The sequence below is a fragment of the Notamacropus eugenii genome, chromosome 1, assembly GCF_028372415.1.
Source record: "Notamacropus eugenii isolate mMacEug1 chromosome 1, mMacEug1.pri_v2, whole genome shotgun sequence".
In the NCBI taxonomy this organism is placed as follows: domain Eukaryota; kingdom Metazoa; phylum Chordata; class Mammalia; order Diprotodontia; family Macropodidae; genus Notamacropus; species Notamacropus eugenii.
This window is the reverse complement of record NC_092872.1, coordinates 673,227,296-673,371,474: the sequence shown is the minus strand read 5'-3', so window position 1 is coordinate 673,371,474 and position 144,179 is coordinate 673,227,296. Positions and strand designations below refer to the sequence as shown.

The 144,179-nt window shown below is 38.2% G+C and overlaps 1 protein-coding gene across 4 annotated transcripts; it reads right to left on the bottom strand.

Moving 5' to 3' along the window:
• Nucleotides 1-54,598: 54,598 nt before the first annotated feature.
• On the bottom strand, nucleotides 54,599-130,644 carry ATL2 (atlastin GTPase 2). 4 transcript variants are annotated; one of them, XM_072635835.1, is made up of 13 exons: nucleotides 130,430-130,644; nucleotides 83,554-83,798; nucleotides 75,031-75,165; nucleotides 74,053-74,157; nucleotides 69,540-69,590; nucleotides 69,159-69,215; nucleotides 67,635-67,727; nucleotides 64,012-64,150; nucleotides 63,003-63,130; nucleotides 61,433-61,489; nucleotides 60,120-60,191; nucleotides 58,838-59,269; nucleotides 54,599-56,530 (listed from the first exon to the last, which is right to left on the bottom strand). In XM_072635835.1, the coding sequence occupies exons 1-13, from the start codon at nucleotides 130,566-130,568 to the stop codon at nucleotides 56,411-56,413; spliced, it is 1,773 nt and encodes a 590-aa protein (XP_072491936.1). In that variant the 5' UTR covers nucleotides 130,569-130,644; the 3' UTR covers nucleotides 54,599-56,410. The 4 variants fall into 4 exon arrangements, with proteins under 4 accessions (XP_072491936.1, XP_072491937.1, XP_072491935.1 ...); XM_072635836.1 differs by lacking the exon at nucleotides 130,430-130,644 and adding an exon at nucleotides 129,102-129,245; XM_072635834.1 differs by lacking the exon at nucleotides 130,430-130,644 and adding an exon at nucleotides 114,149-114,808.
• Between the last annotated feature and the right edge of the window lie 13,535 nt (nucleotides 130,645-144,179).

Genomic DNA, 144,179 nt, shown 5'->3' with positions numbered 1-144,179 from the left:
ATGAACAGGCAATTTTCAGAGGAAGAAATTAAAGATATCTATAATCATAGGAAAAAATGCTCCAAATCACTTTTGATTAGAGAGATGTCAATCAAAACAACTCTGAGGTACCATATCACAGCTATTAGATTGGCAAACATGACAGAACAGGAAAATGATAAATGCTGGAGAGGATGTGGGAGAGTTGGAACTCTAATTCATTGTTGGTGGAGCTGTGAGCTCATCCAACCATTCTGGAGAGTGATTTGGAACTATGCCCAAAGGGCTACAAAAATATGCATACCCTTTGACCCAGCAATATCGCTTCTAGGACTATATCCCCAAGAGATCATAAAAATGGGAAAGGGTCACACATGTAAAAAATATTTATAGCAGCACTCTTTGTAGTTGCCAAAAACTGGAAATCAAGGCGATGCCCATCAATTGGGGAATGGCTGAATAAATTATGGTATATGAATGTAATGGAGTACAATTGCGCCATAAAAAATGATGAATAAGAAGACTTCAGAGAGACCTGGAAGGACTTATATGATCTGATGCTGAGTGAAAGGAGCAGAATCAGGAGAACTTTGTGCACAGCAATGACCACAGTGTGCGAGAGTTTTTTCTGGTAGACTTGGAACTTCGTAACAATGCAAGAACTTAAAAAAAAATTTCCCAGTGGTCTTCTAAGGCAAAATGCCTTCTACACTCAGAGAAAGAACTATGGAATTCATTCATAGAATGTAGCAGATCATTTGTGTGTGTGTGTGTATTATGTTTTGATTTGTTATATGATTTCTTTCATTTATTTTAGTTCGTCTACATAGCATGACTACAGTGAAAACATATTCAATAGGAAAGTATGTGTAGATCCTATATAGAATTGCATGCCATCTTGGAAAGGGAGGGGAGTGGTAGGAGGTAGGTAGGTGGGAAAAAATATAAGTTTTATGGTAGTGATTGTAGAACATTAAAAATAAAAAATTAAAATTAAAAAAAATATATCAGCTAAAAGGAAAGTTAGCTCATAGCTTTTCCCCAGAAATGCACAAATAAGGGGTTGGTGGAATAAGTTGCATCATGCACCAAAAAGCGAAAAAAGTATCCTTCACAAAATAATTGGCCGTCTATCCTTGCAGTACTCATAATAACCCTAAACAAACAGTCCAACAAAAAGTGACTTGTACTCTGTTGCTAAGGATGAAATAGGGAAAAAAATATATGAAGAACTTGGCAAAATTTTCCAAATGAAATAAAGCAAACATACTGATGCTCCAAGACACTAATGTGAAGCCGTGCCCAGTGGGAGACCACAAAAACTATGTTAGAAAATGGAATTCAGGATGTGAAAGATACAAAAGGCTGCTCTGAAGCCTGGAGAACAAAAAATAAACATGAAATGGAAGAACTTGGCCAGTATTTCTATCACCATTTCTTCTTATCTATAATGATAGTGGAACATTTGTATTCTACCAACCCAGTATCCCATGTGTGGATGGGGCAAAGGCACTTGAGGAAAGAAAGCTAAGAACAACTACTTCTAACTGCATACGTGGAGAAGAAATGGGTGCTGGATAAGCAGAAACCAATACTATTTTAAAGATACTCAGGAATTGATTTTCAAGAGTTTCCAGTGAGATGTAAAGCACTAGGAATGGACTACTAGTGAAATCCCAATTGGAAGTTGTGTCGGATTTGTTTTCTTTGGAAATAAGACTTATTGGTAATTAGCACACCGTTTGCCTTCAAATTGAGCTTCACCAAATTTTGTATAAATAATTCATTTCCCTGTGAGCTTATTTATAATATTAGCTTACTCAGAAAAATTGTTTTAAAAAAACCATTGAGGGTACAAAAGTACGCTAGTTGTTGTCTAAACAAATGAGAATCTGAACTAGAAACAATGTGATGTGGTGGAGCAAGGACTGACCTTGGAGAAAGGTATGATAGGATCATAGATTTAGAGCTGGAAGGAAGCTTAGAGGTCATTTTTAGTCTGACTCCCCTCATCTTATTGACAATTAAACTGAAGTTCATCAAGATAAGTGAATTGGCCAAGGGCAGCTAGGTGATAGTGGATAGAGTGTCCCACCTGGATTTAGGAAAACTCATCTTTCTGAATTCAACTACAGACTCAGACACTTACTAACTGTATGACCCTGGGCAAGTCACGGAATCCTGCTTGCCTCAGTTTCCTCATCTGCAAATTGAGTGGAGAAAGAAAGAAATGGCAAACCATCCCAGTATCTTTGCCAAGAAAACCCTAAATGGAGTCAGGAAGAGAAGGACATGACAGGAAAATGACTGAACAACACATAAAAATTAGTGATAGAGTAAGAATCTGAACTCAGACCCTTTAACTCCAAACCCAATACTTTTTCCAGGATACCTCATTATCTCAGACAAATCATGTATTTCTATCTCAGTTCTGTACTAACACTTCCCTAGTTTCCCTTACGTAACTAAAAATCTCTTCTAATGGAATTTTACTTTACACACTTACATTCAAAGTTCATGCTAAGAGTTCCTGGGCCACCCACATGCACTGAAGAGCCAGGTGTTTAGGTATCAACCATCAAACTAACTCATTCAGGACAACAGAGAGAACCAGGGGTGACTCGGGATAGTGGCCTGTTGGAGGAGGTGTTCAGATGCAAACAGATGCAAACCAAGAGGATGGAGCCAAAGGAGAGAACAGAATCATGACCCGGAGGAACAGGATAAATCAGTACACCATTTAAAGACAGAGAGAACAGCAGGAAATGAGCAGGTTGAATACAGACCAAAGCCAGCATGTAGAGCTAGAAGGACCTTGGAAATCATCTCATTCATAACCTGATTTTAAGGTCAAGTGACAGGTAGTAAGGACCAGGTTTTGTCAAGTAGCAATTTACTCTCTTTTTTTCCCAAGTTGCCTCAGAGGAAAGGAAGGAAGGAAGGAAGAAAGGAAGGAAGGAAGGAAGGAAGGAAGGAAGGAAGGAAGGAAGGAAGGAAGGAAGGAAGGAAGGAAGGAAGGAAGGAAGGAAGGAAGGAAAGGAAAAGAGGGAGGGAGAGAGGGAAGGAGGAAAGACTGATCTGTTGTCTGGAGACAAGATATGAATAGCTAGAACAAAGGAGTCAGATCATAGGGAACAGAGTTCAATGAGCAAAAGTTCTGAACTGACTCTGTCTTAAAGACAAAAAAAGCCTCCATTTCATGGGTGACCGGAACTTAAAGGACTTTCACCAGAAGAGCTGTGATGGGTCTGACTAGAGGAAGGATTCTTAGCCTTTTCATATATGTCATAAGACCCCTTTGGGAGTCTGATGAAACCTATGAGAATCCTTCCTTCACAAACATTTTTTTTTATTTATAATTTAAGGAAATGCTTAATTTTCGTTAGAGGTTGGTGAAAAAATTTTCCTTAGAGGTTGGTGAAAAGAATTTTTCACCAACCTCTAACGAAAATTAAGCATTTCCTTAAATTATAATCTTCCCTTCCTCCTTTCTTTCCTTCCCTCCTTTCCTTCCCTGTCTCTCTCCTTCCTTCCTTCCATTCCCTTTGGATGCAAATTGGGAAAGAAAAGAGTAAGTGCTAGTCCACACTGCTTTCCTAGGGAAGCAGCGTGGTGCAGTGTGGTACAGAAGAATAAATGCCGTATTAGATTCAGAGGAACTAAGTTCAAATCCTGGTTCAGCTGTTTATTCCATATATGACCTTTCTCTAGTGCCTCTGTTTCCTCATCTGTGAATGAGTGGGCTCAACCAGACAACTTTTAAGTTTCCTTCCAACTCTAAGTGAATGAATTCTGAGAAGCGACAAGAGATTTTAGACATTATTGTTTTGGTGGGAGTTCTGGACTTACTGCCTGTGTGGACTTGGGCAAGTCATTTCTGTTTTCTCTGGTCTTCAGTCTCCTGGTTTTGGGAAGAACTTTACAAGTTCTATCTCCCCACAACCTCACAACTACGCTAGGAGGTGAGTGCTGTTACTATCCCCATTGTACAGATAAGGAAACTGAAACAGAAGTTAAATGACCTTCCCAGGTAACAGAGCTAGGAAATATCTGAGGGTGGATATGAATTCAGGTCTTCCTGAATCCAGATTCCACATTCTATCCACTGAGCCACCTAGAAACCTAGATTTAAAAGAACACTTGAATCTGATGATTCAATCTAGATAGCTCCTTCGGTTCTATTCTGTGCCTGCATAGGACCAGCACTATAATCAATGCTACCTTAGCTAATAGTGAAAAATAGTTTCTTCAAGTATGGAACAGCACATATCTCTTCAGATTTTTTTTCCATGTAAAGATTGGTTTTGTGGATTTTCTTTCCTCTCTTTCCCTTTTTCTTCAAAAAAAAAAATGTTATATGGGATAGCTCCTTCAGAGAGAGTGGGGGAAGAATCCTGGAAGAAATAATGGGGATGTAAAAACAATATTAATTTTTATAACAAAAATATTTGCTGAAAAGAAAAGGATATAAAGAAAGGAGAGAAAATAGAATAAGGAAATGGTAGAAAGAAAAGAAAGAGGGAATGGGGAAAAGAGGGAAAAAAGAAAGTAAAAAGGAGGAAAGGGTAGAAAGGAGAAAAAAGGAAAGAGTAGAAACAAGAAAAGAATAGAAAGGAGAAAAAAGAGGAAAAAGTAGACAGGGAAAAAAGGAAATATTAGAAAGAAGAAAGGAGAGAAAGAGTGGAAAGGAAAAAGAAGGAAAGAATAGAAAATAGGAAAGAATGGAAAGGAGAAAAGGAAAGAATGAAAAGAAGAAAAAGAGGAAAGTGTAGAAAGGAGAAAATGGGAAGAAGAGGGAAAATGAAAGGGGAAGAGAATAAAGGAAAGGGGAGGAAAGGAAAAGGAAAAAAGACTGGAGAAAGAGATAGGGGAGAGGCAAGGAGGGAAAGAGAAAGGGAAATGAGAAAAGAAAAGGGAAAGGTGGAAAGTGGGAAAGGAGAAAGAGAAGAAAAGAGAAAGGTTGAATTGTGTGTGTGTGTGTGTGTGTGTGTGTGTGTGTGGTGCCCCTGGTATCGATTTTAAGTCATTGTGAAAGGAGTCTTTGACTCGCCCCTCTCACAAAGCAAGGGAAAGTCTTTCAGTCCTGTGCTGCAATAAATAACCCGTCATTATCTGGAAACACGACTCCATGGCAAGCAAAGCCATTTGGTAACCACAGCCTCACATGGCAGCAGCCTTCCTTGTGAAATCCGGTACATTTGGTCCCCTTCCCTTTAGAAAGCTATTAGTGGAACTGAGCCAACCCCGCCTGGGTTTGCGGTCCCTTGGCTGGGCCTTGCAAGGAGCTGCACAGTTCTGTGAGAAAACAGCCCTGCTTGGGAATCTGGAGCTGCAGCCGGCTCCGTGTGCTTATGGGGGCTGATTCCGAGGGATCCCCGTTCAGTGAAACTGGATTCTCCCCTACAGAAATTGCAGATGCACGCAAATGCAGCTTCTCCACTCGAACTCAGGACCTTTCCAGGCTTCTGACAGTTCCCCTTGGCCTCCAGCTCCCTCTCCTATTTTCCCCTCAGCAGGAAATGTTTCCTTGAAAGGAACAGGGAACATCTTTAGGGACGTGCAAGTGTGAAGCCCGAGGCATTTAGAAAATGTTTATTAGCCTGTGGCTTCTAGCAGGTCAAACCGCCAGACCCCTGAGTCACATTCCCGGGCACCTACCCTGTCCTTCCATTTCAGACTAAAGATCTCCAGCCCACTCCACAGCTGTTAGAAGCTTACAGGGCGTATTAATCAGGATCAGCTCAGGCTGGCCTGAACCAAATCCGCACTTTGTTGCAGAGACCCATGACATCCGTCCACCCGCAAGACCACATGAGGTATTTGGGGTCTTTGACCCTATTAGAAAGGAATGAGCAGCGACAGCACCCTGAGATATCTCCCCCCACCCCCCCAGACTGGGGGAAATCAATAGAATACAGCACAGTCTTGGGCTTAACCATAGGTCAGTGCTTAATAAATGCCCCTTGACCAACTGACATTTTTTTTTTTTCAGTAGCATAAGCAGTCTAGTGATTCCTCTGATAACAATCATCACTCCAGTCTGAACTTTAACGGGCTCCAGAATTTTAAGCAGAGAGATTTGGGGGGAGGCTGGTCTAAGAAGATCAAGATGAGAGGTCTAAGGGAAAAAGTGCAAGGCTGTGAACTTTCAGTTATCTGGTAGGACTGGATTTGAACTCAAGGTCCTGCACTCTATCCAATGTGCCTTGACATAGGTGAGGACTCACAAACTTGCAGTTTACCAGTCACAGGTCTCCCATGCACCCCATCTCCTTTTACCAGGCTGACTGCTGAAGGGCAATTAGCAGCCTTTGAGATCTCACCAGCCCTTTCTTCATCAAGCTCACTTCTGGCCCTCAGGGATAGCTGGCTAGCTGGCAACAATCTATGTGAAAAATCTCCTTTCACAATGATTTAAAATGAGGCACGCCACCCACCTCCTGACAAAGATTCAAGACGCAGAAGATCATATAAATGAAGAAAGAAATTTCCCTAGGGCCAAGGGGGAGAATTTTTAGTGAGGCAATGTCCAACTTGACATAAAAAAAGGAACTTTCTAACAAAATTCTAATTCTCTTTCAATGGTCATGAGGTAATGAGCTCACTGTCACTGGGAGCATTCAAGCAAAGACTGGGTGATCATCCATCATTGACACAAAGGACTTTGCTGTCTGTCTATGGTAGGTTGAACCTAGAAGACTCCTGATGTCCTTTCTTTTTATTTATTGTATAAACTGCCATTGCCATGCTCATGTTGCTAGAATCTCTTCCTAAAAATAGAAACTACTTTTATTAAATGCAACATATTGTAACTCTTTCTGTTTGAATATCAAGGGTTAACGTTAATTTCTTTGAAGTATATGATTGCTTATAATCTCTGATTTTGCCTGTTAGAAGTTCAATAGATGTAAAAATAAAAATAAAAAACTGGGTGATTTTGTGAGAAGCCTTACTATAATACAGGCTTTACCCACACAACATTCCCAACCCCATTCTCCCAATCCCAAGATGGAATAATGGTGAGAAACTGACAAGTACAGGCTTCCCATTCAAATAATAGGCACTCATGTCTAAGGTTACCAAGAGCATTGGATGGGTGCCAAGATTAAGTTTCCCAAAAAACTAGTTCAGAAAGACTGGCATTGAGCTCAGTCACCTGCATTCTGGGCAATCAGCATTCTCCAAACCTTCAGGGCCAGATCAAAGATGAAACATTTTTCTTACTCATAAACTACTTTAAAAGCAAGTCTTTTCCTCTCTATACCCAGCTTCAAATCACACTGCTTCCAAGGATTCACCACCACCTTCCTACCTTCCTGTCCTCCCCCAACCATCCTGGTCCTAGACTCAGGAGGGTCACTATTGGCTATAGAGACATGAAGATTCATCATAAGTCCAGAGAGAACCAGAGGTCGTTACAGCTCCTTCCCCTTTCTTTATCGTTTTGAGACCAGCTCAACTGTACTACATCCTTCACCTTTCCCTGTACAGGCTATGCCTTAAATTAATCTTTCCTTTTTTAGTAGTTTGCTAATGCTTACCACATAACCCTCCATTTAGAGAGCTTGTGCTGCTTAATGTTAATCAGTCAGAAAAGACTGATCACCTCTCTCCAATCTCTGAACTTAGATCCTCAAACCCAAGGCAATGTTGCAAAATAGAAGGTAAAATGGAAGCTGTGCTTTGGAATGGCAGTTAATCAAATCACAAGCACCTAATCAAGTCACAGAAACAGAGCAGGAAAGGGGCCACACTTTTAAACTAAATTTATTTAGGGTTTGGGGTTTGCCCACCCTCACTGGTCCTTGAGTAATCACTCCACATAGTCTCTTTGGTGTTCAAAAATCAATCTAACCCTCTTTCTTAGGGAGACTCACTTCTACAGATTCCTCAGCATCTTTCTCAGTTGTCTCCTGAGAGAACAGTTCAAGTTTTCAACCAGCTGTATGGCTAACAGGCTTGAAGCATGGATCCTAATTTGATGGTGCCTACAGGATTGAGATAAAAGTCTATAGAGCACAGCATCCTTAGGAAACCAAGGGATCAAATCTATACCCTCAGAGCTCTGGGATTGTATATATGCATATGCATATACATATCTGTAAAATGAGCCACAGAAGGAAATGGCAAGCCATTCCAATATCTTTGCCAAGAAAACACCAACTGAGGTCACAAAGAGTTGGACATGACTGAAAATGACTGAACAACAAATAACAACAAAAATTAAATAAGATACAAAAACTATATAAGGGCAGATAGGAGGCACAGTGGATAGAGTGCTGGACCTGGAGTCAAAACTCTTCTTCCTGAGTTCAAATCCAGCATCAGATGCTTACTAGTTATGTGACCCTGAGCAAGTCACTTAACCCTCCGTGTCTCAGTTTCCTCATCTATAAAATGAGCTGGAGAAAGAAATGACAAATCACTCCAGTATCTTTGCCAAGAAAACTCCAAATGGGGTCACAAAGAGTCAGACAAGGCTGAAGAATGACGAAACAACAAAAATATGCATATATATGGTTTACATATACATATACACATATATTTGTATATATCCACATGCATGTGACTATACATGTATACTGCATTGTATAATCAAGTCATGTATATGGATGTTGGTGTCTACATGGATATGCAGACATGCCGTATGTATATACATATATACATGTATAGAATCTTTAATGTAGGAGAGAATACCCTCCTCCAGGGCATATAGGCACTTGCTCATATAGTCCTATACAAGCTCTTCAATGCCAGGAGAACTGAGCTGATCTAGTCATCACGAGCCTAATAATTATCCAACTTCTTAATGCAGTAGCATTTGTCTCCCACCTTCCCTGGCTACATAGACAAAGCAGTGGACATAGATGGAGTCAGGGAGATCCAAGCTCCAATCCAGCTGCATCACCCAGGGCAGGTCACTTAACTGCTGCCTCACTCAGTTGTCTGTCTGTAAAATGAAGATAATACAAGCACTTCCAGAGTTATTGTGAGAATAAACTAAGCTAATATTTGTAAAGTGTTTCACAAACCTTAAAGTGTTACACAAATTTTATTATTATTCTTCATGTGAGTATTTTGAGCTAACAACAAATTTCTTGCATCCTTCCCTAGTTTTGGATACTATAGTACTATGTAATTTTAAAATGTTTAAATTGTTTTAAAATGTTTCAGTCAAGAAGAAAGACCTGAGTTCAAATCCTACCTCGGTCATATAAATATGTGGCCATGACAAGTCACTTATGGAAATGATAATGGTGCCTGTTTAAATGCACCTTGATTGGCTTTCTCATAGGCTGTTATTGTAATGAGATAATATAATGTTAGCTATTTATTATTATTATTTATTTATAATTATTATCCATGATGCAAGGAAGTATATTGGCTTGCCCAAGAGCCTACAACTAGAATGGTTGGTTTAATCATTTAGATGAAATAAAAGACATATGCACTGAAGCAGTGAGTGTATGAGCAAACAAATAAAGGAGATAATAAATTAACATTTAAATAGAGCCTACTATGTTCCAGCACTGGACCAAGCATTTTTACTAATTTTATCTCATTTGATACAGCAGCCCTGGGAGGCAGGTGCCATTGTTATCCCCATTGTACAGATTCATTCATTCATTCAATAAACATTTATTAATCACCTACCATGTGCCAGGCATTGTGCCAAGTGCTTCACAAATATTATTTCACTTGATCCTCACAACAACCTGGGAGGTAGGTTCTATTATTCCCATTTTTAAAATAAGAAACTGAGGCAGGCAGAGGTTAAGTGACTTGCACAGGGACACACATCAAGTTAAGTGTCTGAGGTCAGATTTGAATTCGGGTCTTCTTGACTTCTTGACCATCACAATGGCACTCACCTAGCTGCCTCTGCGGTTTGGTCAATCTTCCCCCTGCCTGGAATGCTGCAGCCAATGCTGGTGCTTTGTTCGATCTAGCATGTTGCTGGCTTACTTTTCCATGCCTATGCTGTGCCCCCTGTTGCTTCCATTCATCTTCCCAGTGCTCCTCATGCTTAGGATGAAAGCTCACTTTCTCTTCATGTTTTCAAATTCTACCCATCCTTCAAGACCCAACTGAAGGGCCATCTTTTCCAAAGAGGTGTGCTTCCACTTAAGCAAACATGAAAAATTCTTATCTCAATTTACCAAAAAGACAAATTAAGAAACTGACTATTTGATTAACAAAAACAATTTTCAGGTTATAAGAAGATTTAGATAGAAGGCCTTCTAGCAAGCCCCTTGTGTGATTTAAAGTATGACAGTTTAATTAGCAACTTTTCAGGAAAACTTCAGAAGGTGAGATACACCTGCAGCCTGGTTTTACCTGAACTTTGTGATCCCAGAAATCCTCAAACCCTAAAAGCTCTAAGCAGACACAAAACCAACATCCAGGGCCTGCCCCTTCACTTCATTCCCAACCATCACCCTTAACTGAACAGAACCCAATCATTTAAGCTAAGTGATCACTCACATTCTCATGGACGTGGTCATTCACATTTTCAGGTCTGGGACCAACAAATGGGACCATTGAAAGATGGTCTTTGTCTGCCCCCTGCTGCTTCACTGTAGAAACTGTTGAGATGTAAATTTAATGGGGCCGCCCAAACACATGTTGACAAGATGCACGTAACAGAAGGGGTGTATCTAGGGGTGTGCAGGCACCATCAATTCATTTTACTTTGGAGGAAACTGAGACAGATTAGTGAAGTGATTTGTCTAGCAAAACTGAGACTAGAGAGAGTCAAGTTCTCCTGATACCCAGCTCCATACTTTTTCCACAAGATTAAGAGGCCTTTGGAACTCATAATCAACATTAAATTTTTTAAGCTCTTCCTTTGTACCTCACCCTGTCTACTATTAGAAAAGCATTCTTTGCTGCAAATTCCAAAGTGTACTCTATATTGGTGTAGATCTATTCATTTCAACTAGCGTTTATCTTTTAGACATTCAGGATCAGACTAATCGCTAAAAGAGATAGAAAGTATGGTCCCTACCCTCAGTGAATTTACATTGTCAGTGATTAGATATAGACACCTTTCCACCTTTACTACTTTTCTAAATCCCATTTGCATTGACCAACTGGATTCTGGAAAGGCTACGATTCTTTAGAGTTTGGGGATAACCCAGAGGAACTAGGGCAGATATAGGCTACAGCAAGTCAAGATAACTTGGCCTGCTCTCAAAGTTGGTTAGAGCTAGTTGAAACATCTCTAATAAGGACCACAAAGAAACCAAACTAGACCCATATGCTAGAAACATATGAAACACATAGAAAACAAAGGAGATACATGTAATATATCTATGTGTGTCCAAAGCTCTGGGTTGTGGCTAAAGCTTATGGGGAGTAGGAATGCTGAGAGAGGACTAGAACCTCTAGTATGAGGGCTGAGGACCCCTCTTCAGGGCTACTTATCCACCATTGGTTTCCACCTGATTCACCCAACTCTCACCTTTGGCTCCAAGACACTATATATAGCATGTACAGTGACCACATCCCAGTAAATGTTTCGATAGATAGGCTAAACCAGGTGGAAAGTAACCATGAGGTCTTAATTCCATTGGTGAGTCAGGAGGGTGTCAACCCCAAAGGTGTAAAAACTTCCCCCAGCAGAATGGGCACATGAGAACAATTTGTTCCAATGACCACAAAGGCAAGTGAATCAGGCATGTAGAACACTTAGAGCTTGGTTAGACATTAAAGGTTCCAAAGTCATCCACTGCATCCCAAATCATCAGCAGTCTCCTTTACTTTTGTCTTGGGATATCGATGACTTAAAGAAAGGGTGAGGAGAAAAGCACAACTCTGCCTCATTTAAATCCAACTTAGGCACCAGTCAAAAGACATCACCCATACCATTTTACCATTTTTACCTACCTCAAAATCCTGCAGTGATAGGAAAGTGACAAAGCAACAGATGTGGATACACTGGGAACTGAAGTCACCACCTTGCACACAAGTAGCCCAGGACACAGAGTCATCTTCTCACTGGAAGCAACAGTGAGATTTGGCATCCCCCTGGTGTTTGAGCAACCTTTGTAAAGAACTATACTGCTTACCTCCTGGCATGAGGAAGGGGCTGGAAAAGGTAAAAAATTATCTGCTTCATCCAACCTTGGCCTGTTTACTGTGGCAGGTGGGAACACCACTTTGTGACTGAAACACGCAAAAAAAATTACAAAAACTTTTGCAAAGATGATTCCACTCTCTATCAGCACATGAAATATGTGCATACTTATGGATAACAGGAAATTCAGTAGACCTTAAAGACAAAGAGACTTTTTTGTGAAAGAATTAGTAGATAATATTTCCAAATACCAGCCCTGAGTGAAACAAAGACTGACAAATGAAGACCAGCTTACTGCTGTCGGAGCTGGATACCCATTTTTCTGGAGTCACCACAGCAGTGGGGAGCATCATGAAATTGGTCTAGGTTTTGCAATAAAAACTAATCTAGTCAACATGCTTGCCTGCCACCCCAAAGGAGTGACTGACTGGCTCACGACAATGTGATTCCTACTTACAGGAAAGCACTACACCATGATGAGTCCTGATAGAGTCAAAGAAAAATTTTATGAAGACCTGGAGACCTTCATCATCAATGTGCTGAAAAAGGACAAGCTTGTAATTCTGGGTGTCTTGAACTCTGTCTTTAACATCAGAGTAGGCATAGGTTATCAGACATGGCAGAGAGTCTTTGGGAGAAATGGAGTTTAAAACCACAACAGCAATGGTTACTTACTACTGAAGACTTGGGCATCTCATGACTTTCTCATCACTGTCTTCTATTTACCTAAATTCAATAAAACATCATGGATGTACCCTTGCAGCAAACATTGCCATTTAATAGACTATGTGATTGTAAGGAGAAGAAATAGTATGTGAGAGTGATGAAGGCAATGTGTGGTGCAAAGTGCCAGACTAACTTATCTTCTGCAAGGTAAATATTCATATTCAACAAAAGCAGTGGCCCCAAGGCCAGATAACTACCAGAAAACATGGTGTCAACAAATTAGAGTACTTCTCTGAGCCAGAACAGTTTGTTGCTAACTTGGAGGAAAAGCTAAGCCAAAACAAAGTTGGCAATAGTGGAGCAGAAAAGGAGTGGGCCTGCTAGGTCTATGTCCCAAAGACACAAAAAAAAGGGAAAAGGACCTATTTGTATAAAAATATTTGTAGCAGCTCTTTTTGTGGTGACTAAGAACTGGAAATCAAAGAAATGCCCATCAGTTGTGGAATGGTTAAACAAGCTGTGGTATACGATTTAAATGGAATATTATTGTGCTGTAAGAAATGTCAAGCAGGATGGTTTCAGAAAAAACTGAAAAGATTTACATGAACTGATGCATAGTAAAATGAACAGAACCAGAAAAATGTTGTACATAGTAAAGCAATATTGTTCAATGAAAAATTGTGAATGACTTAGCTTTTCTCAGCAATACAATGATCCAAGACAACCTCACAGAACTAATGATGAAGCATACTATCCACTTTCAGAGAAAGAACTGACATTGATTGAATACAGACTGAAGGGTGCTATTTTTCACTTTTTTTTATTCCAGTCTTCTTGTACAAACTATTGTGAAAATGTTTTATTACACACGTATACCCTATATCTGATTGTTTACTGTCTCGGGGAGGGAGGAATAAGGGAGAGGCAGAATTTGGAACTGAAAATTTTAAATAAAAATGTTAAAAAATTTAAAAAGAAAAGGAAAGGCGTAGGCAGCTTTCAGAGATTTGTTATGTAGCATTGCATTCACTCATCTGGGCCAGAACACTCATAAACATCAAGATCAATTTGATGAAAATGATGGGGAAATTCAGAGTTGCTAAACAAAAAGCAAGAACTCCACTATTTAGTGTGGAACACTAAAACTATCCAGCAGGATAGTTTATTCATCTCTAAGAAGGCAGTATTTAATTCCATCAAAAGCAAAGTGCATATGAAGCTTGGAGAGATGCAGGATTCTTGGTCCAGTAAGAAGGCACATAAAATTCAGTTTTATGCTAATAGTAGCAAGCCAAGGCAATTTTATGATGCTCTGAAGTCTATTTATGGACCAAAGAGCTATGGTGCATCTCAACTACTCCATGCTGATGGAGCCATGTTGATTAGTGATAAGGACATGATCCTGAGGAGATGGGATGAACACTTCTATAGTGCTCTCAACAGACCATCATCAATCAGTGCTGAAGCCACTGATCATATACATCAGGTTTAAGTCAATTCCTCTCTAGTCAAACTTACAACTTACAAGAAGAGGTTTTGAATTCCATTAGACTCCTCTCCTATGGCAAAGCAAGTAGTGCTGATTCTGTTCCAGCAAACTTTATAAGATAGGAGATCCACTGCTCATAAAAAGCTGACTAAAATTTGCCAGGTTATATGAGAAGAAGTTATCCCCCAGGAGTTCAAGAATGCCTCCATTGTCCATCTCTTTTAAAGAAAAAGGAAATAGGTTATCCTGTGACAATCACACCAGGAGCTCTCCCTCTTAATCATTGCTGTCAAGAATCTTACCAGTCTTCCTTAATAGACTGATCCTTCACCTAAAAGATGGTAATCTACCCAAGAGCCAATGTGGCTTCAGAAAGAGCCAAGAAATTATCAGTGTGGTGTTTGCTTCCTGACAACTCCAGGTGACTTGTCCCAGTCATATAGTAAGTTTTGTGATGGCACACTTGCACAGGTTCTGGATAATGGATGGTGCCCTTGAGCTTCCTCAGTCACCAATGAAGGGAAGCAGGTCTGTGTGCTTGCTCTCATGATCTTTAGCATGATGTTTTCTGCCATATTGTCAGATTCTTCAATGAGAATGAAAAAAGTATCAATATCACTACTGCACTGAAAGTAAATTTTTTAACTTGAAAAAGTTACAAGCCAAAACTAAAGCGCAGGGAGAGTTGGTGCATGATTTTTTATTTGCAGATGATTGTGCATTCTGTGTAACCCCTGAAGCTGAGATACAACAGAATATGGATTGATTCTCTGCTACTTTGGCTAATTTCAGTCTAAAAACTAACATCAAGAAATCAGAAGTTCTCTATTAGCCAGCACCAAACCATCTATATGTGGAATTATCTAAGTAAATCAAGAAATTTTTAATACTATGGATAGCTTGGCAGTATACTTTCCAGAGATGTATACATAGATGATGAGGTTGATGTAGGCATTACCATAGTTAGCTCAGTGTTTGGGAGGTTCCAAAAGAAAGTATAGGAGAGAAGGGTTATTAGACTGACTATCAAACTGAAGGTCTACAGAACCTTTTTACTGAACTCATTGTTGTATGCCTGTGAAACCTGGGCAGTATACTAGCTTTATGACAGGAAATTGAATTACTTCCATTTGAATTGTCCTAGGAAGATTCTGAAGATCACCTGACAGGATAAGGTACCAGTCACTGAGGTCCTTTCTTGAACTAAGCTGCCAAGCATTCAAATTCTGCTTCAGGGAGCACAGCTCTGATGGGCTGGTCACATTATTCAAATGCAAAACATATGCTTGTCAAAAAGACTATTTTATGGAAAACTCACACAGGGCCAGTGTTCACATGGTAGTCAGAAAAAGTGATACAAGCACACTCAAAGTCTCTGCACAGAATTTTGGAGTTGATTGTGAGACATGGGAGATGCTGGGAAAGGAATGCCTATCAGGGCGTGCTCACATTAGAGAAGGTGCTGTGCTCTATGAGCAAAGCAGAATTGCAATAGCTCAAAAGAAACATGAGACACACAAATTTGGAGACCTCTTCCCCCCACAAATGGTCATACAAATTATTTGGGCATGACCTGTGGTAGAACCTTTCAAGCTTGTATTGGTCTGATCAGCCACAGCCAGACACACTTAACCCCAGCATAGTAAGAAAGGGCAACTAATCACTGGAAGCCCCCTTATCCCTTTGCAGAGTCTTCATGAGGTTCCTCTCAGGTGCAGCTCTCTCCTGAGCTCTGACAATTGCTAGAGTCCATAGACAGTACTTCTATCTGTTACAAGAGGTCATGATCCTTGAAGCTAGTGCCATCAACCTTGGCTATCTGTTGACATTCATGCCTTTGTTATCAGCTACCAGTACTCTGTTGGTCACTGCTACTACCTCTAGTTGCTAGGAGGGCTTCTAAATAGGCCTCTGAATCTCCCAAACTCATATGGTTTCACGGGGCACTCTGCTCTCAGAGAATTCATTCACCTAAGATCAGAAAAGAATAAACATCAAATTAACTGAGGTACTATATGCTCACAGACACATGGCAGCCAAGTGGAAACAAATAGTCAGCTGCCATTCACCCAACCAGTAGTTCCCATCGTTCCTTGCCTCACTAGCCACGAAGAACAAAAAAGAAGCCAAGATAGGCAGATTTTCCCTTTTGTATGTCCACTCAATTCTGGCTCTGTATCTCTTGAGTTATTGATTCTTCTATCTCCATAGCCAATTAGAAGACTTTTCATCATCACATATAGCAGCCCTTCCATCACATATGGCTCAAAATAAACTTGCAAAATTCCTTATGTTCAATTGGAACCAATTGGGGAATATTTGTGCTGTCTCTGTATAACCCATGAGGGAAGAGTAAATCTGAACATGATCTAAGGACTCGGTCCTCCTTGGCCAGTCTCTCCATGAGTCATGAGAAAAAGTTATAAAACAATACAAGGAAAGACATTGTAGAGAGAAATCTGAATTGGATGAATCACATATGTAGGGATCTTAGAGGTCATCCAGTCCAACTCCCTTGTGCAGATGAGGAAACTGAGTCTCATTAAAGTTAAGCGATTGGCACAAAGTCTCACAGGTAGTAAATGATAATACTAAAATTCAAACCTAGGTTGTCTCATTCCAAACCCTACATTTCTTTCCAAGGCATCACATAGTCTCTTTGTAGATGAGATAGAGGGGGATTTTTTCCACTAAGAGGCTTCAAAACTGATTGAGTGACCAGATCCAAAGAGTATAGTGTTAAATGAGTCCATACAAAACTGGAGTGAGGTTTCTAGGGGACCGCTTGAGAAATCAGTCCTTGACCTTTTGTTGTTCAGCATTACTTCAGTGATTTAGATCAGGGTTCAGCAAAGTACTCCCCATGGGCCAAGTCCAGCCCAGTGACCTTTTGTGTATGGCCTGAAAGCTAAATAAAGTGTTTTTGTATTTTAAAATGTAAAAGCCGTTCTGAGCTTAAGAGCTGTCCAGCTCCCCCAACTTAGAGGAAGGCAACGGTGAAATGTTTATCAAAATTGCACATTATACAGGCTAGGAGAAATGTCCAACACTAATTAAACAAATTGGAATCCCCAAACAACTCAACAGACTAAACAGACCAATAGAAACTAATAAGGTGAAATTTGGAAGAGAATATGTCATGGCTTACATTTGAGTTTTCAAAAAAAAATGTTACAAGCAGAGAATGGGTGAGGTATGGCTAACCAACAGTTCTTAAATAAAGGAATTGGGTCATTTAGAGAACTATAAAGCTCAATGTTAGTCAACAATAGGAATTTTCAGGAAAAAAGTAGCCAGTGGGATTCTCAGAGGATCAAAGACATAGTGAGTGCTGGAAGGGACCTCTGAGGCTATTTTAAAAATATATATTTTTAAAACAACTGCTCTCTCAGCTCTGAAAGTAGACTATATGTGGTTGCTATAGCTTCATTCTGAATTGATCATACACAGAATGGACTCTGCAGTTCATGTCATTTATTCTCTGCTGAAGTCAATTATAATATTTTATTCTAATAAACAAACAACAACAACACCTTAAAGAAAAGGAAAATTTTTTATTATTTGTCCAGATATCTTGCTGAACCATTCTCCCACATCTACAGTGATTTGCCAAAAGTTATCTGCAATCTCATTTAAAGCACACTCTTTTCTTTAAAGTTGTACTGGAAAAGTCAAGATGTATGATCATCACAATCACACTCTACATTACATCCTCAGAAAAGTTTGTGATCATATATATCCAAATATGAGAGTAGCTAGGTGAGCCCAGTAGAGAGGACTGATCCTGGAGACAGGAAAGGCTTTGCTCAAATTTAACTTTAGACCCTTACTAGCTGTGTGACCCTGAAAAGTCACTTACTCTCTGTTTGTCTCAGTTTCCCCACCTGTAAACTGGGGATCATAATAGCCCCTACCTCCCAGGGTTGTTGTGAAAATATAATGAGATGATTATAAGTAGCTTAGCACAGTATATAGGAAGTGCTACATAAATGTTAACTATTGTTGTTGTTAGCTTGTGATCCTGAGTAAGTCACTTAAACTCTGTCTGCCTCAACTCTCTCTTCTGTCAAATAGGTATAATAATATCAGCAGCCTCCCAGGATGGTTGTGAGGATATAATGAGATAATATTTGTAAATAATTTTGTAAACCTTAAGGTATATACAGATGTTATTTATTATTATCATCATCATCATCATCCTTAGACATCCTTTCAGCTCCTTTTGATGTGTTGTCTTCTCCCATTAGAATACAAGCTGATTGAGAAAAGGGACTACTTTTCACTTAGCATTTGTATCTTTAGTGAAACATGCAATAAGCACTTAATAAATGCATATTTCCCAGACATTGGAAGTCATTGGATAGTGGAATGTCACTTCTTGAAATAGATTGAGTAGGGATGGAACCAAGATGGCAGAGTAGAAAGACACACATACTCTAGCTCTTCCCCCACAGCCCATAAAATACCTGTAAAAAATGACTCTCAACAGATTCTAGGGCAGCAAAAGCCACAGAACAACACAGTGAAAGAGATTTCCAGTCCAAGGCAGCCTGGAAGGCCAACAGGAAAGGTCTATCGTACCAGATGCAGAGCAGAGCACAATCCAGCCTTGGTCATGCAGCAGCGTTGGGAGAAGCAGGGTTGGAGCAGTCCTCAGGGGTGGAATTCCCAACAGCAGCAACAGTTCTCAGATCCCTCAACCCACAAATGCCAAAGGCAGCTTCAAAGGTCAGTGAGAAAGTTTTTTCACCTTGGTGAAAAGGGAGCAGGGTCCTCCCCTAGCCCCAGCCCCAGGCAGAGGCAGCAGAAGCATTCATTTGTGGAGCCCTCCGCCTAAAGTCCCTGGGAGAATTGAGCAGCTGATCTGAATCTCAGTCACAAGCTCAGCTGGGAGTAAACTCCTCTCCCTTGATTGTGCCATCTTGGAGGAACTGAGAACTTTCAGGTCCCCAGAGTATACCTTCCTCTCGACAAAGGATTCAAAAGACAAGTAACTGGCTAGGAAAATGCCCAAAAAAGGGGGAAAAAATAAGACTTTAGAAGGTTACTTTCTTGGTGAACAGGTATTTTCTTTCATCCTTTTGAATGGGGAAGAACAATGCATACTGTCAGAGGAAGTCAAGGCTTCTACATCCAGTACCTCCAAAATAAATATGACATGGGCTCAGGCCATGGAAGAGGTTGAAAAGCAAGTCAACAGCTTGCTAACAGAGACCCAAAAAAATGCTGAAGAAAATAACACCTTTAAAAATAGGCTAACTCAATTGGCAAAAGAGGTCCAAAAAGCCAATGAAGAAAAGAATGCTTTAAAAAGCAGAATTAGCAAAATGGAAAAGAAGGTTCAAAAGCTCACTGAAGAAAATAGTTCTTTAAAAATTAAAATGGAGCATTCTTTTCCTCATTGACTTTTTGGACCTCTTTTGCCAATTGAGTTAGCCTGTTTTTAAAGATGTTCCCATAAACCAGCTCCCTTCAACAAAATCACAAACAGGCTCCCTTGCTCACAATATTTGCTGCCTTTTCCAGTTCTAACTGCTCTCTAACTAACTTCCTTTCAGCTCTACTCTAGCTCCATCCCTTCCTGTTCCATGTGACTTAAGTAGGTCACATGGGCTTATTAATGGACGCGAAAGATCTTCCCATTAACAAAATTACATTAACAATAAGAAAAATGCATTATCAATACAGAACTATGTGAAAAGTGTCACTTTCTATACAAGGAACACTAAAATTCTCTAGGGATCCCCCCAGCATAGGTGATCCCCATAGACTTCCAAGCCATTTCTTCTGGGTCCCTTACTATGAAATTCTCCCCTTGCTACCACCAGGGCAAACCAAATAAAATTGCAAACTCCCCCATCAGGACAATGAGACAAATAGGTTCATTTAGCCAAGAATAACAACCACCTATGAATTTGAGGGCCAGGCACTTTCACCATGCACAGTTGGAGAGTGCTTTTACAAAATGTAAGCAGTCTAGATTTGCTTAAATGCAAATTGCTACTAGACAGTAGCAATCTAGAGGTTCCAGATTTCCACCTTAAATTTAATGTCAATACTTATGCAGGACTCAGTATAGAAAACATATCAGTATATCAATCTTATGCAGAATTCAATGATATAAAAAGTATCAGTACTTAGCAGTCAATCAATCAAAAAAGAAATATTCACAAAATTATGCCAATGGAACTGAGATGTGAATGAGCATTCACCAAAAAAAAAACTATACATTTACAGCCTAAAGTTTTTGTTTGTTTGTTTGTTTTTTTGCCAAATTTCTCTAGGATTTCATAGTCTGGAGTATCATAAAAATCCAAAATCCAGAATCTCTTCAGAGGTCCTGACAAAAGCAAAGGGGAAAATTCATACCTGATAAGGCTCCATATGTAACACAGACCACTGGGCTCTCACTGCCTGAAGGCCAATTATGTTCAGTTTAACCCTTCCCCTAGGGTTCTCCACTACCCTTAAGGGAATGGAGAGGTGTACAGGCCAATGATGAGGAACCTGCAGCCTTTAGGCCACATGTGGCCCTCTATGTCCTCAAGTATGACACTTTGCCTGACAGGTCCTTGCCTGAGGACCTAGAGAGCCACATGTGGTGTCAAGGGTTTCCCCGCACCAGTGTAGGCCCTCTGCCTATGGCTCCAGTCCCCACCAATATTATTCTCCCAATTGTAGGGAGATCCCCTGCACCCCAGCTCCACTAGCCATGAACTGTCAAATTAGCTTTTACATAGAATATTTATTTCAGAACATATAATCACAAATATACAAACTAACTCCCTTAACACTGAAGCAATTTTTCTAAAGCACAGGTCAGCTCATATCTCACACACACACACACACACACACACACACACACACACACACACCCCTTAATCAGTAAATTTCAGCGGCTTCCTGTTGCCTCCAGAATCAAACATACAATGTTCTGTCTGATATCCAAAGCCTTTCACATCCCAGTGCCCTCCTACTCTCCAGTCTTCTCATACCTTACTCCCTAACACATATTCTTAGATCCAGACTCCGACCTCCCAGCTCTTCCACAAACATTTTTTTGTTTTGGTCATTTTGGTCATTTTCACAGATTGTCCCCCATGCCTGGTATTCTCTCTTCCCCTTCCCTCTTTCTTCTGACTTTCTTAGATTCCTTTAGGTCCCAAGTAAAGTCTCATCTTTTGCTGGCAGCTTCTCTGACCCCTGTTAATTCTAGTACCTTCCCTTTGTTAATTATTTCCTTTGTATACGTCTGTTTGCATGATATCTCCTCTATTAGACTTAGGCTCCTTGAGCTCAAGGACTGTCTCTTTCCTGTTTTTGCCTCCCCAGCACTCAGCACAGTGTCTGGCACATGGGAGATGTTTCACGAGTGTTTATGAACTCATTGACCATAATCCTTTTCTGTCACTGCACCGCCTCAGTTGACCTCTGGGGAGGGGAAAGGGATAGGTTCACAGCTTAGCTCAGTTCCCATAGAGAACAATCCCCATTCCAAGTCCACAATTCCTCTCTGGCTGATATCCCAGGTCCCCTGAGTTCTCTGTAGGCTTCTGTGCCAGGCTAACTGGTTGCACCACTCTACCTGCAATCCTGCCTTCAAGGTCCCTGGGGCTCAAACTCCTGGTCCCATGAGGATCACCTCTGGCACTTGAAACTGAGGAGGACAAGTGCACAACAGAAAACACTGCCAGGATTGTTTCTCAGATCCAGGGAAGGAACACTTCGGTTCATGGCAACTTCTGGAGGCACCAGACAAAAATGATCAGAAAGAGATCCGCAGAAGGACAGCAGCTCAGTCTTGACCATTTTAAAGACTTTGCGATCGTCAAGAGAACATCTCCACCCTCATGTTAGGGGACGCAGCAGGCTCCACAATAAGCAAGCTAAGCATTCTCAGAAGGCCCCTCAAGGGTGTCTCCATGTTAGGAGAAGCAGATAAGCCCTCAGAAACCAGGATTATTATTATTAAGGTTAATACTTTCATTTAATTAATTATTAACATTATTAATAATAGTAATATTTATACAACCCGTACTGTTTGTCAGGCATTGTACTAAGCACTTTCTATAATTATTATCTCATTTGATCTTCACAACAACCCTGGGAGGTAGGTATTCTAACCTCCATTTTACAGATGAAGAAACTGAGGCAAACAGAGGTTAAGTTACTTTCCCAGGGTCACACAGCAAGGAATAAATGTAAAAACACCAGTAGAGGTTCTCAGAACCATGACTTGGAGAGGATTATTGCCTAAAAGGTACAGAGATCTTGGGTAAGGAGGAACATGAAGTGCTCAACAAACTATGGACTTACAATTTTTTCTCAAGCAATATCCTCAGCATTTATTAGTAGCCATGAGAGCTATTCAGTGCTTTTCATGATGAGCAAGCTTGGAGCTTATTACAAGCATCATCTTCTATCACTTGTCATTGCTACTATTATTTTGCTGTTGTTCAGTCGTTTTCAGTTGTGTCTGACCCTCTGTGACCCCATTTGGAGTTTTCTTAGCAACAATACTGGAGTGGTTTGCTGTTTCCTTCTCTGACCCATTTTACAGGTGAGGAAACTGAGGCAGGCAGGGTTAAATGACTTGCCCAGGATCACACAGTTAGTAAGAGTCTAAGGTCAGATTTGAACTCAGGAAGATGAGTCTTTCTGACTCCAGGCCCAGTGCTCTATCCACTACGGTGCCACCTAGCTGCCCTGAGAGATCAGACACTTAGCTCTATATTCCAGGACTTCCATAATCTGGTACAACTTTATAATATATACTCTCCTCCATGTTCAGTCCAAATGGACAACTTGCTGCCTCTATGGCACACCCTCCACATGGTGTGCTTTTGCTCCCACTGTATCCCTCAAATCTTCCCTCTCCCCCTTTCTCTGTTGAATTCCTCCCAGGCTTAGAAAGCCCATCTGTCCTGTGCCTATGAGGGGGACCAACCACTCCCTGGACAGAGAGGAGCAGCACTCTGGAGATGCTTCCTTTTCCTGGGTTTCCCATTAGAAGAGAACGTCCTTTATTGTTGTGAGTCTCCTATGTCCCTGAGGACAGGATACAATTACTCCCTCATCTTTCATTTTGAAATATTCACCAGAGGGAAACCATGTGGTGGGACAGGGGACATTTTGCAGTAAATAAAGAAGCCTGACTCTAGGTTAGTCCTGCTCAGGGTTTTCTCATTCTTTCTAAGCCTGCCATTTAGGTTTTTCTCTCAATGGGCCTGATCATCTCCACTGAAGTCTTCCTCCAATATTTCACTGTACTACAGAAGCACAAAGGATTGTCTTTTTTTCAAAAGAAAAAAATTTGAATAGACACCAACATAAAAAAATTATACAAAATAGTATAGCCATTTGGGGCAGTGAGGTAATATTGGATTTAGAGTCAAGTTCAAATCCCAACCTTGCCATGGGGCAAACTTTAACAAATCAAAACCACTCATTGCCTATTTTCCAATATGTAAAATGAGCAAGGTTGGAATTGATGAGCGCTAATGTTCCCAAACTGGGAGGGAAATGATTATTTCCCCCTCATATCAATAACCAATTTTTGCATTAGGTCCAGGACTTTTTTTCAAAGCCTGAGGTTATTCAGTCTCTGAAGGACATTGCTGATAAAGAGACTGAATTAATTCTCCTCCATCTTGGTCAGACCCCACCCAATTTTATAAAGAATTTAATCTAAGGTGGGGAAGTCCATTGTACTCTGCACAGGTTTGGGTGAGGTTAAATTCTTTGATTAGATTGTCCAAGGCTGAACAATTTAGAAGTAAATGGCATAATCAGTTACATTCCCCAGCCCCTCATTAGACTAGGTCCACCTCTACTGTAATATTCATTCTCCCTCATCAGTTGTTAACCAGTCAGAGTTGATTGCCACCATTAGGAACACCCACTCTTCCAAGGGCATCTAAACTGTGAGCCTGTCACCATATTTAGCCTTTAACATTTGAGAGTGTCCCTGACCTTTTGATTAATAAAATTATAACATTATTAATAAAATGACTAATTGCCCAGAAACTACGACTCTCGGACTTTTTAAATGTCACAGCTGGATCTCAGGCAAGGGATGTTCAGAGCTCTTTTGCCTTCTAGAAAGCATGATGACTTCACTGCTAGCAGGAAAGTAGGACAAAGAGTGCCAGGCACACCCAGTTCTTTTCTAGTCTTGCTAAGGGAAGCTGGGACTGCGTGAACCACAAAGGGACAGGATAAAGTCTGAAAGAAGTGAGAGTAGACAGTTCAGAGAGTGGCAATTCAGGCAGAAACAAGTTTGAAAGACTGCCAGGGCTTATGGCTTTCTCTAGCAGCTGGGGTCTTAATCACAACAGAACCAAAAGAGCATTAGGGACTATATGTTAAAGTCGATGCATTAATTTTTCTGTATAGTGGCTGAAACTCAATAGAACGCCAGAAGGTGGCAGCAGAAGACCCATAAATCACAGCCCACCAATGGACATGAGCAGGGGCAGTCCAATAACTTTGGCGCTTTTAAAGTGGCTATCCCTGTTACATAAGCCTCCGGGTTACCCTGACTTGCTTCAAAACCCAGCTCAGGTCTCAGTAACAGATCTGTCACAATCCCCCTAGCTGCTAGACCCTTCTCTCAAATTACCTTGTATCTGCCCTTATTTTTCTTTGTCGTTAGGGCTTATGGAAAATTATGTCAAAATTTGGTTACCCAAAGAAGTTCATCAGTATTGTACATCATTTTCATGATGGCATGTTTACCCAAGCTCTGGATAGAGGACAAAGCTCTTGTGCCTTCCCAGTCACCAACTGAGTGATACAGGGCTGTGAGCTTGCTCCCATGCTTTTTAGCATGATGTTTTCAGCCATGTTGTCAAATGTTTTCAATGAGGATGAACACAGCATCAAGGTCAGCTACCTTACTGACAGCAAGTTCTTCAATTTGAAAAGGCTACAAGCCAAGACTAAAGTGGAGGGAGTGTTGGTGCATGATTTTCTGTTTGCAGGTGATTGTGCATTCAATGCAGCCTCTGAAACTGAGATGCAATAAAGTATGGATCAATTCTCTGCTGCCTGTGTTCATTTTGGCCTAATAATTAACACCGAGAAGACACAGGTGCTCCATCAGCCACCACCACACCATCCATATGTGGAACCATCGGTTACAATAAATGCAGAAGTTTTGAATGCTGTGGATAAGTTCACTTACCTTGGTAGTGTACTTTCCAGGGATGTACACATTGACAATGAGGTTGATGCATGCATTGTCAGAGCTAGCCATTTCCTTCTCCAACTCATTTTACAGATAAGGAAACTGAGGCAAACAGGGTTAAGTGACTTAATCAGGGTCACACAGCTAGTTAGGGCCTGAGGTTGGATTTGAACACAGGAAGATGAATCTTGCTGAATCCAGGCTTGTGTTCTGGTACTACCTTGCTGCCCCAAATGTAGAGTGGTAAGCATTTAATAAGCCAGTCTACTGGCTGATTCTGCTAGACAAATTTGTTCTCTGGCCACGTGTGATCTCTGTGTCTTCCTTCTCCCCTAAGAGATGCCAATGTAAGTACTCTAACAAGTCTGAAGCCATACCTGTTCTCTGCTCAAATTCTCTCCCCTACTGGCGCAGGAGTATTCTGTAGGAGAATACAAAAGTGTCCTGAGCACACAGAAGGTGAAAGGCTCTTCCTTATCTTTTATTTTGCTGAGGTAGATTTTGAAATCATCCATGAATCACAGATTCTCAGGAGCTAAAAGGGACTTAAGAGGCATTCTAATCCAACTCATATCTGAAAAAGAATTCCTTGCAGTTCTGTGTGCTTGATCAATTTAGATGTTTTGGTTGCCTCATCACCCTGTTGACAACTGATAGAGGATTTGCAGTCCATCAAAACCCTTGGATCATTTTCTGATGAACTGCTGACTTGTTACATCTCCCCCCAGCTTGTACTTGTTAAACAGTTTTCAGAATCAGAGTATAAGACTTTATATTTATCCTGATTAAGTTTCATTTCATTAGATTCAGAACAATGTTCTAGTCTGTCAAAATCTTTTTGGATCCAGACTGTTATCTAGAATGTTAGATGTACTTCCCAGCTTCTGTTATCTGAAAATTTGCTCCACATTCCATCTATGCCTTTATCCAAGTTGCTGCTGAAATAATGGCATAGGGTCAAGAAAAGATCCCTGAGGCACTCTTAGATCTCTGCAGTTAGTAATATTCTCTCCTGCCCCATAGCTCTCCTCATAAAAGCATTTTGATTTTATAGCCATGTAAGGGGGAGACTAGTCAATGGATAGCCAGTCCTTGGAATATGTGCACTGTTCTGTGTTCTCTACCTACTGCAGATTATCTGTGTGCAAGTTTTTGAGCCTCTGGAAATGTATGAGGGGACAGGGCCTGCTCCCCAGTTCAGAACAGGCACAAGTGCCCATTATTTCCTGTTAGCTTATTGTAGGTGATGAAAAACTTATTAATTGACTTCTGAGCCAGAATTCAGTATGAATACAAAAGGCATGAACAGTTGAAAGCTCCCTCTTTCCCAGTGGCTGTAAAGTTAAAAGGAAGAAAAACTGATTAAAGATTCCAGGAGCGGGAGAGGTAGCAGCCTCCAACTGCCTTATCTCCTCACACAATCCACCATGTGGCCATGACCACATGGCACCTCAATTTCTCTCTCTGTTGTGTTTCTTCTTTGTTTTTGTTTTTTTAGTTTATAGTGCAGTTTAATCCATTTATTGTTTTTGTTTTTTTTTCTTTTTTAAATTATTTATTTATTTATTTTCAGTTATCAACATTCATTTCCACAAGATTTTTAGTTCCAAACTTTCTCCCCATCTCTCCCCTCCCCCCACCCCAAAACACCTGCATTCTGATTACTCGTTTCCCCAATCTGCCCTCCCTTCTATTATACCCCTCCCTTCCCTTATCCCTATCTTCTCTTTTGTCCTATAGGGCAAGATAAATTTCTATACCCCTTTACCTGTATTTCTTGTTTCCCAGTTGTATACAAGAACAATACTCAACATTTGTTCCTAAAACTTTGAGTTCCAACTTCTTTCCCTCCCTCCATCCCCACTCATCCCCACTGAGAAGGCAAGCAAATCAATATAGGCTATATATGTGCACTTTTGCAAAAGACTTCCATAATAATCTTGTTGTGAAAAACTAACTGTATTTCCCTCCATTTTATCCTACCCCTCATTTATTCTGTTCTCTCTTTTGACCTTGTCCATTGACCTTGTCCATCCCCAAAAGTATTTACGTCTAATTACTCCCTTCTATCATCCCCCCACCCCACTTATCACATTCTCCCCTACTTTCCTGTAGTGTAAGATAGATTTTCATACCAAATTGAGTGTGCATGTTATTCCCTCCTTAAGCCAAATCTGATGAGAATAAGATTCACTTTTTCCCTCTCACCTCTCTCCTTTCCCCTCCATTGTAAAAGCTTTTTCTTGCCTCTTTTATGAGAGATAATTTGCCCCATTCCATTTCTCCCTTTCTCCTCCCAATATATTCCTCTCTCACCTCTTAATTTTATTTTTTTAGATATCATCCCTTGCTATTCAACTTACCTTGTGCCCTCTGTCTATATATGCATGTGTATGTGTGCGTGTATGTGTGTGTATAATCCCTTCAACTACTCCAATACTGAGAAAAGTTTCAAGAGTTATAAATATTATCTTTCCATGTAGGAATGTAAACAGTTCAACTTTAGAAAGTCCCTTATGATTCTTCTTTCCTGTTTACCTTTTCATGCTTCTCTTGTTTCTTGTGTTTGAAAGTCAAATTTTCTTTTCAGCTCTGGTCTTTTCATCAAGAATGCTTGAAAGTCCTCTATTTCATTGAAAGACCACTTTTTCCCCTGAAGTATTATACCCAGTTTTATTGGGTAGGTGATTCTTGGTTTGAATTCTAGTTCTTTTGACTTCTGGAATATCATATTCCAAGCCCTTCAATCCCTTAATGTAAAGCTGTTAGATCTTGTGTTAACCTGATTGTATTTCCACAATACTCAAATTATTTCTTTCTGGCTGCTTGCAATATTTTCTCCTTGACCTGGTAACTCTGGAATTTGGCTACAATATTCCTAGGAGTTTCTCTTTTTGGATCTCTTTCAGGAGGTGATTGGTGGATTCTTTCAATATTTATTTTGCCCTCTCGTTCTAGACTGTCAGGGCAGTTTTCCTTGATAATTTCATGAAAGATGATGTCTAGGCTTTTTTTTTATCAGGGCTTCCAGGTAGTCCCATAATTATTAAATTGTTTCTCTGGATCTATTTTCCAGGTCAGTTGTTTTTGCAATGAGATATTTCACATTGTCTTCTATCTTTTTCATTCTTTTGGTTTTGTTTTGTAATTTCTTGGTTTCTCACAAAGTCATTAGCTTCCATCTGCTCCATTCTAATTTTTAAAGAACTATTTTCTTCAGCGAGCTTTTGAACCTCCTTTTCCATTTGGTTAATTCTGCTTTTTAAAACATTCTCTTCACTAGCTTTTTTTTTTTTTTTTACCTCTTTTGTTATTTGGGTTAGTCTATTTTAAAAGGTTTTATTTTCTTCCGCATTTTTGGGGGGTCTCCTTTAGAAAGCTATTGACTTGTTTTTCATGATTTTCTTGCATCACTCTCATTTCTCTTCCCAATTTTTCCTCCACCTCTCTTACTTGATTTTCAAAATCCTTTTTGAGCTCTTCCATGGCCTGAGATCATTGCATATTTATTTTGGAGGTTTTGGATGCAGATGCCTTGACTTTTATGTCTTCCTCTGGTGATATGCATTGTTCTTCCTCATTTGAAAGGATGGAAGAAAATACCTGTTCACCAAGAAAGTAACCTTGTATAGTCTTATGTTTTTCCCTTTTTTGGGCATTTTCCCATCCAGTTACTTGACTTTTGAGTCCTTTGTCAAGTGGAGGGTATACTCTAGGGACTTGTAAGTCCTAAGTTCCTCCAAGGTGTCACAATCAAGGGAGAGGAGCTTCCTCCTCTCCTAGCCTGCACTCTGCTCTGGGAGCAACCACAAGTTTTTCTGCCCAGGATCTATGAGTGGAATTCTCTCTCTAGAACCTCCACCACCTTCACCAGCCAGCACTCTTCCTAACTCCAAGAACGCCAATCAGATCTGAGACCCAAATCAGCTGCTCAATTTCCCCAGTGTCTTTAGCCTGAGGGCCCCAAAAATGGATGCTGCCACTGCCTGGGGCCCGGGGTTGTACTACATTCCCTTCTCACCCAGGTGAAAGAGCTTTCTCACTGACCTTTGAAGCTGTCTCTGGCATTTGTGGGTTGAGGAATCTGGGAACTGGAGCTGCTGCCAGGGATTCTGCCCCCTGAGGCCTGCTCCAGTCCTGTCCCTGCCAAGCTGAGGCCAAGGCTGGGCTGTGCTCCACTCCATCCCTGGTGCAATAGACTTTTTCCTGTTGGTCTTCCATGCTGCCCTGGGCTGGAAATCTCTTTCACTCTGTTGTTTTGTAGCTTCTGTTGCTCTAGAATTTATTTAGAGTCATTTTTTACAGGTGTTTCATGAGCTGTGGGGGGAGAGCTTCACAGGTCCAAAGTTCTATTCTGCCATCTTGGCTCTGCCCCAGTGTTTTTTTTTCTTGATCTTAGGTGAATAAGTATCAGATATGAAACTGACTAAAATACTACTCTGTGAGCTTCCAAAGTTCAGGAGAACCATCAGAAGTCCCCTGAGAAGCATTCTGTTTGACCCAGCCCAGCAGTAAATCAACTGGGCAGTCAAGTCATCACGTCCTGACAGTATCTATAAACTACTGCACATCCAGAAGTGAACTTGGTGCAAAGAATGTTGGTATCAATCACTTTATATCTGAGCCTCCTCTCCTTGGGGATAGAGGTAGTTGAAGGGAATGAGCTCCTAGTCATGGAAGTTTTTGTACTTTGAGTCTTGCTGTCTTCTCAGTAAATATCCTTTTCTAAAAGCTAATTGATATTAAACCATAAATTGATACTGGAACACTAATTATTAGTATCTAGGCTATGAGGATTGTTGTGAGGATCAAATGAGATGACATAAAAAGTTTATTGAAAACCTTAAAAACACTACATGTAAATGCTAGCTATAAATACGACTTAAGTTCAAGTGAGGGACTGGGAATGGCAGTTGGGGAATCACAGAATAACAAATTGTCAGAGTTGGAAGGGAACTCAGAAACCACTTAGCCTTGGGGGAAAAAGACCCCATGTCTAATACCCCTGCTACATCTTCTACCTATACATAAAGGTCTCCGATGACAGGAATCCTGCTGCTTGCTTATGTAAAGTGGCCCATTCCTCCTCTGAATGACTCTTAGGTCTGTATGGGACCTTAGAAATTATCAAGCTGAAACCTTTCATTTTACAGATGAAGCAGCTCAGGCCTGGAGTGGTTAAGCGACTAGTCAAAGGTTACCTTGATAAGTGACAGAAGTGAGAGGTGAACTCAGATCCTCTGTCTCCAAATTCAGCACTCTTTCCAATGTACATCTTGACAAGATTTTTCTGAAATTTGCCTCACTGAAACTTCCATCCACTGTTCCTAGACCTACCCTCTGGGGCCAAGCACAAAATGTCCATTCTGTCTTCCATAGGATAGCCCTTTGGATACTTGAAAATATCTACCATGGTTCCTCTTAGTTTTCTCTTCCCCAAGCTAAACAGCCCCAGTTCCTTCAACCAATATATATATGGTGTGAATTCAAGGCCCTTCACCATCCTGGTTGCTTACCCTCCATTTATCCATCCTAAAATATGGCACTTGGAGTTATATACAATAATAGTTATTATTCTGTTTAATATATTAATTTAATTTAAAAATTAAATATAGTTCCCAATTTGGACTAACCAGGACAGGCTATAATCAAACTATCAAGGCCTTATTTCTAGACAATATGCTTCTACTAATGGAAGCCAATATTGCATTAGTAGTTTCTGGACATAGTGAGCTCCGAACAATATCACCAAAAATGAAATTGCCTATGGATTTTTAACAGACAAAAAAGACTTATTTGATTGGAGAGTAATCCTTGATTCAGCTCTTTGTGCATAGTCAGGCTATTGATTCATCAGACCTAAGATAAGGATTTATCATAAGTAAGAAGAAAGATTAGTAATGGGCAGGGAGGGGGGAGGGGAGGAAATGCTGAACATCTAAAAAGATTTAACCTTGAATTATTTAAATACTCTAATGAAAATCAAAAATGGGAAATGGACACTAGAAATTATATCAACATGAGATATAAGAATTTCATATAGAAGCTAAACCAATGTAAATTAATTACTACCACATGAAGACTTAAAGAACTCAGAAAATGGCTAAGTCAGCAAACATTTGATCTACTGGTCAAATGAGAGAGATGGCTGCCAAAGGCAACAGGACATTAGAGTATAAACTCACTTGTGAAATCTTCCAAAGGAGGATGAGGGACAATTATGAAGCACAGCATCTCATAAAGCAGAAAACAGTAGTGGAGAGCAAAATCAATCAAGCTTGATAAGACAGCCAATTAAGCAAAGTTATTCCAAGAACAATCAAGAATGAAAACAGAAAACAGACAAGCAAAAGAAACATGGAAACATTGTGAGTATTATTACAACAAACTTAATCTCCCTCAGGGACAGTGGAATCATCACATTTGGACCCTAACGTTGCAGTCACTAAGAGGAGGCCAAAATGATTCTAAAGAGAATAACAATGAGAAAAGGAGCAGGATTAGATCAAGCATACATAGAGACGAGTGGTTCTCGGGCAACACAGCTATGAGGCTACAATTACAAAGGGACTAATCTACAAAGTGTCTAAAGGAGAGAAAGACAACAAAGACAAAGAAAACAAATCTTGGACTTTAGTGATTCCCAAAAAAGGTGACCAAGAAAGCATCAAAAACTACTGGTTACTCTCTCATCTGTATAAAACCTTTATGAAGGACATGTATACATGAATTGAGGGCATCCTCAATGAGAATATCATTAGAGAAAAGGCAGACTTTTGCGAAAGACATTCAACAATGGACCCCATCCTTCCTGTCTCAGAATTGACTGAAAGATACAACAAAGAAAAGAAGACCTCGTTGTACTTACTGACAATATAGGACTTAATCAGGAGAGAATTAGAACTGAATGTATAGATCCAAGGGTCCTCAAATCAGCATTTAGCTCTAGAATAAAATACAGTTTTTTGTAACAAAATGTGTCATCTATATATCAAGGTTATTCAGAATTCCTTGGAGGATGAAAAAACAGGAATAAACTTGAGCAGTGACCCTCTGACAATTAACATGTTATAAAACATGGAGATATCTGTTCAACAAAGATATTCACCTCCATGATGGAGGAGATCCAGCACAAGAACAAGGTCAGGAAAAGAAGGGATTCCTTATGGATGGTTAGGTCTTCCCAATACTTCTGTTTGCAGATGATGTTCTATTGATTGCTTCTAACCCAAAGATATTTCAGAACCTCCTGGAAAAGATCTATAATCACTCAGAGCAATATGACATGTCCATCTACACCAGAAAGACAAAATAGATGAAAGATATTGCCCAGATTTCAACAAGCATTTGAATGGACACATTGTAGAATCTGCTAATTATATATGTTTCTGGGACAGATGATACAGGATAGACAACGTGCTGGGGTCCTGAATTGCAAAGAGGAGCAGACTTAAATGCTTTTGAGGAAATGCAAAGCTTTTACTAACCCCAAGTTTCCTATGAAAGTAAAAACCCATCTTTTTAATAACTAACATCTTACTAGTTGTGTTGTATAGCATAGACTCTTGGAAAACCATTGTCTCTGAAGAACTAATGATAAGTGTCACACAGAGCGTGTAAGCAGCCTGTTAATGAAGAACTTCAAAGGAGAACAGGAATAAAAGATGTCATCCAGAAATTGGATAACAGAAAGAGTATGGGTTGGTATGTGTTGAGAAACGAGGGACAACAGGTGGGTGGCATGGCTGCTTCATTGGTCCTTGACGATATTGAGAAAATCAAGGAAAGCCTCTACCACATTGGTAGACTCCCAGGAGTGAATTTATGGAGGATAAAAGTTATGCAAAATGGGCAGGGGTGAATGAAGTTCAATCTTCCTCTTTGGTGGCAATTCCCAAATCAATGTGAACAAAGATCAAAGATTATTTGAGTAGGATTGCATTAGTTTTTTTGTTTGTTTGTTTTCTTTGACCACATCACACTATTAACTTCTACTTTGGGCAAAGTGCTATCTATCCATATGTCTGTTTTATACTTGTGAAATTAATTTGTAAAACCCAAGGAGAAAACTTAACATTTAGCCCTAACTAAGAGGCCAGTCTCCTAAACAATATTTTTTTGAATCTGGACTATCATCCAAAGAACCATATCATGTCAAAGTTGGAAGGGATTTCAATGACCATCTAGTTCAACCCACACCTGAAACATAATCCCATCTCATACTTTGCTTGAAGACTCCCAATAAAAAGAGAAATCATTACACCCTGAGGCAGTCCTATCTACTTTGGTTTAGTCTGGAATTACTTAATCCCTCCACTTCTTCTCTCACTCTCTTCTTAAACTCTTGCAATTAGGCTTCCTGTTTCTTCTCAAATACTCGATGGATCTATGCTCTCAATTACTTTGGAGCTCCTTAAAATGTTACAAATCACAACTCATCTTGCCTGCCCATCCTGTGTGATCATCCATGTGCTCCCAATCATTCAGCACAAGGAGTTTACCCAACATGCTGGAAGCCCCCTCTGATTTCTACCAGCATTGCAAAGATACCAGGGGACCACACTAGCTGTTCATCAATTATCCCTCACTCCTGCCACGTGAGCAGTTCACCTTTGTTTTCTGTCAAACAATTCTTTGATAACATTCTTTATTCTTATTCTTTTAGAGTTCCTCCTTGGTTCCTCTAAAGCAATCCCTCTGCCCTCTAAATGATTCTATATTTCATTCATCATAGCAATTGTTTGGACATTCTTGTCTTTTCTCAAGACTCCCATGGTATCCCCTTCCCCCATCCTCTCTGCTCAAGACCTCATCTCATATTTCACAGAAAAAAAAAATAAACCATCTGGTGAGAGTTCCCTCTTATCCTACCTTCCCCTCATCTCACATCTCTGACATCATCCCCTCCACCTCCTCCTCCACTCCAGTCCTTCTACTTACCATAACTAGCATGCAACCTTGATCCCAAACTTTCCTATCTTCTCCAGAAGATAGACCCCACCATCACCCCCACTCTCCCTACAATATTTAATCTCTCCCTATCAAATGATCAAATCCCTATCAAATGGAATATTTGTAATGCACTTAGTGTAATACTATTTCTCTTCCCCTCCCCCATCCCTATCTACTGGCTCCTCCTTCCCTGCTCCCTTCAGATTGCCCACAGCTCTCCTATCCTTACAAAGAAAAAAAAATATCCTTACTCGCTTCAGCCTTCTCTGATAGCTATTGTCCTATATGTTGAAAGGAAAATTCTTCATTTGGGCTTTCTGAGTATAGAAACAAAATTCAGGGCAAAGGGAAATTAAAGGATTTTTCTTGTAAGTACATCAAGGTAGTAATATGCTGACAGACTGATCCCTGAATATCAGCAATGGCTTCAAGGTACATAGGTAACGCTAAGACAATTCAGATAGGTCCACCTCAGCAGAAGAGATTGGGTCCTTGCATCTCAGTTCATGCCCAAGGTAGCAAGAATGTGACAATTTGCATGTAAAGATATGTGACAAAGAGCAGGTAATACAAAAAGCTGCAGACTCGGTGTCTCCTTCCCACCAGAGCCTCTCCCAACACTGATTAGTAAACAAGGCTGGGAACAATGTGTAAGTGAGTCGATGTAAGTTTCAATATATATCTTTCCTCCTCTTCTCAATTAATCTGCCTGGAAAAAAAAACAAAAGCAATCCTTGATGCCTTCACTCTTCTCACTCTTTTTTCCAAACCATTTGATTTCTGACTCCAACTGAAACTACTCTCTTCAAAGTTGTCAGTGATATCTTCCATTACCCTAGGATGTGATTCACCTGAACCAGATGACAGACTCATCCAGGGAACTAGGACTTTTTCTTACTATCTCCTTAGTTACCTCAATTAACCATTGTTGTTCTAAAGATCATTGTCTTAAGGAGAGAAAGTAAAATATGAATTGAACAATTCTGCTTCATCAATGTCATAAGATGCCATAATGCTAAACAGCAGTCCTTTCCCTTGTTTGATCCTCCAATTTTCCTTAATTCAACATGGGGGAAAAATGTGTTATCTTTAGTTTTCCTCACAAGCCTCAGCCAAAGCCAGGATTTAGCACATCTAGCATTTATTATTAGCCATATTTATAAATTCATATTTCATTGCCTGTCCATATGTACGACTTCCGAACCCATCTTTCAAAAATATCAAGTTAGTTGGAGAGTTCCTTTGTATCCACACCTGCCTTTTCCCTATCATAAAAATTGTTTTCTTCATGTTTTTAGAACCTCCTTTGTGAGATCAATGGGATCATTTACTATTGGATTAATCATTTCTTCATCTGTTCTAAACCATTTGAAATCTTCTCCTTGACAAGAAGCAGATTCAGAGCAGAATTTCCCTGGTTGCTTCTCTGACTCTTGAATGGCAAAGTCATCATTAAGGCAAATGAAGAAATTATTAGTTGTTCTCCTTACTGGAGTTTACTCTAACAGATGTTCAGATAATTAATCATTCTGTCCCAAGCTTATGATCTATTTGCCAAATAGATTCTTCATTTTTCTTTCCATCTACATGACTTATATACTCTGATGAAAATATCTCCTGCTTCTGCTTCTATTAAACTTCACACAAATGCTGTCAAATATTGTCAAACTCAAACAGAAAGTGGTGTGGGGGGGGTGAGGGGAATGACTAAACCATACTTAAGGATCCCTGCTGGTTACATATTTACTTAGAAAACCAAAGATTAATGTTATCTATGTTCCATTGTGTTTTGTCAATTTATTTCCCAATCACATTTAAATCTGATTAGGCAATACTCAAGGCTGTTGTTGCATGTTTGACATCTCTATTTCACACCATGCTCCCCCATATGGGTTCCTGAACTTCCTGAAAAAAGCAAACCTTCCTAATATATCATGTTTTCTCTCATTCTTCTCTCTCTCTGTCTCTGTCTCTCTGATTCTTTTTCTGTCTTTCTGTCTCTGTTTCCCTGTCTCTGTGTCTACCTGTGTGTCTCCGTGTCTTTGTGTCTGTCTCTCTCCTTCCATCTTCCTTATTATTCATAATTTGTGCATTTTTTGCATAGACATCTAAGTCTATGGATTTTATGACTTGTCCCTTTCTTGTATTTTATCTTCAGTATACTTCTGGGTGTCTGAGTGTCTTTCTTTCTATGGTAGCTACTCTCCATAGAATCCAGCCTGGTGGTTATACTTAGGCAGTTTTCCTTATACCTACATTCCTTTTCACTTTAAAGTAGATTTGTAAAGCTCCAGACAAGCACATTTTACCAACACTTTAATGACTCCTGGCCAGGAATGTAATGTACCTATCATGTTTATGCTTGATTTATTTAAGCAACTGTTGAGAAAGTTAAATCCCATCCTCAGGCACCATGTTCTTAACTGCCCATTTCCAAATCTGCCTCTCTTCTGAACCTCTTACTTTCAAATGTTTAGGAGTGATGAAATCCCACAGGTGCTCCTAAGGTCTTCCACTTCTTGCCCAAGACTTTGCAATCTGCTCAGAGGCAATACTTAAATCTAGAAGACTTGCTATCACCAAGAAAAAAGAAGGGAAAACCCAGGGCAGAACATTGGGAAACATCCATATTTAGTGGACAGGTGGGTGATGATCCAGTAAAAGAGAATGAAAAGGCATGATCAGACAGACAGAGGGAAGACAGAGATGTGTGATGTGCCTGAGAATTTGATGGGTGTGGTGAGTGAGGTGATTGGTAAGTGTTAAAATCTTTAGATTAGATTGAATCTTTAGATTGAAAGGAACAAGGATTTAGAAAATGCTATCAGATTTAGCAGTATAAAAATGGTACATTTGTTTTACTGACACCTCATAATGTGCATGTGATCCTGGGTTCTTGAAGACTAGGTCAACAAATGCCAAGTTCTGGCAACTTCCTTAACCATTGCTCCCATTTAGCTACTTCTCAATAAAATTACCCTTTAGTTGTTGTTCTGTCATTTCAGTTGTGCTGGACTCTTCAGGACCCAATTTGGAGTTTTCTTGGCAAAAATACTGGACTGGTTGGCCATTTCCATTTTCAGTTCATTTCTCAGATGAGGAAATTGAGGCAAATAGGGCTAAGTGACTTGCCCAGGGTCACACAGCTAGTAAGCTAGTAAGACAGATTTGAACTCAGGAAGATGAGCCTTCCTAACTCCAGGCCTGGCACTCTATTCATTGTGCTACCTAGATGTCCTGAATTACCTTACCTACTCAATAAAGCTTATGTCAAAAGCCTGTTGTGTTATTAGCCACGGATATACCTGGCTACCTATTTGGTCTCTTTTCTTCCAAGGGTGGCAGTGGTGAGGGGTTGGAGAATTACAGGATTTCAGAGTTGCAGGGGATCTTGAGCACTATATATTGCTCCATGTCATTGGCTCATAATCTCGAAAGGGAAAGAATCCATTTAAGGACTGCTGCAACTTTCTTTATTTTTATTTATATCTAACATTCATCTTCAAAATTTTGAGTTCCAGATTCTCTCTCCCATCCCTCTCCCATCCACTTAGACGAGTATTATATGCCCATTATACATGTAAAGTCATGCAAAACATATGTCCATGTTACAAAAAAAGCAAGAAAAATAAAGTGAACAAAGTATGTTTAAATCTGCATTCAGAGTTCAGTTCTCTCCCTAGAGGCAGAGAGCATTTTTCATCGTGTATCCTATGGAATAATCTTAGCTCCTTGTCTCAAACAGAGTAGCTAAGTCTTTCACAGTTGAGCATGATTAACAGTATTGCTGTTACTGTGTACAATGTTCTACTGGTTCTGTTTACTTCATTTTGCATCAGTTCATATATGTCTTCACAGGTTTTTCTGAAGCCATCCTACTTGTTATACCACAATAGTATTCCATCATCATATACCACAGATTGTTCAGTTATTCCCCAATTGATGGGCATCCCTCCAATTTTCAATTCTTTGATAACTCAAGAAGAGTTGCTATAAATATTTTTTTATATATAGGTCCTTTTCCTTTTTGTTTTTTATCTCTTTTGGGATAGAGACCAAGTACTGCTATCAAAGGGTTTGCAAGTTTATAGCCCTTTTGCATAGTTCCAAATTGCACCCCTCCAATTCATTGCCACCATAGAAAGACCTGCTATGAATGTTGTTCAGTTGTTTGTCATATCTGACTCTTTGTGACCCCATCGATCAAAACAAGCCAGACCTTTCTATCTTCCACTCTCTCAAAGTCTATCCAAGTTCATATTCATTTTTTCCTATGAATGTTGTTCAGTTGTTTGTCATATCTGGCTCTTTGTGACCCCATTGATCAAAACAAGCCAGACCTTTCTATCTTCCACTCTCTCAAAGTTTGTCCAAGTTCATATTCATTTTTTCCTATAGTACTCTCTATCCACCTCATCCTTTGCTGTCCCCTTTTCCTTTTGCCTTCAATCTTTCCAACATCAGGCTCCTTTCAATGAGTCCCATCTTATCATTACATGGCCAAAATATTTACGTTTCAACTTCAGTATCTGATCTTCTAGTGAATAGTCTGAATTAATTCTTTAAGTATTGATTGACTTGATCTTCTTGCTGTGCAAGGGACTATCAAAAGTTTTCTCCACTACAATTCAAAAGCATCAGTCCAGCAATGCCCAACTTTTCTTATCTCACAGCTTTCCTTACTCAGCATTCCAACTCTCACAGCCATACATTACTACTGGAAAAATCATATCTTTGACAATATGAACCTTGGCGAAGGGAGGCTTCTGTTTTTTAGTATGTTTTCCAGATTTGCCTTAGGTTTCATTCCAAGGAGCAAGTGTCTTCTGCAGTCACCATCTGTAGTACTCTTTGAGCATAAGAACATAAAATCTGACACTGCTTCCATTTCTTCTCACTCTGTTTGCCAAAAAGTGATGGGACCATTTGCCAAGATCTTAATTTTTTAATGTTAAACTTCAAACCAGCTTTTACATTCTCCTATCTCACCCTCATCAAGAAGCTTCTTAATTCCTTTTTACTTTTGGCCATCAGAGCAGTATCATCTGCATATCAGAGATTGTTTATATTTCTCCCAGAAACCTTAATTCCAGCTTTTGATTCATCCAACTTGGTATTTCACATGATGTACTCTGCATATAGGTTAAATAAAGTGACAATATACAGTCTTGTCATAATCCTTTCCCACTCTTAAATCAGTCAGTTGTTCATGTTCAGTTCTAACTATCATTTCTTGGCCCATGTGTAGGTTCTTTAGGGGAAAAGTAAGATGATCTGATATTCCCATCTCTTTGAGGACAAGCCATATTTTATTGTGACCCACCCAAGGATGTAGTCAATGAAGCAGAGATAGATGTTTTTCTGGAACTCCTTTGCTTTCTCCATAATCCAGCAAATGTTGGTAATTTGGCCGATAAATCCTCTACCCCTTCAAAGACCAGCCTTGCCAAGCCTAGAGGCCTGTATTGGGCTACCCGAGTCTTTCTTACCTGTCCCAGGTCTTCGGTTGGCCAAACCGGATAAACGTATGAGAGAAAGGTCGTTCCAGAGTCAAACAGGGGTTGAGCTTTATTTCAGGGTCCGGGTTACAAATGCAGGGGGGTCTTCCTTAGGAGGAAGAGGGGGAGATTTCCTAAGGAGGCTAAGCTTAAGGGATTGGAAGTAGAAGTACAAGCGGGGAGAGAGGGGGAGGGGAGAGAGGAAAGAAAAGAAGCGGAGCCCTACTTTTCTCTTTGGCTCCACACGTGCTAAGAGAGAGCTTTCTGGCTTCCTCAATCCTACTTAATCTTCAGCCACACAGCTTGCATCTCAATACCATGCTGTTAGGTAACTAGGTGTGCTCCAATCCGGGACGACCTCGAGGGCAGGGAGACTCCACCCATCAGGTATCTCCGGGGGAGAGGTGGAAATACCCGAGCTAGCCGAGCTAGCTCAGTCTGACCTTCTCGAACCCCCGCTGTTCATGGAGGGCCTCATAAGACTCTAAGATTTAGAAGTCCCACTTTTACCTGCCCGAGACTGTCCACACGGAATTGAGCTTCCAGTCCCAACACAGCCTGATCTTCTGGTAAATTCTTGGTTCCCATATTACTGAAGCCTACCTTGCAGAATCTTAAGCATAAACTTGTTGGCATTTCCTTGTCCTTCTTTAGGATTGGGACCTGAGTTGATCTTTTCCAATCCAATGGCCACTGTTTAGTTTTCCAAATTTGCCAGCATATTGAGTGCAGCACTTTGACAGCATCTTCTTTTAGGATTTTAAACAGCTGAGCAGGAATTCCATCACCTGCATTAACCTTACTGTTAGCAATGCTTCCTAAAGTCCCCTTGACTTTTTCCAGGATGTCTGGCTCTAGATCAATAACCATACCATCATGGTTTCTGGTTATCTGTGATGCTAAGATTTTTCTAGTATAGTTCTTTTGTGTACTCTTGCCACCTCTTAATCTTTTCTGCTGTAATTTCTCTATCCCTTTTGTCTTTCATCATGTCCATTTTTGCACTCCTTTGATATCACTGATTATCTTGAAGAAATCTCTTGTCTTTCCTATTCTATTGTTTTCTTCTGTATCTTTACATTACTCATTGAAGAAAACCTTATGACCTCTCCTTGCTATTCTCAGGAATTCTGCATTCAGTTGGCATATCTTTCTCTTTCCATTTTGCTTTTCTTCTTTCCTCAGCTAAATTTATAAAGCCTCATCAGTCATTTTTATTTCTTGCTCTTCTTTTTCTTGGAAATGTTTTTGTTGCTGCCTTCTGTACAATATTGTGAACCTTTGTCCAGAGTTCTTCAGGCACTCTATCTATCAGATATAATTTACCAGATCTATCTGCCTCTGGATCACTGCCTTGTCATGGCACAGGGACTTGTATAACTCAGTGAAACTATGAGCTATGCCATGCAGGTTATCCAAGTTATAATGCTGTACAAATATTTGTGTACAATAGGCTCCTTTCCCTTTTCTTTGATCTCTTTGGGTTACAGATTTAGCAGTGGTATCTCTGAGTCAAAGGGTATGCAGAGTTTTATAGTCCTTTAGGCATAGATCCAATTAGTTCTCCAGAAAGGTTAGACCATTTCACAACTCCACCAATAGTGCATTAGTGTCCCTATTTTCCCACACCCCCTTCAGCATTTATCATTTTCCTATTGTCATGTTAGCCAATATAATAGATGTGAGGTGGTATCTCAAAGTTGTTTTAATTTGTATTTCTCTAATCAACAGTAGGTAGGAGGATGGCTCAGTAGATAGAGCACTAGACCTGGAGTCTGAAGGATCTGAGTTCAAATCTAGCCTCAGACACTTTCTGATTTTGGGACCCTGGCCACATCACTTAACCTCTGCTTGCCTTAATTCATTGGAGAAGGAAATGGCAAACCACTTCAGTATCTTTCCCCCCTCCCCTCCCAAAAAAACCAAGCAAAATTTAAAAAATAACCCATAGACAGCATTGGTGTCCATGGGGCACATAAAGTTAGACATGACTAAATAACAATCAATATCAATTTAGAGCATTTTTTTCATATAACTACAGATAGCTTTGGTTTCTTCTTCCGAACACTGTCTGATCATCATATCCTTGGACGACTTATTTGGGGAATGGCTTGCATTTTTATAAATTTGGCTCAGTTTCCTATACATTTGAGAAATGAGTCCTTTATCAGAGAAACTTGCTGTAAACATTTCGCCCAGTTTCCTGTTTTCCTTCTAATTTTGGCTGCATTGACTTTATTTCTGCAAAACTTTCTCATGATCAAAATTATGCAGTACTTCCCATAGTCCTCACTATCTCTTGTTCAGTCATAAACCCTTCCTTTACTTATAGCTCTGACAAAATTTTCTATGCTCCCCTAATCACCTTTTATATCTAAATAACCTTTTACTTATCACCTAAGTCATTTACCTATTTGATCTTATCCTGATGTGAGATGTTGCTCTATGCCTAGTTTCTGCCAAACTGTTTTCCAGTTTTCCTAGCAATTTTTGTCAAGTGATGAGTTTTTGCCCCCAAATCTTTGGGTTTATCAACTTTGGGTTTGATAAACTTTGGGTTTATCCAACATTAAATTACCATTGTCATTTACTACTGTGTATTGTGTACCTAATCTATTTCACTGATCTACCACTCTATTTCTTAGGTAATACCAGATTGTTTTAATGATTACTATTTTGTAATACGTTTGATTAAAATCTGGTACTGCTAGGCTGCCTTCACATTTTTTTATTGCCTCCCTTAAATATTCCTGACCTCTGTTTTTCCAGATGAGTTTTGTTACTATCCTTTCTAGCTCTATAAAATAGTGCTTTGGTAGTTTGATCATTATGGCACCAAATAAATAAATTCATTTAGGCAGAATTGTCATTTTTAATATATTGGCTCAGCCTACCTATGAGCAACGAATATTTCTCCAATTGTTTAAATGTCTTTAGTTTTGTGAAAAAAATGTTTCGTAATTATATTCATATAGGTTTTGGGTTTGTCTTGACAAGTAGAACCCCAAGTATTTCATACTATTTGCAGAATTTCTCTGTCTCTTCCTGCTGATGATTTATATGATGGAGGTTTTTTTCTATCCTGTAAATTTGCTAAAGTCATGGGTTGTTTCAATTAGATTTTTAGTTGATTCTCTAGGGTTCTTTAAGTGTACCAGCATATCATTTACAAAGAGTGACAGTTTTGTTATTTCATTGCCTCATTTTATTCCTTCAATTACTTTTTTCTTGTTAATTGCTATATCCATTATATATTAGATATATTAGCTATAGCTAATATTTCTAATGCAATATTGAATAAAAGTGATGACAATGGACATCCTTGTTTATTCCTTGAGTTTACTGGGAAGACTTCTAGTTTATCTTCATTACAGATAATGCTTCCTCTTGTAATTTTGAGAAATACTCTATTTATACCCATGCTTTCTAGTGTTTTTTAATAGGAATGGGTATTATCTTTTGTCAAAAGCTTTTTCTGCATCTAATGGATAATCATGTGATTTTTGAGTTTTGACATTGATCTGATTAATCATGCTTATAATTTTCCTGATATTGAACCAGCCTGGTATTTTTGGTAAAAATTCCACCTGGTCATAGTGTATAACCTTTGTGATATAGTACTATAATTTCTTTGCCAGTGTTTTATTTAAAATTTTTCCATCAATATTCATTAGGGAAATTGTCCTGTAGTTCTTTTTCTCATTTTATTCTCTCTCTGGTTTAGGTATCAGTATCATATTTGAATTATTAAAGGAATTTGGTAGGCTCTTTTACCTATTTTTTTCCAGATAATTTATATAGTATCAGAATTAATTGTTCCTTAAATGTTTGGTAGAATTCACTTATAAATCCCTCTGGTCCTGGAGATTTTTTTCTTAATGAGCTAATTTATGGCGTGTTCAACTTCCTTTTCTAAGACAAGGTTATTTAAGTATTCTATTTTCTCTATTGTTAATCTGGGCAATTTATGTTTTTGTAAATATTCATCTATTTCAGTTAGATTGACAGTTTTATTGACATATAATAGGGTAAAATAACTCCTAACAATTGCTTTAATTTTGTGTGGTGCATTCCATTTTTTTCATTTCTGATACTAATAATTTTATCTTCTCCTTTCTTTTTTTAAAATCAAGACAACAAATGGTTTATCAATTTTATTGGGTTTTTTTTCATAAAAGTAGCTCTTAGTTTTATTTATTAATTCAATGCTCTTTTGTTACTTTAAATTTTATTAATCTGTCCTTTGATTTTTCAGGATTTGCATTTTGTTATTTAATTAGGGATTTTTTCTAGGTTTTAGTTGTATGCCCAATTTGTTGATCTACTCTTTCTCTTTTATTAATGTACATGTTTAGAGACATAAATTTTCCCCTAAGTACTGCTTTGGTTGCATCCCACAAATTTGGGTATGTTGTCTCATTGTTGTCATTATCTTTAATGAAATTATTGTTTGTATGATTTGTTCTTTGACCTACTCATTCTTTAGGATAGGATTATTTAGTTTCCAAATAATTTTTAATCTTTGCTTCCACAGCCTTTATTGGATGTAATTTTTATTATATTATGATTTGAAAAATGTGCATTTAATATTTCTGCATTTGTGAGGTTTTTACATCCTAATACATGGTCAGTTTTTGTAAAAGTGTCATATACAGCTGAGAAAAAGGTATATTCCTTTCAATTCTCATTTAATTTTCTCCAAAAGGTCTATTGTATCTAACTTTTCTAAAAATCTATTGATCTCTATAATTTCCTTTCTTATTTTATGGCTAGATTTATTTAGCTCTGAGAAGGAAAAGTTGAGGTCCCCCCCTAAAATAGTTTTTACTATGTATTTCCTCCTGTAACTAATTTAATTTTTCCTTTAAGAATTTGAATGCTATGTCATTTAGTGCATATGTTTAGTATTGATATTACTTCATTGTTTATGGTACCTTTTCAACAAAATGTAGTTCCCCTGCTTCTCTTTTAATTGGGTCTATTTTTGCTTTCGCTTTGTTTGAGATAATGACTGCTAACACTTCCTTTTTTACTTCAGTGGAACCATAATAGATTCTGTTCTAGATTCTTATTTTAACTGTCTGTGTGTGTGTGTGTGTGTGTGTGTGTGTGTGTGTGTGTTTCAAGTATGTTTCTTATAAACGGTATTGTTGGATTCTGGTTTCTAATTCATTCTGCTTTCTGCTTATGTTTTATGGGTGAATTCATTTCATCCGCATTTACAGTTATCACTAATAGTGCATTTCCTTCCATCCTATTTTCTTCTGTTTATCCTTCTCTCTCTTTTTACTCTGTCCCACCTCAAAAGTCTGTTTTGCTTCTGACCACTGCTTCTCTTAATCTGCCCTCCATTTAATCATATCCCCACCCCCTTCTTTTATGCGTTTCCTCTTTTATTTCCCTGTTGGGTAAGATAGATTTCTATACCCTATTGAATGTGTGTGTGTGTGTGTGTGTGTGTGTGTGTGTGTGTGTATTCTTCCCTCTTTGAACTAATAGAGAAATGAATTAGCTTGAAGTGTTGCCCATCCCCAACCCCATCATTTTCCCCTCCACTGTAAAAGCTCTTGCTTGCAGGCCTCTTTTATGTGAAACAATTTTCCTCATTCTTCTTCTACCCTTCCCCCTTCTCAGTGCATCCTTCTTTCTCATCCATCCATTTTTTTTAGACCATCCCAACATCATTGACTCACTCCCATGTCCTCCGTCTGTTCTTCTAATGGTCCTAATAAGGATAAAGTTCTTACATGTATCATCTTCCTACATAGGAATGTAAAAGGTACTTATTGAATACCTTATGATTTCTCTTTCATGTTTACCTTTATATACTTCTCTTGAATATTATATTTGAAAGTTAGATTCTCTATTTAGCTCTGGGTTTCTTCATCAGCAATACTTCAGAATACACCAAGAAAGTCCTCTATTTCATTAAATGTACACTTTCCCTCTGAACGTATATTCACTCTTGCTGGGTAGGTTATTCTTGGTTGTAATCGTACCTTCTTTGCCTTCTGGGATATCTTCTAAGCCTTCTGCTTCTTTAACATGGTAGCTACTAAATCTTGTGTGATTCTGTGACTCCACAATATTTGAATGACTTCTTTTTGGGTGCTTGAAGTATTTTTTCTTTGACCTACAAATTCTGGAATTTGGCTATGATATTCCCAGAAGTTTTCATTATGGGATCTCTTTCAGGAAGTGATCAGTAGATTCTTTCAATTTCTAGTTTACCATCTGGTCTTAGGATATCAGAGCAGTTTTCTTTTATAATTCCTTGAAATATGATGTCTAGGTTCTTTCTCTGATCATGGCTTTCAGGCAGTCCAATAATGCTTCCATGATCTCTTTTTTATCTATTTTCCAGGTCAATGGTTTTCCTAATTTTCTTTATTCATTCTATATTCTATTGACTTTGTTTTATTGTTTTTAATGTCTCATGGAGTCATTAGCTTCCATCTGCCCAATTCTAATTTTTAAAGAATTTTCATCAGTGAAGTTTTTTATCTTTTTCCATTTGACCAAATCTGTTTTTTAGGGTATTGTTTTCTCTAGTATTTATGTACCTATGGTATTTTTATGTACCAATCTGTTAATTTTCCTTTCATAATTTTCTTGCATCACTCTCACTCCTTTGTTCTACCACCCCTATTTGATTTTTGAATTCATTTTTAGCTCTTTTAGTAATTCTTGCAGGGCTTATATTCAATTCACATTTTTCTTTAAGACTTTGCTGTAGCTATTTTGGTATCATTGTCTTCTTCTGAATTTGTGTCTTGATCTTCTCTGTCACCATAGTAGGTTTTTATGTTCAGGTTCTTTGTTGTTTGCTCTTTTTTTTTTTTAGCCTATTTCTTGACTTTGAGTTTTCTTAAAGTTGAGCTGTGTTCCCAGGATCGAGGGGGGGGGGGGGGGGGCAGTGTCCCAAACATCAGGTTTTTGGGCAGTGCTATTTTCAGAGCTACTTCTCAAGTTTGGAAAGTTTTCAGTGCTTTCAGGGTGTACTGATCCAGGTAAAAGATGTAGTCACTGTTTTCCTGGTCTGTTCTCTGGTCTTACCCAGGAAGAGCCCCTGCTCCTCTGTTCTACTTCCACCTCCCTAAGTTATCTTGGACTGAAAAAAGGTCTCACCCCAAACTTGTCTTGGCTCTGTGGCTCCAGAATTCAACTTGAGTAATTATTTTAGAGTTTTTGGAGGGGAATGTTGAAAGAGCTTGGCTATACTGCTTCTACTCCACCATCTTGGCTCCTATCTCCTCCATCCTATTGCATCAACTATCAACAAGTTTTCTATAGAAATTACTGTAGTAACTGAAAGGATCTTTGACATTTCAGCAACCTGTTACCCAGAAGGAAAAAGTGATACTGCTCTTTAGGGTCCCTGATCCCTTATGACCAAAAGCATTTCTCTTTGTCCTGAACTGTGACCCAGAAGTTGGTATAGACAATGGAGTTAGCATCCAGCTCTGCACCCAGTGCTGGCACAAATGTTCCCTATAATCTCTAACCAGATGCCCAATCTCCTTCTTGTTTCTGGCTTAAAAGCTTCTGAAACTGCTGCAGCTCCCTCAAGGCCCACAGCTGGTGTTACTACCATGTGGGCTCCAGGCCAGCTTCCAACCCTGTGTCCTAGACCTCTCATTCCCACCTCCTAAACTGTCTTCGGCTGGAAAAAAATGTCTCACCCCAATCTTCTCTTGACTCTGCTGTACCACAATTCAATTTGAGGTGTGTTTTGGAGGGGAATACTGGGAGAATTTGGCTGCAGTGTTTCCCCCACTCCATTGTCTTGGTTTCCACTCTTTCCCAACTGATTGCTACAACTGTCAACAAGTTTTCTACAGAGATTGCTGTAGCAATTGAAATGGTCTAACATTTCAGTAACTTATTATCCAGACAAAGAATGCCTTCATCATACTCCAAGGCATAAATAGTAAGAGAACAAGACCCTCTCAGGCACTTTCTTAACCTGATAATTTCAGAGAACGATTTTATCACTGGATCATTGAATGACAGATTTAGAGTAGAAAATTACCTTAGAAGTCAACTAACCATGATGGATGAGAAAACTGAGGTTCAGAGAGGCTGAATGTTCAAATTCCCACAGGTAAGTGACAGAATAGACATTTGGACCTGCATTGATTCCAAATCCAATGGTCTTTCACTATTGCACAGTTTATTATGAATGCTCATAGTAAAAAACATCGGGCAAATAGGAATATTAAAAAACTGAAACAGTCTGCATTGGAATTATGGCATAAATCAACTGGAAGACCCAATCAAATTACTGGATTGTTTAAAAATAATCTTTAAGATTGAATCAATTACAGTCCTTACCTCTATTAATGGATCCAGTTCTGAGGTGGTCTAGATTTTCAAACTATTTATAGCTCTGAACTCAGATCATCTGACCCACCTTCCAAAAGGGCCTTCATCCTTTCCCATTTCCCCCTCCTTAATTCAAATTTCAACTTAAATCAGGTCTCTCCTTTTTTTTTTTTCATTTACTTAGCTTTGAGTTGGTTAATAACGTAAAATTGATCATTTGAGGCAGTGATACAGGGGATACTTCTAATAGGGCCAAAATAAATAGTTTGAAATAAGACATTGAAAGGTGAGAGATGCAAGATTGGTTGTCTTTCCAGTTGACTTGCCCTCAAAGTCAAGCTTAAAGATGCAAGTTTCTGGAAATGGCTGTATGGCTTTGTTTGGATCAATTCACTTAAATTGAACAACTTAAATGTACTTCAGAGATTTTCTACTTCATTGCCATGAGACCAACACCAACGTCTCAGGACTATCCGTATTGCACCATAGCCATCACTTTAAGAGACATGCTTTCTAGAACATAATTTTTCTCATAAGCTACATAAAACAGGTCATTATCAGTTCTCCAAAAGAGATTTCACATCTCTTAGACATCCAGCTCTGCTGGGTCCAACTCCATGGAACATCCCTCCTCTCCCTCATCCCCTCCCCATACACTGATCATCTGAAATTTCATCACCACAAAGACTGGCTTGGGTTTTAATATTCTACACTTGCTCAACTCTCCATGTTACCTCTCCATTCTGGAGAGAGGAGCAACAAAAGCATTCCTCTTTTAGAGGGTTCAAAACCTCCCCTAATAAACTCTACTCTCCATCAGCAGCTTGACTTGGTTTTAACTCAATGAACACGATGCCCGTGAGCCTCTGATGGTACCTCACTTCCTGCTTTTCAGTTCCTCTTTGTACATTATCTTCCCCCATTAGATTATAAACTCCTAGGGGCAGGAAATTGTGTTTTTATTTGTATCCTGAATACTTTAACATGGTGCCTGGCACACAGTATGCATTTTATACTAATTGAATTGAATTGGCAAACATTAGAGGTGACGCTATATGGCAGTCATTAAAGGACACTCAAGAAACAAGTCAAAATATTTTATTGGAGATTAGGCAAAGAGGGCTGCAGATCTGTCTGGAGAAATAATCACTGAATTTGACTAGTAGAAGGCATAAATCCACTCTAAAAGTAGAGCATTTTCCAAACAACTGGGGCTTTGTAGTGGTTACAGAAGCAAAATCCCAGAAGTTCAAGAGTTTGAAGGGAACCTAAGAGGCCACTTTGTCCCACCTGAATATGAACAATCTTTTACAACATACGCAGCAAGGGGTCATGTGGCCTTTGAAAAAAAGACCTTAAAGAATGAGGAATTCACTACTATTCAAAGTAGCCAATCCTATTTATTAAGTATTACAGATTGCTAGGATAGTTTTCCCTATAGCAAACCTGTATTTTCTTCTCTGTGACTTTATCTTGATTCTACTTTTGCCCTCTAGTGTCAAATCCAACCAAGGTAATGCTTCTTCTATCTAACAGATGGAATGTCTTAAATACTTAAGACAATTATCATGCCAAATTCTGTTTTCTTCTCTAGACTACACACACAGCCCCAGTTACTCTGAACAAATCTGTGACATAAACTTGACCATACCAGATGCCCTTCTCTCAACACTCTCCATTTTATCAATGTTGCTTCTAAACTGTGGTGCTCAAAACAATATTCCAGGTATGGGGGGATCAGGGAAGAGCACAATATTGTCACCTCCCTAGTCCTAGACATTATGCTTGCTTTGATGCAGCCCAAGATCACCTTAAAGTCTTTGATCGCCACATTAAGCTGTTTACTTATTGAGTTAGTCATAAAGTGCCTCCTCAGTGCCTCTCCTCCCTCAGCTTAACCCTCTGCAATCTGGATTCCAACCTCACTATTCACAAAAAAAGACTCCCTTCAAGGCCATCATCTTTCTTAACATCTCCTCAGTATGGCACTACTGACCACACTTTTTTCCTTGGGTGTTTATGACACCACTCTCTCCTGGTTCTCCTCCTGACTATTTTTCAGTTTCCATTATGAGGTCTTCGATGTTATGGCCACTATGGATGGATCACAAGGCTCACTGTCCTAGGGTCTCTTTTCTCTATACTTCCCATGGGTTCACTTTCATGCAAAAAACCTCCAGATTTATCTTTCTTGTGCTCCATTCCACAATATAAACTTCCTAGAAAGAAAATTTAACTGGATGTTCTGTACCCCTCTCTAGCTCAACAAATCTAAGACAAAACTTGGTATTTTTATCCCCAAAACTGCTCCCCTTCCAAACTGACAAGAGAATACCATTTTTCTGGTCATTCTGGTTCCTAGCCCTAGGTCAACGTTATGTCACTCACTCAACCCCCATATCCAATCATTTGCCAAAAAACCTCTCCCAAATGTTCCCTTCTCTCCACTCAACATACCTACCACCCTAGCTCCACATTCATCACCTGTAGCCTTGGGCCTCCCTACCTCATTTCTTTCTATTCCAATCTGTACTCTGTGTAGCTTCCAAACTGACTTTCCTAAAGCATTATGTCCAATCATGTTACAACCTCAACTTAGTCTAGATTCCCTATTACCTGTAGGATCCCGTATAAACTGGCATTTCAATTTCTTTAAAACATAGTCCTTTCCTATTTACTTGCATACCACTCCCCTCCATATGATGGTCCAGCTAAGCTGTCCTGCTGTTCTTCACACTCAACGCTCCATCATCCATCTCTGGGCCTTTGTCCTAGCAGCTCCCCATTTCCAGAATAGACTCCCTACATACTTGCCTCCTATAAAACTAAGTTTCCTTCAATAAGATCAACCACCATCTACTGTGGGAGGCCTTTCCTGATACACCCAGGACCAGAACCAGCCACTAGTGACTTCTCCAAGTTTAACTTGGATTTAATTTGTGTATACCTGTATAAGTATGTTTGCCTTCCCCATCAGAATGTGAGCCTATGGAAGGCAGACTTTTCCTTTTGTCCAAGTATTGCTAGTGCTTAACACAATATTTGGCACACAGTAAATGCTTAATAAATGCTTGTTGACTGAGGCCCACTAAGACATCGATTTTTTTTTTTCAAATGATTCCATTGTTTTCTGAACAGAACATCCAGAATGGTTCAAAGACACTAACAGTTACATGGGCAATGATTTTCTGAAGACATGGCTTGCCAAGCTGATCCATTTTCCTTTGAAATTATAAACTTAAACGAACAATTTCCTTTTGAAGTAGGGGGTGGGGAGTTTCCCTTCTAGTTGTTTTTTCTGTTACCAGCAGTGTCCAAAGACCACATATGAAAGTCAAATATATCTTACAGGTTTCAGAGACCCCAGCAAAAAGGACCCATTTGCTGCTAGATCTTGTTCCAGAGAAATCTTCTTGGGGTAATGTGGTACAGTATCAAGACAGTGCAAATAAAAACTACTCATAAATTAGCTAAGGCAAGCATGAATTCCATGGCATGACTCAATTACAGAACATGATCACTAAAAATATATTTTCCCTATAATCTCTATATTATATATAAATAATCCCTATAATCCCTCTAAACATGTAAGAGAAAGCTCTAATAAGAGGCACCCTAGTCATAAAGTATTGGCCTTCAGAACAAATTTGGGGCTAAGATAGAAAGAAATGTTTTTCAAGTCTATATAACAAAATTTTTCAGTGGAATAGAGCTGGAAAGATAACCACTTAGAAATGTATAGGTCTTAGTAAACTGTACCACTGCAAAAAATTATATGTTTATGTCTTCTATTCCCCATGAATCCCAGAGTCCTGTGAGCCAAGTAACAGAGCAGCATTCTTTCCCACCTCCAAAGAGAGGAGGATAATTACTTATCCTAGAGATGTTAGAGAGATTTGTGGGAGGCAGAGGGAGAAAAAGACAGAGAATGTTCACAGAATCAGTAAAAGATATTCTAGGTAAACTTATTTTATTCTTGAAATATTTCTGGATAATTTTATCAAAAAGGAAATAAAAACAGTATATTTGTGAATTCCTTTAACTGAAAGATAATATAACAATGTACATACTGCCATCATACATTCGGGACACAATCCAAGGTAAGGTTCTGGACCACCTTCTTATAAAGGATCTCCAGTCCTGAATAATTTCACGTCTGAATACTGGATCAAGTCTAAGGTCCAGTCAAGTGCTCTGTAAGGGTTGGGGTTTCAACCTCTCAGAGAACTAAGCAGCATAGCAACTCTCCCATCTAATTTCCCATAGAAAATGAAGACTAAAATTACTCAAAATAGGTTAATTCTATTTCCTTTTGCCCCAAATCTTTGAGCTATATGATACTGTCCCAAAGCAGATTCTAAAAAGACTATACATTTGCCTGGTGATGATTATTATCATTTTTAAAACATTTAGACATCACTATCCTTGGGAGGTTAGCCTACCTTGATTCACCAATTTCTTTTTCAGCTGAGAGAAACCTTTGGGATTAGGTACATAGTACTCCAGAAAGAGTACTAGATCTAGGACTGTATCCCCAAGAGATCATAAAAATGGAAAAGGGTCCCACATGTACAAAAATATTTATAGTAGCTCTCTGTGGTGGCCAAAAACTGGAAATCAAGGGGATACCCACCAATTGGGAAATGGCTGAATAAATTGTGGTATATGAAGGTAACGGAATACTATTGTGCTTTTAAGAAATGATAAACTGGAAGACTTCAGAGAGGCCTGGAGGGACTTACGTGAACTGATGCTGAGCAAAAGGGGCAGAACCAGGAGAACTTTGTATCCAGCAACAACCACAGTGTGTGAGAAATTTTTCTGGTACACTTAGTACTTCACTGCAATGCAAGGACTTAAAAAAGTCACAATGGTCTCAAAGCAAAATGTCTTCCACATCCAGAGAAAGAACTATGGAACTGGATCGCAGAATGAAGATCATTTTCTTTCGTATTATGTTTTATGATTTCTCCCATTCATTTTAATTCTTCCATGCAACAAGACTATGGTGAAAATGTATTTAATAGGAATGTATGTGTAGATCCTATATAAAATTGTATGCCGTCTCTGGGAGGGAGGAGGCAGGGAGAGGGAGTGGGGAAGTAGGGGGGAAGGGAGGGGAAAAAATCTAAGATATATGGAAGTGACTGTAGAACACTGAAAACAAAATTTAAAAAAAAGTACTAGAAAACCCAGGTTCCAATCCCAACTCTGCCACTTCTAAAGCATATGAGTCATAAATTCTGAGCCTACTTCCTCATCTACAAAATGGAGATATTTATATTACCTATCTCAAAAGGTTTTTTACAAGGTTCACAGCACATAAATGAATGCAAAGCACTTTGTAAACCTCAAAAAGGTTGATGAATGATGTGTCACTAGTCTAGCGGGAGAGCTGCAAATGCAGCTCAGATTTCCTATTTCTCTGTTTCAGAATTTCCTCAGACGGAGGCCCACCAGTCTCTACCATCTACCCAGTCCCCCCATCATTTCCTCTTAATTTGCCCATGCACCCTACGTATTCTTGGCCATTCACTCTACAGGGCAATCAGGCCCTTTCATTTATCCAATAACCAAATCCCCTTATATGCTGTTTCCCCCAACTAGAAGGGCCTCTCCTTGAGACCAGGGGAAAATTTCCTTTTTTTCCTTATGTGCTCAGTACTTAGTACAGTGTTTCATTCATTTATTCCCTGTGCCAGGTTTCCTTCTCTAGGAGGAGAGGGATAAAAAGTTACACTCCCTTTTGAGCACCAGAACTAGAGACAGGTATCAGCTGCAAACAAGTTAGATTACCTGAAATCCTTTCATCTACAACCTAAATAAGGTAGGTCAGATATATTCCTTAAAACTGTCTTAGTGACTCAGAAGAGGAAAAAAGTAATCTACTGAAAGTGAAGAAAACTGCTTAACTCCCTAAACCTCCTTGTATATAAAGCCTTTAAAAAAACTGATGGATACTGAACAAAGAATTGACAGTAAACTTATCTGATCCAATAGTTTTGTTGTACTTTGTGTTCCTATCAAAGGGTCAGGATCTTGCTGTTCAAAGGAAAGGATTTCTTTAGATGACTTTTATAGAACCAAATTCCTCTTAATGCAGTAACAGACTCTAGCTCATGCCAGAGCTGAAGTTTACAAAGAAGTTTACATACAGTTGATCCTCGTAAACTTTCTGAGGCAGGTGGTGGTAAGTCCTAATTTTACAGATGAGGAATTCAAAGATGATGTAAGTATACCTGCCCATGGTCACACACGTGTAAAGCGTGGGAGGCAGGGCCTGAACCCAGATCTGACTCCAAGGTAAACACTCCTTCTACAACATCACGCTTCCAGTCATGAACTACTTTAAAAAACACCCACTGAAGTGGTCTGGGCTTCATCACCCTCTTAGTCAGAAACATGTGAAATGCAGTCTTCAATTTCAAAAGCTTTGCTATGACACAGTCAACTTTTTATTTTTCTATTCATAAACAATCCACAGCATCATTAAACAGGGTGATAAAAGAAAACATACAAACTTCAGGTGGATTCTTTTTGCTTAAAAATAGGTGAGCTGGTATCAATTTAATGTAGATAGAAATAAATACAATCCATAATAAAAACAAGATTCCAAGAAGGGAAAATAAAAGATACAAAATCAAAGTGTGTTTCCAAACTCTCAACGCAGAGAATGACATCTGACTTCCTTTTCACTTAGAGAACAAGATGTGTGTTTTCACAAGTGCAGGTCACTGTAAAGTATCAGCCCTAACTCACACCCCCAAATGAAAATAAACAAAAATCAACAAAAACAAAACCCCACAATTACACCTAGACTCAGACAATTGTTTTCCTTCTAACAAAGACAGACATGGAAGAGTAACTGTATTCTTTCACAAATTTACCTTCATTACTAAGGCATAGTACTTTAGGAGCTGTCATTTGGGCATTTCCTGCTCATGCTCATTTTAGTATAAACAAACATGGTTTGTGTTGTGGAATATATATTTGAAGAGTTCTTTTAAAAAGAATCACAAGTTTCATTTCATATATACATATATATGAAATATATATACATATGAAATACATATATATATACACACACAACCAATTTTTAATTATGTACTGAAAATAAATTACAGGAGATAACTTTAAAATGCAACGGAAGACAGAGTTTCACAACAAACAATCCCACTGAATTCCCGGGGTGGGGGTAGGGGGTGAAAATGCGGTGCTCAAGGCAGGTAAATATCACAAATATATCAAAAACTTCAAATTGTTTATGCATTCACACATTTACATGAGCCACAAACATTCCTTTACATAAACCATACTTAGCCTACTACAGAACCAGATTTTGCCATAAACTACAAAACTTTTAATACAAAATCGTATTTATATATTTATAATTCATATACATGCCCTATCTGTGATTTTAGAAAATAAAAGCTACACACTGTACAGACAATCCTAACTCATAGCTGTAGGCAACATTTTTGGCTGGAATTTCTCCCCCAATAAAATTAATGGCATATTTTATGTACACAAAGGCTAAACTGCAGAAGAGACAGTTTCATTTCCCAGTTATGTATCTCCTTTTAGGGCAGGTCTATCGAATTTAAGAAGGCAAGACAAATGTACACTCCAAAATCACTTCCTTAGTGAAAAAGGTAGGTCTTGTCATTTCTGTGAAGATCTGATGATACATGCACTTTGTGTAATACTGGTACCGATGGTAGTAAAGCAATCTCAATCTACATTTGTAATGTCGTGGCTCAATAAAGACATCCCTGGTGCCAGTTGTCAGTATCACCTCAAACTGACTCGATTCACAGCTACTCCAGAAATTAAAATCTCAATGGGACACCGTATGTTTACATTCTGTTAAAAGATTTCACTTTAATAGATTTCTCAAAATATTTCCCTGATACATCCTTTTCAGAAAATGACTTTTTCTAACAAGCCAGAGACTGCAGATTAAATTAAGAATTAAACATAGCACAAATGTGCGTGATAATAAAAGAATGCTCCTCTCTCAGTCTCCATGGCACTAACTTGTGTCTTGGAAGCAAGTGAAGAAGAGAATGCTTAAAACCAACAACCAATTTTCACACTCGGTGGCAACAATCTGTGGAGCCAGTTACACTAAACTACTTCTATAGTGGATTGTAAACTTTGGTTTATTTTGAGTTCTCATTGTACAGCAAGCATGAAAAAGGACGGGAGAGCAGAGTTGAAGAGGAGATGAACTGTCAGTCTGTCTTTAATCGGGCATGATGAGACACCTGGTCAGTCAGGCCAGCTTTGATAGAGTTTGTTACAGACTGCCTTATGTTTTCCTCCATCAATTTATCACCCAGGGGCTTCAATACCTGTGGTATGAGAAATGTGCAAAACAAAACAAAAAGCCATAAGGTAAAAAAAAATTACATATAAAAATATTTTAAAATTCAATTCAAAGTAATGAGCAAAGTAACCAAGAATATGGAAAACTAAACTAAAAAGTTTCAAAAGAATAAGCAATACTGCTGGAAGTAATGTATTTAGTCACTTTACAAAGTAAAATAGAAATCATTTTCTTCCTATATGGTATGCCACTGAATTCAAACCATTTTATAGTTCCTATGAGACTTATGTGCAATTCCATACCCTCTCTGCAGCATCAATCTGGTATGTTTACAGCATTTTATGCAGACCGACCGGCCCAGACGGTCCTGCTTAGTGTCCTACATGTGTAAGTGTGAACACTTCATATACAGAAAAGTTAAAAATACTGTCTAATTTTTCTTCTTGTTATTGTTGGATGACAGTCTCTGTCGCTGTGCTGATGAAAGAGCACGATGAATCATTCGGCGTCTAATAACTTCAAACAGTTTGGAAAACACCTAAAACATGGAGTGATTGGTTAGGAAAATGACGTCAGATTGACTTGAAGTTGACAGAGTATAAGACTAAGAAATTTGAGACTTGGTAGGTTTCTCACCTTCCTGGGACTCCTCTGAGGCAAAAGAGAAGAGAAAGGCAAAGAAATTTAGACAAACTCAATAACAACAGAGAGATCTTGTCCTCTGAAGAGTAATCAATGAAATTCAAACTAACATGAAAATAATTTTACATACTACAGACTTTTCACCTGGCTGACTCTGTTTTAATGATAATCAAAATTCTAGAATTAATGCTGCACAGGAGGTAGATTATTTTAAACGAAGAACCTGGATAATTAAAATATACTCATAATTTAAAATAATAAAGGCAACTAGGATTAAGAGGGGGAGGGAATTATAAACTCATTAAATCAAAAAAAAATAAATAAATCAAAGGCTTTGTCTTTCAACCAGTCCTTTAGTAAGTAAGATACCAAAAATGCTATGAAATAATTAGAGAATTTTCAGGATAGGGCAGGACTGAAGTCCATACATACGTGAATTCTTGTCAACTATGAATAAGTAATATTATTTCAAAAACTAAGTGTGCAAGTTATCATTCTTATGGGTGGATTACAGCGGGCAGAAGGAAAGAAGTATTTTTATGAGATAAACTGGAGTGAAAAAATTAAGATATAATAATTTCCCCCAAAATGATTCACTTAAAAAAATTTTTTTTTAAGCAGAAGAACCATGAATTATAAGCTTCTTGATCAAATATCTCACTAGACTACAGGAATACAAACTGAAAATAACTACCATACTGTTCACAATTGGCAGCAGCTTTATTTTTTTCATCTGATAGTGTTCAAATATCCCAAGATGATAATTTTTCATATCTGTGTACCACATGCAAAATCAGCATATAAATGCCAGGTGCAGACATAGCCGCTCCAACTGAGGAACTGCTTAGTGTTAGTGAGGCTTGACTTTGACCACGCCAATAATACCAAATAGCAAAATCCAGAAACAAGTCCTCCTGACTTCCAGGGTATTTGTCTTCCCATGACATAAGTTAATGTTATTAGCAGCTTCTCAGGTCCGGTACATAATGTATTCTAGGCTTTTTTTCTTCATATTGCTTCAGTCTGTCAACCTTATCTTCCTGATAAGCAACTTTGTCACTTGGCTGCAGATACATCCACTACTCAATATTAATTTTCAAACAAGGCCGTGCATAGTTTCTTGCTTATATTGGTGAGTAGGATTTTTTCAAAAATATTAGTTATGCTTGTAAAACTTATTTGTCTTCCCTCTTTAAGTCTTCACTGATTGTATTACTATTGAGGACTTTTTCATATTCCACAGAAAACTTATCAAAAACTCCACAGTAAACACTCTCATTCATTTAAACTGAACATTTTTTGCTGAACTGACTATATCTCTATGACAATCAACCCTAAGAAAAGGCATTCGGTATCTATCCCAGAGATGTCAATTTTGTTATAGCCAAGCTTGTATAATCATTGTGGTTCTGAAAATAAATCTTTCAACCCATACAACATATTGATACCTTCATTATAAGTCCACTCAACAGAGAGCACATCAATACAATCACTAGTTCATGGAATTTAAACATGGAAATAACTCTAGACATCTAGTTCAAATGCCTCCTTTTATAGACAAGGAAACCAAGACCCAGAAAGGATGAGATCTGGTACAAGAAAGAGAGCAGGTAGTCAAACAACAGAGAACAAAACATCAAGATGGGGGGAGACAGAATAGTCAATAAAAAACTAAAAGATATATACCAACCTGTTCCCATAGTGTTTCAGCAATTTGATCAATCATTGTTCCAATTTCTCTGAACTCCCCAGAGTATTTAACGTATGCCCAAGTACAAAGGGCTATCAGTGCTAAACCCATGATCAGGTTACACAAGACGGCTATCGAAGTCAGGCCAAGGAAGCCGATCAGTCCTGAGATTATGTACATAGCAAACATGACTGCAAACAGCGTGGCAGGGGTGCGAGCAGCATAGAATATGTTTTTGCCATCGTTGTGCTTTACAAAATTTGCATAGGTTTCTTCAATCTCAGCTTCAAGCTGGTCCTGATAGCGACGGCAGAACTCATCTCCTCCCATTTTTTTCACAGAACAAAATTGTCTGATGGCGGCCTCCTTGAAATCCATATGTTTTTTTTCTAAATCCGAAGGTGCAATGTAAGGCTTGTCTCCACCACATACCTATTTAAATAAAATGGAGTCCAATGAACTACCTTCTAGAAATAGCATTTAAAAAAAATACTGCCTAACTTTAATTCTTACAATAACAGGACTATGCAAGGTCCAAGGTCTTAAAAGCTCAGAGGAGAAATCAAGTAGCTTTGAATGATGTGCTTCACTAAGAACATTTAAGCCAACACAGGCACACTAAGTCATTTCCCTTCTAAACAGAAGTGTAAAGAGGTCACTTAAAACCCACCCAAAACCTCTAAGTATTACAGTGTCATCCTTATACAAACAACAGGACTAAAGCATGGAAGGCAAATTACTTCTCTTATTCTGGGTCACCTTCGTTCTGCCTTCACCTACATGCATGTTCCCTGGTAAAACGTCATTATCCTGGGGGCAGTGACACTTTCATTTTTATCTTTGAATTCCCAGTGCCTGGAATGTAGCAGACACTTAATAAAGACTGAGTGACACACCTGAACGGAAGACACAGTGAAAATTGCTAAGAAGATGCATGGTGAAAGTGAGCCAAATAGACTACCCAAATTATCTTCAATTTGTTGATTTTAGAAACTACTATGGGCCACAAGCTCGCTTATTATATCAGAGGCTACTATTAATAGCATTCTAAATTACTTAACAAAAAAAAAAAATTATCCATATGGCTTATGGGCTGTTAACAGGCCTCTTTTCCCTCCTGTATAGTACATCACCTTTTTAAAAACAACTTATTTCCAAAAATGAGAATAAGGAAGGAGACAAGGATGTGCTTGTGATGTATGACAATAAACCAGGATGCAAACTCAAAAAGACCCTGTATTTAAAATATCTAACTTATATCACAATTATAAAATTAACCAACCTGCTCCATGTTTTTACTATAGCTGTCCCTTGCTCCTGCTACTGCAGCAAGATTGTTAGCTTCAGCTGTTGCCTTTAAAAAAAAAAAAAAACCTTGCATTTTTTGATATTTAATGTTAAACTTTAAATATAAAAGCTACAAAAAATTATATACAATCATTCTTCCAAGAAGAGAAACAATAGTAAGAAGTTGATCCAAAGATTAGTCTATTTGCTTTATGCAATTATTACTTTGGGGATGAGGATGGGGGGAGGGGAAATACAGTGACTATATCCTTTCCTAATTACATTTCCCTCATGTTAATGTAAAAGCATGAAATAATGTAAAAGAAAGCACAGAAAATTTGGGCCCAAAGCCCAACTGTTACTTGCTACCTGTGAAATCTTGAACATCACTTGCTGGACCTCAAATTTCCTTGGAAAGTGAAGGGGCTGGACTAGAAAACTGATGTTTTTTTCCAGATCTAATCCTATGATATTAGTATTTGAAATGACCTGGGCATATACCAAATAATTACAACTACAAATCAGCTAAAAATAAGTTAGGTGGTCTGAATAGGGTTAAAAATGAAACAACTCTATTCAATGAATAATTAACATTTCTCTCTCACATAGTCCATTCAAAAGTAAAAACAAAGACACATAATCCATGTAAAAGTTAAAGATATAATCCAATCCACAGAGATAAATTTCATATTGTGGAGAAAAATGTGCCTGCTATGCTCCAAAATTGATAGGCTGTCCAAAGCATCAAACCCTAAGAGTTCTCAGTTAATCAAAATTTCCTAAGAAAATAATATAGCACATTCTTACTCTTACAAACTAAGTCCCAAATCATCACATTTTCAGAAAACAAATTTCATTCCAAAAGATAAACTACTGACAAATAAAAAGAACTGAAATGTCATTTTTTTTGGGGGGCCTCAAGAAAAAGAAAGTTTGGTTCAGGTATCTATATGAAGCCATCATCATTAACAAATGTATGAAAAAGCCTGATAACTTGATAAGAAAGGTCTTTTTCTCAATCCCCCCCCCCCCCCCCATATACAACACAAGATATAGTTTCAAGTACAGTGTTATACCCACATGCACCAGGATGTGATAAGGAATGAACTCAGCCTTTCTAATTTAATTATTCTAATCTATATTAAGACAAATCAGCTGCTCAAAACACTTGTAAATTCCCCAATCCAAGGTATGACTTCAGATTATCTTCATAATTGCAGTCACATAGTTTAAAAATCATATAAAATTTGATCATAACCTCATGTTAAGCCCATTTCTCCCTCAAATATACAAAATAAGATAAAGTACCTGAAGCATAGATTTAGGATGTGGAAGCTCCTCTCCTTGATAGATTTTAATATAAGCCTAAAAACAAACAAATCTTCATTAATTGGCTATTCTTAAAATCTAGATCAAAAATGCCAAAACATTTAAAATAATACAGAGAGGGTGTTCATACACACAACTGTTTTCATCACTGAGTAAAAAGAAATCATATAATAGTTTCATAACACTATCAACCTGCTCCCTTTTTAAAAAGTTATTAAATAAAAGGCAAATTAAACCTAAAAGACTATAGGATATATCTGAACTGAAACATTTCCAAGTATCTTAAATTATCCATGTTTAAAGAACATGGAAAGCAATATACAGAATAACTACAGCAATATAAATCGGAAAAAAATAGAAAGCCTACAGAATGGAAGGCTTTGAAATTATGACGGTCAGGCTCAGCCCCAAAGAAGAGAGATGAGAAGGCACCCCCACCACCCTTTAGGGTGCAAAATACTGCATGGACATTTTCAATGTTAATTTTGCTTAACTTTTAAAAATTCTTTATTAAACGAGATAGCTCTCAGAGATGGGGTAGGGGAAGAAAAGGAAATACAAATGATGCAGAAAAAAAAGATATAATTCAACAAATTTTTAAAATTATATCTGCTTTCAACTATACATAACTCAGACCCCCAGAATTCTATGCAGAATATAGTCAATGCAAAAGTTTTAAAATTCAAGGTTATATGATGGCCAACATCTTTCATCATAATCCATTCTCAAGGGAAAGTCAATCTCCAATTTTTGGCTGGAAAGAGATAAGGAACAGGTTTGGAGCACTCTGTCTTCCTTCCACCTATAGACACACACACACACACACACACACACACACACACACTTCCATATAAATGACTATCAAAACTATCTTACTTCATATGCATAATTATTCAGAAATACAAGTTTTAAAATTAAATCACATAAACCAAAAAAAAGTACAGAAAATATAAACTTTCATTCTCCCCAATCCCTGCCCCAAAGTTTGAGTTAACATAGAATTGATTTTCCACTACATTATTTATTCTAACTCAGTCTCAGCAGTACTAATCCCAACACTCTGAAAGATGAAAAATAACAACTGAAGAGGAATAAAATGTGCTTGAAGTGCTAGCCGTAAAGGTCCTTTGCCATTCATTACACTTCAACTACTCTTAGCAAACAGTCACAACTCCAAGAGACTTTTCCTGATCACCAGAGATAGGGAATTAATGATTCTCAATCCTAACAGGTTTCATAAATGCTAATTAAAATATCATGAATGTCATTGTTCTTCTCTCCCACAACCAACAAACCCATTTCAAATCTTTGGATAAAGGCAAGAAAATTATGAACTTAAGTAAAATCTTGCAGGTAATCATCCCAGTTACAAGTTTTATTCATCAAAAGCAAAAGAGAACAGATTTACAATTTTCTTTGTCATTGCTTTAAGAACCAGTTCTCTCTTAACACATTTCCATATAATAATGTCATACCCCATGAGCTAGCTATCACTTCCAATTTAGGAAATTATATTTTAGTGGTTGTAAATATAACAGAGTTTGCCTACCTTAAAGTATTCTACAAGATCTCTACAAGTCACTTTGGATCCACTTATCTCTTTTTCTACCAAATTTTCAGGGGCAAGCAGTAACGGAACCAGATTGCGAAGCTCTTTTTTAAAGTCTTCATCAATATCTAGTAGAGATGGAATTAGTTGATACTAAATTAGTCACAAAAGAAATAGAGATTCAGTCCCCAGCGGCATAAAACTACAATAGGTTTCTATTATGGGAAAGCAGTACAGAAACCATCCTTGATTTACACAGCTTCATTGAGAAGCTATGATAACTAATTTTTTTCTTTTTTAGATAACATAATTCAAAAAATTTACATCACTTTTATTATACACAGTATGGAAACTGATACAGCTAGTTACAGGTAACTAACCCAACATTATAAACAGTTTCCCTATGCCCTTGTTGAAAATGTCTTACTACAACATAAATTCACAGAAGACAGGAAAAGTTTTCCCATGAGTCAAAAGTCTCATTTCAGGTCAGTGGCTTATAGGTAAGAAATTGTTGGTTTTGATTTTATTTAAATATTTTGGTTTTTTCCTCAGTTCTTCTTAATGAGTTTCTTCAATCCTCAACCATTCTCCATTTATTTCCACAAATGTACATAAAAAGGATCTGCGCTATCTTCTCAAACAAAAAGAGAAGACCCAAATCTACATCTGTTAGTACATTAGAGTTTCTTAGTATATTGTTATGTCTTGTAAATAAGTGGACACGGTCTTTAAGACCAACCTTCCAAAATTTTGCCACTAGCAAAAAGCTGACATATCAAAGTTATTGCTTAGATAGTTGTGACAGAATTCAATTTTAAAAACCTTGAAACAACAAGGAGTATGATAACCACTTTTTAAAAAATGCTTCCAAACTGAAAAATGAGCAGCAAAGCATTTCTATCCCATATATCCCTATGGCCTCCTAAAACCAAACTCCCATATGAAATAAAATCCAACTAATGGAAATAACCAGTATTTCACATGAATGAGAATAAAAAATTCCTACCAGTCAATCTCCCATCAAAACTTGGATTGGTTGCAACTTTCAGACCAGGATGTGGCAACAGGAAACAGCCAAGGTTAGAGAAACAACTGTGAATATGCTTCCTTACATTCTGCAACTCTTCATGTTGGTTTTGCTTTACCTATAATGAGGTAAGAAGAAAACAAGATAAAGATATAAATGAGGGAATTTTTTTTTTAAACAAACATGATTAAATGCCATCAATGAACACTAGGGAAATATAAGAAAATCAGCAAAGGCACTTGTCAGATTCCACTCAATATAGTCATTCCTTTTGTTAAATAAATAAATACTCATAAGCATGAGTACCAAAATTCAAAGGGTGAGAGAGAAGGAAGGAAAGAATACTAGATGTGAGGGTCAAGTCCAGCTTGGCGACTTACTACCTGGGTGACCTAGGTCACACTAACACTTGCACAAAGATACAAGGAGAGGGATTGGACTCAACCTCTCAGGTCCCTTTTACCTGAAGTCTTTAATTCTATGACAAGTTCTATCCAGTCCCCCTCTGACTTGAGGTTCCCCGTAAGGCATACCAATTGGGAAAAGTCTCCAGGGCCCCTTTTCTCCCAACTACAAAAGTGATGGCTCCAGGACTTTCGTGCTTCCAGGCTCTGCAACCCACACCCCAACCAGCTGTGCTACTACTACACGTGGAGACAACACTGTCCACCAAGGGAGCATCATTACAGTGCCTCTGCCCCTCAGAGATGCCATCTGGCAGGTGTACTTTCTCTTACCACTTCTTATCTTCAGCTCTTCAATGCTCCCCCTGACAAACCCCCCAAGAGGCTGTCCCCTTCTCCTCCGGTCCTACCACTCTATCACTCTGGCACTAAGTTCCATACATCGCTCTCAGCTGGGAGTTCTGTGGGCATCTTAGGAATGCTTCAGGGTAGATTCTGAAAAAAACTTGTACTACAGAGACATTTATGTTTTAATGGGGAAATGGGAGAGGTCTATAAGTTGTGTAGTGAAAAAAAGTATCATGTGAGGAATCAAGACACCAGAACTCTAGTTCAGAGAATCAAAGAATTTGAGAGTTGGAAGGGACCTTTCCAACCACCTAGTCAAACTCATAGCTTCTGTCTGAAGACTTCAAAGAGGAAGAACCCGCTTCTGTAGACAGCTACATGACAGTCCTTCAAATACTTGAAGATAGTTGTCACCTCTCCCTTAGTCTTCCCCTTCTCCAGCTAAACAAGTCCAGTTCTTTAGTCAATTTTCATATAACATGGACTCAAGGTTGAAATTCTATGTTTCAGTGAACTAAAATTCTGCTCTCCTGGCTTCTGGTGCAACACTCTTTTATTAGTTCCAAATGAAAAACTAATATAGTGGATAAATGAATCATCTCTCAGTTGTTCCTCAGTTTCTTCATGTGTAAAATGACAGAACTGATCAGATTTTCTTCTAGCTTTAAGATTCACTGTGTATAAAATAAATGGTTTTCCTGGTAAAATAGCACTGTGTTCCTTTCTCTATCTTGAAAAATAAAAATCTATATTATTTTTGATAGATTTTTACTGTTCTTTTTTGCTTTTTTTCCCTTGTTTTTACCTTATATCTCTCCCCTACCCCACCTACTGCCAGATAATCATCTATAGCAAAGACTGCTGAGACTGAGAGACACAGAGAAAACAGAGAGAGAAATGTAGCAAAAACAATCAAAAAGATCAGATTCAACTTTACAAAGCAACAGACCCCAACCTCAGCAAGGAAGGATAAGGAAGGGTTATTTTTTATGGTCTCTTCTTTGGGAGCAAATACAGCCTATCATTTCGCAGCTTTCAGTTCAGACTGTTTTGTGGTGGTTGTTCTTTCTAATTATATTGTTGGAGCATTGTGTATTGTTTCCTGGTTCTGGTCACTTCCTCTTGGATCTGTTCATATAAGTCTTTCCAGGATTCTCTGTATTTATCACATTCATAATGTTTACAGCACAGTAAACAGTCCATTACACTCCTGTACCAAAATTTGGTAAGTCATTCCCTAAATCAATGAATGGGCATCTATTTTGTTTTCAGTTTTTGTTACCACAAAAGTGCTACTATAAATATTATACATATATAATACATAAATATTATAAATAAATGACCACTACCCAGTGGTCAACGACCTTCCCTAGGGTACACGTCTATCAGTAAAATCTCTGGGTCAGTGGATAAGGACATTTGAATCATAATTCCAGACTTTTTCAGAATGGTTATATCACTCTACAGTAAGACAAGCAATATCTTAGAGTGTGCTCATCTCTCTATCACTTGGACGTGGTTATTCCAACCCTTTGTCGCCTTTGACAATCTCCTGGGTGTGAGAAGGGACACATCAAGTTCATTTTGATTTGTACCCCCTTATTATCAGTGACATAGTATATACTTTTATAAAGTGGTTAATAGCTGAGGATGCTTCTTTTGAGAATTGTGTGTTCATGTCCTTCAACCATCTATCTGCTTTTTGTCTTGGGTACACAGAATGTTCCAAAAGTCTTAATGCTGTTTTAAGTTTTAGTAACTTAAACTGAAACTTTTAAGAGCTTTGATAGCTTAAAACTACACTAAGACTTTGGAAACATTCTGTGTTTCTATTAATTGTCTAATATAACAGCTATCTGGTACAAAGCTTTTCCCCCAGTTAAATGCTCCCCTTCTTATCCTGCACGTAATATTCTTTGCACTTTTCAATTTAATGGAATCAAAATTTAACCTCATCCCTTGTTTGATTAAAAATTCATCCCTTACCCAAAGCAGAGAATGGTATGTGATCTGTTTCTCTTCCAATTATTTTGTGGTAAAAACTATCCACTTTTAATTTATTATGCATATAGTACAAGAAAAGATGATCTCAGTCTTATTTCTGCCAGATTGTTATCCAGTTTTCCCAGCAGTTCTTATCAAACAGGGAGTTCTTTCTTGGGTAATTTGTATTTTGAAATATATCAAACACTGAGTTAATGAGGTCCGTTATTTTTGCTTCTCCCTACTCTAGTCTATGGATATATTTTTCTGTTTTTTAACTAGTCCCTTATTATATATATGCATATATATAAAACTAGTTCCATATATATATATATATAAAATAAATCTTTTAAATATATGATTGCTACCTTATAAATATACTTCGATGGCTGGATGTGCTATTTCTCCTTCATGCCTACTTCTTCCTTGATATTATAAATCCTTAGTTCCGCTCAATGAATTTTATTTTGCTTTACATAGCTCTACCAAGAATCTTTTGGGTAGTCTGACTGGTACAGAATTAAATCCACAAATTAACTTCTGTAGAAGTATCATTTTAATTTTGTTGGTATAGCTCTACCACAAGCACTGAATATTTATTTATTCCCCCAGCTATTTTAAGTTGTTCTTTATTTCCGTAAGAAGCAGTCGGTAATTTAATCTATATAATACTGAGTGTGTTTTGGTAGAATGACTCAAGTGTTTTATGCATCTTGTAGTTATTTTAAATAGGACTACCCCTTTTCTAAGTGTCTACTGCATTTTATTACCGTGGCTACTTTATTGTTTCTGGTTAATAAATGCTAACACTATTTAGTGGATTATTTACACTATTTACATGTTCATTCTTCATTCTCTTTGGTTTACCTGTAATCTTTTATCCAGGAACTGTCTTCCTCCTTCCAAGCCATATGAATGCTCGTATGGATAACTCCAATCTCGAATCAAGAACATTAATGTCTACACAAAAAGAAACAGTGATCATCGTACCAGCACAGAAAGATGACTGTATTTACTAATATCATCACCACCCAAGTTTCCCTTAATTCTCTACACAATCTTTACCAGAAACACTGGCACAGTCTCTACTTCTGATTCTTTCTCTTGTTCATTCTCTCTTCTCTTCACATTACGCACACATATATATGATATAATATATATATATATATATATATATATCATATATATATACACACCTGCGTGCGTATGTGCATGTATATGTACATGATCCAGGATTACCTGCCTCCCACTCCCATCATGCACAGTCATTATCTAACTGACAGTGTAAATGTCATCAAAGAGAGCAAATTAGGTCTTACCACATTTGAAAGTATACTGGCAACTTAATTGTTTTAAATGACTACGCGATTGAACATATAATTTGATCATAATAAAGTACATTAGTTGACTCTTCATTCCAGAAGAATAAGATAAACCAACTATATTTAAGTCTGTAGTGAGTAAAACTACTTATTTTTAGAGCTGAAAGTCATTTTGGAAGTGTTCTTTTAACCTCACATGGTACAAATAGAGGCCAAACTAAGATATTTGATGTGAAGTCAATTCAATAACATTAATTACCCCTATTCATACACACAGGAGACTGTAACTTTCATCCTAGCCAGCTGGTTTCAAAAGTCAGTGAGTACATCAACAGATTCATCATCATCATCAAAAATGTACAGCATCAATAAACAAAACTTGTTGAAACATGAAGAACAATCATATTGTCTACAACTGTCTCCAAGCTAGGAGTAAATTAAACTGGCAAGTCAACTGCATGAATCTAAAAAGAGTGAGACTAGACGATGTCCAACAGAAGCAGATGTAATACTCTACGATTCTGAAATACCCAGCTGCTGTTATGTGCAGAACATATGAAAAGGAAACACAGCTGAAATCATAGCATTCGTACCCCCTTCGTTACTCAGGGGTCCTCGAGAGCAAACAGAATATGTTAAAAACTACTTAAATCTAATGTTAGCCTCATAAAACCTGGAATTCTGCTACAAGAATAAGTATTAATCAAAGCAAACCACAGAGCTACGAGAGTTGAAATAAGTGGGGCCTTTCTCTACATACTGGTCAAGTGGGGAGAGGAGGTGGCAATGCAGGGGTTAAGCAGAGCCCTACATGAAAACCAAATCCATTATACTGAGAAGTAGCAGAAGCTTTGAAACTTTTGAAAAATTACTGATAACAAACAGCCCAGATTAACTCCTTCTTTATCTACTTTCCTGGCAATTTTATGACCAACCTAAGTGGTATTTGCCAAAGATTCAACCATCAGTTCCACAGGACATACTTACTGAAATCTACTCTGTTTCACCAGAAGATAGAAGCTAACTTGAAAACTTTTCATGCTGAGGTAAAATAACTTTTAAAACTTACCTGAAACGGCTTCTGGTAGATTTCTTCCATTGCAAGTCTTCCATACTCTGTAAACAACTATTAAATCAGGCTATTAAAATTAATGATACAGGAAGATAGGAAGAGGGTACGATGCAACACTGATTAAATGGTATTTTTTTAAATCAGAAATTGAATATAGCTTAAACAAAACATTAAAAGAAGTTGAATACTTAAGTTTTTCTAACGGTGTTTATATGACAAAGATTATCCTGATAAAGAACCAAACTAGATTATAACTTCACAACACACAATGTTGTTATAGTTAGACTGAAAGGGTCTGGAAGAAAGGGTGCAATGTTAAGGTTTTCCAAGTAGATTTCTACTAAAAACCACTTAACATGAATTTTCTAATATACATACTTGTAAATGCTGAAGATCATCTTCCTGAATATTCTGAGATAAATTATATACCTGTGAAGAAAAACAATCTTTATATAGAACTATAAGATTTACAAAGGGTACAGTTTATCATTTTAAATAGAATACCAGTTATAATTTTTATAACAAAGTATAAATGAAGCTTTCATCTACTGATATAATCAACAAAATAAACATACCAAAGGTCTTTTATTTCTGTGATACAAATGTAAAACAAAACCATTTGAAGCACAGTGATTCCTAGTCTTATCAGCAAGAGCTTTGCCTTTGTCCCTCCTATCAGTATCTTGATTGGTCATAACATACTCTGCTTCCAGATGATCCTGACTCTTTAGCAGCCAGCTGCTTTCTATTGGCAGAGTATCTGGAGAACATTACAATGGGGGAAGGGGTAAGCTCCCAGGTGGTTCTCTCTCTAGTTTCTTTCGGTAGGAGAAGCAGCAGCATGCTGGTACAACTCTAACTAGCATGTAAAGTAGCACAAATTAATAGCAGGAAGTCAAAGGTTTGGGGTATTATCAAAGGAAACAACTTCAAAACAAACTGCTTGGCTGCCTCTCCCCACGTGCCACCGGACCTTGCCATCTGACCTCCAGCTGAAGCACTGCCTCCCATCCTTGAGAGCAGAAAAGCACTTTCCACTTTCTATTTGTATTCCCAGCACTTGACACATTTTAAGAGCTTAATAAATTCTTCTTCATTCATTCAGAAGGAATCAAAACAATGGCAAGAAGATACTGTTTCATAAAACCTAGTTTTTAACAGTAGTTCCAAGTTTTAACAGAGAACGTATCCCACCAGTGGATGCAACAGGTTCCCCAGTTCTGTGGTTTCCCAGAGCTGGATGGAAAGAATGAAAAAGAGCACAGCAGAAATGAGGCCCAGATGGAAGTGAGCAACTCTAACCAAGGTTTATGTAGGGGGAGGAGGGGAGAGCACACAGCATTTTTACCATAAACAGCCTCACATTTATAGCACTTATAAAGCGGTCCTTTCCCCAAACAACCATGCTAAGCATGAACGGCAAAATGCTACAAAGTAAAGTAGACAGTATCATTATTCCTACAGGTAATAAATATGTATAGAATTTAATTATAATTTGAAAGGGGAAGTTAGGCAAAAAGCATTTATTTCTTAAGCATTTACTATATGCCAGGCACAAGATTAAGCACTGGAAGTACAAAAAAGGCAAAAAAAATCTTAAAACAAAATGCTCTAGTATAAAGGTGGACAAACTGCAGCCTCAAAGCCACATGTGGCTGTCTAGGGTCTTGGTTTCAGCCTTTTGACTGAGTCTAAGTTTTACAGAATAAAACCTTTCATTAATGGGCCACACTGGATGACCTAGAGGGTTACATAAGGTTCCCCACCTCTACTCTAGTAGTTGTGGGATGGGAAAAAGCTTCCTGTACAAGGTGTCTTTAAGCTAAGCCCCTTGAAACAATCCAGGAATTCCATTCCAAGAGCTGGAGTAAAAAGAGAGAGCACTCTAGAAAGGGGAGACAGACAGACTAAGATGAGGGATGCCACATCAGATACAAAGAACAGTGAATAGGCCAGAGCAGTTGGATTATAGTGCATGGAGTAAAGTGTTAAGAGTTTTAAAAGGTAAACAGAAAAATTTATATTTAATACTGGAAAAAACAGGGAGACAATAGAGTTTACGGAGGTCTGTGTGAGGTAGTTAGGCCTGAGCTTTAGGACATTCCCTTTGGGAGTTGAGGAGACGATGGAATGGAGCAGAAAGACCACATAGGCAACTGCAGTAGTCCAGAAAGAGGTGATGAAGGCCTAGAGTAGGCTAGTGGCTCCAGGAATGAGGAGAAGAGGATAAATGTGAGAGACAGTGTGAAGAGGTTAGAGGTGGGAAGTGAGTCCAAGTGAGGAGCCCAAGCAAGACAACACCAAAGGCTGTCTGAGTGACGAGGATGTTGGTGGTACCCTCAAGAGTACAGTAAGGAGGACTGGACATGCTGAGTCTGACATGCTTGAGACATCCAATTTGAGACACATACACAAATAACTATAGCACAGATTAAAATATGACGGGTGTAATGATAGGCATACACAGGCAAAATGCTATAAAGAATAGAAAGAGAAATTACTTCCAAGATTGCTGTGTAAGTCAGAGATGCCTTAGTGGAAAGAGTGGGGCCCAGAAGAGCAGTTACGATTTAAAAACCCTTTGACATCAAATTATATTTTAAATTCTACAAATATTTGTTTGGGGTAATGATACTACCTACTTTACAAAGTCTTTTAGGAGAAAGCACTTTATAAATCTTAAACGGTTTTATAAACGTGAGCTACTTATGACAGAAATGCCATGTACTCCCCTACCCATTCTTATGTCTTGGTTAGAGCTGCTAGCTTCCATTTGGACCTCATTTCTGCTGTACTCTCTTTCATTTCCACAAGTGTTGAGTAGTTGAGTTTCTCCAGAATGTAAACCACACGTGAGAGAACAATAAATAAAACTGCAAAGGCATGGTGGCACCAGATACTGGAGGGCTTCAAATGACAATTTAAGAAATTTGAACTCATTGTCTACAGCATTCATTTGGTAAACACAATAATGATCTCTAGCTTTATGACACTGTCGTGGTAACTCAGTTTTTATATTCTTAGTTAATTTTCTCTCGGGGAAGGATGAAGAGCAGACCAACCAGGCAACTCACCTACAGATTCAGACAAGGGAATCTATCAATCAATAAACATTTTTTTTTCCAACTTATTTATCTTTAGTTTTCAACATTCATTTCCACAAGATTTCAAGTTCCAAATTTTCTCAATAAACATCTACTATACGCTAGGCACCAAGATGGCCTAGCAAATGCCTAGCTGGACAGGGCATAACTTATTCCAATACTGAGTTTACTACACCATGCTGCCTACACTGTAAACGAATGAGCCAAAATTACCAAAGGAGCCATTGAGAGACAATGCCTTAGAAAATTCCAGATAAAATGAAAAGGAATAATAGAACCAAAGGCATCCCAGCAGTGGTGTTGGTAGGTTCTACTCCAACACTTAGCTAAAGTAAGGAAGGTCAAAGTCTCATCTTCATCCCTTTCTCTCTCCCTCCACCCCTCCATCCCCCTTTAAGATACAGAGCTCAGGCTGCTCTGGAAGGAGGGAGAGAGGTTTAAGTCTAGGGCTTTAACATTTTTGTATGTCATGGACTCCACCCTTGGCAGTCTGGTGAAACCTGCAGACACATCCTCAGAATTTTTTAAATACACAAAATATATAAAATTACTAATGAAATATCGTTACCAGAATATTTTTTTAAAAATAAGTTCAATGACCTCCAGGTTAAAAATTTCCACTTTAAGGGAATACCTCCTCATGCTCCATACTATGTACTTAACTTCACATTTAATCAAGAAATGTCTTAATACAGGACAATGGAAAAAAGGAAATGGAGAGGGGCATGGAAAGGAAACCAAGAGGACTGAGGCATGGGAAGGACCATTTCCCAATTTGGTAAAACATTAAGGGATTTCCCCCATCAAGGGTGTGTACATTCCTGATATCTGAAAAAAAGACTTTTCATACAACCTCCGGAATATGAGTGTTGCCAACTCCAATAGCTGCCAAGGACAAATTTTTATCTTTATAGCATCGTATTTTCTTTTCTTAAAAAGATATCAGTATAATATTGTTCAAAAGTTTCAAGGGGTGAAGTATCCTAGAGATTCCCTTTCCCCCCAGTGTCCATTTTTGAACCATTTTTCTACTTGGATTAGTACCCATTCCTCCACAAGGAAAATGAAAAGAATAAAATGCAGGATATTTGACGAGCCCATGCTAACTGCAAAGCTAGGGGGAAGAGACTGTCATGCTTAACAACATAATAATTATGTTTATTATCAACAAAAGTGATAATAACATGAGTTAACATGTCTTTTCTTAATAAAAGAATCAGGGGTTTAAATTCTACAATAAAAGATGAATGAGGAAGGCAAAAATAACAACCTGAGCATAATTCGGAATTATCTAGGTTTTTACTTATCTGTACTTTACCATTAGCTCAAACAATGACTGAGCCCTAGCTTTACCAAAAGGAATAGCTTTCCAATGGTAAAATTTCTTATTCCTTGAAACTTCAACACACACACACAAATACACACACACACACACACACACACACACACACACACTACATTGTACACCTTATAATTCTGACAAGCTTACAGTTGAGTTGGATTAAGATTAGCACTTAATACAACCTCTATTTCCTTTTATAAAAACAGGTACTATGGGGAAAGGGCAGGGATTTAGGATGAATGGCTCACTGCCTCTTCTTTGAAGGTAATTAAAATATGGTATGACTTTAGAATAATAGAAAACAGAAGAAATGCAAGAGAGAGAAACATAAACCTTAAGATTTCTCTAATCTCATTCAGTTTTTACAGGAAAATGTATGTAGAAAGTAATTAAAATGTGTTAGGGATTTTGAGTTTAAGCATCCTACACAATTTTCATGTCTCACCTGAACAGAACTTGTCATAGTACTCAAAGCAAATACAGTTGCACAGTCTTTGATAGTTGATTGGCTATCAAAAGCACCCTGGGTGTCCATTAACAGTACAGCAACCTAGGAATTACCCCCCCAAAAAAAAAAATTAGCATGTTAAGCAAATGCAGTGGCCATCAACAATAGACTCTACAAGACTCACATATGCCAGCAGTGTTACATTTAGGGTTCTTCTTAACCATTTTGTTCATCAATTTAGTAGCCCAATACTTCTTTGCACTTAAACAACATAAGCAGCAAAGGGCCTAAGACAAGAAGCCAAGTTGCTAAAGTCACAGCTAACAGCCTCCTGTGGGCATTGTGAGATCTGTGGGCTACGTGCCATAACTCAGAATACCCAGTGTTCAGGGTAACCATCCCCAAATGCACCTCAGCCAGTAATTCTGTTCCTTGTCTGGCAAAGGGGAATAACAGTATGACCCAGGTTACTAGGGAAGAGGAGAGGCAGGCTGGAGAACACTTCTTCCCAATACTGGCAGGGTTCTCTGCACATTTCATTACTAACAAAAAAGAAAGCCTCCCTGACATAGCATGGGCAGCCTCAACTTCTCCTCTCCCTCCTCCTTTACCTTTACTGTAAGAGTTTGATAGGTGCTCTTCAAGGGATAAGAAAGGGATAAGAAAAACAGAGGTAAGAAAAAAAGAAAAAGGAATAAGAAAAAGCCTCTTGTGACGGGATAAAATGTCCTCCAGTAACAATCTTGTTTGAAAAAGTCGAGAGATTACAAAGGACAAAGAGATAGACTAGTCAATCTCATACACCTGAACTTTACACTTCAGACAAGTTTTAGAGATATTAAAACAAATTAGATGTCACAAAGAAAACTTTTAACCTCAAATAAAAGATTTTTTTTTAAAAAATTGGGGAAAGGGATGGGGGAGGGGGGAGATAAGAGAGAAAAGAGAAAGGGAAGATTTGCTGTAAATATTTACCTTTGTTCCATCTGGCCTATCAATTACAAACACTTCATTCCAGACCTGTATGCCTGTTGTTTCTCTCTCACATCCACCTCTCCATGTAAAGCCAGTCAATGGTTCATTGTTTCCACCAATCCAGCTAGGGGAACTCTGTTGAAGTCAAGTATAAGTTTACATATTAAAACAAAGCATTCTAAACACCACTGTTTTTCATGAAAACTCTATTCTTGAACATTTTGAATAGCCTCACAGTCTTAATTTTCCTTGAAATAGGGTCCATTTAGCAAAACAATTGCTGGGCTATTCAAAGTGCTAGAAATCAAACAAGAATATAGAAGTAATGCTTCACTTATTCAGGGGGGAGGAGGAATATGAGAGACCAAACCTCTGATGTTATTTCTCCCTCCTGCTGGACCTTAGATGTCCAAGTTCATACACAGAGGCAATAATACAAAGATGTCTTAGATACTCATACAAAGCTTATTTATTCTCACTTTAGAAAAAATTCTAATGAGTTATCTTGTCTCCTAGCCCACAGAAGTCTTAAGAAAAAAGGAAAGGGGAAAGATTACTAGACACAACTATACACAGCAATAAGTGATAGCAAAGCAAATGACAGAAAAACTAGAAAAAAGCTTACAAATGCAAAGCATAGAAGCTTGGGACTATACACCATAGGTCAGCAACCCTACACACCTCAGTTACACAAGGTCATCATTGCCCTATTACAACAGAGTAAGTACAAGTGATGTCCATGATGAAAAATCAATGATCAAGAAGGCTCAATTCTGTGCATAGAAAAAGAATCTATAAACATATTTTTAAAGGATTTACATAATATTTTTCAATTGTCATTTCAATGGATGAGCATCAGTTATCTGGACATTTCACCTCCTCTGCCCTCCCCAAGCAAACGAATGCTGTCTCTCCTACTGAACTTTGTAAGGACATGGACAGCTTTGTAGTCATCTTTCTATCTGTCTGTTTAATTCACTGACTTCTAAACACAATTTCAAAAATTATTTGTTGAATAAATACCAAAATGAGAGCAAGAATTTTAAAGACCAAACATACAGATGGAGAGATACAGTGAAAAGCACACTGGCTTTACAGTCAGCAGAGCTGGGTTCCAATGCCACCATGTGACACGTGCTATCTGGATGACCTTGGCAAGACACTTCATCTCTCATCCTCAATTTCATCATCTGCAAAATGTGGAGGTCAGACTAACTTTAACTGGCCTCTGAGATCCCTTCTAGCTCTGAATCTATGAGTTTGAGATACCCATTTAGTACAAAATGCCTAATGCATAAGGTCATATTCTTGATTAATAAGGTTATTAAGTATTCTTCCTTTAAAATGGGGGTGGGGTAGAGAGATGGGAAGAGAGAAACTAATTTTTGTTGTTCTGAGATACAACCAACTCAATTACAAGAACGAGACTTTTAAAAATGAATAGAAAATAAGAATCAGAGGTGGAACAGACCCTTAAATAGGATCAGATCCAACTCCCTCATTTTATGGATGAGGAAACTAAGGCCTGTAGAGCCACATAACTTGCCCAGTAATAGTAAGGAGAAATGAATTCATAGGCTAAGAGATTTTCAGCTTTCTGCACCAAAGAGTTCCAATATGAAAAATGCAATGATCCGTATTTCATCTCTGACATTCAATGTAAGTTTCTAGCAGAGATTCAAAAAAGTAGTCAAAGGAAACCAATTAGTCATACAAAATTATTAAGAGCAAAAGGTAGCTCCAAGAATAGTTCTCATTCCCTCCTCTAACATGTATAAATATCACTGTCAGACCTCCCACCTAATCTAATTCTGTTTAAATTAACATGTTTTTTGGCTGCAATCATAATCTCAGAAATCACAAAACTGTTTGATAACAATTTTTTTAAATTCAGCTAAATCACCTTGAAAACAATCTCCACTGCAAAAATCAACACCAGCTATGAAAACAAAATGCAGGTCCATACGTATAGGCCCACAAAACAAATACAGGCCCAAAAGATCAGTATAAAACCAAAGATATTTATCTCAAGTAGCAAATATTATTGATCTTCAAGAAAGAATAAAATATCCTAGTTGCCTCAAAAAACAACTGAATTCTCTTTAGCACCAAGAAGGGGGTCTCAAGTTGGCTAGGACCATCAGTATAGGACTGGAGCAAATAGGACATGCCAGATGAGCAGCACTCACTAAGACCAGACTTTTGTGACTTTTAAAGCTATAAATAGCCCCGGTGCTGGCTCCATCGATAGCTGGCAGGTAGATAAATAAAAAGCAACTGCTAAAAGGATGGTGGACATAACTATGGATGTGGCTGTTCATGTATTTTTCCTTCATCTGACACTAATAAGAGTTGTCCTCCACTCTGGACTGAAAGATAAGGAGTTATCTAATTTTAAGTTACTCATCATGGTATACTGACCTAAATGAATTTAGAGAGATAATTCAGTACTTTCCCTTTAACCCTCTTTCAGATGCTGGGAATTTCTGCTCAAAAGCTATTTGTTGTTGTCATTCAGTCAGGTCTGACTCTTCATGATCCTGTGGACCATACAGTTTCCTTGGCAAAAACATTGGAATGGTTTGCCATTTTCGTCTCCAGTGGATTAAGAAAAACTGAGATTTAAGTGATTTAACCAGGGTCACACAGCTAGTAAATGTCTGGGGTCAGATTTCACCTCAGGTCTTCCTGACTCCAGGTCCAGTGCTCTATCCACCATGCTACCTACTTGCCTCCTAGACAAACAGGTTAAGTGGCTTGCCCAAGGTCATAATAACTAGTAAGTGACTGAGGCTGGATTTGAACACAGGTCTTCCTGACTACAGGCCCAGCAATCTACTCACTGAGCTCACATAACTCAAAAACTAAGATGATTTTAAATGAAAAGAGATTTAAATTCACTTTTTTCAATGCCTTTTCTTCTAAGTTGGCACTGGATGATTTGTCTCTCACAGTCACAGAAATATTATAAGCACCAGCGGCAGACACAAAATTCAAATGAATATAATCCAAAGATTTTTGAATGTATTTTAATGTTTCTTCTTTGAGTGTGGGAAATAGTTTGGATAGTCTGAAGACCTGAGTGGGGAGGAGCTGGTAGCCTGTCTAGTATATTATCTCCAATGCCACAATGCAATCAAAGGCTTCTCCATTTACACTGGTAGTAATAACAGTAGGAAATAGTAAAATAATAATAGCAATAGCAAAATAATTAATAGCAAATAGCAAAAAATGCTGTATTCATTTCAGCCTATTTAAAAACATCCAACTAAGAGAGGTCTTGCTAAGTAACAAATATGCTAGAGGTGTCTTTTAAGATGAAAGTGCTCAAGGGTGTTTCCTTCCCTTCTAGTCTCTTACTACAAAAATACAGTTCACATTTCCTCCTCATCAGAAAAAGAAAGCAAACAGTACAATCTACATAATAGTCCCTTGGATGATGAAGAGTCAATATCATTTCAATTAACCATTAAAATCATATTTGCTTCTGTAAATTGGCTGATATTTTACAAAAGACTTTAGATCCTAAATAATAAGAATTTTAAGAGTTTTGCCCAGGCTCCCTCATAGATTAGCTCCATTTAGTGTGGAATTCCACATTATCACACAGAACCAGCCCCGCAGCACTTCAGCAATATGATAATCCCAACTTTAAGCTCACCATTTCAACTTAAAAGCAAGACACAGAAAAAATCACCCATTCTCATGGCAGGAGCACCGAGCCTAACACAAGTCAGTCCCCAAATCACTAACCCCGTGAAAACATTCTAGGAGTTCTTCTCTATCAAAGCTGCCTCCCATCTGATCTAGGTTAGTACGGGGCACATCTGCAGGGAGGGGGCAGCACCTTGAGGAACCAGCCAAGGTTAATCAGAACTTAAACATTCAAGAGTTGAAGAGGAGAGGAGGCTGTTCAGGATTTGTGATTTCTTTCTTATAGAGAACTCCTCTACCGATGCAGAAAGATGGACTAACCTTCTAAAACTTACAGTCTGAGTTGCCTGGGACCCCGAAAAGTTGGTTAAGTGACTCCCAGAGTCACGGTGGAAAATATCTAATACAGATACAGATATACACACATATGCCTATTATATTATCCATGTATAATATTCTATGTTACATACTGTGACTCATGTTATATACATGTACATATATTTATATGCATATATTTTACATGTGTCCCTCCTCAGTAGAGAAGACCTGGGTTCAAGTCCAGTCTATATACAAAGACACATATAATTTTGGTGGGTGGAGGTGCAGACTATGATTTCATTGGTTGGGAGCACTCCCAATGGAGCTGATGGCCTGATATGTAACCTTAGAGAGCTGCCTGGGGGCACTGGGAGATTAAGTGATTTGCTTGGAGCAACGCCACACATATATGCCAAAAGCAGGCCTTGAAACTAGGCCTTCCTAAAACAAGACTTTAATCATCCCACTACACTTTCCCTCAGATACTGTAACACTTATTTTATGACTAACAGGCAACAACTCTATCTGAGAGTCAACATAACATTGTTATGTTACTTTTTTATAAGCTTGGGTAACTTATAGAAAAGGTATTTTTAAAGTACAAACAGAGGCAATGTGGCATAAATAGTTGGTCTGGGAATTAGGAAGACTTGGGTTCAAGTTCTGTCTGTGACCACTGATGGCAATGATGACACCTGGGCAAATCACTTAAAGCACTCAACTGCAATGGCAAGTCTAGGTTGCAAAGAAGGAGTCTCTCCACTTTCATGCACTGATGGTAACACAAGTCAGAACTAAATAAACCATCAGGACGTTTCCCTGCTTCAGTACAAGAATTCAGAGATGCCAATTTTCCACAGCACATTCTTTCAAGGTTCAGGTACAATATCCAGTGTGAATAAAAAGCTACGTGGTCACCCTACAAAGGGAGTTGTTCTGCTGCCCTCCTACCAAAAAATAAAGTATCCCAGCTCCAGACACTTGGAACAGAACTCCTTGGGCCACAGCAGGCCAGCCTTGTATCTAACACAACCTTAGGGATAAAGACCCCATGCTGATGTTACTCACTGAAGAAAAAGTCTCCAAGTACTGACAGCTTGGACAGCAAAAGATCCCCTAAACTGCTTGTCCATCAAGAACTAGGTGATGCAATGGGAAGAGACCAGACATGGAAAACAGGAATTCAAAACCTGCCTCAGACACCTCCAGCTGCAATCTCTCTGCCTCAGTTTTCTCATCTATAAAATACTGCTAATGATAGCCCTTACCTCAGAGCTGTTGTGAGAAACAAATGAGAGGACATGTAAAGCACACTGCAAATTTTAAAATGCTATATAAATACTGTATATTATTACTGTTGTTGTAAGGAATTGTGGTAACACTGCTAAATCAAGAGAGATTTCAGTGAAATACTTATCCTCATTTCAGTAAAACATCTCTGAAAATATTCAAAACTAGATTTTTCAACTTTAAACTATTAATTTAAAAAGGTGCAATATTAGAGATTTTGGGTTTTAAGGAAGAATTTTTTTAAGTAAGAAGTCAAAGTAGGTCTCCCTAAGGCCACACGGCAACTTGGCACTGGAAATAAATCAGTACAATATCATCTTCAAAACTGGACAAGGGCTTATTCTTCTACCTGAATTCTACCAAGAACATTGGCTTACACCTCAGGTGAATGCAGATAGAGAATTTTGTTTGATTTTAACGTATGTACTATGTTTGAGAAAAGTTTTTAAGGTCATATCTTGTTCTCTGAATTCTTATTTCCTTTTCAAGGAAAATGTCTATGTTACCAGTTCTATTGAAAAAAAAGAAAAGCAAGTCTGTCAGTAATTACTGATGTCCTTCCAATTGCTTTTTTGGGGAGGACACCTTCAAAAGGTTTACCTGGAATCTTTTCCTTCTTATTGTCTTGAGAAATTAAATTCGAATGCCAATAAAATTGTGTTACAACCACATTTCTTTCCTGCACATCTCAAGCTATTTCATCTTCTTAAGAACCACTGTAGCTTCCTCCCACAGCACTTACATAAGACACTGAGAAAAGTGGAGTCCAAAGGTGTTTTTTCTTATGACATGAATAGCTATTCATGACAGAATTTTTTTTAACTTCTAAATGTACAACAAAACCTATCCTACCTACTGCTTTTTTCATCACTACAAGTAAAGCCTGTAAACAATGCTTCCATTTAATTATTTTCAATACCTCAGTACTATTAACTGGCAACTTGTGCCTTCCAATTTCATGTACAGTGAGACTATCAATATGAATAGAGTTCAGTGTTTCCAGTAGTATATCAACAGGCTGCTGGAACAAGATTACATATTAAGTTGTTGTTGATGTTCATCCTTCGTTCATTGATGACAATGACATCAGGGAGGTGATGCCATAACATGCAAGTGAATTGAAGTGAAGGACAGCTAGGTAAAGGCAGCAGCCTCACTTTCTCCTTGGGAGCCATTTGGGTCCAGTGGTCAGATATAAATCAGGACAACTGTCCTTCACTCATTACTGTAGAAGCTGAGGGCCATTCAGTCAAGGTTGGTTATCCTAGTGAGAAACTGAGAAGGCCTGGGGTCAGAAAGACCTGAGTTCAAATCCTGCCTCACTTACTACGTGTGTGACACTGGGTAACTCAGTTCCCTCCCCTACAAAATGGGAGTAATTAACAACCCTACCCCACAGGGCTGTTTTTAGAATAAAATGAGATATTTCTAAAGTGCTTTGCAAACCTTAAAGCACTATGTAAATGCTAGATATTATTATTATTGAAATGCTTACCTTTACTTAAGGAGTTTCTAAGGGTTTTTGAATTTTACCTTTTTAACACCCTCATGTAAACTGTATGCTTAAATGTCAGGGAATCTAATTCAACTGAGTGCAAGTCAAAACAATTCTATTTCTTTCAGATTCCCTAAACTGCCATCCTAATTAGCATCACATTTTCTTGATCAACAAATTCTACCATGAACATTTATAATAAAGACTACTTTTTATTGGAAAGGACAGATCTATCCTATGATTTTACTCAGGGGAAAAGGGAAGAAAGAAAGCATTTGTTAAGCTTAACTAAGGCATATATATTCATTAAGACTGCCTACCATATGCCAGGCCCTGTGCTAATAATAAGTACATTAGAAATATGATCTCATTTGATCTTCACAAGAACCCTACAAGGTAGATGCTTATCATTCTTTTTCATATATGAGGAACCTGAGAACAGAAATTAAGTGACGTATGCAGGATCACAGAGCTAGTAAATTATTTTAGGCCACATCTGAATTCAGGTCTTCCCAATTCCTGGTCCAGTGCTCTATCCACTGAGCCACCTAGCTGCTTATTCAATAGAGCTGATTTTTTTTTTTGAAAGTCAGCTCCTCAGTGCAATGCTATTTTCGTAAATTACTGTTACAGTTACATTAGATAATACAGACTGACTTGTAGTACTCTTCAAAATAGTACCAGTTTTGATAACTACACTTTCTCTATATGAGTGACAGATTCTACATCAAACATCTTCAATCATTCAGAAGGATGGAAAGGGAGATTGGGAGTGCAGAGAGGGGGACCCTATTAATCTGTGTAAATGCATGGCCACATATGGCACAATAACCTTAAGGCGAGCTAAATCACTGCTGGTGGATTTGGTCCAACTTCTGGAAAAATATTTGGAGTCAGGAAAGAAATATGAAATGGTTCAGATACTCTTGACCTACTGTTTCCACCAGTGAGTATAATTTCTATCCCAAGAAGGTTAATAACAGCAAGAAAAGAAAAAGAAAAACAGAAAACAGAAAAATAGAAAAAAAGAAAAAGAAAAGAAAAATATTCATAGAAGTACTATTTGTAATAAATTTCAGATTTACTTAGTTCCCTCAGCCTCCCAGCATTACTCACAGAAATATTTAGTTTAGCTATAAGCAGCACTAATTATAATCTATTACTTCAACTGCTTACTAGTTTGCCCTTAATATAAAATAATGATTAAGCTCAAAATTTAGAATCATAAAATTGTAGAGGTGAGAAATAAATCTTGGAGATTCAGTCTAGTGTTCCCCAGTCCAAAACTATATGAAAGACCAGTAAAATATTTATATGTTACTCTTCTACCATGGACTACCTATTGTAAAACTGTAGTGATCTAGAAGGAACTGGACCTACAGGGAAGGGCATTGCTTAAATTTAAAATTTTTTTAAAGTAAAAACTTTAGTTAAACTTTCTAGTCTAGTAAAAAATTTTCTACAGACTGAAGGTTCAGAAACATTGACCTAGTTCAGCTCTCTGATTTTACAAACAAGAAACCCAGGCCTCCCACTCCTAATCTGAAAGATTCCAGTTGCACTGAACAATAATGTCCTGTATTTTCAGGGCATACAGATACCATGTGCTTAAGAAAAAAAAAAATTTGATAAAATTAAGAAAAGGGAGAAGAAAAGGTTAAATAAGCAGAATACAAGCTAGTTATAACCTAAAAGCCTACAATTTCAATATATCACTTTAAAAACTGAGGGGAAATTTTTTTCAAAAGCAAAAAGACATTATTCACCTTGTTATACATGTATCTCAGCATGAAGTCCAATAAGAATGATTTCCCTTTACGGAAAGCTCCTGCCACAGACACCACTACGATATTAAGATCACGTATATGCTCTTGTAACAAAATTTGCTCCAATGCCTGTTCGTCAAGCTCAAATTTGTGATCGTCTTCATGAGCAATAACAACCTGTACCGGACAGGGTTTCTTCATAGCCTCATCTGAGTTTACCAGCTCATCCTCTTCGAAATCTTCACCTAAGAGAAAGAGAAAAGATGACACTTTTTACACTACTACATTAATCAATTAATCACCCACAGTCTCATTATTGAAGTACAGACACAATGTAGGCTTTAATTCCTTTGAAACAAGTCTGGAGGTATATAAGTAAAACAGTATCTTACACTCTTCTATGGAAGGCAACATGGTAGGAGAGCTGGAGTTAGAGGAACAAAAATGGAGCAATCCCTGCCCTCAAACAGCTTTTATTCCATTGGGGACACACAACATGCACAAATGAGCAAATATGTACAAAGTTAAGACAAAGCAGAATGGTCAAAAGTGAACCAGGAAAGAAAAGACCCTGTGAGCACTAAAGAAAAGCTGGGCATTCCAAGCTAAGGTGGGATGAAGGTGGGATGATTCCTGGCATGGTAATCCCCCTGCAGACAGGCAGAGACCAAGAGATGAAACATCACTAACAAAGAAAAACAAAAAGAGCTATCTAGCTGAAATTTACCATTTGACTAAAATACAGACTGCATAAGGAAGAATAATGTAATCTGAAATTTGTCCAAAAGACAAGATTACAGCCAGAAAACTTTTATATTCTAAAAACAGAGGTTCTTAACCCAAGATCCCCTGTCAAGAGAAGAATTCACAGATAGATTTCAGGGCATGTGTAAATTTAGATGGAAAAAAAAAATCTTATTTATTTATTTTCATTAACCTCCAAAGGAAATTTTGCATATCTTTCCATAATTTTAAAATATTCTGCAAAATGTTCCATAGTCTTCATAAAACAGCCAAAGCAGGTTCCATAACAAAGGTGAAGAACTCCTAAACTAGAGGAATAAGCATTTTTATTCTAAGGACAAGAGAGAATTCTTTAAGTTTCTTTGTTGAGCAAGAATGACCTGGTCAGACTGTGCTTTAGAAATACTGCTCTGGCAGCTATATGGAATATGGGCTGGAGAGAGGAAAGACTTAAGGCAGGGAGACCAACTAGGAGACTATTTAAATGGTCCAGACAAGAAGTGGTCAGCATCTGGAAGAGAGTGGTGACTATGCCCAGATAGAGAAGCCTAAAGATGTGAGAAATGCTGTTGAGGTACATCCAACACCAAAAGGTAACTGAAAGAATAAATGGGGCCAGACAGATTTCAAAGGCACAACAGAGCTTATAACTATTGTATTACCTGAGATCAACTAAGTGACCTATCATTATGGTTGTCCACCACATTAGAGAGGAGAGAGTAAATATATAATTTCATTTATTGAAAATATGCATAAGTACTTGAATTAGAATAATGCTGGTTTCATAAAAACCCACTTAAATATTTCATTAATATTTAATAATCAGATCTCTACATAGGGAAAAAATGAAGTATACTTACAATGAAATATTTCAAAATCTAATGTAACACATTATATCGTTCCAAACCACTTCTACACATGTACCCATACGTACAAATATATTTATAGCAACATTTTTTGCTATAAGAAAAGAACTACACACAAAGTGAGTGCACAAAATAGGACTCAACAATCAATCAATAAACATTTGTTAAGTGTTTTTTATGCACTGGACAGCTAAGCTCTAGATAAATTATGCAATATAACTCAGCAAGTACTCACAAAGTGCCTATTCTGTGCTAGGAAACAAGTATAAGTATCTCTGCTAATAATAACCTTATATTCTATAGGGAAACAAATATAATGCTAAGTATAAATTTAATAAATACAAGTAGTGTGGGAGAGAGGATGCTAATAATGGTTGGGAAAATTGGAAAAGACTTTATCAGGTGGTTCTTGAGTTTCCTATTAAAGGAGAAAGACTGAGATGAAAATAAGGCAGGCATGCATTCAAGACATGTGATGTAAGCACAGGAGAGCAACACTGCACTGTGATAAATTGTGAGAGGGAGAAAGATTTAGAGAAGCTAGGGATGGCTTGTAGGAGCTAAAGCAGAGGAAAGGTAAAATAGGACCAGGGGTACAATTTCCATGATGATCTTGGACATGTAAAAGAAAACAAAAGGAAAAATTTCAACACTACAATAACAGTAACCAATAATGACCTCAAAATTTTTACAAGAGGAAAGTGAGGCCCAATTTTATTTCGGCACGAGTAAGGTAAGATAATAATTTAATTATTGCTATTTTAAAAGCATCATCTGAATATATTCATAAAATGCAACATTCAGCATATAATATTCTTACAAAAATAATGTTAAGTTTTCAGTGAATTCGAAGCTTTCCACAATAAATCAAACACTAGCACAAAAGGAACAGGAGAGGACCACTGAGAGAGGTACACAGTTAAGGAATAAAAATGCATAGCTAGAGAGTTATGTGACTAAACAAAAGAGGTTTGGTGTTTTATTTTTCTACTATATACTTTATAAATCCAAGGTGCATACATTTGCTGGTCCAGTAGCAACCAGTAACAATGATCAACTTAAAGTTAGTACTAGCACACTAATAATAATTAAAAATCACATTCCACTAAAGAAAGGAGCCAACTTCTTAAAGTACCACAAAAGGCATGACTAAATTTCTAAATTAAATTTTTAAAATCACATATTTTTTAAAATGGAAATTAGTATTTAGCATTATGAGCTGAACATAAACCTGAGCCACACAAAAAATACCTTCCTCCAAAAATGAAACTAAACAAGTAGCATAAGGAGCACTATCTGAATGTAGTGGCCAGATGTTTCTCTCTACTGAACATAAAAAAAGAAATTTTTAAACTTCAGCAAGAGGAACTTGAAAAAAAAAAAGAACATCCTGAAAGAGGTTAAGACATCATTATGGTTTGTTAAAATAATATTATGTAGATTGAAGAATATTATAAAGATTCACTTAGAAAAATAGATAAATGCACAATGTAGCTCAACCATACTACTTGACCTATAGTTAATCACACCTTAATCCAATATCTTCTTTGTAAAACTGGAACACCACTAGCATTCCTGCCAGGAACTCTCTCAGATCTAGTACCTTTGTTTCTAGTACCATCTGCTCCAAATTGAATTTTATAAATACTTGATTTTGTTCATGGACATTTCTAGTTTCTAACTTTTATTTACTTACTTTTAAAGAACAAGTAAAAATGATAACCTGCTCAGGCACCAAAAAATAAACAGATGGATGAATGAGTAAAGACATAAATATATATTAATAGCCATCAGAGAACTGTTACTTGAGTCATGTCTATATTTCATCAGGATAGTAACTACTGATTCAGCAAACTCAAATACTCATTATTTACTAAACTTGGAATTCTATTTCTTAACCTGACTTAGATTTAAGTCACACACTATTTTTTACAATAAATCTTTACAGAATTAGCCCTTTAACTTTATCTGAGCTTCTAAATCAGTATGCCAGAAACACCTGGGAGACAATACCCCATACAGGTTAAAAATGAATTTACTCCATAAAAATTGCCAAGGCAAAAGTGGCAAAATAAATGATTTAAATAAACAGTGAGAAAGCAGACTAAAAGTAATTTTATATATGTGCAAATATATGAATATATGAAATATTATTCCCATAGTATTTTTACATGCAGAAATCAAGATTTGTACACAATGCTTTGTACATATTTCTCAAAAAGAACAATCTCAGCCCCAGAAAAGAAAAAGAGTCAGAATCTTTGCAGAGGTAAGAAAGAAAGAGGAATCAAGGAGAGAGAGAGAGAGACAGAGAGGGAGAGAGAGTGGGAGGAGAAGAGGGAGAGGGAGAGGGAGAGGGAGAGGGAGAGGGAGAGGGAGAGGGAGAGGGAGAGAGAGAGAGAGAGAGAGAGAGGGAGGGAGAGAGAGAGAGAGAGAGAGAGAGAGAGAGAGAGAGAGAGAGAGAGAGAGAGAGAGAGAGAGAGAGAGAGTCTGTGTGTACGCTGTAGGACAGCCACAGCTGGATGTTTTGGTTGGTTTCAAGAACTACCATTTTGTAGTCTGTTAAAGGATGAATCCCTAAGGAGGGAAAGTAACAGAAGCTACCATAAAAATACGATTTTTTTAAAAAGTAAGCGTCCTTGAAATCTAGATATCTTCACTGCTACTCAATCAAAGATAATCCCACAGAGGAGGGAGATATTGATAAGCTTGAGATCCTCTATAGCAGTGTGGCTGCAAATCTTTTTAATACATATTTGAGTACATACTCTCAAAAAGGGTGCATTTATAAAATAGGAAGATATTCCAATGTATTATGAACATTTTAAAATACACAAAATAGATATTAAAAGGGTATGAAAAGATGAAAAATATTTTAGAATTATGCTTCATTTTATTTAAGAGCACAACAGACTTTTTACTATTACTAAAATGAAGTATTAACACTTAGAAAAAGTACAACTATATATGTCTCTTTTTTAAAATCAAGGTTTAACTGTGTGATACAGTGATTTGAAGATCTAGTTCTACATTCATTTTACTTCCATACTTGATTTCAATGGCTGTCTTAACTGTAAAAGTCTCCTCAAAAAGATAAGCAGATCAAAATGGAAGAACTACATCATCGGCTACAACTCAGTAAACCACATTTACTTTTGAAATTTAGCTAGTAAATTTCTGCTTTCACTGATATCCCATCAGTTGGTTCCTGCAATCTAATCAGAAGTTTTCACATTTTTGTATTTTTAACAAATGCATTCAAATCCAATGAAACTCTCCATTTAGAATATTTTTAAACTGGGTAGAAAATTCTATTTCCAAGTTTAAGTGTGCAAATATGAAACTCAGTTACATGTGGCACACATTATTTTCAGCAACACAGAGAGGAAAGGATCTGTGAAGAAAGGTGTTCAGTAATATCATGCTAGAGGGAAGTCAAGAAGCATGAAGCATGAGGATTAAAAACAGGTCATCAAAAGGGACCAATCCATTAATACACCTAAAACCTACCCCCTCCAAAAAAAAGCCTTTTGTAATGACCAAGAACTAGAAATTCAGTAAGGGTCCATCAACTGGGAAACAGCTAAACAAATTATGAAGAAATATTATTGGAATGGACAACTTTTTTGCTACAAGAAATGGTGAAAAGAACAGTGTCGTAGAAACCTTGAGAAAAATGAATCTAATACTGAGTGAACTGATCCACGAGTCCAATTTATATGACAATCACATTATCAAGATAAGCAGCTTAAGAACTCTGTCCTCCCTAAGGAGATTGGTGCCTGGTTGCAGATCCAGGATTTGGTCAAGTACTATACAATAGTATAGTATTGTATACTATCGTATGTTGTGTTGATTGTTGTGCTGGAAACAAGTCCCACTAATGGTTACTCAGGAAGCATAGAACACAACCACTCTCTCCATCTTCTGATTTGTTAACCCTTCCTCAGAGCGAATGCCCTTGCCCACTGTAGCTCCTCAGTTCCTTTTTTTGATACCACAGAGGAGGGCAGCCAGAATGATGAAGGGGTTAATATCAATGATAAGTCAAGGAGAATTGTTGAAGGAGTTTGGATGTTTAGTTTGGAGAACATGATAGTGATCTTTGAGTGTATCTTAAGAGCAAGGACTAGATTTATTCTGCTTGGTCCAGAAAGCAAGGGTATACGGAACAACCGGTAGAAATTACAAAGAGGAAAATTAGGTTTCATGTTTAGACTGAAGCTGGGGAGGGGGAGGGCAGAAGGGGAGAGGAGAAAAGCTGTATTTAGGGGAGAGAAAGAAAAGAAATGGTCACTACCTGATTTAGTTTCACAACATCTTAGAAGACCTTTGAACAATTTAAAATAAAAGTTAAGACCTACTGGATCTTTACAATACTTATAAGCATCTTTTTCCTCTGAAAGGTCTTGAAAAGTATATGTGACGGTCTTTAAAATTTGTCAACCACAGCATATATTTTTTCCTCTATCAATTTGGTCATGTTCAACCACTAGTAATCAGCTTTACCTTCTTGAGTGCTGTTTCGACTTCTTAAATACAGCACAGCAGGTACTGAGATTGTAAAGTTCAAATGGTGTGTGGTTCTCCAGCACAAAGAGCAATAAACTTGATAATCAAGACATCAGCTCCAAATCTTTATTTCCTAACATGATTCCTCACTCACTCCAAGCCTAATTTTTAACACCTATAAAATGGATATAAAACTTGCATTGCCAAGAATTCCCAAGAGAAGTGCTTTATAAACTTTAAAGCACTATAGTAATGCTAGAGTGGAGAGAGTGCTACACCTAGTGTAAGACTCACATTCAAATCTAGCCTCAGAAACTTACTAGCTGTGTGACCCTGTTTGCCTCAGTTTCCCCATCTGTAAAATAAGCTGGAAAAGGAAATGGTAGTATATTTGTCAAAAAAAAAAACAAAAACAAACCCAAACTGGGTCAAAAAGAGTAGGACATGACTGAAAATGACTGAACAAAAACCAAACAGAACTGACAGAAACTGGTCATTTCAGATTACGAGTTAATATTTTTAATTTTTATTTGATGGGCTTATACTGCTTATAGTTATCTTCTTCCATATGTCTTTACAAATTAGTTTGTTACCCTTAGGCTGCCATTTCTCTCTTACTGGCAAGGAGATTAAGACGTTTGCCGACTGTGGTAGTTTCTTGGCCCTTCCGGTTTTCCATGTTATAGTGACCACTTCAAATTGGGTTAAATTTCCATAGGAATAATAACAGTCTGTTCTTTTATACACTTCCCGTTTTTCTCATCATTTTTGCAGCACATTGGCACACAGGCTTCAATGCTTTCCATCAAGGTCTTTTGACTTATATTCATGGGTAGCACAAAATAAGACAACCAAATAGCTCCACAAAATGTTTCATTTATCATCTTTGGAGACAAGATAAAATTTAACTCTTCTATTTCCCTCAACAAGGAAGATCCATGAGCCACCGTTCCATTCAACCACAATTTCTTTATGTCTTCTGGTTTCATTTCTAGAGAACAAAATTGATTTGATCCTCTTCTCCAAGTGCTATGTCCATGTGGTTACTAGATTAGGATTTCATATTAAAATACCAACAGTGAAATTAACGTTCACAGACTAAAAATCATAATTCCTAGCATCCTGTGCCTTCTGTTCGCTATTATCACTATAGCCCACCTAATTTCTATATGGGATTGAGGGCAATTTTTCTATTTTCTTTTGTTTCATGGCTTGACACAGCCCAAGATTTCCTCACCTAGGGGTCACTCTACTGGAGATGAACCTCTCTCTACACTTAAGCTAGGTGGTCTATCAATGGAAACATAATCTTAAGCCTTTTTTACAATGGTAAAATCTAGTACAGCTTATATCCACTGGCAAAGGCATTAAGAATTAAGGGTCACTTCCATGCCATAATTAGGAAGTAGAGGAGTGACTGAGAAAGTAAGTACATAAGTAAGATCAGAATAACTTAAAAACTCAAGGAGGTATGGAACACTTAAGGGAGACTGGGAAAACTATTCTAGTAAAAAACAGCATCTGAGTTAGTCTTAAAAGAAGGGTTTCAGCAAGCAGAAATGGAATGATATTAAGAAAGAAATGCACAAATGAATAAGAGTGGAACAAAATTGGGGAACAAATGGTAATCCTGTTTGGCTGGAATGCAGAATGCACAAAGAAAAATACCATAAAACAAGACTAGAATGTTAGTCTGGGAGACAGAACAGACCATGGAGATTTTGTATGCTTGGCTAGTAAGTCAGTATATTATTTTATAAGCAACGTGGACAGCTATGATCTTTCAACTATCACCATATATTCTCCTCTAAGATCCCTGTGAGCTCTAAGTTCTTCATTATTCAAGCTAGATGATTAACTGCTCTCCAATTTCCTTCTGTACTCTCCAGGCATAGGGTTATAGCCTATGTGCATGCACTTTGATGGGAACATATTCTGTACTTATCATATCAAAATGCTATCTTCTATCCTTCAAGACCCAGTTCAGGTACCACCTCTTCTAAAAAGTCTTCTATAATAACCCCAAGTAAAAGAAATTTTTTTATCTAGCTTTGTCTAAATTTATTTTTTCCCTTTTTATATTATCTTTTATATTATGCTTATGTTCATGTTCTTATTTCCATTAAACTCTAGGTTCTCTGAAAGCAAGGACTACAATTTTTTTCACCTTTGTATCTCCAACACCAAGCATGGTAAGTAACTCATATAGGCAGTTAAATATGGATTGAATTGCATTCTCTCAGTAGTTGGTAGAAATCTTGCTCTTTTAATCTTTAAATCTTGCTCTTCAGCAGTTAAAAGTGAAGGACAAGTTCATGGAATAAGACTAATGATCAGGGAGTAACAGTAAAGGAAGGGAGGGTAAAGCAGCAAAATGGGTTCTCCTCAGAAGGGCTTTTAAAGAAACCTAAAGACAATTCTAAACAAAAACATTCCAAACCTGTTATGAGAATCAATATATACATCCTCAAAATGATTATAGAAAAAGACAATACTCATTTGTAAGCTCTGGCATTTTAAGAGGTCCCTTTAGAGACACGTCTGTTTAAGAGGCCAACACAGCCTACAGGTGGTAAAAATACACAAAAGTGGTTAATAACAATCATCATCATCTTTATAATAAGCTTCAATCACTGTATTATGAAGAGATTAACTCACTGAATATAAGCCTGAATTCCACCTATCTACTCAAGATAGTGCCACCTCACATTTTTTTCTGAAAAAGTCATTAGGCAATTCTTTATACACCCTACCTTTGTATTTCCCCACAAGTAGAAGGGGACCTTGCATGAAAGATTTCTCCAGAGGTTCAGGGAAAGGAAAGATCCCATGGGTTAAAATTCTAGAGGAAAATTAGATGGAGGGCAGGAAGAATCTAAAGACACAATGAGAAACAAGTGTAATGAGGAAGAAAGATAGGAGTTATTTAAAGACACCGATATGGATGGCACAGAGAATCCTTCAATCAGTCTTGGTTTGTAAAATGTATATATACTAAGGACTGTTGTTTTTCCTTCATTCTTGAAGAGGACCATGACATCAGGAAGATGATTACTTGCAAGTGAACTGGATTTAAGTGAGGCAAGGCTGTGCAAAGTCACCAGCCTCACTCTCTCCTCTGGACCCACGTGGGTCCAGTTGCCAGATGTAGATAAAGACAACTGGAGATGTCCCTGGATGCAGAGGGAGAACTCAAGACAAGTAACAGAGGACAAACAGAAAACCACAGCAATTTCTCTACATAGTGATGCCAAAGTTCACAATAAGTAGGTGAGGGGGGCATAAATTCAGTATAACACAAAGGTGTTTCTTAAAGTCATATTAAAGAAAAGAGTAGGCTCAAGGGGCAGGCCTGCTGCTCAGGGTTGTTAGACAATGATAATGCACAAGAGAAAAAGCAGTTACCTCATTTATTCAACTTGTTTTATCTACCAAGAAAAAATGACCTTTGGACAGAAAAGTCCAGAACAAAAATAACTAATAGAGTTGAAATTCAAGATTCAAGTAAGGTGATAAGAAGAGCACACAGCTACCTTCATTAAGTTCAATGAGTTCAATTCACCAGGCCCTAATTATCTACAACCTAGAGTGCAGTATGAGATGATGAGTGTAATTAGGGGGCTCCAGTCAGCAATCTATGAAAGACTATGAAGAACAAGAGAGGTGAAGCAGACTGGAGTAGGAAAAACTGTTCCGATTTTCATAAACAAGAAGAACATGGAGCTACCAAAGTACAAGCAAGAGAGCTTAACCTTGATTGCTGGCAAAATCCTGGAATATATGAGTAAATTTCTAGAAAAGAAAAGAGACAATGACAAAACCAACATGGCTTTAACAAAAAAAGATCATGACAAACCCATTTCCTTTACCATTCTGACAGAGTTACTAGACTGGAGGATCAGGGGAATGTTTATAGATACAATCTACCTAGATTTCTGCAAAGCATATGGTAAAATCCCACATTATTTTTGTGAGAAAAAGTGAAACCACATATACGAATTTGAAACTACTCAGATGGCCAGGACGAAAGGAATGGTCATTTATAGGTTGACACGTAATGGTACATTCCAAAACTTAGCGTTTGGCTCTGTGCAATTTAACTTTTTTTTAATTGTCTGGCTAAATTATCTGCATGTGCTCATCAAATCTGCAGCTGACACAAAGTGGTCAGGGACAATTAATTACACACTGGATCAATGACTCAAAAGCCAAAAAGACCAAAACACTTGACTGCAACCTAATAAGATGAAACTGAATGATAGCAATTAATGTAAAGCACTAGATTTGGATTTTACAAGTACAAGAAAAGAGACGTGTGACTAAATGGCAGTTCACCTGGAAAAAAAATCTGAGAGTTTAGATAAAATGCAAATTCAATGAATTTATTTTATAACACGGTAATCAAAAAAGCTAATGCAATCCTGGACTACACTGAGAAAGGCAGAACATACAGAAACGTATAAAGTAGTACAGCTACACTCTGACCTAATCACATCTCAAAGGGAATACAGTGTTCAGATATGAAGAATATAGTTTAGAAAAAACACTGATAAGATAGTGTGCAAAAGTAACAATTTAGGATCTATGTAAGGAAAAGCTTTCAAAATCACTGGGTATCCATAAGTAAAACAGGTTATCTCAGAAAATTACTTTTCTTGAACTCCTCAAGCAAAGGCTAGACAGACGACTCCTCTACAAACACCCAAAAAGCAGATTTCTGGATTCCAGCCACCCCCTACAAGTGTTTGAACTTAAAGCAAATCACAATGTTATTAATTTTCATTTCCTCATTGTAAAAAAATTCAACGGCTCCCACTGATTACACCTCATGACCTTCCTCCTCCCAAACCCACTTTTCAACATTCTCTCACACTACTTTCCTTCAATTGTATTCCAATTGGCCTATCTATTATTGACTTTTCCCTCCTTCAAACATTTCTTCATACTTTCCCCCCTTCCCTTTAAGGAAATCCATGTTCTTCTCTAACAAAATCCTATCTGTAAAAGGCCAGTCCTAGACTCTCCCTATTCCTTTATCAAATCTAGCTGACAGCGATTATTCCTTTGTCTAACTTTCCATCACTATCTACACTAATCTTTAGCAATTAGTGATGTAGTACCTTGTGATATCCCTATTTTTGCATGTTGCAAAGGGAAAAGAAGAGAATAAGCACACACACACACATATATATACACACATACACATATACACATGTATGTATGTGTGGTACTTATAGAGGAGCCAGGTAATGTGCTAAGTGTTTTACAAATATCATCACATTTCATACTCATAACAATCCTGGCTAGGTTAATGCTATTGTTATCTCCTTCTTATATAAATTTACAAAGATAAGGAGGCAGAAGATTGCCTTTGCAAATCTCCAAAGTTAGATAGATACTACAGGAAAAAATCTCAAAATAGGGAAAATAGCAGATGAGATAATCCAGAAATTCACAGGAGACAAAACCTAAGATAGGAGCCATTAGTAAAACCTATAACCTCAAATATCTCTAGACACAAGAGGCCCAAGGTTTAGATAACTGTTAGAAAGACACTTGACACACAAAATGGAATCAGAGAAAATTTATTAAAATGGAGTTCAGAGGAAGGAAGGCCTTCTGCGTTCATTCCTTTGAATGAACAGCTGATCTCCAGCTTGGCTACCAGAGACTACAACAAGGTCAGAATAAGGCAAGCTTCTTATAGAATTATGAACGTTGAATCTCAGGGGCCACCGTCCCCTGGCCATGTGATTGACTTCATGTTGTCCTCTCTGATAGGCTTTCCCTCAAACAGCTCATCAGGCCTGTTCAGTAGTTTCTGACCTTTTACCTGACCATCCTTGGTCACAACTCTGTAGAAACAGAACTTCCTTGTTTCCCACAATAATGAATGAAAGAAACTAGAGACCCTAATGCAAGGAGGGGGAAATTGACCTCAGGTATCACTGAGACTTGGTGGTATGCAATCCATAACTGGACCATGGCTTTGGATGGGTATACTTTTGTTTATTCAAAAGAAACAGGAGAGCACTGTACCTTAAGAAATACATTCATGAAAGGAAATCCAGGAACAAGAGAGGAAGGATGATGGAATATTTGGGTAAAGGTCAAAGGAAGGAGAAATAGAAATTTTATCATCATTGCAGCATACTACAGAAGCCCTGGACAGAGAAAGAAGAGATGAGTTTGAGAAAGAAATCACAAGCCTGGCCCCGAGTTTATGAAACAGTACTACAGAGAACTTCTATTAGTCCCACATCTACTGAAACTCTTGTTCTGTCAAAAACAGAATGGATAATCATTTTTTTGACTTACCTACAGGCAGCTAGGGGGCCCAGTGGATATAGCACTGAGCCTGGAGTCAGGAAGATCCAAGTTCAAATCCAACCTCAGACCCTTACTAGCTGTGTGACACTGGGCAAGTCACTTAACCTCTGTTTGCTGCAGTTTCCTCATCTGTAAAATGAGGATAATAACAGCACCTACCGTCCAGGGTTCTTGTGAGGTTCAAATGAGATAACTGTTAAACATTTAACACAATGCCTGGCAAACAGTAAGTGCTATTTAAATGTTAGTTATGATTATTATTATTACTAATACTACTGCTACTATTACTTACCTTAATGATAATTTCATCCTTCAAAAGATGGAGAAAACAAGAAGGGGTAATTCTATAGATGATCTGACTCTTAACTAATAAGGTTGCTGAGGTGGATATGATTGATGAAAACCTTTGGGTGAACTGATCACTCTACCCTATAGTTTACAATAAAAACTAACATCTTCCTAACACTTTAAAGTAGGCAAGCACATTACCTTTATTGCCTCATTTGATACTCATGGTAACCCTGTGAGATGGGTGCTATTATTATCCCAATTTGACAGATAAGAAACCTGAGACTGAGAGAAATTAAGTGATTTGCCCAAGGTTACGCAGAGAGTAAATCCTGTCTGAGGTAGAATTTTAAATCATGTCTCCTAACTTCAAGTCCAAGCTTCTATCCACTAATAGGAAAATTAGGAATAACGTTCACCTTTATTTTGGAAAAACAAATTTCAATGAGTTTGGAGGAAAGTTAGTTAGGACCCTATGGACTAAAATGTTTCAGGACTAGTCAGCCCAGAAGGAATATGAGATGTTCAAGAATGAAATTCTGAGGACACAAAAGGAAACAATTTTGAGACAGAAAAAAAAAATAATTTTTCTGAAGAAACCAATGTAAATTAACAGAGAACTCATAGATAACCTTAGTTTTTCTCAAATAAATGTGCAGAAAGCAGAAGCAAGGCCAGGTAATAGAAGACAAATATAAGAACATGGCCCAGCTCTAATAAAAGAAAGGGGTCAGGAATGTTAAAGATCACAGAATGAGTTGAGGCTGGTGAGAAAACCAAAAGGGCTTTTTTTTCAGGTATGCTAGGGGAAGGAGGGAAGGGGGAGGAGCCAAAAAGGGACAGGACCTTTGCTCAAGGAGGTGAATGAGGCAAGGATAACTGGCAAAATAAAGAAGGCAGAGCTTTTCAATTTTTATTTTGTTTCTTTTTTCTCTGCAAAGGAGAATAACCATTACCCTGAAAATGAAGAAACAGAAATGACTAACTGGGACTAGATAATAATATAACCAGATCAATTCAAAATCAACTGGACAGTCAGACTCAAAAAAGTAGCAGTTAAAAAGTACTGCCACAACGGCAGTATGGAGGGGGGTCTCCAGTACAAGAATCTATTTTTGGCTGTTGATGACCTGGATATCCAAAAGGCATAGATTGTATGCTCATCAAATCTGCAGATGACACAGTGCTGGATAAAACAGGTAACACAGTGGATGGTGGATCCAAAAGGACCCTGACAAGCTAAAGCACTGGGCTGCATCTAGTAAGATGAAACTCAACAGAGATAAATGGAAAGTCCCGAAAAGGTACAAAAATTAGCTTTAGAATTGTAAGACGGAAGAAGTACAGATAGCAAGCAGTTCTGAAACAGATCTGGGTGTTTTAGTGAACTGCAAGGAAACTCAAAATGAGTCCACAGTGTGATGTGGCAAGCAAGGAGCTAATGCAGTCTTGACCTACATTAAGAAGAGCACAACTTCCAGGAAGGAGGTGACAGAATCACTATACTCTGCCCTTGTTAGATCTCACAGGCAAAGTTGTGTTCAGTTCTGACATACCAAGTTCTGGTCTACCAAGGACAGTGTAAACTGGAGGGCATCCAGAAGAGAGCAACTAGAATAGTGAAGCGCCTTCATCACTAGCTCATAACACAAGAGGACCAACTGAAGGAATTGGGCATGGATAGTCTTGAGAAAAGAAGACTCAGAAGAGACAGGTTATCTGTGCTCAAGTATGCTGTCATGGCGATGAGGAAGACTTGCTCACTTGGCCCCAAAGGGAAGAACCAGAAGTGATGAATGGAAGTTACAATAGAGGCAAATTTAAACTTAATGCAAGGAAAAACTTGCAACAATTAAGCTGGCCAAAAACTGTCTTAAGAAGTAGGGGGCTCCCCCTCCTCAGAGGTCTTCAAATAAAGACTGAATAAAAAGGCTGGTCAAATATATTATTACAGGTAAGGCAGCTACATGGCTCAGTGGATAAAGTTCAGATCTGGCCTCAGACACTTAACTAGCTGTGCGATCCTAGGCAAGTCATTTCCTAATGTGGAAAATGAGCTAGAAAAGGAAACGGCAAACTACTCCAGTATCTTTGCCAAGAAAACTCTAAATGGGGTCATGAAGACTCAAAACATGACTGAAAATGACTGAACAACAACTTTGTGTGGTTTGAACTAGATAGGCACTGAGGTCCCTTCTAAATCTAAATTCTAAGATTCTATACCAAATTTTAGTGACTTGCCCAGCATCATACAACTGATGAAGTGAATGACATAATTAAACAAGTTTTTTTTTAGCAATTTCCATAAGAGATAGAATTTAAAACTACAGAAATGGCAAAAACAAACAAAAACTTAAGGTATCCCAGAATAATAACTGAAAGGAATTTTGATATTGAATATGCAAATACTCTCAACACTTGATAATTCCTGACTCATTATTTCAAATTTTTAATTGACTCTAGAATCTGATCCCAGAAGCAGAGGTTATAGAAAATGATGTTGTTGCTGTACAGTCATGTCCAACTCTGTGACTCCCATGGACCATAGCATCCTAATACTATCCATGTGGTTTTCTTGGCAAGAATACCGGAGAGGTTTGCCATTTCCTTATCCAGTGGATTAAGGCAAAAAGAGGTTAAACGATTTGCCTAGGGTCACGCAGCTAGTTAAGTGTCTGAGGCCACACATGAATTCAGGTCTTCCTGAGTCCAGACCCAGTGTTCTATCCACTACGCCACCTAACTACCTCCTTATAGACAAAAGTATTTCAAAATGTTCAGGACCATTTTTCTACTTTTCCCCATGGCAAAGTGCTAGACAGGGGCTTTCTAAATATTTCTGGTTAAATGCTAAGAGAAAACAAAAAGGAAAGAAATAAGGGGGAGGAGGAAGGATTCTAGCTACATGCAGCAAGTTAAAGTTAAGTTGAAGGTAAGTTACTTTTTCTAAGACCTAGCTCAGAGTACTTTGTATGTAATCGATAAATAATCAATAAATGCTACCAAATTTTTGGTCTTGGTGGCAACACACCAGTAAGGTGAAAAAAATGGAAAGATTAGTGAGCAGACAATATCTGGTTTTATTATAAAAACACTGTATGAAATTTTTAAGGCTTTTTTTTCCCCAAAGAGAACTTAGCATGGAGTAGGAGAACAGTAATAAACGAACTGTAAAATGCTGATGTTCATTACTATCTTGCCCCATGAACAGAAGCATAACAACCATCATTAAGGATTTTGAAAATGTTTTATTAAAAACTATGTAACCTGAATACTCTCCTTCCTTCCTTCCTAAGTATGGAATCATGAAATTTTCCCCAAAAAATCTTTTGTGGGGGAGAGGAGGGAGAAAATTCATACTAATCTGCTTCTTCCCACTTTAAGTCAATTTTGTTACCATAGTAACCAGCCTTGATGTCACAAAACTGAATTGGCTATTCTCACTTACAAAATAATGAGGCACAAAAACTAGGTGTTTATATATTTTAGAGAATAAAAAAAAACCAAACATTAAATAAAACTAATAAAATCTTTGACTTCTCATCAAATACAAATGGGTCTTTAAAAGTAGTGCTTATATTTTTCTCACCTGGGTGGAAAAGTGGTCTAAAAACCACAAACGGTGGAAATAAGAGAATCCTAAGAAATGAAAAGTGATGACCCAAAGAGCAATACAAATACGTATAGTACAGGTGGAAAGGCTGGAATATGATACCAACAAACAATTATACAGAGAAACCTAAGAATTATCTAAACCTATTATGTGAGATGTGCACCTAGAAAAGGAGGTGAGCTAATCAGGAAGCAAGAAGTAATGAAAACAGTTCATCAAAACACATCTAATATTCCACATGAAGGTCCTCAACAGCAGAAAAGAGGGACGAAAGGGGGTAAGAATCACGAGTGTTTAGACATTTTCACAACATTGACTACTGATACTTTAAATATTTTATATTTTAGATCCTTGTATGGTGAAAACTACTGAAGAAATTCAACAAGATCAAAATCAATGTTGATATTTTTGCTTTAAAAGACAAAAAGAAGATGTAAATCAATAAAAGAATGATCCATGAGATTCTCAAGAAAGGCATTTAAAGGAGTTTGCTTAGTTGGTTTTATCAGAAAACAGAGTGATAGAAAAGCCACTGCGTTTGGAGTTAAAGGAGCTTTTTTCAAATCCAGATCCAATCACTAGTTACCTGTGACCTTGACAAAGTTATCATTTCTCTGAGCCTTTCATCTGTAAAGTACGAGTATTGGACTAGACGACTTCTAAGATCCATTCCAGCCTTAAATCTACCTGTCATACTATAATTCTGCATCAAAAGTCAATGACAAACATTCATAAAATGCTCATATTATACCACAGTGCTCAAGATAAGTATTTAAAAAAATGCGTTAATGAAATTTCAACTTATGTAACATCAGCTGTAGAAAAGGTGGGGGGGAGTAAAAAAATCTACAAACTTAATAAGAACCTTTCCCCAGTTATATCAACAAATAGATACATTTTAAATTCAACCTGTCTAAAACTGAACTCATTATCTTTCCCCAAACCCTCCCCACTTCTTTTCCTAACTTCCCTATTATTGGTCAAAGATACCACCATCCTCCCAGTCACCCAGGCTTACAACCCACTGGCATCATCAACCCCTCACTCTTTTAATCATCCTAGTATCCAAACTGCTGCAACATTCTGTCATTTCAGCTTTGCTAATATCTCTCATGTAAGCCCCCTTTTCTCCTCTGATGCTGCCATCACATCCTGCACTCCCGAAGAAGCCTTCTGGCTGATCTTTTGCGCCCCAAGGTCTTTGAAATCTATCTTCCTCTCAGCTGTCGAACTGATTCTCCCAACCCACCAATTCAGTAACTTCCAGTGGCTCCTTCCTACCTCCAGAGTCAAACAGAAACCTGTTTAGCATTTAAAGTCCTTTATAACCTGGCCCCTTCCTTCTTCTCAGTCTTCTCACACGTCACTCCCTTCCACATACTCTACCACCTCCAGGTAAAGATCCAGGTCTTCTCACCCTTCCTGGAACATGCTACACCATCTTCTGATTGAGTGTTTTCACTGGAGGTTTCCCATGCCTAGAATGTTCTCTCTCCTCATCTCCATCTCCTGACTTCTTGGTTTCCTTCAGGTCCCAGTTCAAATCCAACCTTCTGCAAGAAGCTTTTCCATATCCCCATTAATGCTAATGTCTTTCCTCTGTTCATTAGTCCAATGTGTCCTGTATATTTCTTGTTTAAAATGTAGTTGCTTGCATGATATCTCCTCCATTATACTATGTACCCCTTAAGAACAGGGACTGCTTTTTGCCTTTGTTTCTATCTTTCTATCACCAGTAAGCGCTTCATCTGATACTTGGTGATTTTGATGCAAAAGGGGGCCTAGAAGAAGACAACAGAAACTGTCGGAAAATGCAGTTCAGGAGTACAAAATGAGATGCTGATAGTCTGCAGACTCCACAGATATTTCTCACAATTCATAAATATTTCAAGAAAAAATCTGGGAATAGGAATAGATACTATCACTACAAATAAATAATAAAGGGGGAAAAAGAAGAAACACTCCATATTGACAACAAATTATTGATTACTAATGTAGGAGTCATCTATGAATCAGATGAGTACAGTCAAACATCACTTGACATAGAATCAAACACCAAAACTGAATTTAAAAAAGAGAAAGAAAATGATCTGTCATGCAAGTGACCCAATCTGACTTAAATCATTAACAATAAAAAATGGTAAATGGATAAGAAAAGGACACAATGAGAAGGGATGAGAAAAAACAACTATAACTGTTTCTACAGAAATTTAACCCATGAACGTCAATGGCAATAACAGAGACCAAAAAGGCTACAAATCAGTACAGTCAGCAAACATTTGATCTCCTTGCCAATTGCTAAGATAAAGCAGCCAAGAACAATAACTGCATAGAATATAAATTGCAAAATCTCATATATAAGGATGGAAGATTATAAACAGTGAGTAGAAGTAAAGGAGAAAATAAATTTAAAGAAAGATTGGCAAGTATCAAGATTTTAGGAGCCACCCCTGTTTTCCAGAGCTAAGGCCCAGCAAATAAGCTGTGCCCTGAGCTTGGCATAACAACAATCCTTTGCACTAACCCTCTGGATGATCTTATCCTCTGGCAAAATCACATAATTATCATACTGCTTTGACCCTCACCAGGTATTGCCTCTGGTCACCAAGCCCCGCTGTGAATCAAAATTGTCACACTGTTGCTGTTACCCCTCATTGTCAGGGGTACCTTTCACTGCACAAACATTGGTGTAAGTACTGAGATCTCCCCACATTACTTCAGGTCCCTCAAGATTCCCTCCTTGCTCATAAGCTCTTTCCCTCACTTTGAAATTAAACTTCTGTTTGACTCCTGACTCTCCTGTCTGTAGCCTGTTCTGTTCAGCTCCCACCATCCACAGGTTAGAAGTCAGTTCCAGTCTGATTTACACAAGAAACCCAATTTAAGCAAAATCATCCCATCATTGTTCCAAATACTCAAGAATGCAACCTTTAAGTCATCCCCAATTCTTCACTCTCTTCTTGTCTCCACAATGTTACCTGCCAATCACATCAATTCTATTTCCACATATCTAACACTGGCTACCATCCTAATTCTGGCTCCCACCACACACCACCATGATTTCCTTTAATAGTCTCTTTAGTGATGTCCTTGCTTCCAGACCCTTCCATCTCCAATCCACACTCCACATCACTGCCAAATTGAGAGTCCTAAAGTGCAGGTCTATCATCTCTCAGTTTAAAAAGCTGCACTGGCTCCCCATTGTATATAGAATAGAATATGAACTCTTGTTTGGCATTTAAAGTCCTTCAAAAATAGAGCTTTAACCTAGCCATCCACACTGCTTTCACACTACTCTCTTTGGTATGTTCTAGATTTCAGGCAAAAGACTGAACTTACTATTCTCTAAACACAACTCCCCTACCTACTGCCTCTCACTCACTGTGACTCTGCATGGAATGTTCACCTGTCCTCTTCAAATTCCTACTGCCCATCAAAGCTCAACTCAAGCACCACTTTCAAGAGGCTGATCCTAATTCCAAATCCCCCAAAATGTACTGCATATACTTCTCTGTTTCTACCAAGTAAAATGTAAGCTCTTTCAGGGCTTGATTTGTTGGGGTTTTGGTCTACTGAGTAGGCATCTAATAAATGCTTGTTGTACTTAACATTTAGGGATGAAATTGGAAAAACAAAAGAAAAATATCTGCAAAAATTTTAAGAAAACAAAGATGAGAATAGCAACTGGACTGTGACCATACTGGATACGTTAGAGGATAAGACAATCATGACTGCATCAAAAGAACTATTCTAAAAATATCCAAAGAGAAGAATATCAAAAGACACTAGGGTGAGAAGCGGGTCACATATTTTATTACCACTGAAAAAAACACAGCTGGAAGAATATCAAAACTATCAAGCCCTATGCCTTTTTCCATCTATAACAGATTTTTTATAATAATCTACAACTAACACAAAACAAGCAGACCCAGAATCATATACACAAGGACAATGAAAAGTGAAAGTTCAGTCAAAAGAAATAAAACTTGAGTAACTAAAAAAATACATGTCCAAGATAGAGAAGAGATAATGAAGTACAGCTCTTCCCTCAGAGCAGACAGAATAAGAATTGTGAGAATTCCATACACCAGGAGTATGGAACCTGAAGCCTCCAGGCCACATGTACTCTAGGTCCTCATGTACAGCCCCTTGACTGAATTTAAACTTCACAGAACAAAATCCCCTTAACAAAAGGATTTGTACTGTAAAAGTTGGAGCTAGTCAAAAGGCAGCACCCAAGGACCTAGAAGGCTAGATGTGGCCTCAAGGCAGCAGGTTTCCCACCCTGGTCTACACTATCAGATATATAGCCATTGTATCATGTTTTTTTTCCCCTTATGACAATTTTTGAGGAGGATGGTTGAAACTGCTGATGCAAAAAGAAAACACATTCATTGAGCCATTCATTTCAGGGAAGCATAAGCAGAACCAGGAGCATAATTCATACAATAACAACACTGTAAAAATTACTTTGAAAAAGCTTAAAAATTCTGACCAGCAAAAAGATCAGTCATGATTTCAAAATACTGATGATGAAGCATGCTACTGACCTCCTGACAAAGAGGTGACAGACTCAAGGTGCAAAATGAAACATGTATTTTTGTACATGGCCATTGTGGGAATTTCTTTTGTGTGACTATGAATATTTATGGATATTTATTTTTGTTTTGCTTATTCTTTTTTAACAGGAAGGATGGAAAGGAAAAATATTTTTATTAAATTAAAATTTTAAAAATACAAATAAATTTTTAAAAAACATATGTTGCTTTGTTTATTTTTAAGAAATATCTTTAAAGGGAATATTACAAGTGGCCAAATAAGGCTTTTTACAAGTGATATGCCCCAGCAAATCACATAACTGACTATCAAGTATAAAGAATACAAGATCTCACTGTAGGCCCTCTCCCTCAGTTGCTTACTGGAAATCAAAAGGCCAGAGGACCTAGCATTGTACAATCATCTTTCTCAGAATGTCAAATTTTAACAAATCACCCGAAAACCCTAAAACTCATGAGACCTGGGCTCTAGCCCCTCCTCTGACACTTAAAGTGAGACTCAGATTCCATGTGATTCCCCTCCAGCTTAGCCTGAACTTTAGCACAAGCTGAATGACCCAGACACTGAGCAAGGCTCCATTTCCATGCCTTTGCACTAGCTCTCCCCTATTTCTGGAATGCTCAGGAGTGGGAAGCCTGCTTCCCTGAGGCCACAGATTCCCCACTCATGACTCACCCACATCTTGGGTTCCCTGACTTCCTTCAAAACTCAGCCAAAATCCCATCTGCTCCAGGATATCTTATAAGTTGCTAATGTCTTCCATTAATTCTGCATATGTCTCCCATATACCTAATTGCTTATGTGTTTTCTCCTCCCCTGTTCCCATGAGAATGTAAGATCCCTGAGAGCAGAAACCATATTTTTGTCTTTCTTTGTATCCCAGAACTACTTTTGAGGGTTATTGTTTATTTTTTAGAAGGTGGGGATATTATCAACTCAAGTCCTCTTTCAGACACTTCCCAAAAGTTCTTCATTACTGGAGTTGATGATACTTTGCCCCCACTTCCCAGTTGCCAATAATGAACAAAAACAGACTTTAAGCACCTTGTTAGGAATAAGGATAGGATAACACACCTGTAATTTATAGATACAGAGAACTCCTAGGTAAGAAAACTCCCTCTACCAATGCAGGTCAGCATGCATTTGCACCTTATAGTCTTAGATATTAGATGATTTGCCAAAGTCATGTAGCCAGTATATCAGAAGTGGGATCTTGACCCTGAGTCTTTCTGGCTTTGAGCAGGCTCTCAAACTATGTCAGGTCAACTCTAGGAACCTAGTACCTAGTTAACTAGGATAATTAATTAAGATGGGAAGTTGTCAGATAGTCTGCTTCTTCCCAGCTGTTCCCTTTTGTATCTCTATCCTGAGATCAGTGCCCCTTCACATGGAGGTATCAACCTTGCAGGACCTTTTCTCCTCTCCCCTCTCCACCTTCCATTCTCTCACTAATTTTCAATCTTTCCTTATCCCTACAATCTATGATGCTTCCTTCTAAAATGCCCATATCTTCCCCATCCTATTAAAAAAAAAAAAACAAAACACTACATCCAACCATCTCTGCTAGCCTATGGTCTTCTATCTTCTCTGTTGTGTGGCTGAACTCCTTAAGTAGATTTCTACAATCAGTGCCTCTATTTCCTTTCCTCACTTTTAAATCCTCTGTAACTTTATTTCCGACCTTACTAATCAACTGAAATCGCTGTCTCCAAAGTTACCAATCTTTCAATTTAAGGCCAAATCTAATGGCTTTTTCTCAACCCTAATCCTTCTTGATTTTTCTGCACCTTTAACACAATTATACTCTTTTTCTTGATATTCTCCTCTCTCGAGGTTTTCATGACACTGCTCTCTTGGTTTCCTACCTGACAAAACTTTCTCAATCTCTTCTGCTGGAGAGATCAAGTCTACGGCAGCTGTCTGAGGCTCTGTCCTGGGCTCTCTTCTCTTCTGTATTATTTTACTTAGTGAGCTCATCAGTTGCCATGGATTCAATTATCATTTTCACCCAGATAACTTTCAGATCTATTTATCCAAGCCCTAAGTTCTCTCCAGGCCTTCAATCACACATCACCAAATGCCTATTGAGCATCTCAAACTGGTATAACGGAGACATCTAGACGAAACTCAACATTTCCAAAATAGAACTCACAATCCTTCTCCCAAACCCTGCCTGCCCTCTATCAAACTTCCCAATTATTGTTGAGGGCACCATCATCCTCCCAACTATCCAGGCTCACAATTTCTGTGTCATCACTGATTCCTTACTCACACTCACCCCAAGTACTTAATCTGTTACCAAGGCTTGTCACTTCTACCTTCACAACATCTCAAATATATGTCCTCCTTCTTTCTACTCACAATTGCTACCCTGGTACAGAGCCTATCACTTCATAGTTGGCCTACTGATATAACCTCATGTCTCTCCTCACTCCAGCTCATCCTTCAATCAACTGTCAAATTGTGGTACCACAGACAGGGTACTGGGCCCAGAGTCATGAAGACTCAAATTCAAATTGGCCTCAGACACTTATTAGCTATGTAACCCTGGACAAGTCACTTAACCTCTGCTTGCCTCGGTTTCCTGAACTTTAAAATGGAGACTGTAATAGCACCTACTTTGTAGGGTTGTCACAAAGATCAAATGAGATATTTGTAAAAAGTGCTTAGCACAGTGCCTGGCATATAGTGGGCACTATATAAACTTATTTCCTTTCTCCCCTAAAGAGTAGGTCTTATCATGTCAACTCCTCCCCCTCCCCCCATTCAGTACATTCCAAAGCCTCTCTATTACCTATAGGATCAAATATGAAATCTTCAGTTTGGCTTTTAAAGACTTTCACAACCTTAACCCTTCCTACCTTTACAGTCTCCTTATACTTACTCCCTTTCATTCATACTCCGTGTATGTATATGTGTAGAGAGAAGACAGATATAAATGTGCATATACGTAGGTATTCTACATATACACATAAGCATATACGTATGTGTATGTAGACATATATGCATGTGTGTGTATAAAATGAATAATGGTTATATATTTGTTTACATGGCATCTCCCCCATTAGAATGTGAACTCCTTGAGGGCAAGGATTGAGTTTCTGCCTTTCTGTTTATATCCCAAGCAAGTCACACAGTACCTGAGCACACACTAAGTGCTTAATGACTACTTGCTGACTTCACTGGACAATACTTCATATACTATGTATACTAGTTAGTGATCTTTGCCTCAAGCACAGATGCTTGCACTTCTAATTTTAGTTCTAATTGCAGAAGCTTCATCTGACTTTGCTGTACAGAATAACAGGAATGATGAGAGTCAAGGGGCAAGGAGTCCAGTCAGGAGGCTGTTGAAATAGTCTACAAATACAAAGAAAGGTTACTGACACTAGAATGGAAAAAGAGAGCTCACAGGATCACAGATTCAAAACTGGAATGGCCTCTGAATATCCTCTAATTCAACCTCCACATTTTCAGATGAAGAAGTTACCTAACACAGGTAGTAAACTCTGGGGCTTTATTTGAATCTAGATTTTCTGACTCCAGATTCAATGAGTTCTCTGTCCTTTCCTATGCTGCCACACAGAATTATAAGTGATATGCTTGCTGAGAGAGGCATTCAACCAGAAAACGATCTTATTAAAATCACCCAAGCCATTCCTTTCTGTTTTTACAGGAGGAAACAGAGAGGCTGTCATCTATATCACATCACAGAACATCCCCACACACAACCTACTACTCTTTAGCACAACAGACCCAAGGTACAGGAAAATTTGGAGGTGATGAGGAAAACATCTAAGGAATTTCCCTCAGGAACATTAACATTACTCTAACCATTGCTCCATTGCTTTTTTAAACCAAAGAATAATTTTCTTCCCAGGAGAAGTAACTATTCTACTAAGAGAAAAGACTAGAGGGAAGGGGGGGATGTTATGACTAAAACCTCAGGTAAAAAAAACCAATAGCCTATGAATGGACAATAGTATTAAATGACACAACCAGTAGACCACATCTAAGAAGGCTTCTAAGAAAGAAGAAATCCCTTAAGTGTAAGGATCCACTGTTACTCACAATAAAGACAGAAAGAGGAGAGAATGAATTCTTGGTGCTTCCACTTGTTCTCCTCTAAACCCTCTGCAACCTGGCTTCCATGTTCCACTCAATCCTCTCTCACTCCACAGTATCCAGTTAGTGGTCAAATCTTGTCATGTCTGTCTCCAAAACACCTCTTGAATAAGATCTTTTGTTCTGCACTGACATGGCCAATACTCTAGTTTAACACCTCTAATTTAAACTATTGCAAGAGCCTCCAAATTTACTCTTCCTGCCTCCTATCCCTCTCTATTCCAATGCATTCTCTACATAGCAGCCAAATCCAGTTCCTTAAAACACAAGTCAGAGCATGTTAAAGCATATCCCCTCCTCCCAACTCAAATTCCAGTGCCTCCTTATTACACCTTTAGGATCAAATATGAATTCATTTGGCCAGGAAAGCTTCACAACCTAGCCCCTTCAATCTTTCTAGTCTTCTGACTTAATTGTCTTCCTTCCAACCCCACTCCCAGCCCTGCTGCCTACTTACTGTTCCTCACACCATACCCCATCATCTGTTTCTGTGTCTTTGGAATGGCTGTTTCCAATACCTGAATACATTTCCTCCTCAGCTGGGTGTTGGTGGTTTTCTTCAAGACTCAGTTCAAGCTATCTTCTTCATGAAGCCTTTCCTAACTCCTTCTCCTACCTAGTGTCCTCCCTAACCTATTTTATTTTATTATGTTCTGTACATATTTATATTTATATATTATCTAACTGGAATGTAAGCTCCTTGAGAGACGGGTCTGTCACTTTTATCATTGTATCCCCAGGGCTTAGTCAAATGTCTGGAACACGGAAGTTAGTTAATAGAGACTTCCAGATTGGGGTGTGAACTGACCCACAGTTTTAACACCCTTAAGAACTATCTGCAACACCCAAAAACAGATCATTAACCCCCCAAAAAATCAACTTGTTATACATTTTTGGAGATATATAGTTTTAAACAGGGATACTTGGCCTTCCTTAGCCACACTCTTCCAAGTAATCATGCAAAACAAGAAGCACTGTTAATTGCAAGCATGCTGTACTGTACTGCCCACCCTCTGGAAAAGGTCTGAAACCCAAGAAGTTCAGAAAAAAACAAATATGGATTGGTAATGAGAAAACTTGAATATGTGAGACCCAGAAGAAAGAATCCTCAAATGAAGAAAAGTCTCCTGTACTTTATCTTCCATTATGCCTTTACCTACTCATGCTCAAAAGAGACCTAGCAATAAATAGTACATGTGCAACGAGGATTAGTTAGTGAAAAGGAGCGAATATTTAAAAATCATTACAAGAAACTTGTTGCAATAAGAATTCAAGGAAACCTGACGTTTTTCTGGACAACATGAGGGCTGAGAGAGAAGAAATCCATCATTTTTTGCCAAAAGCTAATGATGTAGCAATAAGACTGGATTTGACATTGGAGGCTGAGTTTGAATCGTGGCTCTACTATTTACTTCTTGTGTCACCCTGAGGAAATCACTTAACTTCTTTGTGCCTCAGTTTCTGTCCACTAAAAAGTGAAGATCTGACTAGAATACTTCTTATTAAGATCCTTTGAACTTATGCTCATCCCAACAGGTCCCAACAGTTCATCAACTTAAAATGACTCTTTTTGATGATATTTATTACAACTAATAAAGGCCATTCTCTGTCAACAACTATGACTGAAAAGTCCAAAAGTCAAAGTCTTTGCTCTTCAGAGCTTTCTAAAGAGCTAGAATCTACTTACTCTCTGATTTCCCAGAGAGATCTCAATAAGGGACTGCAAGATTTCTTGTCCCTACAGACAGACTTCAGGACCAGTTAGAGCCTAGTTGACCTCACCAAGATTTTCTTAACATTAACACATTAATCCTGTTGGATTCACTGACTTGTTCCTAATCATACCTTTAATTCTGAGCCAGAAGTCCAAACTGGGAATCCATTTAGCCAAAGAAATTCAAAAGCAGAGAAAACTAAATCAAGTCATTCCCACCTTAGTATTAACTACTTTGATTAGATATATACTGAACTGAGATTACCTATAGTAAAAGGAAAGGGAAGAGGGTTGATCTAGAGAGAAGAAAAAAATAAAGGAAGAGGTGTTTGAAAAGATGGAAATGAGGAAGATGATAAACAAAATGAAGACTCTTACACTCACAAGTGTCTTTCCTAGCTTTCTTACTCATAGGATTCCCCTCAAAACCTATTTCTCACACATTTCTATTACCTCAACTTAATTTTGTTTTATAGCTGATATTTCTAGAACTCTAGCAAATAAGAGCAGTGACGAAGGCCATCTTTGCTTTAACCTTTCTCTTACTGGAAAGACTTCTTGTATATCTTCACTATAGATAACAATAGCTCTTGATTTTTAAAGACTTAATCATAGTAAGTAGAGGTTCATTTATTCCTATGCTTTTTAGTGCTTTTTAAACATGAATACTATATTTTGTCAAAAGTCTCTACATCTACTGATATAATCATGTAATTTACATTTTTTTTTGTTATTGATATTGTCTTATGTTTATAGTTATCCTAATGTCAGACCATTCCTACATTTGTTTGTAATTACTACCTGGTCAATGTGAATATTCTTTGAATATATTGCTGAGGCTGTTTTGTTAATATTTTAGTCAATATTTTTGCATCTTATTCATTTGTAATATTGGCCTATAGTTTCCACAACCTCTATTTCCAGAGTTATTTGTCACTATTCCAGGCAAACTGCTTCTATCTCTTGTCAAAAAGGTCCCTGAACCTTCACACCTCTTTGCGTCCCTCTTCCTAGATTTGGTGCATTTCTACCCATTCTTAGGGATTCCAGCTCAAATGTTACTTCTACTCCAAAGTTTTCCTTCATTCTAAGGCCATCTCACTTTCCCCGATATGAATCTTCTTCCCTTTTACTCCTAAGGCACTTTCAACACTTGAGACTTACATGTGAATAACTACTATGTCAAGTCAATGTGCTATCTCTACTATTAGATCATTATGGCTGAGACTGGTAGGCTTAACCCTCTCAATGGCTAGTCTTTCTTTAAGGAAACAAATGTTTGCTGAATAACAACACTTTCAGATTTATGCACCTGCTTTACAGGCAATGTCACATCAACAAATATGCATAAATGAAATGCACAGAAATGAAAGTAAAGACCCATGGTCAAGTTAGATCAGGGTTTCCAGAGCAAATATCAAAAAAAGCATCTGCCAAGGCTCTGAAAGAAGATGCCAATTTCCATTCTGCCACATCTTCCCACCCCCAGACAACTTGATATAGCAGCAGTTAAAGAAATCATATGCTCATCCCCCAGGCTTGGCTTAAAACATCAGACAAAATTTCTACTAGGACAGTAGCAAGCTTTAAAAAGAAAGGAGCAATGCCAAACATGAAGACAAATATGTATCCTTTAAGTATCAAGCTAAAAAAAAAAGTAATTCCAGTTTTAAAAAGCAGCAGGAGGAAAAAGCAACATCCAGCTTCTCCATATTTCCTACCTGCCCTTCTTTCTTCCCTATAATGATCTGGAGATTTGGGAGTGTGCACCTAATTTTCAAGTGTTAAATGCATGCCAAGGTAGTAACAAAAAGGTCAAATCTCCAATCACAGTGAAGCTGAAAATTGAGGCAGATATCTAGATTATTCAGATGAGAGATTTCCCTAAATTATCCAGAAATATACCTTGACCTCATTTTTAAAAACAATACTCTATTATATTTCTCAGTACCCTGGGTAGAGAATTACATCACTACACTGCATCATAACCGCACTCAGTCAACAAACATTAGTTAAACCTCTTTTGTGCAAAGTCCCTTGCAAGGCCCGTAAGAAGACAAAAAGTTTAAGTAAAAAGAGTACAGCTTTAATCCATGATTTATTCCATCTGTGTGAGTCCAGGCTGAAACCTTTCTAGCTTTCTCTCAGAGAGTTGCTGTGGCTAAAACACTCATTATACTGAAGCCTCAAAGTCATGTCTATCTCCACCCCACAATAAGTTATCAAAGCAGAACTTCTATCGAGAAAAACACAGCATACATCTTTAAATATTCCTTTTAGATTATCACAAATCTTTAGAAAGCAGAGATCATTATTTGTCTCTTCTAAAAGCCTAGCATGGTACTACATGTATAATATGGGTACATATACAGTATGGTTCCCTGCCCTCTCAAAAACATCTACATCTTCCCAATTCTTTGAGTCGTCCAGAGCTAACCATTTAAGACTGCAGCATGCCCTCCTCAAATCTCAAAAACTTTGGTACCTTCCTCTGGCTTCTTCATTGTATTAGTTACTGCCTGCCACTCATTTGGCCTATTAATATAAAGCAATATACATGAATTCTCATGTATACATAGCTTATCGCCAATAAAATTCAAGATCCTTGAGGATGACTACCTGTCTTACACCTTTCACAATCAACTAATACAGCTCTGTACGTTGCAAATTGTTGTGTTCGTCCTTCTTTCCTGAAGAAGTCCATGCCATCAGAGAAATGATGACATGACTTGCACTTGACTTTGTTTTGAATGAGGGAGGGCTGACATTGCAAATATTTCTCAAAGAAAGGAGAATGCCATTTCTAGCAATGTTCTATGTTTGTTACCATCCACCTGTCCTACAAAAACCTCAACAATAGACACCTACATATCCTTTGATGAAAACAAGTCCAAAAAAGATAGATAACATATAGTTAGATCAAAAAGAAAAGGAATAGTGGACCAGAGAGAGAGAGAGAAGTAAATAGTACAGGTCTCAGGAAAGGGTTGCAGCAAATATTCCCACAAGAGAAACTGTAAACAGATATGGACCGTTTTCAACATGACTGCAAACTATCAAGAACTATGAAAAAAATGTTCCAAATCACTACTGAGAGTTAAAATAACTCTGAAGTTTTCACCTCATAACCATCAAACTGGCAAAGATGGGAAAAAAAAAAGGGTTGTAGGGAAAAGGCAGGCACACCAAAATACTATTGGATGAATTGCAAATTAATCTAACCATTATAGGAATTGATTTACTATTATGTGACAAAAGTCAATAAGCTGTTTTACACTAAATATATATGTATATATACATACACACACACACACACACACACCCCAAAATACTTTAAAGTACTATATTTTTTTGTGGTAGCAAAAAACTACAAAACAAGTGGGTATCCATCTATTGGGGAATGGCTGAACATAGTATGTGAATGTAATGAGTTCAAAGAAAAATGATAAGACTTGCATGAACTAATTCTTAATTAAAGTAAGTAGGACCTAAGAGAATATATTCAAACACATAAAATATCAATGACACAACACTAAAAAAAAGTTGAGCTACTGAGAAATTATATAAAATGATCCAGTAAAGACTATATAATGGTCCTAGATAACATAAGGAAACACATATCCCTCCTTCTGATAAAGTAGAAGATAGTGGATACAAAGTGCATATTGTCAGACCCAATCATTTGCTTTTGCTTAACTGTTTCTTTGTTACCAGGAAGGCTCCAGAGAGGAGGGAGTGTTAAAATACAGTGAAATGAATGACATAAAAACAAAAGGCAACAATAAAACATTTTTTCAAAATAAACACTTGGAATGGAAAAAACTGTGTTCTAACTCAATCAATGACCTCCTGACTCTTCTGCTAATGCTATGCAGACCAGTTTATGAAGTCCAGATATGATCCACAGTTCCAACCAGCTATGATATAATAGAAAGAACACAGAATATGGAATGAAGACATCTGGATTCCTGGCTTGGTTCTGTAACTTACAGGTCATGTGCCTTTAAATATGTCTCAACTTGTCTGAATCTCCATTTCTTTGTTTAAAATGAAGATTTTTCTTCACAGGGTTGTTGGGAAGCTCAAATGACCATTTAATACTGTATAAACCATTAAGTGTGTATAGTTACTACAGAGTAATAAATAACAACATGATAGGAAGCTATACTAAGCCTTCAAAGACCATAGACACCAATACAAATAATGAATATATATGAACAAGGATTGTAGGATGAAATAAACTGAAACATGAAAAGTAGGTGACATTTTCTAGTTGTACTGTATGTTTTTCTACTGAACAACCTGCCACTTCATGAGATGTGACTGCAGGTTTTTTTGTGCTAACAGCTTCTCAGCTCTCAATAAAAAGTTTTCCATGGCATGGTTCATATTGCCACATCTATTTAAAAATGAAAGAAGTGCTAATAAAAGGCAACAATTTTTTTGAAAATCTTTGACTAACAACTGTTTTCAAAGGACTATTTCCTTTAGAAGGATGTTATAATTTCTCTTCATAGCTTGACTACATATTTCACCCAGAAGAAAAAAGCAAAACAAACAACACCTGTAGAGACCTCATATTAAACCTGGTCATGCAAAATACTGTCAGTAATATCTCTTCCACAATTTTCTCTGCAGGAGGGAGAATAAAAGTAAAGGAGATTCAGTTCTAAAGAGATATGGAAAGTCAACTCCAGACGTTTAAAGGTTGATTTTGGTTGCCTGGAGCAATTTAGAATTCCAACCATCACAAGGCAGTGAACACTTCAGATGATTAAATGACAGAGGCATTACTCCCTTCACTTCAAATATATTTCCAATCAGTTTTGAGGGGGTGTGGGGTGTTTAAAGAGGACTAGCACTGCTGAGTGCTTTCCAGGGCTACTCATCTACCTTTGGCGTCCACCTGGCACTCAGCTCTTAACCTGTGACTCTAAAAAGTTATACGGTATGCTCAGCAGGCACATCCCAGTAAACTGTCTCAGCAGACAGGCTAACCCAGGTTGAGGGTAACCAACAGGACCCAAATCCATCAGTGGGGGAGGGGGACTGTAATCTCTACTCAAGCATGTGAAGACTTCCCCCGAAGTGGAATGGGCAGATGAGAATGATTTGTCCCAACAGTCACGTAGGCAGCTGAAGCAGGTGCCGAGGAGCTTTAGAGCCTGGACAGACATTGAAGACGCTGAAGTCATCCACTGTATCCTGGGCCATTGCCAGTCATCCAGACTTTTGTCTTACCACCAAACATCAATGATTCTGAAAAAGTGAGGCTGGTGTCTGTGTGCAATTCTGTCTCACTTAAATACAATTCATTCACGAGTCAAGACACCATCCCATGATGTCACTGATCCTCTTAAAAACCAAGGACACGACAACCACAACATTAAGTACATATGTGCAGGTCCTAAGAGGTATTTTTGAAAAGCCAACGAAGAATTAAATAAGCAATTATTCCTGTAAACTGCTATGATCTCCAATTATTATCAAATTCTTATCAAACTGAGTAAGTAGACACTTTAGAATGCTTGTTCCCTTAATTACAATCAAATGACCAATTATTTAAATTAAGCACTTAGATCAAATATTATATTATAGTTCCTATTAGTATATTTTTAAAGTCTTTCAAATCACTGCTTTTGTAATATTTACTTCTTAAATTATTACATGGGTTTATATTCATAGCAGCAGCATATAAGTATAATATTAAATTTTTTAAGGGGAAAGAGCTTACTTCTATCCTAGTCATATTATGTGGAGAACCTTATTTAGTTCTAGGCATCACATTTTAGGAAGGGTATAATAATGGCTCCCTGTCATGTCTCCTCATCAATATGAGGTACAGAACAAAATTCCGTAACTTGTACCACTACCATCCAGAAACTAAGATAAAGGAAAACTTTAAAAGTTGTAGTGCAAACACATTCCTGTATGATTTTTGCACAAAATTATTTCAAACACAAAAGAAAATGCCTATATTAGAATAGCATATATATTTTTAAATACCCTTCTTGTTAAATGCTTTAAAAGTTTTATTTCCTGAGCTCAAGACACCAGTCCAAATTCTTAGAGAGGAACGAAACTGTATTGATAATAGCTATATGTGGAAAAGATTACTCCCCCTCTCAAGAATAATAAGTCTATAGATAACCACCATCTGGCCTAGAAGAATAGAACCTCCCAACTCAAGACCATTGAGAATATTTCTAAACCTGAGTCCAGATGCCCGTTTAGTCAATTATGTTGAGTCCAATATTATGACTCAGATTGAGTACCAATGAAGCAGATAACTGCAAAATATAAGCTTGAGATATAAAAACCTAGAAGCTAGGCCAGCTCATGTGCCTGCCCTACATGAGTATCAACATTCACCCATACAAAAACCTATTAAAGGCTAAGTGTGATGTCAAAGAAGCTGCCTTGCAGCACCCTTCTCTATCATCATGGGAACCTGGTTGGTAGTGCTATATTTTTCAATTAATTTTCTGGATATCTAAGTTTTGCTCACTGGCTTTCTTTCTGCTTCTCTTGCAGGTTGGCCAACTCACCACACAGTCACCTATTTAGAAAGCATTTGCTACTAAATGGCCAGGAGTAGACAGAAGACATCATCTCCCCTAAAATTAACCCCATAAGTCCAAAATAGTCATTAACATGCTGGAAGCATCCTGAAGAGAGCAACTAAGATACTGAAAGACCCCAAGATCATTCCATAAGAGTAGCTGAAGGTAATGGGGATGCCAGCTTTAAACGAATGATCCTGTGATTAGCCTAGAAAAGAGAAGACTTAGGGAGGACAAGAAACCTGACAACCAACAAATTCGTTAAGCCTATGTAGTAGATAACACAATACAAAGAAAAATGAAAGCATTCTTGCCCTCAAAGACCTTAAGTAGGGTGGAGGAGGGAGAGAAGAAGAGATATATACATATCCAAATATATACAAAATAAATATCTGAAATTTTTTGTACAGAAGGCACTAGCAACTAAGAAGATCAAGAAAGGCTTCATGTAAAAGATAAGATTGGCCTGAGCCTTAAAGAAGATCTGGGACTCTAAGATTCCCTCAAGGCAAAGGGTACAGTCTGCTCCAAGGCAAAAAGATGGGCCTCAAACTGCGGTGTGTAAAAGTGATGGGCACAGCTGGAAAGATAGACTGGAGCCAAATGTTTGCTCCTAGAAGTCATCACTCCCTGTGACTTCTAGGAGTGCCCTGGTCAAAGCTGTGCTCTGGGAAAATCACTTGGGCAGCTGTGGCGGGGAGTGGGGAAGGAATTCATTAGAAAAGGAAGAGACATGAGACCATGTTCAAGTATTTTAAGAACTGTCACATGAAAGAGGGATCTACTGGTCTCAGAGAGCTTAACTAGGAGCAGTGAGAAGGGGCAGACAATTTACATTTTTTAATATAATTAATTTTTAGTTTTCAACATTTACTTCCATAAAACTGTTTTAAATTTTCTCCCACCCCTTCCCAAGATGGTGAGCAATATAATATAGGCTCTACTTACACATTTATATTAAACATTTTCACATTTGTCAGGATGTAAAGAAGAATTAGAACTAATGGGAGGAATAACAAGAAAGAAGAAACAAAATAACAAGAGAAAAGGAAAACAAATAGTATGCTTCCATCTGTATTCAGACTCCAAAGTTCTTTCTCTGGATGTTAACAGAATCTTCCATCATGAGTCTTGGAGTTGTCTTAGATCCTTGCATTGCTGGCAAGACCCACATCTATCAAAGTAAAGTCATCACACAGTGTGGCTGTTACTGTATATAATGTTTTCCTGGTTCTGCTCATTTCACTCAGCATCAGTTCATATATGTCTTCCCAGGTTTTTCTGAAATCCACCTGATCAATAATTCTAATAGTGCAGTAGTATTCCATTACATTAACATACCACAACTTGTTCTGCCATTCCCCAATTGATGGACAAACCATCAATTTCCAATTCTTGGTCACCACAAAAAGAGCTACTATAAATATCTTTGTACATGTGGGTCCTTTTCCTATTTTTATAATCTTTCTGGGATACAGCCCTAGAAGTAGAATTGTTGGATCAAAGGGTAGGCACAATTTTATAGATCTTTGGGCATAGTTCCAAATTGCTCTGCAAAACGGCTAGATCAGTTCACAACTCCACCTACAATGCATTAATGTTTCTATTATCCCACTTCTCCAACATCTATCATTTTCATCACATTAGTCAATCTGGTAGGTGTGAGGTGGGTACCTCAGGGTTATTTTAATTTGCATTTCGCTATTAAACAGTGATTTAGATCATTTTTTCATATGACTAAAGATAGCTTTAGTTTCTTCATCTGAAAACTGCCTGTTCATATCCTTTGATCATTTTATCAATTAGGGAATTACTTGTACTCTTATTGACTCAGCTCTATACATATCTTAAAAATGAGGCCTTTATCAGAGGCACTGACTATAAAAATTGTTTCCCAGCTTTCTGCTTCTCTTCTAATCTTGGTTGTACTGGCTTTATTTGTACAAAAACTTTTCAATTTATTGTAATCAAAATCATCCACTTTTGCATTTCATAATGTCTACTATCTCTTGTTTAGTCATAAATTCTTCCCTTCTCCATAGATCTGACAGGTAAACTATTCCCTGCTCTCATAGTTTGCGTATAATTTTTGTCTAAATCATGTACCCATTTTGATTTTATCTTGGTGTAGGGTGTAAGATGCTGGTCTATGCCTAGTTTCTGCAATACTATTTTCCATTTTTCCCAGCAGTTTTTGTTAAATAATGAATTCTTTTTTCTTTGGGGGGGGGGGGGGGCAGGGGCGGGGAAGCCAAGGCAACTGAGGTTAAGTGGCTTGCCCAAGGTCATACAGCTAGAAAGTGTCTGAGGCCGAATTTGAACTCAAGTCCTCCTGACTCCAGGACCCATGCTCTATTTATTGCACCACCTAGCTGCCCCAAAATAATGAGTTCTTATCCCAGAAGCTGGAGTCTTTGGATTTATCAAACAGTAGATTACTACAGTCACTGACTACTGTATCTTGCATACCTAACCTATTCCACTAATCCATCACTCTAATTCTTAGCCAGTTATCAAGTAGTTTTGATGACTGCTGCTTTATAATACAATTTAAGATCTGGTACAGCTAGACTACCTTCCCCTGCATTTTCATTAATTCCCTTGACATTTGGGACCTTTTGTTCTTCCAGATTAATTTTGTTACTGTTTTTTCTAGTTCTATAAAATAAGTTTTTGGTAGTTTGGTATGACACTGAATAAGTAAATTAATTTGGGTATAATTGTCATAGATAATAATATTGGGTATATTAGCTCGGCCTACCTATGAACAACTTATATTTTTCCAATTATTTAGATATGACTTTAATTATGTGAAAAATGTTTTGAAATTGTGTTCATATAGTTTCTGGGTTTATTTTGGCAAGTAGACTTCCAAATATCTTATAATGTTTATAGTAATTTTAAATGGAATTTCTCTATCTCTTGCTGTTGGGCTTTGCTAATAATATAGAGAAATGGCAATGACTTATGTGGGTTTATTTTATAATCCAATTTAATTCTTAATAGAACTGTCTCCCAGTAAAATTAGTTACAGAAGGAAGTTGAAGATTCTTACTTCACTAGAAGATCAGACAAAAGCTTGATCGATATACTACAGATCCAGATAGGTATAGAGCTGACATTTAAATAGTATAAGGCACTCCAAGAAGAAAAAATTCCAGCTACCAGATGCAAGTCTGAGTTTTCTGGTATTAGAAGTTCTTGGGGCCCCAAAAGGCTAAGCCCAGGATTACAAAGCGTATGTGCTAGAAGTAGGACCTAAAGCAGGTCCTCCCAGCTTCAAGACTGGCTTTCTATCCACCATGCCACACTACCTGAATCCTTATGTAATATGAGTTAGATAAAATGGTTTATGTGGTTTCTTCTAACTCTTAGGTTTTATCTCTTCAAGTTAGTTTAAGTCAGCACCAACAACAAAAAAAATTTTGGTTAAGATTTTAGATAGAAGGACCCCCTGAAGTCTTTTAATCCAATCCTCCAACAGGGAACTAAGGTCCAGAATCACTCAGTCAAAAAGTGTTTATTAAGTGCTTACTATGTGCTAGGCACTGTGCTAAGCACTGGATACAAGAAAAGGCAAAAACAGTCTCTGTTATGAGGTTTTCAAGGAGTTCACAATTCTTCACAATTCTAATGGGAAAAATAACATGTAAATAACAGATAATACAAGAGATATACAGAGTAGATTAAAGATAATATGAGAGAAGGAACTAGCAGTTGGGAGATGAAGAAAAAAGGGAGGGAGAGAGAGGGAAGGAAAACGTAGAACCTGAGCTGAGTCCTAAAAGAAGCCAAGAAGTTCAAGTAGGCAAGCATAAATAGATCACAAAGTGAAAGTAAGGGAGAAAGATCTTAATAAGTCTGGAAAGGTAGGACAGGACCAAGTTTTGAAGATCCAAGGAGTTCTGGAGCTCACATGGTCACAGCTAATCTTCAGAAAAATCACGTTGGCAGCTTATGTAGAAAATGAATTGGAGTAGGAAAACCTGAAGCAGGTAGACCAGTTAGAAGGCTGCTGCAACAATCAAACCAGAGGTAATAAGGGTGTGAACTAGAATAACGGTACACAGGAGTGATGTTGTGAAAACAGAAATAAGATCGGACTATAGATTAAATAAGTGGGTTAAGTCAGAGAAAGAAGCTGAAGATGAAATTAAGGTTACTAACCTATAACTTCTAGGATGGTAGTAAGTTCAATTCTAATAGGTTAATAAGCAATATGGGAAGATTTGAAGGGAAATATAATGAGTTCCATTTTGGACATATTGAGTTTGAGACACTTTTTCACCACCCAGTTCAAAATATCCAAGAAAGACTAGACGTCTTTCTGATCTGAGAATCATCTGCATGAAAAGTTAAGTGAACCCACAGGAGCTAAGATCACAAAGTTAAATAGCATAAAGTGAAGAGAAGAGGGCCCAGGATAGTGTCTTGGAGGACCCTTAGGGAGAGAGTGACATGGATGGAGAGGTCTGAGTGGTAGGAGGAAAACCAGGAGAAAGCAGTGTCATTAAAAACTAGAGAAGAACAAGTAGCCAGAAGAATGTAATAAACAATGTTGCATGCTTTAGAGAGGTCAACAAGAACTGGTAAAAGACTTTTAGATTTTACAATTAAAATAATCACTGTTAACTTTGAAGAACGATAGTTTCAACTGAAGAAGGTGCACAACCAGACTACAGAGGAATATGAAGAGAATAAATAATCAGGGAATCCATGGAAGCTGCTAAGGAGCAAAGGATTTCAGATTATATGATAATGCAGATTTGAGTGAGTCCACCAAGACGTCAAGATAGGGAAGGGCAAAGAGTATAGCCAGCGTAGGCATGACACCTTGGGAAAGAACTAAGATATACAACTGGAGGTCAGGATGAGGATGAAGAAGGCTAAGGGTTGTAAGGCTTAAGGAAAGATTAAGGATTAACAAATAAGCATTTATTAGGCACTTACTATGGGCAAAGCATAGTAAAAACACTGGAGATACAAACAGTAAAAATTGTTCTTTACTCTCAGAGTTCACATTCAAATGGAAAAGACAACACAAAGTCAGATGGAAAAAACTCATGGTCTTTAGACTACAACTAAAAAACTGGTAATGCACCTTCTCTAATGACAGTTCCACGGATCAAATATACCCATTTCTGCGTTGAACCACTGGTCTAAACCAAAGGCTCTGATAGTGAGGAACTTTCATTTTCAGTCTTTGGTAACTGTGGCTGTGGAACAGCCAGGGGCTTCAGTCCCTTCAGAAGTGGCTGCCAGGTTGCATCTCCTGTTGTTTGCTTCCGGGATAATAGCTGGTGGGGCTGGGCTCCAAGCAGGTCTAGTGGTTTGTGGGGGAAGAAGAGGGAAAGTGCTCTGCCCTAGGTTCTTGAACTCAGCATCCCGAGCTATCTTTATTGTCCAAAGTAGGCAGCTACTTCTACATCTAAGTGCATCGTACTCTTACTACAGTACACTCTACCCATCCCAAACTAACTATCCATGTCAGAAACATAAAAAGACACTTTTTAGTAGCAGCAATGTATTATACGCACAAGAAGCCACTAATTCAAAATACTGACACTCATTCTCATTTCTTCCACTCACGGGTATATTCTGAGAACTAGAGTGTAAATTGTCCTTGAGAGGCACTAGGGACAGTGGATGGAGTGCCAGACTTATATGCCAGAAGACTTGGGATTCAAATCCTTCTTTTAACATTTATGTGAGCATAAAAATATCATTTATTATCTCTGAATCTCAGTTTCCTCAGTTGTAAAATGGGAATATTATTACTTGCAGTATCTACTTCACAGGGGTTGCTATAAAACTCTGGTGAGGATAGCATTTATAGTGTTTGCCAAGCACTGTACTTAAAGTCATTCAGTGAAATATTCAGTTTAATGTAATCTGCATTATAATAAAAGAAAGTTTGGCCCAAATAAACCTAAGCCCATACAATTAAAGATGAGGTGTCGATTTCGAAGTGGATGTAAACATCAATCCCAGGTCAGCTAACTAGGTTTACTGGCAAAATTCAGAACTATTGACGAAATTTTACTACCTAGATTCAAGTGCAACAGTCTTACATAATTTTTGATTCTGAAATCTTAGTAATTTTGGTTCAGATCAGAGAAATGAGCTCTAGACTAATTTTATGTTATCCTATGTATTTAGAAAGCAGGCATCGTTAATGAAAGTTAACAGAGTAAGCTAAGTATTTTTAGAACAAACCTGAAATCCATTAAGATGTATGTAAACAATCCTTACTCAAAACTCTGATAGTCCATGTCCTTAAGGGCAACATAAATTTTGAGAACTAGAATGTAAACTGTCCTTTACAAATTATGTTACCACCACACAATTTAGAGGTCAGCCTTGCAAATAGTTACCTGCTCAGGATAAAAAGTTAAGAACGCTGTTCTAAATGCGTATTTCAGAGAAGAAGTCATTTAAAGACAATGATAAAATTCAAAGGACTAAACAATTTGACCTGATTTCTTCCCACCTTGTTCTCTCCAATTTTTCCTATTTTCTACTCTTTACTCTGCATTTCTAACTTCTCCACTTCTGTTTCACTCATTCATTCAATAAATATTTATTAGGTGTGGGCAGCTGGGTAGTACAATGGATAGAGTACCAGTGCAGGAGGCAGGAGGACCTGAGTTCAAATCTCATCTCAGACACTTGACACTCACTAGCTATGTGACCTTGAGCAAGTCACTTAACCCCTAATGCCTCATCTAGGATCATCTCCAGCCATCCTGATAAATATCTGGTCACTGGATTCAGATGGCTGTGGAGGAGCAGTGAGGCTGGTGACCTGCACAGCCCTCCCTCACTCAAAACAAAGTCAAGTGCAAATCATGTCAGTGTTTCTCTGATGGCATGGTCTTCTTCAGCAAAGAAGGACAAACACACATTTATTAGGTGTCCCCTATACATCAGGCACTGTGCTAAGCACTGGGGAAACAAAAAGAGGCAAAGGACAGTCCCTGCCCTCAGGTAACTTACAATCTAATGGGGAAACAACATGCAAACAAATACATACAAAGATATCTACAGGATAAATGGGAAATATTTTAAAAGCATTAGAATTGAGGGGCTTCCTATCCGAGGTGAGACTTAAGTTGGAACTTGAAGGAAAGGAGGGAGAGCATTCCAAGCCAGGAGAAAGTCAGAGAAAATGCCCAGTGCTGAGAGATGGAGTATTTTGTTCATGAACAGTCCAAAAGGCCAGTGTCACCAGGTCAAAAAGTACATATTAGGGAGTAAGGTGTAAAAAGACTGGAAAGGTAGGAGGTGGGGTTGGTTAGGAAAAGCTTTGAATGAAAAACACAGTATTTTGTCTTTGCTCCTAAAGGAGGCTCCTGGGGGTGGGGGGAAGGAAGGGGTTGCTAGGAAAGTAACTTTAGTGGCTGAAAGGAGAATGGAGTGGAATGGGGAAGAGACTTGGAGCAGGCAGCTGGCTATTGCAATAATCCAGGTATGAGGAAACAAGGGGCCAAACTAGAATGGTAGCAGTTTCAGAAGAGAGAAGGGGACTTAGTAGAGAAAGGCTGTAAAGGTGAAATCTACAGGCCTTGGCAACACATTGGGGGATAGGGGTGAAAGGGAATGGAGAGATAAAGAGGAGTCCAGGATGACTCCTAGGTTGTGAGTCTGAGGAACTAGAAGGATGGTGTTGCCCTCTATGGTAACAGAGAAGGTCCAAATTTATCACAGAATTAGAATTTGCCTACACAAATTCAAATTTAATTTCCAAGCACCTAGATGTTATGAATGTGGGTTAGGTAGTGAAGACAAATCAAAGATAAGTTTACTTCTATTCAAGCTCAGAGCAGACATTCTAATTTTACATACTTCCTTATTTAAGGTTAAATGGAATCTGCATTTTATGCAAATTTTTAGACCAAATGTGCAAAGTCAGATATATTACTGTACTGGCAGAAATTAAAGAAAATAAGTCAATGATCTCTACCAGGACTTGCTTTCACCTCCATCCTCATCTAGTCCTTCCTCTCTGGATTGACTAAATCTTATCAATCAAGTGGGAAAAGGGTATTTGCTAAAGAGTGAAATTTTCTGCTTTCTGAAACCTCTCCCTCTTCAGGAATATGCTGGTAGTCCAAAACATTAACTGGAAAGGGTCTAGCCTAGCACCTGGCACAGTTAATAAATGCTTTTTCATCATATTGCTTAGTGTAATGTAATATCACAACAACCCATGACACAGAAAAGAAACTAAATTTATAGCGATTAAATTTATTTTTTACATCCTCAATCTAGGGCTTTGGATCCCAGAGCCCAAACTACTTTGCATTTCCTCCCTTTTCTCTAACTTTTCTCCTCCTTTCTTCTTAGTGTTAAATACTGCCTTCACCCAAAGAAATGAAAGGAAAAGAATGCTATCATAGTTATTATATGCTACTGTATTCCTAAGGAGGAAAAGAGGCTTCAGAAATTAGGAATTCACTAGCACAACCCCTGGTCCTACTCATTAACAGGATATAATCAACCTATGGGGAAAGAATGAAAACTAATACTAAATGCAAGATGAAACTAGAAGGTTGACTGAGTCAGGGAGGGAAGGCTGGCCAACAATTTTATGTTGTTGTACTTTTTTAATCCCAGTTAAATCTATCTCATCTTGATTAAAAGGAGGATGTACTCATACCCACTCCAAAGTCTGATACAATAAGGCAGGGAATAAAGAATTTCAGCAACTTTAGAGACTAAGCAAACCTCTGAAAGATGATTAGGGTTCAGATGCAAAAGATACTGTCTTGTCTCTTTAAATGTTACTATTTTACCACCAAAAAAGGTGGCCTTCTAGATCAAGATCTCCAGAGACCAAGGCCCCTACCCATCCTGATGGAGGTAAGCCACTAAACTTTGGATCTCTGCCCCGGGGGAGTGCTATCTTGATTAGTAGGTGAATGAATGAAAACTCTAACCCACTAGTTGGCCCCACAGCATCTACCAAAAGATATCTTGCCATCTGTTCTGTTTCTAATGGACCTGATCCAACACTCCTCTCCTCTTACTCCCCCCCCACACACACACACACATCCACCCCCATCCCCTCTGGAAACAGTAATCAATGCAGCTACCTCGGCTACTAGAAAAGGTGAGATAATCAACCGGCAGATGGCTGTACTCAGAATCATGGTGACTCCCCAGACCAAAACTCTCATTCCTGAGTCCCATTTCCCCACCAGTTTCATTCCCAACCCCCACCCCAATTGACTAGGTCAGTTCTGTCACTTCTGTAATTGTATTTCCAAGATCTCCATAATGCTGCCACCAAGCCTGATGACCACCTTTTCATTCATTTTCATTCATAATGCTTAGTCTAATGCTTTTAGAAGAAAATTCAAGAAACCTTGAATTCTAAGAGCTTTCAATTAGCCAGGTGTTTTCTAGTTACTTTTAAATACTATCTTAGCTCAAGGAGTATCAGACACATGGACATATTTTGAAAAAAACCTGGAAATCTGTAACACTTCTACTCCCTATTTCTATGACCTCAGGGCTGCTGTGAAAAAAAGTCACCTACACGTTAGGAAGCAACATACATGTCAGCTTTTTTTTTTTGACCTACGACTATGATTCCATTGGTGGTAGTTCTTTGTGTGTGAAAACTCCCTCCATCGATGCAGATGTATATTTATGCCTCTGTCATTTGTAATCTCAAAGCCCTGCCTTCTGCAAGAAAACCTTCCGAGTCCTCCTTAATCTTAGTGCATTCCTTCTGAGAGGTGTTTCTAATTTATCCTTTATGTAGCTTGTCTATACCTAGTTGTTTGCAGTCTGTCTCCATTAGAGTGAGTTCCCTTGAGAGCTGTAGCGATGTTTGCCTTTCTTTGAATCCCCATCTCATGTGACTGGCACACAGTAGGCACTTAATTAATGTTTGCTGATTTAGAAAATTCATTACCAGAAGCATGAAAAGGTTAACTGATATGACCAGGTACAACTACTAAGCCTCAGAAGCAGGGCTTAAAAACAGTCATTTCCATTTCCAAAGCCCTTTACCAATGAATTCAACCAAACAGAATTCCAAAAATAAAGGTAAATTTTCTAACCTTAAAACCAGAGTTGTTTTCAGCACTAATTTATTTTCATTGAAAAGGGCAATGTCTCTTTACCAGGAAGTACTCTTTACTTTTACCTCCAGCCCCAAACACTGCATTCCACAGAAGGTCAAAAATATACACTGAAATAAATTTACATTAAATATTACATATTGTTTCGGTCATATTCTGAAATTTAAGTTTAAAAGTACATTCAATAAAATATACTTGTAGGATGATTAAGATTTTCCTTTCACACATACCAAAAAAGACTTCTAATGATAACTTCCATGTAACACTTCACCTATGAGGAACATAGCCAAGAAACCATAAAGTGTCTTTTAAAAAAAAGGTTCTAAGCAGCCAAAATATACACCTGAGTTCATACACTTCATTCATTCAATAAACCTAATGAAAGACTGACAAGTATGCAGAAAACTCTACCAAGCTTTAGAGAAGGTAAGGAAAAGAAATTTATACAAAGTACAGCTACAACTCAATCTTATGGATATGAGGCCCTCTTAAATCTCTTCACTAAGGTCTTATTAGTCAACAAGCAATGTCTAGGTGCTGAGAATACAAAAACTGACCTTAACGACTATTCCAGAAGGCAAATACGCGTGGATAAAGAGAAAACAGACAATAGGGTGAGGCATTTGTGGGGAGGAACAGGAAAGGTTTCATGTAGAAGAGTGTCTGAGATAAGCCTTGAAGAAAGTTAGAAATTATAATAGGGGACAGGTAAGAAGGAAGTTAATTCAGTCAAGAGATTACCAATACTAAGGCAAGTGTGTGTGGTATGTGAGGAATAGTTATTATTTAGTCTTGTTCTGGGGTAGCTAGGTGGCTCAGTGGACAGAGTGCCCGCCATGGAAACAGGATGGACCTGAGTTCAAATGTCACCTGAGACATTTACTAGCTGTGTAACCATGGTCAATTCACTTAACCCTGTTTGCTTCAGTTTCTTCTTCTGCAAAATGAGCTGGAGCAGGAAATGGCAAACCAGTCCAGTATTTCTGACAAGAAAACCCCAAATGGGGTATGACTGAAAACGATTTGACAAGTCTGTTTTATATACTATTTTATAAAGACTCCAATAACTGATTAACTGGTTTCAAGTTCATAGCTAAGCAAAATCTGAAAAATTATAGCCACTGCTCTACGCACACGGAAAATTACTGATAAGCAGAAAGAAGATAAAGAAATAAACAGTTACTACTTACGTGTGTCTACAGTGCATCAACCACTGCATTAAACACTTTTTACAAATCTTTGTAAAATTTTACACTCTTCTCCTCCCAAGCAACCCTTCCAGGTAAGTGTTGTTATTATCTCCATTTTAAAGTTTAATCAAACTGAGGTTAAGTGACTTTTCAGTCCCACAGCTAGTAAGTGTCTAAGGGCAAATCTGAACTCAGGTCTTCCTGACGTCAAGGCCAGACCTCTTATCTATTGCAACACCAAAAATGCCTCTAAAAAAAATCATTAACCCATGCTCAAGATGCTTCATTGGCTCCTTTTTACTTCTAGGATACATTTTTTAAAAACCCTGTAGGGCATTTAAAACCCTTCAGAATTAGCTCTGGTCTATTTTTCCAGGATATTGTTCATTTATTCACTACCTTCGTGGTGGCTTACTCTACAGCACCTCATGTCCTCCATGCCTCCCTCCCCACATGAGCCTCTTAGAATCCAAACTTCCTTCAAGGCTCAGCTCAATCATCACTTGATAACCTCACTTGCTAGGATCTTTCCAGCCCCCCAAAATAACTCTGTATATATTTTAAACTACTTAACTGAGTTCAGGATGTATCCTTTTCAATATAAAGTATGTCACTCGATTCACTTTTGTCTCCGTACGACTTCACAGGGACTAATTTCTTAGCTTGACAAATAAATGCTTACTGAATGAATGCAGACAGAATTTTAAAAGCTTAACAATGGGAGGTGACTTACTATAAGGCACCACCATCAAAGTTATTTTTCATAACTTGCAATGAATTAACAACATACACTTCTAAACCACAGACATCTATGACTTAATCTCTGCGAGTGCTCCCTCCCATGTAGATCACATCCCTTCTAGGGAATTAGCCAACTCTTCATGAGTCGCTACTGCTTGGGAAAAAAAAAAAGTTTTACCTAGGAGCCAACTTTCTAGCTACTCCCAAGGCTTACCTAGCCTAGTTCTCCAATGACAACCAGCCACGAACTGGAAACGTTTCAGGTTTGGTAGGTCTGCTGGCACACCCTCCAAAAATCTACTTCAGACATTTCCCTGCCTGAGTGAGGCATCAAAGCAGAAACTCAGGGAAGCCCAATTTAACTTCAGCAGGTAATTAAAAAGTTCAATGATCTTAAGTATACCTTAAAATTTATATAAAGAAAATATTTTAAATGACTAGTTTTAAAAATAAAAGCTTAGTACTTTAACATTTAAAACGACTCCTTTACTGAATAATCTGGGGAAAAAACATTACTCCAAAAGACACTTACACTCTAGTATACATCAGCAAGTAAGTTTTCTTAAGGCTGGGAATAATACTGATTGCTCAAAAGAATAGCTAATAGATTAAAATTCTTAACATTTTAGTATAGCTTAGCAAAAAGACGTTTATCTAATGCTGAGAAATAACAGCCAATATCTAAAAACTCTTACATTCTAGTATACTTTAATAAAAAAAGTTTTCCTACTGTAGGGAACAACACTGGAAGTGTCAGTTATAGTCTCCGGTGCCTTTGTTGGCAGGCATCCTAATTAAGTATTCACCCAGGTAAAAGATTCTGATTTCTACAGTAACATGTACGGGGCTGATCCGGCTCATTTTCTTCCCATAAGGAGAAAAAGAATTTAACCTCGGTAACAAGTCCAGGACTATTTGGGATTACATGACATGGCTTACACCAACTTCTACTATCTCAAACGAAATAACAGGACAAAGTTGGCTGTGGGCGCGCTCGGTTCCTGGCCATTTGGGGCTTCGGTCCGGTCCAGACCCGGTCCTGCGAGCGGGGCACTGGCTGCGGCCAAGGACGGGCTGACTCGGGGTGACAGCCTGGACCGCCGCCGGGCAGGCCCGCAGGGACAGCGAACCCTTGGCGGCTCCGGGCAGGCCCCGGACCCGCGGACACCCGTGCAGCGGGCCGGGGGCTCGGCGCTGCCCGGCCCGACGGCGCCCCACCCCCACCCCCCGCGGCTGAAGGCACGCGCGGCCCGAGGCGGACGGTAACCCGGACCTCCCACCCCGCGGCAAGCCCCGGGGGGATGCCGGGTGAAGGGCTCCCCCCACCGCCCCGGGGCGCGTCCACGCACGCAGGGCGGACCCGCTCCGGGGAGCGGACGGTCAAGGACAGCCCCCCGCCCCCCCCCGGGGCAGGCCGGGCCGGCCCCACGCGCGCGCCCGCTCCCACTCGCTCCGGCAGCGGCCTAGGCGCGGACGAGCGGGCGGGAGGGCACGGCCGCGGGGAGCCCCGGAGGACGCGGCCCGGCGCGGCCCGGCCCTTACCGAGCGAGGACGGGGACGAGACGTGGTTGTCCTGGACCGCCGGCTCTCCGCCCCGAGGCCGCCCCCGCCGCCGCCGCCGCAGCTCCTGGGGCGGCCGCTGCTGCTGCTGCCTCCGCGCTGCCGCGTCCCCCTCCGCCATCTTGTACCGATTTAAAATTAACTCCCCGCTGACGTCAAACGCCGCGGCCGCTTTATCAACCTCCCGGGAGCCGGAGGGGGCGGGCGGCGGGTCCTAGCGCCGCCCGCGCCTTGCCCCGCCCCTCGCGGCCTCCGCCCCCCGGCCGCCGCGGGCTCGCACCCGCGCCCACCGCCCGCCGCCCCGCCTCGCGGTCATCCTCGCGCGGGGTGGGCCGCTGGGAGGCGGCTGGGCGACCCGCGCCTTCCCTCGTGCGGCTCGGGCGGCGGCCAATGGCGGCCGGGCCCCCAGGACACGTGAGCCCGAGGACGCGAGCGCACTTTGTAAACAAATACCGGGCCACCCTGCGGCGGAGCCCCCCGCCCTGGGAGAGCCCCGCGCGAGCGCCGCCTGAGCCGGTCGTTAAATGCCCAGCGGGGGCTTGGGCCGCGCGGACACCCGGCTAACGAGACGAATCCAGCCTCTGACCTTGGGTCGATTGTCCAGACTTTTAAATTTAAAAAGGGGGGAGGGCGTCGAGAAACCCCTAATCTTGCCTGTTACACGCAAAAGCGTGTCGCGGATACGTTTTTTCACCCGGAAAGCCGGTGGTTAAACATCTACCAGCATCCTCCTGGATAGACGCCTCTTTCCTAGCCCGGTGCCCCCCCGCCCCCCCCCGAGTCTCCTAGTGGAACGATCGGGATACCTGGACTGGCTTGGAAACCGTGGCAGGTGGCTGCAGCTGTAGCATCTGCAAAGTGGGGGTGACAGTGCCCCCCACCCCTGCCCCTGCCAGACGGGCAGCCCCCGTACAACGGGACAGCCTAATGAAGGCGTCTGACCCCTCTTTTTGACATGGTTATTATATTATGGTATAATGTGTAATATCATAATACCATGTCCTATTGTCATATATCATAACATATCATATAATAATGTTATGTACCTTATCATATCACATATCATATGTATATTGTATATTATAATACCATATCATACTATCATATATCATATATCAAAATATATAATATATTGTAATAGCTAACAGTCATCTCACACCTGCTATGTGCCAGGCGCCTTTTAATTATTTCATTTGATCCTCACAACACTGGGAGGTAATTGTTCTTATTATTTCCATTTTACAGATGGAGAAATTGAGGTAAGCAGAGCCTGAGTCACTTGCCAGGCTCACACACATAGCTAGTGTCCGAGGCTGGATTTGAATTGGTCATCCTGACTCCTGCGCTGGTTCTCTATCCAGTGCACCACCTAGCTGCCCCCTCAGGGAGATATTTCTTAGATATAACACTGTTGTTGATGTATCCCTTAGGTATGTCAATTCTCTTCTTTCCCTCCCTCTCTCCCTTAATTTTTAACTGAATTAAGGCTCTGATTACACCCCCTAACCCCTTCCATGCCTAGAAAGTTCTCTCTCCTCAACTCTGCCATACACACTTCTTTGTTTTGCATCAGTACCAACTAAAATCTCATCTTTTACAGGAAGATTTTTCCAACCTCCCCAATTCTAGTACCTTTCCTCTATTGTTTCTTGCATATAGCTTCTTTTGTATACATTTGTATCTATTAATGTTTATATATGTACATACATATATAAATATTTGTATATAAATATCTTGATATCTTGTATTAATATTATACATGTAACTGTCCTTTCTATATACTTGCATATATATTGTTTCTGTATATAGCTTCCTTTGTATACATTTGTGTCTAATAATTTTTATCTATGTATATAAATATTTGTATATAAATATTGTGTATCAATATTATATATACAACTGTCCTTTCTATATATTTGTACATATATTAAGTGTTTCAGTATGTAGCTTCCTTTGTATACATTTGTGACTATTAATTTTTATCTGGATATATAAATATATAAATATTTGTATGCAAATGTCATATTAATATTATATCTGTAACTTTCCTTTATATATATGTACATATATTAATTGTTGCTGTGTATAATTCCTTGCATGTATTTGTTTGCATGTTGCCTCCCCTATTAGATTACAGGTTTCTTGAGGACGGGAACTGTCTTTTCCTCTTTTTGTATCCCCAGTGCTTAGCACAGTGCCTGGCACAGTAGGTATTTAGTAAATACTAATTGATTGATTGATTATAGGAGTTATGGTCTGTCTCTATAGAAAGAAATTATTCATGTTTTAAGTTAAAGAGAAGAAGCAATCCAATAGTCTTTTGGTTATAAAGAATCTGGGAGCACTGGTTTTATTTTGGTTTTTGCTTTTCGGTTGTTGTTGTGGGGTTTTGTTTTTTTTTTTCATTTCCACCTTCCTCTCTGTGAACTCTTGTATCCCCAGAGGTCCTGTTTATGTTTTCATAGAATCGTAGACTTTCGAGTCAGAAGGGAACTTGTGGTCATAAAGACCAACCCAAAGCTGCACCCAGATCCCTTCTACAAAATACCTGGAAAGCAGAGACCCAGCCTTTCCTTCAAGAACTCCAGGGAAAGGGAGCCCACTCCCACAGCCCACTCCACTCTTAAAAAGTTCTTAGTGCTATTAAGTGTTTCCATACATCAAGCTTCAGTTGGCCTCTTTGTAATTTTCACTAAGGGCCAACTGGGATAAATCTAATTCTTCCCCCTTGGTCAACACTTGAAGATACTTAACTTACCAGGGTGGGGAACCTGCAGCCTCCAGGCCAAGAGTTGTCAATCAGTGCCCACTTCACCCATTGCCATCAAAGGGTCCTCTGTAATCATTTTAACCTGTGGTCTGACTCCTTCCTGTCTCTGGGCTGAGAGCTCCTGAAGCTGCTGCTGCCACAGCCTCCAATGTCCACTATTGGTGCTACCAAGACCTGTGCACTCTCTGGACAGGCATCCACCTGCTGACCACTGAAGTTGTATTACACTGGAAAAAGTTTCTCACTCTGACCATTTGTTAGCTCTGCCACTCCAAAAATTGATTTGAGGCTTTATTTTAAAGTTATTGAGAAAGAAATATTGGGAGTTCTCCTGGGTTGCTGCCTGTACTCAGCCATCTTGGCTCCCCAAGGTCAACAACAATTATCTAATCGCCAAATTTAATAAGGTCTTTTCATAGACCTTAGTTTCCTTCACTTCTCCACAGCATTTAACATATCCTCTTGAAAACTCTTATCTTTCATAAAATTTCAATGTTGTGGTTCTTCTCCTATCTCTCTGACCATTCTAATCAATCTCCCTTAAGGATTCTTCTTCCTTACCCCTAAACATAGGTATTCACCAAAGTTCTGACTTTCTTTTCCTGTCTCTCACATGTACGCTTTCATTTTCCTTTCCGTTACTTCTGTGTCTTCTACTATCATCTTTCTGCAGTTGTCTCCCCAATCCATTTCTGAAACTTCTTCTCTCCCAAGCTCCAGTCCAATATTTTCAACTCTGCTAAATTTTTCTATTATGATGTCCCTTTGGTATTTCATGTTCAGTGTCCATAACCAGACTCATATCTCCAACCTCAAACCTCTTGAGTTCCTCTTTCTGAATTTATTATTTCCATTAATAGCGCTACCATATTCTCAGTCACTCAGGCCCTCAATCTTTGATTCCTCCCTTACCTTTGTTCTTCACAAAAAATCATTAGTCAAGTTCTCTTAATTCTATCCCTAGCTTTTCACTTTCTCTATGCCACCCTGGCATAGAGTCCCTCATTACCTTCTGTCAACTGAACCAAAGCAGCCTCTAACCTGTGGATAGCTGGAGTCAAATGAAGCAAGCGAGAGACAGGACAGTCAGGAATCAAACAGAAGTTTAATTTTGAAGTGAGGGAAATGGCTTGCCAGCAAGGAAGAAATCTAGACATGTGCCAGGGTCCCACCTCAAGTGGGGAGGACCCAAGGCAATGCAGGAGATCTCAATACTTATACCAATGGCTACTCGGTGAGCTTATCCTAACAATGAGGGGTAACAGCAAAAATGGGACAAGTTTGATTCATAGTATGATTCATAGCAGGGCTTCATGACCAGAACATGGATACAGAAAGTGCTTGTCCAAGCTCAGAGAACACCTGGTGCTGGTTATATAATTTTTTCAGAGGGTGAGGTCATCCAGAGGGTGAACACAAAGGATTGTTGTTATGCCAAGCTCAGGGCACAGCTTACTTGCTGGGCCTTAGCTCTGGAAAACAGGATGTCTCCTAATATCTTGACATTTCCCCCCTTTGACCGAAGGGAGGGGATCTGAAAGAATCCCTACCCTTGTGGTCAATAAAGGAGAGGCAGGTATAAGTCAAGATGCCATGAGAGGACCGTTGAGCCAGGATGAGAAGTTGTCCAGGGGATTAGTTCCTTGAGGGGACCTATCAAGGAAGTATGTCCCAGGTATCACTGCTATTCATCGTTGGCTTGGAAGCAGAAAAGAGAGGGGGGATCAAGAATGTAGAAGGAGAAACTGCTACTACAAACTTGAATCAGGGCTTTGGTAGATGGGTACATAACAAAAGAGAAGAGGAGAAAAAAAACTAGGATAGTATACTCAGCCCTCATTTGGAATCTTGAGACAGCTGTCTCATCTGGATGTCAGCTGCTTCTGGATCCATATTAGACAAATCTTGAGGTCCCTGGATGTCTCTGCCATCCACTCAAGAGCAGGGACTTTTTTCAGATAATCCAGGAATACACATTCACAAGTTCGACAGCTATGGGAATAGTCAGAAGGACCTGGTAGTGACCCTTAGAAACAGTGCTTGATTGCTAGTTTTCAGATAAGACATACATGAGTTGCTTGAGATGTGAGAAAACTTGCATCAGTCTTTAAATCTGAGTTTCTGGTCAGCATAAGATAGGTCCTAGGTTAAGTTTCCCTAAACAGCACATGGAGAGTTCCAATTTCTCAGCCATGCAGGGCTAGGTTCAAATAATGCAATAAAGTTTTTCATAAATTCATTACTGTAATTACATTGTCAGGACACATCAAACTAGTTGGAGGGCTCACAATACACTAGGTCTGAGAAAGGAGATTTACGTGTTACTAAGGTAACCAAGAAAACTTAAATATAAACCATGAAAAACAATACAATAATTTTCACCAATGTTAACTAACATCAAGTCTCTTTGTATCCTAGTAACCTATTCTCAATGTCCATTTAATCAGCACTTTTTCGAATCCCAAATGTCACATGTAGTCATCTGGTCCCTAGATTATCTTTTCTTGCACAATAGACTTTAATCTCAGGACAGATCTAAAGAGGACTCTGCTTCTGTAGTCCCAAATCTAGAAGTTCCTAGATAATTATGACAGTATAATTTCATACAATCACTTAAATTCAGTTCTCCAGTTTTGAAACTCTGAGAACTTCAGTTTATATACCATTTGCATTTCTTTCATTACCTAAATTCTGTACCTGATATAAGAATCTCTTAAAAATTTATGAAGGTCCAACTGTAAAATGAACTCTTCTGTCCTTTAAGATTATTAGGCAGATACCTTATGTGTAAAATCCTTAATCCAGTTTTGAGAACTTATTACTAAAACATACTCAAAGCCTGAATTTCCATGATAGATAAATTTGGAAGTCAGTCCTGTATATTTCTTAGAGAAACCAGTCTAATCCTGTTGCTTTCTCAAAATTTACCATTCCATTTATTTATAAAATTTCTTACATTACATCTTTGTCTTATTATTTTGTCTAATCATTTCCCCCTTAGGAGGATATCATCCATATATTATAATTTAATCCAAATACAGATTAGAATTGAAGATGTTCATACATGCATCCTATTGTAGTAACTTAAAAATGTTACATTATCAATCTATTACTTAATAGATTTAATACTGTGATTACAAAACTTCTTCATTATAGAAATTTGCTACAAAAAGAAAAAGGGGAACATAGTTAATAACAATGTCATATATCATAACAGAGTGGAAAACTCCCTTAGTTCTATTTGATTCCAGGCATGAGTCCTATCTGACAGCCACTCATGTAGTCACATGGTGTCAAAAGCAAGGCTCAGGATTAATCAGGTAGAGATATTTCCTTTTCAGAAAGGAAATAGCACAATGGGGAAACAGAGTCAGAATCATCCTACCTAGGCCATGCCACAGTTGTCTCAAAGCTTTTCCCAGGCCCAGAATCTACCTTTAGCAGTTCCCAGGCTGTAGCACATGCCATTTTCTACTATTGGCTTCATGACAATTCAGACAACTATCCCAGTAATCAAACCACAAAACAATAGTAAATTACAGTCCCAGGAATTTTTACCTTAAATAGAAAAATTTGACTAACCACCACTTAGGGCTTGAATATCTTTTCTGATGTTTTCCTAACAGTTAACATTTCATTTATCCTTTACTTATAAATTAAAACCACCCATATTCTGGGGCTTCAAACATACAGAAAATAATTGATAGTTGATTCATCATTAATATGATGAAGCTACATCTTTAAACCATTATACATACTTTCATAATTGCCAAGAATTTCAAATGAAAATTCACTATCATAGTAAACATTATTTTTATTGTCTGTTTTATAACAAAATATACCTCATTAAATATTTAAGAGTTTTCAAATATCTATTTTGTCACATCCTTTTAAAAGCCCAATTCATGTGTAATGGTGTCTAGATTAAAAAGGTGTTTTGACTAACAGCATTTCTGTAAAAATGATCTCTCAAATTTTACAATATAAGAGTATTTAGAAATATAATAATAACACAAAGTAAACTTGAGATATCAATTTCACTTACAAATTATCACATATAAAAATCATTTCTTTTATTATCTTTGACATTTTAAAACCACTTTAAGAGTCTTCAGGTATGGAACAATTACATTCAATTAAAGGAATATTAATAATAACATAGTGCTTAGTATATGCCAGTCACTGGGTTAAGCACTTTACAATCACTATACTATTTTACAACCCTAAGAGGTGGGTGCCATTATGAAATCAGAAATGTCAGAGAATGGTTAATAAGAAGTTGCTATAAGGTACACACTGTTCACCTATTGTTTTCTTTCTTCACTCTGGAATTACTTCCAAATTTGCTGCTTTCCTTCTTCATTCTAGAATAATGAAATTATCAATCTTGCCATTTACTTTCAAAACTTTTATAAAAATTAATCCTTATTTTTCCTTAAAACAAATTTTACACAGTGCTAACCCAAAACTTACTAAGCTACTTCAGAAGAGAGTGAGTTCCTAGAATGACCTAAAGTCTCAGGAATTCTTTCATGAAACCTTAAAAATTATAAATCTTCAAACTGCTTAATGATTTATCTTCAGACCTCCAGAATCTGCTAAAATGTTTATAGTGGTTCTACAGACTTCGATTATCTGACTTCATTTCTGTAATTCCAACATAGCCAACGCTGAAATGACAGGAAAACAATGTTTGGGGGGGGGGGGGTTCTTAAAACCTAATCTTCCTTGGAAAGCTTAAAGTGGGGGGTTAGTCCTACTTATTGGGACAATTCAACTATGTAAGTTCATTAATCTTCCCAGTGTTCTGAACTCTCTAGCTATAGCTCTTAGAAGTTTTTCTGCCTGGCTACATTTTAAATCTTTAAGGTAACAGAATCTAGCTCACAATACAAACACAACATAGACATTTTACATTTTACAAATTCAGAAACACAGACAAAATGACAAGACAGATACAAACAGACACAGACGGTTTTAACAAAGCACACAATTACAACTCTAATTTTAACTGGTTTGGCTGAGGCACACAGTTACCAAGGCATGCACGCAATTGCAGTTGCAAATTTTACAGAAGTGTGAAGTTTAGAGGCATACAGAGAGGCCAATTAACAGAGGTGTGCAATTAAGAAAGGATATCCTTACCAGAGTAATCAGAGACAAACTAGGTCACTAGAGAGGCCCTAAAGTTTTCCTCAAAAAGTCTGGCAAGCTTGACCAAGATGGGAGGTCAGAGGCTTGGAGTTGGGACAAGGGCAGAGGATTCACCAGAACAAGAGGAGGTCAGATTCCAGAGAAATAATTCCCACAGGTACTGGAGAGTTCAGTGGCCCGATTCTGTGTCCAATGCCTCTTCTGATGCCCATTAACGTCAAATGGACTGAACCAGTCTCCAACCTGTGAATGACTGGAGCTGAACAGAGCAGGCTAGAGACAAGAGAGTCAGGAATCAAACAGAAGTTTAACTTCAAAGTGAGAAAACTGGCTTGCAAGCAAGGACAGGATCTAGGCCTAGTGGAGGTGGGGAGGTGACCCAAGGCAATGTCAAGAGATCTCAATATTAATTCCAATGGTTACTCAGTAAGCTTGCCCTGACAAGGAGGGATAAATGCAACAATGAGACAAGGTTGATTCATGGCAGGGCTTCATGATTGGAACATGGATACAGAAGGTGCTTGTCCAAGCTCAGAGAACACCTGGTACTGGACAACACAATACAATAATTATATGATTTTGCCAGAGGGTGAGTACAAGGATTATTGTTATGCCAAGCTCAGGGCACCACTTGCTTATTGAGCCTTAGCTATAGAAAAGAGGGTGTCTCCTAATATCTTGACTCCTCTGATCTAGAATATTGCAATAGCCTCCATCAGTCAATCCATCTCCATTCTCTCCTCACTCTACTCCATCCATAACAACCACCACATTGACCTAGTTAAATCACTTCCTGGCACATAAACCTTTGTTTTTGTTTTTCTTCATTGACTTCAATGCTGATTTAAAGTTAACATCTTTCCGTTGACATTCAGGATCCTCCACAATCTGTCCCCAACCTATCTTTTCATCCTTATCTTCCACTACTGCTTTATATATGTCATATTCCAAACAAATAGGATTGCTCCTTGAACAAGTATGGTGCTTTCCCAGTTCTGCCTTTCTTTGTGCTATTTCTCCCACCAGAATCTTTCCTGCTCCTCCAATACCAGTCTCTTCTTGTTGGAATCCTACTTATTCATCATTTACTGTCCAGCTCCAGTGTTACCTTGACACTGTGAGCAAAGTTATGGAGGCAAGAGAATTGAATGTGCTTTAAGAATACAGAGAATTACTGTTTGGTTGTTTTTTACATTTTTTGGTAGGGGAGCAAGAGGAGATAATACTGGAAGGGTAAGGCAGCGCTAAGTTGAAGAAGTCATTAAATGATAGACCTTTAAAGAAGTCTGAAGTTAAGCAAAGTTAATTAATGAACTACTTTAAGTCACTTGGAAAAAGGAACTTTTTTGGTCACTCCAAAGTTAATGAACTCATTAGAATAAGCTCACCTCTCATTATAATTTCATTCTCATTGTTAACCAATCAGAGTTGATTGCTACCCTCAGGAACACCCACTTCCAAGGGCAAGGAATAAATAAAGAGCCATTGGCAAACTACTGCAGTATCTTTGCCAAGAAAACCCCAAATGGGATCCCGTAGAGTCAGACATGACTAATCCACTAAACAACAACAGAGAACCATTGAAGATTTTTGAGTATAAGGATTATATGTCCAGATGTATATATAAGGAAGATGATTCTAGTGGCAATATGAAGAATGGGTTGGATTGGGGAGATAGTGACATGGTCTCTTTTTTGAAGATATGTCAAGGGTTCCCAGGTAGTAAAGACAGCCCAAACTGGGGGTTGACAATGGGAATAAAAAAGAAAGCAGAGTGAATAGAAATTGTAGTGTCAATTACGACACTATATATGACTCTATATAATTGACAAGACCTAGTAACTGGTTAAAGTTAAGGAAAAAGGAAAACTTAAAGCTAGGAGGTAGACCTGGAGGCCACAGACATAAACACTGAAGGCAGAAGGACTTCAGATTTAGGAGGGTTGGAGGATAAAGTGTTCATTATTGAATAGATTATATTTGAGATATCTGTGAGGATTCAAGGTATCCTATGGCAGCTGGAAATGTAGGCCTAAGGCTCAGAAGAAGGAGTTCAGGATTAGAAACAGAGATTTGGCAGTCTTCTGCACAAATGTAATCACTGAAGCTGTAGAAGTAAATGAAATTATCAAGGGAACATTCTGGAAAATAGTTCAGAACTATGCCTAAAAAAATCACCATACTGTGCCTATCCTTTAATCCAGAGATACCCCTACTAGACCTCCACCCCCTCCCCAAAATGATCCATATTTGTAGGAGCTCTTTTTGTAATGTTAAAAAAAAAAAAACATAACTAAGAAGTTGCCTATCAACTGGGAAAGAGCAAACAAATCTCAGCATATGAATGTCATAGAATACTTCATTGTTCCACAAGCAATGATGAAGGGGATAGTTTCAGAGAAACTGGGAAGTCTTACATGACACTTAAATTTATATGAGTGAAGTGAACTGATTGAGAAGAAAACTTTATGCAATAACAAGCATGTTGTAAAGCTAAATGACCAAAAGACTTAAGCGTTCAGATCAATGCAATAAGCACCTATGATTGCAGAGGACCAGTGATGAAACCTGCCACCTACCTCTTGACAGAGAGATCGTAGACTCAACATGTAGAATGAGATACACATTTTTAGATATGGCCAATGTGAGGATTTGTTAGAAAGGTTTTCTTCTGCCTTTTAATGGGGCAGGGGGTTGGTGGCAAACATATGCTTGTTAATTAAAAATTTTAAAATAAAAGTTATCTTTTAGAAGTTAGAAAAGAAGAATGTCAAATGAAAGCATATAGAGGGAGATGAAAATGCAACCAAGGGCAGACCCTTGCGGGGAGGGGTGAAGCAGGAGGGTTGGAAAGAAGATGAGATGAGCCAGCAGGAGAATCAGGAAAATACGGTGCCTGAAGGTGAGCAAACTGTCAATAGCATCAAAAGCTACAGAGATCAAGTGGGATGAGGTATAGAAAAAAGTCATTGAATGTGACCTTAGAGGGTCATTCAAGGGTAGAATGGGAAACCTAGCTTTTACGAGGTAGAAGTGAGAACTAAGAAGGGTATAGACAATGGTCATAGCTAACACTGGTAGCATATAGCACTTCCCATATCACACATATAGCACATTAATGTTCTATTTATGTTCATATAGCATACACATATACATGGATGTAAATACATTATCTCATTTGCTCTTTACAACCACCCTGTAAAGTAAATGCTACAGAGAGGAGTGTGCTGGAGACAGCTTGACTTGGTTCTCAAGAGCCAATTGTTAAATTTTCAGTGTTAAGCACTTACATCTCAGAAAGCAGCAAACTCTACAAATCAGAGCTTGATTTATTATTTTGTTGATTGTCTAGGCTTAAGAAGGTGAGGGAGAAAACGTTAATAATGCAAATTAAACTGAAAAATGTGTCACGTGTGCATTAACTATCCCCAGCCAGGACCAATTGTTAAGCCTTTAGCAGCACACCCCTGACTACAGGTATTATTATCTTCATTTTACAGATAAAGAAACTGAGACTTAGAGAGGTTTTGACTCAGCCTATATTCACACATCTAGGAAATGCTAAAGATGAGATTTGAATATTGGCTTCTGGGAGTTCCAAATTCAGAATGCTTTCCTCTTGACCTTAAGGAAGAAGGACCCATTACTTCCAGAGATAATTCATTTCACTTTTCAATAGATATGGCTTCTATTTGCTAAATGGGGGTAATGGAAAAAGTAGGGTAAGACTTCTCCTCGTAAAAATGCCAAGTTTTTATTTGGGTGGGACTTTATCTAAGGCTTCAAGCTGATAAGATCTCAGACCAAGAAGCCTGTGTGGCTGTAGTCTACAAGGGCTGATTCCTAGGAAGAAGCCCACCATCTCAAGCAAAGTTAATTAATGAACTACTTTAAGTCACTTGGAAAAAGGAACTTTTTTGGTCACTCCAAAGTTAATGAATTCATTAGAATAAGCTCACCTCTCATTATAATTTCATTCTCATTGTTAACCAATCAGAGTTGATTGCTACCCTCAGGAACACCCACTTCCAAGGACATATAAGCATTGAATGTGTTCCATAAGAGGGCCATAGCACTCTTAAGATGCCAAAAGACCCTTCATGTCTTTGGCACTTGAGAGTTCCATTGACCCCCCCCCTTTTTTTAATTATCTGCTAACATGATTAATAAAATGATCAATTACCTAGAACTATGCCTCTCAGACTTTTTATATGTCACAAAGTTTTTTCTTAAACAAAATCTAAATTTGTCCATTTTCAACTTCTGCCATTGTTCCTAATCCTGTTTTCTAGAACAAAGCAAAACAAACCTATTTCCTTTTCCATTAATAGCTCTTCAAATGCTTAGGTCCTCTTTTCAGGTTAAAGACCCATAGGTCCTTCCATCCCTGGTTCTGTCTAGTTAGGAGCTTCTTAAGGGCATAGATAGCTTTTCATTTTATTTTTGCTTACCCAGTGTCTAACACTGTTCCTTGAACATAGTAGGTGTTTACTAAGCAATTGCTGAATTGAATTGGAAGAAACCGAAACCAAGTGAATGTGGCCCCGTCTCAAGGCTACTTCATCCTGGTTGTCCTCTTCTTCATGACCTCCTACTTCTCACTAGCCTTCTTCAAAGGTGATGTTCAGAACACAATACAATCTCCTAGAAGTGGCCTGACAAGTGCAAAGTGCAGAAGGACCCAGGCATTGTGCTTCTCTTCATGAAGCCTAATTATGTTTTTTGCTGCTCTCTCATAGTCCTCCATGGAGTCCTACAGTGGTGCTTCATTGAGGCAGAGACCTTAGGTGCTCAAAGGCTAGGATATAGAATGGAAACTCTAGAAGGCGCTGCCATGTTAGAAAGTCTCTGAATGGTCCTGGCAATAGACAGTGGCTGTTTTCTAAGGATCATTCTAGTTAAGTATGGGAAGGTTCTTGAACTAATAGTCTGGTGACTCTTTGACCATGATCAAAAACCTAAAACTAAGAAAAATACAAAATATCCCTCAATCATTGTAATACCCTTCTGCGTACTAAGAATTAACACAATTTTAGACAATCTACTAACACTAATTTAGCTATCAACACTCTAAATGTCTATTAACTTTGTCAACTGTCTATTGATCCTTGATAAGGAAACCTACTACTGAAAGAATCCCAGGAGTGCACTGGAGTCAACACATGATTATTTTAATTTTCAGTACAAGTATTTACACCTCAGAAATCCAAAAGGCTACAAATCAAGGCTTGATTTATTGTTTTGTTAATTGTCTAGACTTAAGAAAGTAATAGAGAAAATGTTAATGAAGATTACATTTTAAAGTATGCTTTCTGTTTTCAGAGAAGCAGTTGTTAAATATTTACCAGCAACCCCCTGAAGAGTCTAGTCACACCATCTTGACATTTTGCTAAAAATAATACCAGAAACAGAAGGAAGTTGCAGATCAATTGAAAAATGGTTCACAGGTTCACAGGTTCTCCTTCGAAAGTTAAATAAAAGATGGTGAAACTGGTTTTATCATGTGTCTAAATGGAACAAAAAACATCATCTCGTGGGATATTTGACCATCTCGTATTCCAGGGCTGAATACAAATATATTGTAAAAGACTATCATGAAAAAATTACTGTTTATATATCACCTGTCACAGAAGATGGAGTAAAAAATATATATGAATAATTTAATAAATTCAAATTAAATTAATGTAATTTGATACTTGGTGAATTCAATGCAAAGGGAGCACAGGTTAAGATAGTAAAAAAAACAAAAAAAAGTCAGAAAATATAGTTTGGGAATAAGGAATGAGAAAGACTAAAAACTTGTGGGCT

What these genes read in the sequence shown, in the direction of transcription:
- ATL2 (XM_072635834.1), bottom strand. Translation starts at nt 114,299, where the DNA reads ATGACCTGTAAGTTACAGAACCAAGCCAGGAATCCAGATGTCTTCATT. An exon ending in TGAGATACATGTATAACAAG is followed by an intron (nt 75,166 to 83,553) that starts GTGAATAATGTC and finishes TGACTTCAACAG; the next exon opens with AGTTCCCCTAGCTGGATTGG. An exon ending in TCTACCAGAAGCCGTTTCAG is followed by an intron (nt 67,728 to 69,158) that starts GTAAGTTTTAAA and finishes CTTTTTGTGTAG; the next exon opens with ACATTAATGTTCTTGATTCG.